The sequence below is a fragment of the Mustelus asterias genome, unplaced genomic scaffold (assembly GCF_964213995.1).
Source record: "Mustelus asterias unplaced genomic scaffold, sMusAst1.hap1.1 HAP1_SCAFFOLD_50, whole genome shotgun sequence".
NCBI lineage: Eukaryota > Metazoa > Chordata > Chondrichthyes > Carcharhiniformes > Triakidae > Mustelus > Mustelus asterias.
This window is the reverse complement of record NW_027590123.1, coordinates 1,845,324-1,989,502: the sequence shown is the minus strand read 5'-3', so window position 1 is coordinate 1,989,502 and position 144,179 is coordinate 1,845,324. Positions and strand designations below refer to the sequence as shown.

The 144,179-nt window shown below is 45.2% G+C and overlaps 3 protein-coding genes across 4 annotated transcripts; 1 reads left to right on the top strand and 2 right to left on the bottom strand.

Moving 5' to 3' along the window:
- Window positions 1-6,438: 6,438 nt before the first annotated feature.
- LOC144483226 (uncharacterized) lies at window positions 6,439-7,321 on the bottom strand. Its single transcript, XM_078201997.1, has one exon. It carries the CDS (start codon window positions 7,279-7,281, stop codon window positions 6,439-6,441), a length of 843 nt encoding a protein of 280 aa, XP_078058123.1. The 5' UTR covers window positions 7,282-7,321.
- Window positions 7,322-31,513: 24,192 nt separating this feature from the next.
- LOC144483225 (uncharacterized) lies at window positions 31,514-109,813 on the top strand. Its single transcript, XM_078201996.1, has 6 exons — window positions 31,514-32,352; window positions 49,754-49,971; window positions 50,137-50,223; window positions 62,098-62,107; window positions 105,933-106,405; window positions 109,720-109,813. The coding sequence occupies exons 1-6, from the start codon at window positions 31,516-31,518 to the stop codon at window positions 109,811-109,813; spliced, it is 1,719 nt and encodes a 572-aa protein (XP_078058122.1). The 5' UTR covers window positions 31,514-31,515.
- On the bottom strand, window positions 51,464-56,251 carry LOC144483247 (uncharacterized). Of its 2 annotated transcripts, none has more exons than XM_078202027.1 (2): window positions 56,052-56,251; window positions 51,464-55,287 (listed from the first exon to the last, which is right to left on the bottom strand). In XM_078202027.1, exon 2 carries the CDS (start codon window positions 54,934-54,936, stop codon window positions 54,130-54,132), a length of 807 nt encoding a protein of 268 aa, XP_078058153.1. In that variant the 5' UTR covers window positions 54,937-55,287; window positions 56,052-56,251; the 3' UTR covers window positions 51,464-54,129. The 2 variants fall into 2 exon arrangements, with proteins under 2 accessions (XP_078058153.1, XP_078058154.1); XM_078202028.1 differs by lacking the exon at window positions 56,052-56,251 and adding an exon at window positions 55,617-55,687.
- Window positions 109,814-144,179: the final 34,366 nt, after the last annotated feature.

Sequence of the window (144,179 nt, the reverse complement as noted above, 5' to 3'; positions counted from 1 at the left end):
TAAATTCTGTGACAACATTCTTGTACCTGGAATGGTCTGTAACTAGTCAGGAGCTGCAGATTCCTTTCACAACTTATTCCAATGGGTAACTGACTTGACTGTTACAATTGAGATTGGAGCCAAACCCAGATCTTACAATAGGATAGAATTTCACATTCTGTTTGAAGGGGAGAAATGTGGGTCTAAGACCAGTGTTTTAAATCTAAATAAAGGGTCTGAAGGCAGAGCTGGTTAAGCCACACAAAATAAGGGACATTTGATTTTTTGATCTTTGATTTGTTTTGAATTATTGTTTGTGCGTATTGTTATGATCCTGATTGGGACTGTTGATAGAGAAATTTGAACACCCAGTGAGTAACAAAGAATTACGCCACAAAATTCTATGCATGTAAACAAAAACAAACTTTATTGGATATGAAAAACAAAAGAAAATTAAAAACCAATACGACAAACGTAACACTGTAGTTTAGAAAGACTTATGTTATAAACACAGTTCTACTTTTTAACTTCTACCCCCAAGATTTCCCTTCTAAACGATATCTTGAAGGTTCATTCACTTCTGTTCCTGTGAACATATGGAAGGTACGTCAAAGCTCCCCAGAATTCACTTTAATTCTCCTCAGTATTCCAGCTATTCTCCAAGATTTCATCGGGGTCCTTTCATTAACTTTTGGCTGAATAACCCTCCAACTTTCCTTTAAGGCCTCAAAACTGTGGAACTCCTCAGTCCAAGCCTGAGCTTCACTGCCTTCTTGCTGAGGGATTTAAACATTAGGAACAGCCCTGGTCCCTCATGATCCTCGAGGCTTCCAGTCCCACAGCTGGTTCACAGCTTCTGCTCCCACAGCTGGTTCACAGCTCCCGCTCCCACAGCTGGTTCACAGCTCCCGCTCCCACAGCTGGTTCACAGCTCCCGCTCCCACAGCTGGTTCACAGCTCCCGCTCCCACAGCTGGTTCACAGCTCCCGCTCCCACAGCTGGTTCACAGCTCCCGCTCCCACAGCTGGTTCACAGTGGGAGTGTCATTGGCCGAGTAATGCAGAGACCTAGCAACAGATCTGGGGACAGGCAGCTGGTGGGATTTGAATTCAGTGAATCAATCTGGAATTATATCAAGTTAGTCTCAGTAACGGTGACCATGAAACTATCATCGATTGTTGTAAAAACCTGTCCAGTTCACCCTATTAATGCTCCCTATTCGGGAGGGAAATCTGCCATCCTTACCCGGTCTGGCCTACATGTGAATCCAGACCCACATAGCGATGTGGGTGACTCTTAACTGCCCCTCTGAAATGGCCGAGCAAGTCACTCCATTCAAGGGCAATTAGGAGCTGAGCAACGTGTGCTGGGGCTTTGGCAGCAGTGTCCACATCCCAGGGAAGAATAAAGAATATTCCACAGAAAGTGATGGGTGATTTGAAATAAATTGAAAGTAGGTCAGGAGGTGCTCGTATCGTCCAGAGCTGCTTTTCAATGGATCCTCCTGTTTAAAATAAAAACACATCAGTGTGTCCCTTTCCCAGACACATTGACCTTGGAATATCACAATGCTGTTTTTAAACATTCCTTTGTTAAAGAATCAGTCATTTAGAATTGTGAAACAGACAGAAATTAAATGTTCCGTTTTTCCTGGGATCCTCCTGTGCCTGGCACCGGTGTCCTGAACAAGGTTATTAACATTCTCTGGGTTAAAGGTTCCTCCTGGTTCTTGCTGTCTGTTGTGTCCTTTGTCACAGTCTGTACCAGGACATTTCTATTGAAAGGTTGTTAAGAAATTCCAGTGAATTCCAGCCCCTTGTGTAACGTTCCATTTGGTGTGCGTCAGATTCAGAGATGTCCACGTGTGTGTGAAAAGGGTTCTGGGTAAGGGTTTTAACCCTTCTTTCCCCGTTAGTAACAATGAGCCCTGTATTCAATTCTAAAGTATAAAGTCCTCATTAGATATCAATTCTACCTGTTATCTACATTTCACCAACCAGTCTATATTTTCATCACAGGACTGCAGTGGGAGCACCGTCAACATCTTACTGACTGGATCGATTTTATCGAGGAGGTGACGAAGGTGATCGATGAAGGTAGAGCAGTGGATGTTGTGAACATGGATTTTTCGAAGGCTTTCGACAAGGTCCCTCATGGTCGGCTCATCCAGAAGATTAAGATGCATGGGATTCACGGTGACTTGGCCACTTGGATTCAGAATTGACTTGCCCATAGAAGTCAGAGAGTAGTGGTGGAGGGTGTTTTTCTGACTGGAAGTCCATGACTAGTGGTGTTCTGCAGGGATCTGTACTGGGACCTGCGCTATTTGTGATATATATCAATGACTTGGATGAAAACGTGGATGGGTGGGTTAGTAAGCTTGCAGACGACACAAAGCTAGATGGAGTTGTAGATAGTGTAGAAGGTTGTCAAAGGATACAGTGGGATGTAGATCAGCTGCAGATATGAGCGGAGAAATGGCAGATGGATTTTAATCCGGGCAAGTGTGAGGTGCTGCACTTTGGGAGATCAAATATTAAAGATAAGTATATAGTTAATGTACAGAGGGATCTTGGGGTTCAAGTCCATAGCTTCCTGAAATTAGCCACACAAATATTTAGTCGGTAAAGAAGGCATATGGCATGCTTGCCTTTATTGAGTACAAGAGTCAGCATGCCATGTTGCAGCTTTATAAAACTTTGTTTGGGCCGCACTTAGAATATTGCGTTCAATTCTGGTCGCCACATTACAGAAAGGATGCAGAGGCTTTGATGAGGGTGCAGAAGAGGTTTCCCAGGATGCTGCCTGGATTGGAGGGTATGAGCGACTGACAAACAAGGGTTGTTTTCTCGATAGCGGCGGAGGGTGAGGGGAGACCTGATAGCAGTCTATAAAATGAGAGACATGGAATCTTTTCCTCAGAGTTGATATGTCTAACACCAGGGAGCATGCACTGAAGGTGAGACGGGCAAAGTTCAAAGGAGATGTGAGAGGTAAGTTTTTTTACACAGAGAGTGGTAGGTGTCTGGAATGCGCTGCTCGGAGTGGTGGTGGAGGCAGATACGATAGGGGCATTTAAGGGGGTTTTAAATAAGCACATGAATATGCAAGGAATAGAGGAATATGGACCAAGGGCAGGCAGAAAGGAATAGTTCAATTTGGCATCATGTTCAACACAACAGGCTGTTCTCTGGTAAGGATGTAAATGGAAAGTGGGAGGCCTTCAAACGAGAAATTTTGAGAGTGCAGAGTTTGTATGTTCCTGTCAGGATTAAAGGCAAAGTAAATAGGAATAAGGAACCTTGGTTCTCGAGGGAGATTGTAACACTGATTAAGAGGAAGAGAGAGTTGTATGAAATGTACAGGCAGCAGAGGAACAGATTAGATGCTTGAGGAGTATAAAAAGTGCAAGAAGCTACTTAATAGGGAAATCAGGAGGGCTAAAAGAAGACTTGAGGTTGCTTTGGCAGGCAGAGTGAAGGAAAATCCAAAGAGCTTCTATAGGTATGTTAGGAGCAAAAGGATAGTGAGGGATAAAACTGGTCCTCTTGAAGATCAGAGTGGTCGGCTATGTATGGAACCGAAAGAAATGGGGGAGATATTAAATGGGTTTTCTGCATCCGTATTTACTAAGGAAACGGGCATGGAGTCTACGGAAATAGGGCAAACAGGTAGGGAGGTCATGGAACCTTTACAGATTAAAGGGGAGGAGGTGCTTGCTGTCTTGAGGCAAATCAGAGTGGATAAATCCCCAGGACCGGACAGGGTATTCCCACGGGCCTTGAGGGAAGCTAGTGTTGAACTTGCAGGGGCCCTGGCAGACATATTTAAAATGTCAGTATTCATGGGGGAGGTGCCGGATGATTGGAGGGTGGCTCATGTGGTTCTGTTGTTTAAAAAAGGTTCCAAAAGAAATCTGGGAAATTATAGGCCAGTAAGTTTGACGTCGGTGGTGGGCAAGTTATTGGAAGGTGTGATAAGGGATAGGATCTACAAATATTTGGATAGACAGGGACTTATTAGGGAGAGTCAACATGGTTTTGTGCGTGGTAGGTCATGTTTAACCAATCTATTAGAGTTCTTCGAGGAGGTTACCAGGAAAGTGGATGAAGGGAAGGCAGTGGATGTTGTTTACCTGGATTTCAGCAAGGCCTTTGACAAGGTCCCTCATGGGAAGTTAGTTAGGAAGGTTCAGTCACTACGTATACATGGGGAGGTAGTAAATTGGATTAGACACTGGCTCAATGGAAGAAGCTAGAGAGTGGTTGTGGAGGATTGCTTCTCTGTGTGGAGGCCTGTGACTAGTGGTGTGCCGCAGGGATCGGTGTTGGGTCCATTGTTGTTTGTCATCTATATCAATGATCTGGCTGATAATGTGGTAAATTGGATCAGCAAATTTGGAGGTGTAGTGGACAGTGAGGAAGGTTTTCAAAGCTTGCAGACGGATTTGGACCAACTAGAAAAATGGGCTGAAAAATGGTAAATGGAATTTAATGCAGACAAGTGTGAGATATTGCACTTTGGAAGGACAAACCAAAGAAGAACGTACAGGGTAAATGGTAGGACTCTGAAGAGTGCAGTTGAACAGAGGGATCTGGGAATACAGGGACAGAATTCCCCAAAAGTGACGTCACAGGTGGATAGGGTCATAAAGAGTGCCTTTGGTACATTGGCCTTTATAAATCGGAATATTGAGTATAAAAGTTGGAGTGTTATGGTAAGGTTATATAATGTGGAGATGCCGGCGTTGGACTGGGGTAAACACAGTAAGAAGTTTAACAACACCAGGTTAAAGTCCAACAGGTTTATTTGGTAGCAAAAGCCACACAAGCTTTCGGAGCTCTAAGCCCCTTCTTCAGGTGAGTGGGAATTCTGTTCACAAACAGAGCTTATAAAGACACAGACTCAATTTACATGAATAATGGTTGGAATGCGAATACTTACAACTAATCAAGTCTTTACGAAACAAAACAATGTGAATGGCGAGAGCATCAAGACAGGCTAAAAAGATGTGTATTGTCTCCAGACAAGACAGCCAGTGAAACTCTGCAGGTCCACGCAACTGTGGGAGTTACAAATAGTGTGACATGAACCCAATATCCCGGTTGAGGCCGTCCTCGTGTGTGCGGAACTTGGCTATCAGTTTCTGCTCAGCGACTCTGCGCTGTCGTGTGTCGCGAAGGCCGCCTTGGAGAACGCTTACCCGAATATCAGAGGCCGAATGCCCGTGACCGCTGAAGTGCTCCCCAACAGGAAGAGAACAGTCTTGCCTGGTGATTGTCGAGCGGTGTTCATTCATCCGTTGTCGCAACGTCTGCATAGTTTCCCCAATGTACCATGCCTCGGGACATCCTTTCTTGCAGCGTATCAGGTAGACAACGTTGGCCGAATTGCAAGAGTATGTACCGTGTACCTGGTGGATGGTGTTCTCACGTGAGATGATGGCATCTGTGTCGATGATCCGGCACGTCTTGCAGAGGTTGCTGTGGCAGGGTTGTGTGGTGTCATGGTCACTGTTCTCCTGAAGGCTGGGTAGTTTGCTGCGGACAATGGTCTGTTTGAGGTTGTGCGGTTGTTTGAAGGCAAGAAGTGGGGGTGTGGATATGGCCTTGGCGAGATGGTCAACCCCAACACTGCCTTCCTGAACTGCTACAATGCCTGAGGTGTAGGTACACCCACAGTGCTGTTAGGGAGCGATTTCCAGCTACGCATTCCAAACTTTCACTAGACTGTGGGTGGATACCAGATTGATATATTCCATTCAACCACTCTCAAGGTGAGTTATTGCAATTCCTTTATTGTCCAGGACAATATATTCACAATATCTTTAAAACAGAAATTAAACATTCCCATTTGATTTCAGGTATTAACATATTCTGTGAGTTTGTTCTTTATTGTCGATGTCAGGCTGGGATTGTTCCTCTTGGAGCAAAGGAGGTTGAGGGGAGATTTGATAGAGGTGGACAAGATTCTGACAGGTTTAGATAAGGTGGACAAAGAAAAGCTGTTCCCATTAGCTGACGGGACAAGGACAAGGGGGTCACAGATTTAAGGTTTTGGGTCAGAGAGGAAGGGGGGACGTGAGGAAGAATATTTTGATGCAGCGAATGGTAATGACCTGGAACTCGCTGCCTACGAGGGTGGAGGAAGTGGAGACAATAAACAATTACAAAGGAATTTGGATGGGCATTTGGGGGAGTTCCAAACAGAAATGCTGACTAAATATCTCTGAACTTCCTAACATCCTGTCACTCTGTGATCCGTGTGAAATTTGAAACCAGGTATTCGCAACAAGACACAAAGAGCATCAGCCCACTGGAGGCAAAGTCATGAGACCGGCCAGTCCAGCAGAAAGAAACCCTCCGACCCTCCCCATTGACTAACTGTGAGAATGAACAAAATGCAGTCCTGGATGTAATTGAGAGCAGAAACAATAACAGCAGAATCCAACCTCTGGAATCACTCGTGAACTCGTTGGTGTCTCAGCAGGTGGGATGAAACTCTGAATCTCTTCTCACACACAGAGCAGGTGAATGGCCTCTCCCCAGTGTGAACTCGCTGGTGTGTCCGCAGGCTGGATGAATCACAGAATCCCTTCCCACACTGACAGCAGGTGAACGGCCTCTCCCCAGTGTGAACTCGCTGGTGTGTCAGCAGGCTGGATGAATCACAGAATCCCTTCCCACACTGACAGCAGGTGAACGGCCTCTCCCCAGTGTGAACTCGCTGGTGTCTTCGCAGGTTGGATGAGTGAGTGAATCCCTTCCCACACTGAGAGCAGATGAACGGCCTCTCCCCAGTGTGAACTCGCTGGTGTGTCCGCAGTTGGGATGAATCACAGAATTCCTTCCCACACTGAGAGCAGGTGAACGGCCTCTCCCCAGTGTGAACTCGCTGGTGTGTTTGCAGGTGGGATGACCGAGTGAATCCCTTCCCACACTGAGGGCAGATGAATGGCCTCTCCCCAGTATGAATGAGCTCATGTGTCTGCAGGTTGGATGAGTGAGTGAATCCCTTCCCACACTGAGAGCAGGTGAATGGCCTCTCCCCAGTGTGAACTCGCTGGTGCCTCCGCAGGGTGGATAAATGACTGAATCCCTCCCCACACTGAGAACACGTGAACGGTCTCTCCCCAGTGTGAACTCGCTGGTGTGTCCGCAGGTTGAATGACTGAGTGAATCCCTTCCCACACTGAGAGCAGGTGAACGGCCTCTCCCCAGTGTGGCTGCGCCGATGAGCTTCCAGCTCATTTGGGTATCTGTATCTCTTCCCACAGTCCCCACATTTCCATGGTTTCTCCATGGTGCAGGTGTCCTTGCCTCTGTCTTGGGTGGACAATCAGTTGAAGCCTCGTCCACACACAGAACACGGGTACAATCTCTCCCCGCTGTGAATGGTGTGATATTTAGTCAGGCTGTGTAACTGGTTAAAGCTCTTCAGTCAGTGCACTGGAACACTCTCACTCGAGTGTGGCAGTGTGTTGGTGCTTTTCCAGTCACACTGACACTTGAAATCTTTTCAAATTGACAAACTGGACAACAATTTCTCCTTCTAGATTCAATGGCCGATGATATTCAGCTCCCAAGGAATATGACTCTGTCAGATCTAGATGTGACGTTTGAGATTTCAGCCTGTGATTCCTCTTCCAATATCCTGTAAAATGAGTTTACAAAAGTCATCAGTGTCAGTACAGGATAGAAATTCAGAACAGACAATTCTAGTTTCTATGGAACATTCTTTCTTATTTCATTCCCAAAAAGTTGTAACTCTCCATCCATATCTATGGATTCTATTTAAAAATGAAAGTGGATTGGTACTTGAAGGAAATAAACTTTCAGGAGAATGGGGATAGAGAGTGGGAATGGGACTGGAATGTTATACAGAGAGTCAGCATGGACTCGAGTTACCAAATGGATTCCTTCTGTGCTGTAATGACTTTATGATTGGAAATGTATAACATCGCTGCAGCATTATATTACAATGCAAGAAATAATAAATGTATTTTATTCTAGGAACATAAATAATTTATCTAATCTGGGTACCATACACGAGACATATCTCTGTCCTATATTAATTTACTGTCCCCTTAAATGTCAGCCATCTCCTGCCCTTTAATTGTGAACATTGGGAAAGAGACCGTCCTTTTAGACAGAAAGAAGATTAACGTTTCAGGGTGGGCAGAATGAATTACAGGGAATAAAAATGTATCAGATTTTGTTGGTCAATATAAGCTCAGAAGTGGAAGGGAAATGATCTCCAGTGGAAGAGAAACAATTCCTGAACATTGTAAGACTAAGCTGGTAAATCAGCAGTGAATAGAGTTGTGAAGTGGGAAAAACCACATCAAGACATAGCTTGCGGAAATAATAGTTAAAATCCACCCATTATTAGAGGCAGAGGAAGGTAGACAATGGCAGAGAGCTGATCAGGGAGGGCAGAGGTGAAACAGAGAAATGGATGGCCGTTTAAAAATTCATAAAAAGCGTGGTTAGCAAGTTTGCAGACGATACTAAATTAGGAGGTATCGCTGATAGTGAAGAAGGTTATCAAAAATTACAGGGGGGTCTTGATCAGTTGATCAGTTAGGGAAGTGGGCTGATGATTGGCAAATGGATTTCAGTACAGATAATACAGAGTACAGAGGCACAACCTCAGGCTAAAGGGACGATCCTTTAAAACAGAGATAAGGAGGAATTTCTTCAGCCAGAGAGTGGTGAATTTGTGGAACTCTTTGCCGCAGAAGGCTGTGGAGGCTGGGTCATTGACTGTCTGTAAGACAGAGATATATAGGTTCTTGATTAATAAGGGGATCAGGGGTTATGGGAAAAAGGCAGGAGAATGGGGATGAGAAAAATATCAGCCATGATTGAATGGCGGAGCAGACTCGATGGGCCAAGTGGCCTAATTCTGCTCCTATGTCTTATGTTCTTAAGTGTGAGTGTTGCATTTTGGAAAGTCAAACCAGGGTAGGACTTGTACAGTGAATGGTAAGGCCCTGGGGAGTGTTGAGGAACAGAGGAACCCAGGAGTACAAGTATATCGTTCGTTGAAAGTGATGTCACAGGTAGACAGAGTGGTGAAGAAGGCATTTAGCACACTGGCCTTCATCAGTCAGGGCACTGAGTATAGGAGTTGGGACATTATGTTATAGTTGTATAAGTTGTTGGTGAGGCTGCACTCGGAGTATTGTGTACAGTTTTGTAATCCTGTTATAGGAAAGACATTGATAAACTGGAAAGAGTGAAAAGAAGATTTATGAGGATGTTGCCGGGACTAATGGGCCTGAGTGATCGCGAGAGGTTGGACAGGTGAGGGCTTTATTCCTTCGAATGTCGGAGAATGTGGGGTGACCATATTCAGGTGTATTAAATAATGAGGGGCATTGATAGGATGAACTCACATTGTCTTTTTGCCAGGGTAGGGGAATTGAAAACTAGACGGCATAGGTTTAAGATGAGAGGGGAAAGATTAAAAGGGACCTGAGGGGCAACTTCTTCATGCAGAGGGTGGTGGGTACATGGAATGAGCTGCCAGAGAAAGTGGTTGAAGCAGGTTCAAACAGGAGGTTTAAACATTTAAAAAGCATTTGGATAAGTACATGAATTGGAAAGGATTAGAGGGATATGAGCCAAACACGGGCAATTGGGACTAGCTGGGAGGGCACCATGGTTGGCATGGATCAGTTGGGCCCAAGGGCCTGTTCCCGTGCTGTATTGCTCTATGACTCTATGTGTTGGCTGCGTCAGCAGCTATTGCCCATAACTCATTGTCCTTGAACTGAATGGCTTGCATTGCTGGGGGATGTGGTAATTTCCTTCATTAAAGGACATTGTTAAATTGGATGGATTTTTACAACAATTGTCATCAATGGACTTCTAATTCTAGATTTTAACTTAATTCAAATTTCAACATCTGTCATTGTGGGATTCGAACCCAGGTTTAACAGTGTATTGTCCTGGATCCCTGTATTACTAATCCAATAACACTATCACTGCACCATTGCCTCCCCATCCATGGTAAAGGAGTCATAATAGCCCGAGATCCATGGAATCAGAGCATGCTGTAAATTTAAATTACAGCTCACTAACACTCACCCCAAAACCATTTCACTGTTTTCACATTTTAAAATCTGCAGCAGCTGAAAAGATCTCAGAGAGATTGGTGTCTGGGAAAAATGTTGTAATCTTCAAATCTTGTCCCTGTAAATGAGGAAAGTTATAGGTGTAATTCAAGGTTAGAAATTCAAGACAGACAAACATTTCTTTTGGTCTGAGTTTGCTGTGAGTAAATCTTCCCCTTCTAACTCCCTGTAAAAGGAGTTTCCAAAATCCATCAGCATCTGTCCAGAACAGAAATTCAAAACATTCCCTCCTCCTACCTGGCACAGAATTACTTTAGCTGGGACAAAATTGCAGTGGAGGCAGTTCAGGGAAGATCCAGTTGGTTGATTCCTGAACTGAGGAGTTTTGTCTTTGAGGATGAGCAGCTTGGGCCTGTACTCATTGGAGTTTAAAAGACTGAGAAGTTATTGAAACATCTGGGAATTTAAGGGCGGCATGGTGGTTAGCACTGCTGCCTCACAGTACCAGGGTCCCAGGTTCAATTCCAGCCTTGGGTCACTGTCTGTGTGGAGTTTGCAATTTTCTCTCCATGTCTGTGTGGGTTTCGTCCAGGTGCTCCGGTTTCCTCCCACAGTCCAAAGATGTGTGGGTTAGGTGGATTGGCCATGCTAAATTGACCCTAGTGTCAAATGCATGGGGTTGTGGGGATGGGGCCTGTGTGGGATTGTGGTCAATACAGACTCGATGGGCCGAATGGCCTCCTTCTGCACTGTAGGGATTCTATGATTCATATGATATAAGGTGCTTGACAAGGTCGATGCTGAGAGGATGTTTCCTCTGGTGTGGGAATCAAGTAAAAATCAAGGATCTCAAATTTAAGATGAAGATGAAGAGAGATCTTTTCTCTCAGCGGGTTGTTGATCTTTGGAACTCTGTCTTCACCAGTGAGGATTGGAGGCAGGTCATTGAATATATTCAAAGCTGAGGTTTTGATCCACAAGAAAGTCAAGGGTATGGACGGGGTGGGGGAGCAAAGTAGACATGATCTTATTGAATGATGCAGCAGGCTCGATGGGCCGAATGACGGGCTCCTGTTCCGAATTCTTATTCCGATGTTCTTGGATAGCTGCGCATGCGCCCTGCTACCTATTGTCCCTCTGAAGACAGAGTTTCTGAACCAGCCCCTGAAACCACGCCCATTGTGACCCGCCACCGACAGCAGCGCATGCGCTCTCCTTCCCCGCTGAAACAAGATGGCGGCCGATAACCGGAGCCTGTTCCCGAGATAAAAGCCTGGGAGCTGTAAACCCGGGACCTGCAGGGTCTTATTCGGGCCGTGCGGCCGACAGCGGATGTTTGTGAGGCCATAGCTCCCTCCCTACCCCGACTCCCGGCAGCATTTCTCCCGCAGCCCCACCGACTCACTTGCTGATAAAAGCGTCTACCGCACTCGCAGGGCTCCGGGCAAAGTGACACTGCGCACGCTCCAGTGTGTGGAGCGTGCGCAATAAGCTCCTGTGGAATGAATAGGACACTTTCACACCCGCAGGGGCACCTGGGAATTAACGGCGTCATTGTCAAAGACAATAATAGAAAATTATCTTGTGCAATTAAGATCAATTAATTTTTTTAAATGCATTCCTCGGAATTTGTGCGCTGCCATTCTCTATTTCTAAAATTGATTTAAACCAGTGCTCTCCTGTGGGAATACCCCGAGTTTTTCAAACTTTTTCCACTGGTTTCCCTCTCTCTCTGCTCCCCTGAAGGTGCTCACACTCGTTGGGTAAATCTCACAGAGATTGGTTTCTTTCACTTTCTTTCTCCTGATGCTGAATATTCTGTTTTATGGAATGATACATCACAGATGGAAACTATTTGGCTCATCCTGCCCAGTCGGGCTGTCTTTAAGATCTATCCAATTAATCCCACAGCCCTGCTGGCAGAGTGAGAACAATGTATATATACTGCAGCAATATAGGAGATGAATGGAAAATGTTTTCCAGTTGCATACCTCTCAGATACACACACCATTAGAATGATAAATTGGCCTGTGTACTAAGCAGATATTAAGGTTCCACTTAAAATTAAAACAGAAGGTGCTGGAAAAATGCAGCAGTCACCGGGGCCGAGTTGATGGTCAAAATGATGGTGCTGAGCTGCCGTTAGAAAATAACCAGCAATCCAACAAGCCACTCAAAATATTGAATCAAACAAAATTGATCAAAGATTGAGCCAAAGTATTCTGTTTTCCAACATGGTGCTCTGATTTTTTGTGATTGTTTTAATGTTCGCACAGTTACCTGGTGTAGTCCGGGTTTATTTTATACTCATTCCAACCCATCACTGTCCATGAAGCACATTACCCCCACTCTGATTCTCCATCCCATCACAGACAACTCAGTCACTGACTGGAAATTAGGGCTTTTAATGAGAGCTCTGACAACCGAGAATGCACTGCAGGCAGAATCAACCCAAGCTAACAAACCCGACTGAACATTATCTCCCAGACCTGAATATAAAGTAGTGTACATTCTCCCCCAGACCTGAATATAAAACAGTGAACATTATCCCCCAGACCCGAATATAAAACAACATTATTACCCTCGAGCCAAATATAAAACAGTGAATGTTATCCCCCAGACCCGAATATAAAACAATGAACATTATCCCCCCAGACCCAAATATAAAACAGTGAACATTATCCCCCCCAGACCCAAATATAAAACAGTGAACATTATTCCCCCTGACCCAAATATAAAACAATGAACATTACCCCCGCCCCCCCAGACCCGAATATAAAACAGTGAATATTATCCCCCAGATCCGAATATAAAACAGTGAACATTATCCCCCCATACTTGAATACAAAATTGTCCTGATGGATTCAGACCGCATTATCACAATATTCCAAATGTGTTTTTTCCAGGAATAGATTCAGCGGCTGCATCACTGGAGGCCAGAGATACTCTCCTCAAACTCGGCTCATGTGAGGAATCCCTCCATTGAGGCTCAGGAATACAACAACCAGAGTCACGTGACCACCAAGTGTGTAACTGAACAAACTACCGCGACGTTGAAGATGTGTTTCAGTGTGAAATGATTTGCTTAACCTGTTGCTTCAGATTTGAGAGAAAATGTCCCTTTCTGGGGTAATTTGACCTTGGCCCAGGCACTTTTCAGATCTGAAAGTGATGGCCTTTAGCACAATCACAAGGCTGCACAATACAGAGGGAACACTAATCTGTTTCATTCTGTTACTATGTCGTGGTTACACAAGTGATACTTTCCACTAATTAGCTGCCAGCACCAAAAAGGCATTCAGCCTCCCACACAAATGAGCAAGGCTGGGTATGAATATCTTTGCCAGTGCAGTGCCGGGTACCAGGCTGTACATCCCAGTGAGTGGCTGATAGAATCAAACAGCATGTTCCTCGATTTGTCAGAATAGGTCATGAGTTTTTTCAGCAGCCCACACTCACAAAACCAAAAATACAATGTTTACTGTGATTACAGATTGGGCAGCACTTGCTGAACAATCCTGAGTGTGCCAATAGCTACACTCATAATCAACTGAAGATAATCAGTCGAGTTCATAGTTATAGTTGCGAGAAGCAACTTACATTTATACGCAGCGTTCCTTTCCCTCCAAACAAAAGGGGAATTTTCAAGCCTTGCACCTTTTTTGAATTTCCCAGAAGCTTGAGAAACCTACAGTCTTCTATTGATTTCTCCATGGTGATGCTTCAAGTCAATGAGAGTCCACCAATTGTGATCATTTGAAATTTGGCATTCTTCTGTTTGTCCTGATGAGTGCATGATGAAGAGATTCAGCAACAGGTCTCTCTTTTCAGCAATATTCAAGTTCAGTTCTAACAAGTATCTGTGCATTGTTTTATGTTCCTTGATAATTAAATGTGATCGTGGAAGTGTCACTGTGAATAATGTGCAAGTCAGTAAGAATTGTCAGCATTTTCTAATTGGAAATCTTAAGCAGTGGAACTTTTCAGACACTGAATTGTACAGTTTGCACCAAACATCAATTTAAGATTGCAGGAAAAGTTCATAAACTTATGAGAAACAAGTTCCTGTTGAGAGTCCCTGAATTTAAAAAAAATCACAGATGGTGCTTTTAAAAAAGGGACACAGCAGCCCTGAAAATCAGTGACATCTCAGAATATTAAACTTCAGCCAGTTGTAGCGATTGTTAATGTCAGCAGAAACAAACCAAATATTGTCAGACTATCAATCCTGGATGTGATAAACAGCAGCAGTAACTGCAAAATCCAACTCCTGCTGACAATTGTGAACTTGTAGATGTGTCAGCAAGTGGGATGACCGAGTGTATCCCTTCCCACACACACAGAGCAGGTGAATGGCCTCTCCCCAGTATGGGTGAGCTCGTGTAAATGCAGGCTGCCAGACTGAGTGAATCCCTTCCCACACATGGAGCAAGTGAATGGTCTCTCCCCAGTGTGAGTGCGTTGATGTGCAGTGAGGATTGATAACTGCCTGAAACTCTTTCCACAGTATGTGCAAATAAATGGCTTCTCCTCAGTGTGAATTTGCTGATGTGACAGGAGGCCGGGTGAATTGGTGAATTCCCTCCCACGTGGAACAGGTGAACGAGCTCTCCCCAGTGTGAACTCGCTGATGTGCACTGAGGTTGGATGAACATGAGAACCCCTTTCCACAGGTGGAGCAGCTGAACGGCCTCTCCTCAGTGTGAATTCGCTGGTGTAACAGCAGGAGGGATGAGGTAGTGAATCCTTTCCCACACACGGAACAGATGAATGGCCTCTCTCCAGTGTGACTGTGTCTATGGTTTTCCAGCAAGTATGGATAATTGAATCCTTTATCACAATCATCACATTTCCATGGTTTCTCCATTTTCCCAGCCCCGATGTGACCGTGTCGATGGATTTCCAACTGGGATGGATGATTGAATCCTTTACCACAATCCTCACATTTCCACGGTTTGTCCATGGTGCTGGTGTCCTTCTGTCTCTCCAGGTTGGATGATTAGTTGAAGCCTCATCCACATACAGACCATGTGTCTGGTTTCTCCCCACTGTGAATGGTGTGATGTTTTTCAGGCTGTGTAACTGGTTAAAGCTCTATCCACAGTCAGTTCACTGGAGCACTCTCACTTGGGTGTGTGTGTGTGTGTCTGTGTCTCAGTTCTTTTTCTGTCAAATTGAATTTTGAAATGTTCTCCCACTGACAAAACAGGGAATGACTTCTCCATCCGCTGTCAAAAGCAATCATATTTAGGTCATGATGAATCGAATGGCTCTGTCAGACTTTGATCTGAAGTTTAGTTTGAGTTTCCTGTCTGTGAATCCTCCTCATCAAGTTCCCCGCAAAAAGAGTTTTAAAAAACTAATTCAGAACAATTTCAGTTTCCACGAAACATTTCTCCATCTCATTTATCTTGAGCTGTAATCCCCATTCCACACACTTGGTCTCTCGTCCCTGAGCTGAAATCAAACTCAATGCCCCATCTCCACTCTGAGCCCAGCTCCCTCTCCCTCCAGCTGGATTCAGTCCTCCAGACCATGTACAGATTGAGAGTACAATCAAGGAGTCAATTATTTTCCTTCCAAGTCAGGGACGTGCAGCCCCACTGACTCTTGTTACCACAATAGGCACCTGTGCTCTGCTCACCAATGAAACACCACAGTGACCATTAACATGGGCCTGTTCCTGGAAAAGGCTCCATTTTATTTGTGCCACAACAGCAGCGGAATTACCTCCTGCACAGGCACAAAGGTATCATCAGTCACAGAAAATAATTGCAGCTGGTGTCTCAAACCTCATTTTACCATTTGCTCCCAGACATTCTCAATTCAATTTTGAAATGCAAACTGAAATCTGCAATTATGGGGTAAATTTAAACACATTTTAATGGTCATTTTCAGAATGACTATTCCCGAGTATTAATTCCCAAGTCAGTAAATTAAAATTCTCATTAGCAATGTAAGCGGCACAGTGGTTAGCACTGCTGCCTCACAGCTCCAGGGACCTGGGTTCGATTCCCAACTTGGGTCGCTGTCCGTGTGGAGTCTGCCCGTTTTTCCCATGTCTGCGTGGGTTTTGTTCAGATGCTCCGGTTTCCTCCCATCGTCCATAGATATGCCAGTTATGTGCATTGGCCATGCTAAATTGCCCCTTAGTGTCCTGGGATGAGTAGGTGAGACGGATTAGCAGGTTACATATGTGGGGTTCTGGGAATACGGCCGAGGTGGGATTGTTGTCAGTGCAGACTCGACGGGCCGAATAACCTCCTTCAGCACTGTAGGGATTCTATGAAATACATTGGGAGAATTGCTATTTTCATGGGTATTTTCACAAATGCTATAAAATGATTTTTCAAAACAAATTCATATTTTCTTCAACAGATCATTAATAAATACAAAGTATTGAATAAAACAACCACCCAGTGTGGGTTCAGGATTCTAACTCAGGGTTTCTGAGCTCCAGGAATCACGAACTGAACCAGCCAGGAATTGTCTCCACAAAACTTCCCCAACTCCCTCACGGGAAAAAGCTGCAGCTTTTTACTGGGGGTGTTGGGGCCTCCAGCGGGTGTTTGTGAATCCTCCCCGCCCACCTCCCAGGGTTTCCTTCCTTCCCAGAGATCAGAGTCCTCATTGATTTGAGGCCAAAGTGGAACCTCTTATTTATTGTCCCCCTCCCCCATCCTCTGATGTGAACCATCCTCCAGTGGCTGAGCCAGGATGGGGCCGTTAACCTGGGCCTGTTCCCGGGAGGGAGGGAGGGAGAAGCCCCGCAGCTGCAAACCAGGGAGCTGACAATGATTCTGAAGGGTTTGCGGATCCACAAAGTGTTTCCAAATCCTCCCAGCCACCGCCTAACGCTGACTCCGCTTCTCCGAGACAAACAAGCGCCAAGGACAGCAATGACACTGCGCATGCTTCACCCGCGCTGATTGACGGCGGCTCCGAACCATTAGGGCGGGGCTGGAGGTCCGAGCGGGAGCGGCTGGTCCTTCAACCAATCGGAGTGAATGAGGGGCGGGGCTGGAGGACCGGGCGGGCGGTTGGTCCTCCAACCAATCGGAGTGGATGAGGGGCGGGACCTGAAGCATGCGCAGTGCGGGTAATGGCGACGGACGGACGGTTTTAACTCGGAAGCGAGAACAATACGAGGTAGAGGGCGGCGCGCGGGGAATGATAAATGTGGCGGGTGGGTGGAGAGACTTTGTAAACATGTTGTTCAAACCCAAACCCCGGAAATGAACTTCCCGGTCCCCCCCTTTGTACCAAATGGAGCGGCAGCTTGTAGTGTTAGACCCGGGCTGACTGCCGCCATTGAGGCTGCATGTGGGAGGCCGGCAGGGATTGTGATCGGAGAGTGAAGCCCTGACGTCACAATGGAATGTGTGAGGGTGTGACGTCACAATGGACTGGGTGAGGGTTCCAGATGAGCTGACACGGCTGGAGTCGGGCGATGGCACTGACATGTGGCCCGGTGGCACAGTGGTTAGTGCAGCTGCCTAACAGCGCCAGGGACCCGGGTTCAATTCCAGCCTCGGGTTGCTGTCTGTGCAGAGTTTCTACATTCTCCCCGTGTCTGTGTGGGTTTCCTCCGGGTGTTCCGGTTTCCTTCCACAGTCCAAAGATGTGCCGGTTAGACGGATTGGCCATGATAAATTGCCACTTGGTATCAGGGGGATTAACAGGTAAATATGTGGATAGGGCCTGGATGGGATTGTTGCCGGTGCAGGCTCGATCGGCTGAATGGCCTCCTTCTACACTGTACTTTATTATTCATTATTATTAATTAATTACTATGAATGCTTCTATGAATGAAGGTGGTCTTGATGATGATGTGGACATGTGGCTGGAAGCTCATCTTGGGATGAACTATTTCACCCTGGTTGTGAACAGCCTGGTTCAGCCTCAGACAGTTGCCAGGAGGAGAGATAAAGTTGTTGGCGAGGGAGTGGAGTTTGTAGTGGGGACTGAACACAATGGGTTCAGTCTTCCCAGTATTTATATGAAATAAATTTCTGTTCTTTCAGTACTGGATGTCAGACAAGTCAGGATGGTGTGTGGGTTGGAGAGGAACTTGGAGCTGATGGTGTTCACAGGATTTGGAAATTCTGTCAAAGTTCCTGTTGAGTTGTAGATGTATAAAATCTCTCTCCTCACCTCCGGTTTGCTGAGGACCACTTCCCTGGTAATTGTGCTTTTTCAGAGTTCATCCCACACTTCTGTTTTCTGATTTCCAGCTGTTTCTGAGTTTTAACTGTATCCTCTATTGTGAACACCGAGGCAAAATACTTGTTCAATTCATCTCCCAGCTCCTTATTTTCCATTATCAATTCCTGGACTCACTTTCTATTAGACAGTTAAGAAATGAGGTAAAAGTGACTGAAGTGTCAGTCAGGGAGCACTATTGGGAGCACCAATAGTTTCAAAATAGTTCTGGAAACAGATAGGACAGGTCCACAGGTCAAGGCCCTAAACTGAAGCAGGGCCACTTTTGTGGGCATTAGGCAGGATCGAGCAGATGTCGATGTGAGTTTGTTTGAAGGGAAAGGAATGACTGGCAAATTGGAGGTTTTAAAAGTGTGATATCAAGCGTCCAGGGGCAGTATATTCCTGTTAAGATGAAGGGAAAGAATGGTAAATTTAGGGATCTCTGGCAGACAAGGGACATTGAGGCTCTGGTCAGGTAAAAGAAGGAAGCATACATTGGGTTTAGGCAATCGGGGACAAGTGAATCACTCTGACTATAAAAAGTGTAAGAAAATACTGAGGAGGGAAATCAGGAGGACAAAAAGAGGGTATGATATGGATCTGGCAGGTAAGATTAAAGAAAATTCCAAGAGGTTCTATAGATATATTAAGAGTAAAAGGGTGGCTAGAGAGAGAATAGACCCCCTTAAAAATCAGTATGGCCATCTGTGTGTGGAGCCACAGGAGATGGGTGAGATTTTTAATGAATACTTCTCCTCTGTGTTTACTGTGGAGAGCACCATGGGTGCTAAAGAAATAAGGGAAACAAGTGGTGATGTCTTGGGCACACGCATGTTACTTGGGAGGAGGTATCTGCAGCCTTATAAAAGCAAATTACTGCGGATGCTGGAATCTGAAACCAAGAGAGAAAATGCTGGAAAATCTCAGCAGGTCTGGCAGCATCTGTAAGGAGAGAAAAGAGCTGATGTTTCTTGTCTGGATGACCCTTTGTCAAAGCTCTGAAACATCAGTTCTTTTCTCTCCATACAGATGCTGCCACACCTGCTGAGAATGGGGAGAGAGTGTGTGGGATGGAGATTTCCAGCTTTTGGGGAATGAGAGAGGAAAGAATGTTCCATAGAAATTGTCTGTTCTGAATTTCTATCCTGTACTGACACTGATGACTTTTGGAAACTCATTTTACAGGATCTTGAAAGAGGAATCACAGGCCGAAATCTCAAACGTCACGTCTAGACGTGACAGAGTCATATCCCTTGGGACCTCAATATCATCGGACTTTGAATCCAGAAGGAGAAATGATTGTCCAGTCTGTCGATTTGAAAAGATTTGAAATGTCAGTGTGAGTGAAAAAGCATCAACACTCTGCCACACTTGAGTGAGGGTGTTCCAATGCACTGACTAAAGAGCTTTAACCAGTTACACAGTCTGAATAAATATCACACTATTCACAGCGGGGAGAGACGGTACCCGTGTTCTGTGTGTGGACGAAGTTTCAACTAATTGTCCACCCAAGAGAGAGGCAAGGACACCTGCATCATGGAGAAACCATGGAAATGTGTGGACTGTGGGAAGGGATACAGATACCCATCAGAGCTGGAAGCTCATCGGCGCAGCCACACTGGGGAGAGGCCGTTCACCTGCTCTCAGTGTGGGAAGGGATTCACTCGGGTATCCAACCTGCAATCACACCAGCTACGTCACACAGGGGAGAGGCCATTCACCTGCTCTCAATGTGGGAAGGGATTCATGAACTCATTCAACCTGCGGACGCACGAACGAGTTCACACTGGGGAAAGACCGTTCATCTGCTCTCAGTGTGGGCAAGAATTCACTCAGTCAGCCGACCTGCAGAGACACCAGCGCCGTCACACAGGGGAGAGGCCGTTCACCTGCTCTCAGTGTGGGAAGGGATTCTTTCGGTCATCCCACCTGCAGATACACCAGCGAGTTCATACTGGGGAGAGACCATTCATCTGCTCTCAGTGTGGGAAGGGATTTACGAACTCATCTGACCTGCAGACACACCAGCGAGTTCACACAGGGGAGAGGCCATTCACCTGCTCTCAGTGTGGAAAGCGTTTCAGAGTTTCATCCGAGCTGCTGAGACACCAGCAAGTTCACGAGTGATGACAGTGGTTGGATTCTGCTGTTATTGTCTCTGCTCACAGTTGCCTCCAGGACTGCATTTTGTTCATTCTCACAGTTGGTCAATGGGAAGGGTCAGAGGGTTTCTTTGTGCTGGACTGGCTAGTCTCTGCCTCCAGTTGGCTGATGCTCTTTGAGTCTTTTTGTGAATACCTGGTTTCAAATGTCACAAGGATCACAGAGTGACAGGGTGTTAGGAAGTTTCGAGATATTTAGTCAGAAGAAAACAGAGGTTGGCAGTGCGAAGGTACATTTCTGAATGGAGGGCTGTGACAAGTGACATTCCTCAGCGATCAGTGCTGGGACTTTTGCTGTTTGTAATATATGTAAATGATTTGGAGGAAAATGTAACTGGTTTGATTGGTAAGTTTGTGGACGACACAAAGGTTAGTGGAATTGCGGATAGCGATGGGGACCGGCAGAGGATACAGCAGGACATAGATCAGTTGGAGACTTGGGCGAAGAGATGGCAGATTAAGTTTAATCTGGACAAATGTGAGGTAATGCATTTTGGAAGGTCTAATACAGATGGGATATGTACAGTAAATGGCAGAACCCTTAAGAGTATTGATAGGCAGAGGGATCCAGGTGTACAGGTACACAGGTCATTGAAAGTGGCAATGCAGGTGGGGAAGATAGTCAAGAAGGCATACGGCATGCTTGCCTTCATCGGCCGGGGCATTGAGTTTAAAAATTGGCAAGTCATGTTGCAGCTTTATAGAACCTTAGTTAAACCGCACTTGGAATCTAGTGTTCAATTCTGGTCACCACACTACCAGAAGGATGTGGAGGCTTTGGAGAGGGTACGGAAAATATTTATCAGGATGTTGCCTGGTGTGGAGGGCATTAGCTATGAGGAGAAGTTGGAGAAACTTGGTTTGTTCTCACTGGAACAACGGAGGTTGAGGAGGGCAACCTGATAGAAGTCTACAAGATTATGAGGGGCATGGACAGAGTGGATAATCAGAAGCTTTTTCCCAGGGTGGAAGAGTCAATTACTAGGGGCATAGGTTTAAGGTGTGAGGGGCAAGGTTTAAAGGAGATGTACGAGGCAGGTTCTTTACACAGAGGGCGGTGGGTGCCTGGAACTCGTTGCCGGGGAAGGTAGTGGAAGCAGATACGATAGTGACTTTAAGATGTGTCTTGACAAATATATGAATAGCATAGGAATAGAGGGATATGGTCCCCGGAAAGGTAGGGGGTTTTAGTTCAGACGGGCAGCATGGTTGCTACAGGCTTGGAGGGCCAAAGGGCTTGTTTCTGTGCTGTAATTTTATAGAGAATAGAATAGAATCCCTCCAGTACAGAAGGAGGCCATTCAGCCCATCGAGCCTGTTCTGACCACAATCCCACCCAGGCCCTACTCCCGTAAACTCACATTTACCCTGCTAATCCCCCTGACACTAGGATCAATTTAGTATGGCCAATCAACCTAACCTACACATCTTTGGACATTTATTGGTGAAACTAACAATGCAATAACACGAAGGGCCGATAGTTAACAGTGCTATAAAACAGGTGGATGTGATCATCAACAGAGCCCAATTCCCTAAACCTTTCTCATATAGACTTTCACCCGTGCCCTCCTGGCGACCCCACAACATCTCCAGCTCCTGTGGTCCAGCGCCACATCAACACGTCCCCCCAGGATGCACATCAGAACTGGAGGCAGCCAGCTGCACTCCGCACCCATTTGCCTGTGATGCCCCTGGCAGGCGTCTGCTGGAGAGCTGGGACCGAGAGGGGTCCAGCCGTCTTCCTGGTGATACGGATGTATCCTTGCCTTGCTGTTCACCCTGCTGCTCTTGAGATGCACCGGTGTCAGGAAAGGGGGAGTCGGAAAGTGCTGCATCCCATCGGCTGGAATCCCCTGGGTGGAAGGACCCAGCACCGTCCCCAGACCCCCCTCCTCCCTCGAGGCGCCAATGGACCCCTGGGTCACTCCGTGGGACGGTGAAGCTGACTCGGGGGAGGGAGTGGTGATTGGGAAGTTCTGCAGGGGTGGTGATTGAGGAGGGGGTTGGGGTGGAGCTCTGCAGGAGTCCTGATGGGGGAGAGAGCTGGTGATCGGGGAAACTCTGCAGGGGTGGTGATTGAGGAGAGGGTTCGTGGGGGGAGCTCTGCAGGAGTCCTGATGGGGGAGGGAGCTGGTTGTCGGAGAAACTCTGCAGGGGTGGCGATCGGGGAGGGGGCGAGAGGGGGAACTCTGCAGGGATGCTGATTGGGGGGAGGGGTTGGTGATTTGGGGGAAACGCTACAGATGAGGAGATTGGTGGGGCGATTTCTGTGGGGAGGGGGGGATGTCCACTGAAGATGGAAACTGGGAGGATGGAGCGCATGCACAATGACACCCCTCCAGATCAGCAGCTGGCTTCCCCAGCAAGTTTAGGTTCCTCCCCTTCCTCCTGCAGTGAGTATTATATTGTGACTGTTTTTGACTAAGTGCCACAAGATTGATTTTTTAAATTTGCCCAAGAAACGAGTTTGAAACTTTTCTCACTCATTCAGCACTTCGAATTTTTTTCATGAAATTCCACCCGATGTCCTTTGGTTCTAAACCAATGGAAACAGACATGCATTTTATCAAAACCTCGCAAAAGTTTGAATATCACTATTAAATCTTTCCTTAACCTTTCCTGCTCTATAGAGTGCAATTCCAGCTTCTCTAATCTCTCCATATGGATTATCCATCCTGAGGTCCCGAGTATCACAGATGCCCACCTTCAGCCAATTCGATTCACTTCAAGGGATATCAATAAACAGCTGAAGGCGATGGATAAGGAAAAATCCAAACTGGCCAACTGCCCTCCAATGTCTCTCGTCTCGATCATCAGCAAAATGATGGAAGATGTTGTTGCCAACGGTGCGATCGAGCAGCATTTATACAGCAACAACCTGCTCACTGATGCTCATTTTGGGTTCCACCGAGGACCACTCACCTCCTGCCTCATTTACAGCCTTTGTCCAAACATGGACAAAAGAGTTGAACTGGGTGATGTTGGAGTGATTGCCATTGACATCAAGGCAGCATTTGACTGTGCGTGGCATCAAGCAACCCTATTAACATTGAAGTCAATGGGAATCAGGGGGAAACTCTCCACCGGCGAGAGCCACATCCCGCACAGAGGAGGATGATCGCGGTTGTTGGAGGCCAATCATCTCAGCCCCAGGGTAGTGTCCGAGGCCCATCCATCCTCAGTTGCTCCACCAATGACCCTCCCCCCATCATAAAGTCGAAAGCGGAGCTGTTCATTGATAATTGCAGTATTCATGACTGAGAATGATACCAGGGATGAGGATTTTGTTTTATTCTTTCAGGGGATGTGAATGTGGCTGGCAAGGCCAACATTCATTGCGCATCACTGATTGCCCTTGTGAAGAAAGTGAGCCACTTTCTTGAATCGCTGCAATCCATCTGGTGTAGGTATACCCACAACGCTGTTAGGGAGTTCCAGGAATTTGATGCAGTGACAGAGAAGGAATGGTGATTGATTTTCAAGTCAGAATGGTATGTGATGTGGAGTACAATTTGCAGATGGTGGCATTCCCATACGCTGGCTGCACTTGTTTTTCAAGTGGTAGAAGTTAAGGTTTGGAACATGCTGTGAAAACAGCCTTGGTGATTTCTTGCAGTGTGTCTAATCTGTGGGATACACTGCCACCACTGTGGGCTAATGGTGGAGAGTGAATGTTTAAGGTGGTATTTGAGATGTTGATCAAGCGAGCTACTTTGTCCTGGATAGGATCTACAAAATTGTTGCAGATACACTCATCCAGTAGGGAATATTCCACCGTACTCCTGATTTATACCTTGTGAATCATGGCAAGCCTTTGGGGAGTCATTAAGTGTAACCTGCCACAAAACTCCCAACCTCTGATCTGCTCCTGTAACCACAGTATTTAAATGACTGGTCAATGGTAACTCCAAAGTTATTGCTGGTGGGGCATTCACTGATGGTAATGCCATTGAATATCATGGGAAGATGGTTCAATTTTCTTGCTGGAAATAGATATTTCCTGATAATTATGTGGTATCAGTATGAATTGACAATCAGCTCCAACCTGAATGTTGTCCTGGTCCTGCGCTGCATGCGGGCAGCTTCAGTATTCAGAGTTGTGAATGGTAATATACACTGCAATCATCAGTGAACATCCCCGTTTCCCACCCTACGGTGGGGAGACGGTAATTAATGAAGTCGCTGAAAATGATTAGGCCCAGGAGACATGAGGAACGACAAAATATATTTATATAGCGCCTTAAAGTAATAAAACATCCAAGGAGCATTGTAAAATAAAGTATAATATTGAGCCACAAAGAAGATATTAGGTTAGATGACCAAAAGTTTGGTCAAAGTGGTAGATTTTAAGGGGTGTGTTAAAGGAGAAAAGTGAGGTGGAGAGTTGGAGACGTGTCGGGATGGTATTCCAGAGGTTGGAGCCTAAGCAACTGAAGGTAGAGCTTGCAATGGTGAAGCAAGGTCAGGGACAAACTAAAGACCAGAATTAGAGCAGTGTAATATATTGAGGGTTGTGGAGCTTATAGGAGATTATAGATATTGGGACAGGCAAGGTCATGGAGTGATTTGAAACCAAGGATGAGAATTTTAATATTAAGTTGTTGCTTTACTGGGTGGATCATCGTGCACAAGGGTGATAGTGGAATAACACTTAATGTGAGTTTAAACATGGCCAGCAGAGTTTTAGATGAACCCTGCAGTGACCCTTGCAGTGATGACTGACCTCCAACAACCACAGCCTTCCTCGTCTGTACCTGGTATATCCCCAACCGGCGGAGAGTTCCGCCCCCCCCAACTCCCACCGATTCCAACCCTGTGTAGGTCCCTTTCTGCCAAACTCAGTCAAATGATGTCTTGATGGATTTTCTTTGTTTTTTTTTGTTTAAAGAAAACAAAATTTTCTTTGTTCTTCGTTCTGTTTGGAACATCCCAAATGCCCATCCAATTTCCTTTTTAATTGTTTATTGTCTCCCCTTCCTCCACCCTCAAAGTCAGCGGGTTTCAGGTCATTACCATTCGCTGCATTAGAATATTCTTCCTCACATCTCCCCCGCCTTGCATCTCTGACCCAAAACAAGAAATCTGTGTCTCCCCTCGTCCTTGTCCCTTCAGCTAATGGGAACAGCTTTTCTTTGTCCACCTTATCTAACCCTGTCAGAATCTTGTCCACCTCTATCAAATCTCCCCTCAACCTCCTTTGCTCCAAGGAGAACAACCCAGCCTGATATCGACAATAAAGAACAAACTAACAGAATATGTTACTGTCTGAAATCAAATGGGAATGTTTAATTTCTGTTTTAAAGATATTGTGAATATATTGTCCTGGACAATAAAGGAATCAGCTATAACTGAGCAAGAAGAAGACAGTTTCAATGTGGAATTGAGTGGAATATTGTCTCTGGATTTAAACAATGGAGGAACTGCAAACATGGAAGAAAATAAATTTCAAAATGTGAACTCTGAACAGACTGTTTTCAAAATAGAACTTGAAAATTCACAAATGAACAGCAATGAAGACTCTCCTTTTGCAGGAGGAACTTTGGACTACAATTATGGTAAAAAGAAAACTTTCAGAAAAGACTGCAAGCAGTAATTTCCATCTTCAGTGGACTGAATTCCTGGACATGGAACCCAGCAGTGTGCTGTTACCAAGCTGGACTTGTGAATGTGAAGTGGACAATGGAGGGATTATTATGTCGATTGCAGGTTATAAGATAGATCAACACAGGAAAACAGTGGATTTAGGAACAGGAGTCGGCCATTTGGCCCTTCGAGCCTGCTCCACCATTCAATAAAATCATGGCTGTTGTTAAGATGTACAGCATGTTGTACATTGTAATATTCTAAATGGGATATTATGAAGGTGATACATTTTCATTTCTTCCTGTTTTTGTTCCAAAAATCTAATTTCATAATTCCTATGTTTTAGAAATAAGAATTAGTTGCAAGAATTGCTTTTAAAAAATGGAAAACCTGGATTGAGAATCTGATGAAAACACCCTCAGGGAATTCGCAGTCACAAAGCATGGCCCATGTTGGTTTCAGAAGTCAAAACTCGAGAGGTAAGAACTGTAAAAGGTCAGCTGGATCTTTTACCTGGAGACATTGGGACTGACAATTATTGTACTGTTTTTGATCGGTGAATTCTTCATGCAGACCTCAGGGAAAAAGGGTTTAGTTTTGAAGCTAAATATCTGTCAGATATTCCACCTGGTCTCTGTTACCATGGGGATATGTGATTGAGGGTGGCGCCTTGGTTAGAATTAGACCAGAAGATGTAGGAGCAGAATTAGGCTATTCGGCCCATCGAATCTGCTGTGCCATTCGATCATGGCTGATAAATCTCAATCCCATTCTCCTGCCTTTTCCACGGAACCTTTTGAGTCCTTTCCAATCAATGACCTGGTTCCAGCGGAGAGTCTGCAGTTAGCTTGGAAGCCACCAGTTGTGGGACCAGGAGCTGTGAACCAGCTGTGGGACTAGAAGCCTAGAGGACCATTAGAAACCAGGGGTGTTTCCAACATTTAAATCCCTCAGCAAGAATGCAGTGAAGCCCATGTTTGGACTGAGGAGTCCACAGTTTGAGAGCTTAAAGGAAAATTGGAGGCTTGTTTAGTGAAAAGATAATGGATGGACTCCCATAAACTCTTGGAGCTTGGAGAATATCTGGAGTACTGGGGAGAATTAAAGTGAATTGTGGAGAGCTTTGACATACCTTTGGGATGGTCCTAGGAACAGAAGTGAATGAACCTTCAAGATATTGTTAAGTATAAAGAAACTCTTGGGGTGAGGTAAAAAAATAGAACTAGGTTTATATCATAAATCTTTATTGAGTGTAGTATTCAATTTGTAGTGTTGTCTTTTTAAATTTTATTTAAACATACAGTAAAGTTTGTTTTTGTTTAAAAATGTGGAATCTTGTGATGTAATTCTTTCAGTTAATCACTGGGTGTTCGAATTTCTCTGCAAACGTTAACAGTCCTGACCGGGATCGCAAAAATTCACACAAACAGTGTTTCAAAACAAATCGAAGAAAAATATGTTTTTTCTCCTTCAGTCCAAACGTTACACATGAAGAAACCCTCTTCTGGTATCTCCAATAATTTGTTGCTTCGAGCAATTCTTTTCATGGAACAATCAGATAATTGATGACTGAAAATGGAACTAATTGTATCCCTTTAAAGCAGGAGGGCGATCGCCCGGCACAGAGGGGAATTAGGGATTTCTCCCATAGACCAATTGACAGGGATTCTACCCTCCAACCACCTGAAGTGAATTCTTTACATGAATCATCCGTGCCAGTGCAGGTATCAACTTGCAGTTTGGCTGATCAGAAAATGCTTTGTTGCTGATTTTCCTTGTGTTAGGAAGTGACAATGCCAAGGCCAGATCTTGTTTCCTCCTTGATCGGGATGTCACCCGTGTCCACATCTTCATTCTTCCACTGGTTGTAAGGTTCAGACTCCGAGAACATCGGCAGGTAATCAGACCCTGACAATTCCCACTGCCTTTCAGTCATTTCTCACAAAAGCTGCTGCGATTGGAAGCTTCTGTCTGAAATATACTTTCTTTTAGTTTCCAACCTTCACCATTAGACAAGCATTTTCTGTTACCATGTTATAATCCTGACAGCCTTGGGGTGGAGTCAATCTTTATTTGGTACAGATTTGTTCACAGAATCAAACATTACAGGTTCAACTCTGATTCCAAGTTATATTAGTGAGTCCCACTTTTTACCTGCTCATTATAACTATCTAATCAGTGCCCTCCATCTGAATAAACTTAACCTCTATTGATATAATTAACAGCCACAGTCAGACCATCCAAAACATCACTAATGGGTGTGACTGCCCTGGTGTTTCAGCAGCTTGGATGAACAAGTGAATCCTTTCCCACCCATTGAGCAAGTGAATGGTCTCAGTTTGGAAACTGAGGGAAAATAAAATTTCAGGCAGAAGCTTCCAATCTGGTAGGTTTTATGATTAATCGCTGAAAGTGAGTGGGAATTATCAGGGTCTCTCCCCAGTGTGAATTCCCTGATGTTTCAGGAGGTCAGATGATGTTCTAAACCTCTTTGCACAGTGAGAGTGCCTGAACGGGGTCTCCTCAGTGTGAATGCGCTGGTCGACCCTGAGGTCGGCTCAGGTTTTAAAGCAGCTCCCACAGTCAGAGCATTGAACAGGTTTCTTATTGGGGGAGGTGCCTCAGTATTCCAGCAGACTGGATGATTCACTGAGTCACTTCCCACACACACATCAGATGAATGGCCTTTCCCCAGTGTGTAATCCTTTGTGTCTCAGCAGACTAGATGACTGAGTGAATCCCTTTCCACACACACAACAGGTGAATGGTCTCTCCCCATTATGAACCCGCTGGTGTGTCAGCAGGGCAGACGAATCGCTGAATTTCTTCCCACACTCAGAGCAGGTGAATGGCCTCTCCCTGATGTGAAGTCGCTGGTGATTCCTCAGGGTGGATGAATCACGAAATCCCCTTCCAAACTCAGAGCAGGTGAACGGTATCTCCACAGTGTGGCTGCATCGAAGGGTTTCCAGCTTCGAGGGACAATTGAATCCCTTCCCACAGTCCCGACATTTCCATGGTCTGAGTGTCTTTGTACATCTCCAGGTTCAGATGAAGGTTTGACCCCACAGTTAACACATACATGGTCTCTCTCCTCACTGTGAATCCTTCGATCTTTTCCAGGCTGTGTAACTGGTTAAAGCTCTTTCCACAGTCAGTTCACTGGAATACTCTCACTCGAGTGTCTGTGTCTCAGTGATTTTCCAGTCACACTGATGTTTAATCAGTTTGAAGGAACAGACAAACATTTTCCATTCTAGTTTCAAATGCCGATGGTATTCAGATCCTGAATAATTGGGTGACTGTCAGATCTTAACGTCATGTTTGTTGAGATTTGTGTCTGTAAATTCTCCCCTTCTAATAGCCTGTGAAAGAAATTCACAAAAATCATTGCTGTCAGTCCAGGATAAAAACTCAGAACAGACAATTCTAGTTTCTGTGGAACATTCTTTCCTCTCATTCTTGAAAATTTGTAAATCTCCATCTCAAACACTCTCCCTCCATTCTCACTTTGCTGGACCTGAAATAGACATTGTCCTGAGGGTGCTGATTCATCCTAATCGACAGATCCGTGCTGACTGTTTCATGTACAGGACACATATTCCTGAAATCTTCACACAGGCTTGTGTCTAAGCATATAAAAAATTAGCATATAAAAAATTCGCGTATTTAGTGTACTAAAAATGTAAGCAATATTCAGAACTCTTATTACATGATTAGAGATACAGATGGGTGCGGAAGAACTTGACTTGGGGAGCAAGCAATCATGTTCTGGAACTCACTGACGATGAGAATGATGGAAGTGGAGACGACCAGTGATTTCAAAATAAAATTGGTCGGGCACTTGAAGGAATTAAACGTGCTGGGGAACAGGGATATCGAGGAAAAATGGCACTGAGTGGATTCCCCGACAGAGACTTGGCATGGACTCAAGTTGCTGAATTGATTTATCTTGTGCTCTGATGACTCTTTGACTGGAAAATATACAGAGTAGTTACAATACTATTCTGGAATTAAACAAAATCAACTGTAATACAAATCCATAAATAACATACCCATTATGCACCATATAGTAAGAAGTCTCACAACACCAGGTTAAAGTCCAACAGGTTTATTTGGAATCACAAGCTTTCAGAGCACTGCCCCTTCATCAGGTGAGAAGGAGCAGCGCTCTGAAAGCTCGTAATTCCAAATAAACCTGTTGGATTTTAACCAGGTGTTGTGAGACTTCTTACTGTGCCCACCCCAGTCCAACACCGACATCTCTACATCATATGCACCATATAACAACACCAGACATATCAATGTTGTTACGATCCTCATGGTCACCTTATAATAAACAAATTCCCACAAATCCCAATCGAATAAACAAAGACAATGTTTCATTTTTTAAAAAATTTACTTTAAAAATTAATCTAAAATTAACATCACTGAATCATGCATTAAGAAACAGTATTTGAATAGACAAGATAAATTACACTTTAAAAAGCCCAGACAATAAAAACAGGTTCCACAAAATCACAAACATTTCCCCCTCAGTATATTTGTCTCTAATTCCAGTTCCAGAGAATTTCTCTGTCTCTGTATTTCCCAGGGGGAGAAAGAAAGTGTTTTCCTCACAGATGTTGTCCAGAGGATGAAGTTTGAGTCTGTGTGTGAAGTTTGAGTCTGTGGTGATGTTTGAGTCTGTGTGTGAAGTTTGAGTCTGTGGTGAAGTTTGAGTCTGTGGTGAAGCTACAAACAGAAGCTGTTCTGTTTCAAATCAAACTGCGGGACTTGGAAGAAAATGATGGGAAGAGATTTTGCAAAGTCCCCTCCCCACTCCCTCAGCTGGCAGCCCAGCGCGCAGGCGCAGAGAGCGCTGCTGAGCCGAGCTGTCCGGAGCAGGCGCAGAAAGCGCTGCTGAGCCGAGCTGTCGGGAGCAGGCGCAGAGAGCCCAGCTGTCCGGAGCAGGCGCAGTGCGGCTGCCGCCAGCGGTCGCTCTCGATCTCTTTTTGGAGCAGCCGCCGTAGAGAGAGGGGGGAGGGGGAGATCACCGAGCGGCTTCTCGTTCTGGCCGGAGCCGCCAGCCGGTTGCCTGGAAACCGTGGCTGGAGGATGTGTAGGGGGGAGGGGAACAATGGGTGGGGGCGGGGCTCCCGGGTCCGCGAACCGGGCCTGCGCCATGGAACCCCGACACGTCACTGCGGAGTCGCGTAATTCCTATTGGCTGATTGATGCAGCGCTCCATTGTGACGTCTCAATGCGGAAGTTGGCCACTGAGCTTCAGATTCAACCTTCCACTTGGATTTGAAAAGACTTCGGCCATCAGTGAGTGGAAAAGCAGCAACACACTGCCACACCCGAGTGAGAGTGTTCCAGTGCACTGACTAAAGAGCTTTAACCAGTTACACAGCCTGAATAAATATCACCATTCACAGCAGGGAGAGACTGTACCCGTGTTCCGTGTGTGGACAAGGCGTCAACTGATTGGCCACCCAAGGGAGAGGCAAGGACACCTGCACCATGGAGAAACCATGGAAATGTGCGGACTGTGGGAAGAGATACAGAGCCCCCTCTCTGCTGGATGCTCATCGGCGCAGCCACACTGGGGAGAGGCCATTCATCTGCTCTCAGTGTGGGGAGGGATTCGCTCTGTTGCCCAGCCTGCAGTCACACAAGCGAGTTCACACTGGAGAGAGACCGTTCACCTGCTCTCAGTGTGGAAAGGGATTCACTGTGTTATCCACTTTGCAGAGACACCAGCGAATTCACACTGGGGAGAGGCTGTTTATCTGCTCTCAGTGTGGGAAGGGGTTCAGTCAGTTTTCCAACCTGCAGACACACCAGCGAGTTCACACTGGGGAGAGGCCATTCATCTGCTCTCGTTGTGGGAAGAGATTCACTCGGTCATCCGACCTGCGGACACATCAGCACGTTCACACCGGGGAGAGGCCATTCGCCTGCTCTCAGTGTGGGAGGAGATTCACTCGGTCATCCGACTTGCGGACACATCAGCGAGTTCACACTGGGGAGAGTCTGTTCACCTGCTCTCAGTGTGGGAAGAGATTCACTCGGTCATCCGACCTGCGGAGACACCAGCGAGTTCACACTGGGGAGAGACCATTTACCTGCTCTCAGTGTGGGAAGGGTTTCAGTCAGTTATCCACCCAGCAGAAACACCAGCAAATTCACACTGGAGAGAGGCCGTTCACCTGCTCTCAGTGTGGGAAGAGATTCACTCAGTCATCCCACCTGCAGAGACACCAGCAAGTTCACACTGGGGAGAGGCCATTTACCTGCTCTCAGTGTGGGAAGGGTTTCAGTCAGTTATCCAACCTGCAGAGACACCAGCAAATTCACATGGGGAGAGACCATTCACCTGCTCTCAGTGTGGGAAGGAATTCACTCAGTTATCCCACCTGTTGAGACATCAGTGAAGTTACACTGGGGAGAAACTGTCCACCTGCTCAGTGTATAAAAAGTGTTCAGAATTTCATCACAGCTGCTGAGGCACCAACAAGTTCACAGGGGTTGGATTCTGCTGTTATTGTTTCTGCTCTCAATTACATCCAGGACTGCATTTTGTTCATTCTCACAGTTAGTCAATGGGGAGGGTCGGAGGGTTTCTTTCTGCTGGACTGGCCGGTCTCACAACTTTGCCTCCAGTGGGCTGATGCTCTTTGAGTCTTGTTGCGTATACCTTGTTTTAAATTTCACACGGATCACAGAGTGACAGGGTGTTCGGAAATTCAGAGATATTTAGTCAGCATTTCTGTTTGAAACTCCCCCAGATGCCCATCCAATTTCCTTTGTAATTGTTTATTGTCTCCACTTCCTCCACCCTCGTAGGCAGCGAGTTCCAGGTCATTACCATTCGCTGCATCAAAATATTCTTCCTCACATCCCTCCTGCATCTCTGGCCCAAAACCATAAATCCCCTCGTCCTTGTCCCATCAGCTAATGGGAACAGCTTTTCTTTGTCCACCTTATCTAAACCTGTCAGAATCTTGTCCACCTCTATCAAATCTCCCCTCAACCTCCTTTGCTCCAAGGAGAACAACCCCAGCCTGACATTGACAATAAAGAACAAACTAACAGAATTTGTTAATACCTGAAATCAAATGGGAATGTTTAATTTCTGTTTTAAAGATATTGTGAATATATTGTCCTGGACAATAAAGGAATTGGAATAACTCATCTTGGGTGTGGGTGAATGGAATATATCAATCTGGTATCCATCTACAGTCCAGTGAAAGTCTGGAATGTGTAGCAGGAAATCCCTCCCTAACAGCACTGTGGGTGTACCTACACCTCAGGCATTGTAGCAGTTCAGGAAGGCAGTGTTGGGGTTGACCACGGCCGAGGCAGCTACATACAGCCACATATTCTGTTATAATTGAAGGACTGCAGATTGAATGTGAGGCATTATGGGACTGGACTATCTTGACCACATTCCTGTGACTGCTCAGTTTCTGCAATCACGAACCATTAAAGCTGCTTAGCAGGGCCCCAACAGAGGACCTGGTGAGAATATTTATTCACAATGAATTAGAATTAAACTTATTCCAGGACCAGCTGGTGTTCAGCGGCTGAGATTCCTGAATCTGTAAAAAGGGGGTCTGACCAATCAACAAACAGTGGAAGGTAGTTGGTTAAGAAGTTAAAAAGCGTTCTGAACCATTGCTTAACCTATCATCAATTTGTGATAAGAACTGTGAGGGACTTGTGACCCGATATTTGGTGACGTGATGGTCGACTCCCAAGTAACACTGGATTAAAAAGCAGATCTCTGAGACTAGATTCTAACAGTTATAATCCTATCCAAGCATGGCCAGTGAAAAATCAGAGCTCGAGTGGGGACCGGACAGGTCTCTTACCTGCCATTTGGAAACTAAGAACAAGAAGCTTATAGATGAAATGATTAGAGAATAGAAACAATGTTTTGATTCTGGATGACACTTTGTAAGAAGCTCATCCAGACTCAAAACATTGGCTCTATTCTCTCTCCAAAGATGCTGCCAGACCTGCTGAGATCTTCCAGCATTTTCTGTTTTCGTTTCAGATTCCAGCATCCGCAGTATTTTACTTTTATGATAATTTTATTTGGTCTGATTGGAATCCCCACGACCCTCCCACAAAACAGAGGGAGCAGTGGCAAAAGGAGAAAAAGGATAAGGATGATAAAGTCTGGGTTCTGATTCTCCGAGCCCATGTCGAATTAACAAAATGAGTGAACCAGTTTATAAAGAACACAAGTTACCCATCCCTAACAATAACTGATCAAATTAAAATAATTAGGTTGATGAATATAACAAAAAAAATTAATGGGTGAAGTTTAAAATCAAGTTTGTTTTGTTAGGGAAGTTTTTTAAACTTGTGTAAAGTGTCAAGTTTTTTAAACTTGTGTAAAGTGTCAAGTTTTTGCTGCTCAGTCCCCACCCCTTTAGGTTCTGTAGAAAAGTTAACCCTTTCAACAGACAGTTGATTTGTTTTTAAATTGCCCGAAAACTCGTGTCTATTTTAGTTTATAATTGAAGATTTATGGGAATTGGCTAAGATGGTCTTTTGACATTTTTAAAGTATAAAAAAGTGATCTTGAGAAGCCAATTTGGTAGAGAGAGGTGGAGGGAGAGATGTTTACAGAGAGACGTTGAGAGCTGTTGGTTTTACAAGTTATCCACGTTTTCGGAGCCGTCACTTCATGTCCTGGTCTGAGAGGAGTCTGTTCAATTGTTAAAGTTAAGGTTTCTGTAATAATTGTTAATCGACACTTTGCTTTTCATCTCTCTGACTTGTTACATTTTTAATGGTTAACAAACTTTCTGATTTCACCATTTAAAGCATTATTTCTTGCCATATGGTTAAGTCGCTGGAACCTGTTGTGATTTACTATTAGGGAGGTTATTGCAAACAAGAGAACCCCCATAAACCTTCATTCAAATAAATCAAAGTTCTTACAAATGGAATGCTGTCCTTTATTATGAGAGAAATTGAACATGGAAGTAAAGATATTATGCTTCAGTTACAGTAAGAAGTCTCACAACACCAGGTTAAAGTCCAGCAGGTTTATTTGGTAGCACAAGCCACTAGCTTTTGAAGCGTTGCTCCTTCATCAGGTGAGTGGGAATTCTGTTCACAAACAGGGCATATAAAGACACAAACTCAATTTACAAAATAATGCGCTTACCTAGCGTTCTCCAAGGCGGCCTTCACGACACACGACAGCGCAGAGTCGCTGAGCAGAAACTGATAGCCAAGTTCCGCACACATGAGGACGGTCTAAACCGGGATGTTGGATTTATGTCACATGATCAGTAACCCCCACAGCTTGACTCCTGGACTTGCACAATTTCACAAGCTATACTGTCTGGAGACAATACACATCTCTTTAACCTGTGTTGAATGCTCCCTCCACCCACATTGTCTGTGCATTTAAGACCTGGCTGGCTGTAGAGATTTGCATTCTAATCAGTATTCTGTAATTTGATTTCTGTGTCTGTGCCCTGTTTGAGAACAGAGACCACTCCATCTGACGAAGGAGCATTGCTCCGAAAGCTTATGGTATTTGCTACCAAATAAACCTGTTGGACTTTAACCTGGTGTTGTTAAACTTCTTTCTGTGCTTACCCCAGTCCAACGCCGGCATCTCCACATCCTGTCCTGGACACAGAGAGCTGGAAATCTTCAAGCTGACAGTCACAATAAAGTTTTACATTTGGACAGAAAGCAGACTGATGATGTGTGTAATGCACTGTATTACCTGGATACAGATACATGAAGAGTGTGAGGCGGATTTTTATTTAGGCAGCGAGTGGTGACCTGGAAGTTAAAAATTCAACATGTGCGGGTTTTGGGGGGAATGCGCATGTGCGGGTGTGGGGCGGGGCCCGGGACAAAGCCGGCGCACTGACCATTGTCTGTCCGGGTCTTCCAGCCTTTCCCATTGGACAACAGCTCAGCGCGGCTGGAGGACAAAGTCCCGCCCACCCCCACGTGGGGCTCCGCCCCTCATTGTCTGTCTGCGGGGGATTGACCAATGGAAACTCTGGAGGACCGGAAGGCCTCTGATCCTCCAGTAAATCAGAGCTCCCCCATTGTCTGAATGCGGAAGTTGGACAATGAGCTTCTTCAGCAGTTCATTCTTGCCCAGCAAAGCTGCTGCTGCTCTCTTTCTGAATGAAGATTGAGCTTCAGACACAGACTCAAGGAAGTGAACAGAATCAGCCAATGCCTACGACCATACTCGTCTGAAAACGCCTGATCTCGGAAGCTAAGCAGACTCAGGCATGGTTATTACTTGAATGGGAGATCTCCTGGGAATACTAGGTTATTTGACTGTAGGGTGGCATGGTGGCACAGTGGTTAGCACTGCTGCCTCACAACGTCAGGGACTTGGGTTCGATTCCTGACTTGGGTCACTGTGTGGAGTTTGCATGTTCTCTCCCCATGTCTGCGTTGGTTTGCTCTGGTTTCCTAGAACCATAGAAAATTACAGCTCAGAAACAGGCCTTTTGGCCCTTCTTGTCTGTGCCGAACCATTTTTTGCCTAGTCCCACTGACCTGCACTTGGACCATATCCCCCCAAACCCCTCTCATCCATGAACGCGTCCAAGTTTTTCTTAAATGTTAAAAGCAATTACCACTTTATCCGGCAGCTCATTCCACACTCCCACCACTCTCTGCGTGAAGAAGCCCCCCCCTAATATTCCCTTTAAACTTTTCTCCTTTCACCCTTAACCCATGCCCTCTGGTTTTTTTCTCCCCTAGCCTCAGCGGAAAAAGCCTGCTTGCATTCACTCTATCTATACCCATCAAAATCTTATACACCTCTATCAAATCTCCCCTCAATCTTCTACGCTCCAGGGAATAAAGTCCCAACCTATTCCATCTCTCTCTGTAACTCAGCTTCTCAAGTCCCGGCAACATCCTTGTGAACCTCTCTGCACTCTTTCAACCTTATTTACATCCTTCCTGTAACTAGGTGACCAAAACTGTACACAATACTCCGAATTCGGCCTCACCAATGCCTTATATAACCTTACCATAACACTCCAACTTTTATACTCGATACTCCGATTTATAAAGACCAATGTACCAAAGGCACTCTTTACGACCCTATCCACCTGTGACGTCACTTTTAGGGAATTCTGTACCTGTATTCCCAGATCCCTCTGTTCAACTGCACTCTTCAGAGTCCGACCGTTTACCGTTTACCCTGTACGTTCTACTTTGGTTTGTCCTTCCAATGTGCAGTATCTCACACTTGTCTGCGTTAAATTCCATTTGCCATTTTTGAGCCCATTTTTCTAGTTGGTCCAAATCCCTCTGCAAGCTTTGAAAACCTTCCTCACTGTCCACTACACCTCCAATCTTTGTATCATCAGCAAACTTGCTGATCCAATTTACCACATTATCATCCAGATTATTGATATAGATGACAAACAACAATGGACCCAACACCGATCCCTGCGGCACACCACTAGTCACAGGCCTCCACTCAGAGAAGCAATCCTCCACAACCACTCTCTGGCTTCTTCCATTGAGCCAGTGTCTAATCCAATTTCCTACCTCCCCATGTATACCTAGCGACTGAACCTTCCTACTAACCTCCCATGGGGGACCTTGTCAAAGGCCTTGCTGAAATCCAGGTAGACAACATCCACCGCCTTCCCTTCATCCACTTTCCTGGTAACCTCCTCGAAAAACTCTAACAGATTGGTCAAACATGACCTACCACGCACAAAGCCATGTTGACTCTCCCTAATAAGTCCCTGTCTATCCAAATATTTGTAGATCCTATCCCTTATCACACCTTCCAATAACTTGCCCACTACCGACGTCAAACTTACTGGCCGATAATTTCCAGGATTTCTTTTGGAACCTTTTTTAAACAACGGAACAACATGAGCCACCCTCCAATCATCCGGCACCTCCCCCGTGAATACTGACATTTTAAATATGTCTGCCAGGGCCCCTGCAAGTTCAACACTAGCTTCCCTCAAGGTCCGTGGGAATACCCTGTCAGGTCCTGGGGATTTATCCACTCTGATTTGCCTCAAGACAGCGAGCACCTCCTCCCCTTTAATCTGTAAAGGTTCCATGACCTCCCTACCTGTTTGCCCTATTTCTGTAGACTCCATGCCCGTTTCCTCAGTAAATACGGATGCAAATAAACCATTTAGTATCTCCCCCATCTCTTTTGGTTCCATACACAGTCTACCACTCTGGTCTTCAAGAGGACCAATTTTATCCCTCACTATCCTTTTGCTCCTAACATACCTATAGAAGCTCTTTGGATTTTCCTTCACTCTGTCTGCCAAAGCAACCTCATGTCTTCTTTTAGCCCTCCTGATTTCCCTCTTAAGTAGCTTCTTGCACTTTTTATACTCCTCGAGCAGACAGAGGATATAATCCTCCCACAGTCCAAAAGATGTGTGGGTCAGGTGGATTGGCCATGTTAAATTGACCCTTAGTGCCAGGGGGACAAGTTAGGGTAAATGCGCAGGGGTACGGGGATAGGGCCTGGGTGGGATTGTGGTTGGTGCAGACTCGATGGGCCGAATGGCTTCCTTCTACACTATAGGATTCTATGATTTTATGAAGTGAATCCAGAGAGGGTGCAGACTCAGGAAAGGTTGGCCCAGCTCTCTCTCTCTCTTAAAGACATTGACATTCTTTGCTCCCTCAGCTTGACACATTGATTTGTCTGGTTAAGAGGATGTTCTCTTTCCTAATGTTCACAATTAAAGGGCTGCTTTCCCCAGGAGATGGCTGACATTTAAGGGGACAGTAAATTAATATCGGACAGAGATATATTTCATGATTTTTTGTGTCACAGATTAATTATTTATGGTTCTGCAATGAAGTAATTTATTATTATTTCTATTCTTATAATATTGTACTGTACCTATGTTCTATACTTCCAGTTATAGAATCATTACAGCAAAGGGGTCCTTTCAGCCACACACGTCCATCCTGACTCTTGGTAAAAGTCTCTTAGTTCTGGAAGCAGTGAGCATGGATCTGTCAATCAGCCTCAATCAGCACCTTCAGGAGAATTGGGAGGGTGAATATTAGATACAGCAGAGTGAGAATGGAGGGAGAGTGTGTGGGATGGAGATTTACAGCTTTTGGGGAATGAGAGAGGAAAGAATGTTCTATGGAAACTAGAATTGTCTGTTCTGAACTTCTATCTTGTACTGACAGTGATGACTTTTGTAAACTCCTTTTACAGGATATCAGAAGGTGAAGATTTGCAGGCAGAAATGTCAAACCAAATGTCACACTAAGATCTCACAAATTCACTCTATTTATCGGAACCTGAATATCATCCGTCTTTCAATTTAGAAGGAGAAATTTTTGTCTGTTCTGTCTTTTTCAGGAGATCTTAAATATCAGTGTGCCTGGAAAAGCACTGAAACACACACACACCTGAGTGAGCGTGTTCCAGTGCACGGACTGTGGAAAGAGCTTTAACACAGTCTGAAAAAACATTGTACCATTCACATCAGGAAGAGAAATTAATTGTGTTCTGTGTGTGGACGAGGCTTCAGCAGATCGTGGAACTAGCAGAGTCACAAGGACACCCGCACCATGGAGAAACGGTGGAAATGTGGGGACTGTGAGAAGGGATTCAATTACCCATCAAAGCTGGAAACTCATCAACGCAGTCACACCGGGGAGAGGCTGTTCACCTGCTCTATGTGTGGGACGGGATTGTTATGCAACCTGCAGAGACACCAGCGAGTTGGATTCTGCTTTATTGCTGTGGTTAATCGCATCCAGGCTCGAACCATGTTCATTCTGACAGTAGGTGAAGTGGGAGGGTCGGAGGGTTTCTTTCTCGTGGACTGGCCGGTCCCACAACTTTGCTTCCAGTGGCTGATGCTCTTTGAGCCTGGGAGAGCACATTTCCACTGAAATGATCACATTTGATGGCAGGATTAGAGGATACATGTGAAAATTCTTGTAGTTTAATTGTGAATGTCAATGCTGGAGAAATACTATTTCTTGAATTGTATTCGCTTTTTAACTTAAAGAGAAATAGTCACTTTCCTTCAACATACACAGCAGATTATGGGGATAGGATCTGGGGTGGTTGATGCAGATTCGATGGGCCGAATGGCCTCCTTCTGCACTGTAGGGATTCGATGATTTCTATGAGTTAATGGGACGTGACATCAGCAAGATGACCAATATCCTTCAGGGACCAATCAGACATTGATCATGCACCATTTTATCAATCAGGGATTGATCATGTGCTGCTTGGGCCAATCAGAACCACAGCAGACGAGCGACAAAGCTGAATGAGCGAATACCGCACAGAGATAGTTGTGAGCGAGGGTTAATGAGCGACAATTTTCCGGAGCTCGGTGCGCATCACACAACATGAAGTAAGAAGATAGACTTTGGTTAACAGAACAGCTGACAGCCACAGTCAACCAGAAGCTGAGAGCTGGTGTTCCAGAGTGAGTGGACTGATCCACTGTGTTTAAATATTGTGATTTTATACTTATTACAATTAATAAATTCTGTGACAACATTCTTGTACCTGGAATGGTCTGTAACTAGTCAGGAGCTGCAGATTCCTTTCACAACTTATTCCAATGGGTAACTGACTTGACTGTTACAATTGAGATTGGAGCCAAACCCAGATCTTACAATAGGATAGAATTTCACATTCTGTTTGAAGGGGAGAAATGTGGGTCTGAGACCAGTGTTTTAAATCTAAATAAATGGTCTGAAAGCAGAGCTGGCGAAGCCATACAAAATAAGGGAAATTATCTTTTTTCATCTTTGATTTGTTTTGAAATATTTTCTGTGAATATCGTTATAATCCTGGTTGGGGCCGTTAATGTTTAAAGAAAAATTCAAATAGCCAGTGATTAACTGAAAGAATAATGTCACAAGAATCTTTAAACAAAAACATACTTTATTGGATATATAAAACAAAAGAAAATTAAAAACCAACACTACAAACTGAACACTGTAGGTTAAAGACTTATGTTATAAACACAGTTCTACTTTTTAACTTCTACCCAAAATTTACCTGATACTTAATATCTTGAAGGTTCATTCACTTCTGTTCCTGTGAACATATGGAAGGTACGTCAAAGCTCCCCAGAATTCACTTTAATCCTCCTCAGTGTTCCAGTGATTCTCCAAGCTTTTATGAGGTCCTTCCATTAGCTTCCCACGAAACAACCCTTCAACTTCCCTCTATGATCTCAAAACTGTGGACTCCTCAATCAAAGCCTGAGCTTCATTGTCTTCTTGCTGAGGGATTGAAACATGAGGGACAGCCCTGGTTCCTCATGGCCCTCGAGGCTTCCAGTCCCACAGCTGGTTCACAGCTCCTGCTCCCAGAGCTCCTGCTCCCACAGCTCCCGGTCCCACAGCTGGTTCACAGCTCCTGCTCCCACAGCTGGTTCACAGCTCCTGGTCCCACAGTTGGTTCACAGCTCCTGGTCCCACAGCTGGTTCACAGCTCCTGGTCCCACAGCTGGTTCACAGCTCCTGCTCCCACAGCTGATGGCATCCAGGCTAACTGCAGACTGCCTGCTTTCTGTGAAAGGTCAAAGCCTTTCTCTTTTCACATTCCCGTTTAACTAAGGTTCTGTGGAATATTCCATTCAGGGGGAGGTGGTGGGGTAGTGGGAATGTCTCTGGTCGAGTAATGCAGAGAGCCAGCAAAGGATCTGGGGACAGGCAGCTGGTGGGATTTGAATTCAGTGAATGAATCTGGAATTATATCAAGTTAGTCTCAGTAACGGTGACCATGAAACTGTCATGGATTGTTATCAAAACCCATCCGGTTCACCCTATTAATACCCCCTATCAGGGAAGGAAATCTGCCATCCTTACCCGGTCTGGCCGACAAGTGAATCCAGACCCACACAGCGATGTGGGTGACTCTTAACTGTCCCTCTGAGATGGCTGAGCAAGTCACTCCGTTCAGGGGTAATTAGGAGCTGAGCAACGTGTGCTGGGGCTTTGCCAGCAGTGTCCACATCCCAGGAAAGAATAAAGAATATTCCACAGAAAGTGATGGGTGATTTGAAATGAATTGAAAGTAGGTCAGGAGGTGCTCGTATCGTCCAGAGCTGCTTTTCAATGGATCCTCCTGTTTAAAATAAAAACACATCAGTGTGCCCCTTTCCCAGACACACTGACCTTGGAATATCACAATGCTGTTTTTAAACATTCCTTTGTTAAAGAATCAGTCATTTAGAATTGTGAAACAGACAGAAATTAAATGTTCCGTTTTTCCTGGGATCCTCCTGTGCCTGGCACCGGTGTCCTGAACAAGGTTATTAACATTCTCTGGGTTAAAGGTTCCTCCTAGTTCTTGCTGTCTGTTGTGTCCTTTGTCACAGTCGGTACCAGGACATTTCTATTGAAAGGTTGTTAAGAAATTCCAGTGAATTCCTGTCCCTTGTGTAACGTTCCATTTGGTGTGCGTCAGATTCAGAGATGTCCACGTGTGTGTGAAAAGGGTTCTGGGTAAGGGTTTTAACCCTTCTTTCCCCGTTAGTAACAATGAGCCCTGTATTCAATTCTAAAGTATAAAGTCCTCATTAGATATCAATTCTACCTGTTATCTACATTTCACCAACCAGTCTATATTTTCATCACAGGACTGCAGTGGGAGCACCGTCAACATCTTACTGACTTGATTGATTTTATCGAGGAGATGATGAAGGTGATCGATGAGGGTAGAGCAGTGGATGTTGTGAGCATGGATTTTAGTGAGGGTTTCGACAAGGTCCCTCATGGTCGGCTCATCCAGAAGATTAAGATGCATGGGATTCACGGTGACTTGGCCGCTTGGATTCAGACTTGACTTCCCATAGAAGTCAGAGAGTAATGGTGGAGGGTGTTTTTCTGACTGGAGGTCCATGACTAGTGGTGTTCTGCAGGGATCCGTACTGGGACCTGCGCTATTTGTGATATATATAAATGACTTGGATGAAAACGTGGATGGGTGGGTTAGTCAGTTTGCAGACGACACAAAACTAGATGGAGTTGTAGATAGTGTAGAAGGTTGTCAAAGGATACAGTGGGATGTAGATCAGCTACAGATATGAGCGGCGAAATGGCAGATGGATTTTAATCCGGGCAAGTGTGAGGTGCTGCATTTTGGGAGATCAAATATGAAGGATAAGTATACAGTTAATGTACAGGGGGATCTTGGGGTTCAAGTCCATAGCTTCCTGAAATTAGCCACACAAATATTTAGTCGGTAAAGAAGGCATATGGCATGCTTGCCTTTATTGAGTACAAGAGTCAGCGTGCCATGTTGCAGCTTTATAAAACTTTGTTTGGGCCGCACTTAGAATATTGTGTTCAATTCTGGTCGCCACATTACAGAAAGGATGCAGAGGTTTTGATGAAGATGCAGAAGAGGTTTCCCAGGATGCTGCCTGGATTGGAGGGTGTGAGCGACTGACAAACGAGGGTTGTTTTCCGATAGCGGTGGAGGGTGAGGGGAAACCTGATAGCAGTCTATAAAATGAGAGACATAGAATCTTTTCCCCCAGAGTTGATATGTCTAATACCAGGGGACATGCACTTAAGGTGAGACGGGGAAAGTTCAAAGGAGATGTGAGAGGTAAGTGTTTTTACACAGAGAGTGGTAGGTGTCTGGAACACGCTGCTAGGAATGGTGGTGGAGGCAGATACGATAGGGGCGTTTAAGGGGGTTTTAAATAAGCACATGAATATGTGAGGAATAGAGGAATATGGACCAAGGGCAGGCAGAAAGGAATAGTTTAATTTGGCATCATGTTCGACACAACATGGTGGGCTGAAGGGTCTGTTCCTGTGCTGTACTGTTCTACGTTCTATTTGTGATCTCCATTTAGAAAAAGGAAATAGAGGCACTGGAGAAGGGGCAAGAAAGATTCACAAGAATAATCCCAGAACTGTAATCACTTGTGAACTCACTGGTGTTTCACCAAGTTTGCTGACTGAGTGAATCCCTTCCCAGTCAGAGCAGGTGACCAGCCTCTGCCTGGTGTGAACTCACTGGTGGGACATTAGTTCCTGAGAGCTTTTGAAGCCACGCCCACATTTAAAGGGTCTCTCCTGGGTGTGATGATGTTGTGTCTGGGCAGGCTGGATAACCGAGTAAATCCTTTCGCACACACCAAGCAGGTGAATGGTTTCTCCCCGGTGTGAACTCACTGATGTTTCAGCAGTGTTGATGATATTCTAAACCTCCTTGAACAGTGAGAGCAGCTGAACGGCCTCTCCCCGGTGTGAATGTGCTCGGGGATCATCAGTTCCTGAGAGCTTCTGAATCGGCCTCTCAGGCAGAGCATTTAAAGGGGCTCTCCTTGGAGTGAGTGGCTTTGTGTTTCTGCAGGCTGGATAACTGAGTGAATCCCTTCCCACACACAGAGCAGGTGAATGGCCTCTCCCCAGTGTGAACTCGCTGATGGGACACCAGTTCTCCAGAGCTTTTGAATCCACTCCCACAGTCAGAGCATTTAAACGGTCTCTCATTGGTGTGAGTGAGATTGTGTCTGCGCAGAGTGGATGACTGAGTGAATCCCTTCCCACACACACAGCAGGTGAACGGCCTTTCCCCCGTGTGAACCCGCTGGTGTATCTGCAGGTCGAATGATGTTCTAAACCTCTTTGAGCAGTGAGAGCAGCTGAACGGTCTCTCCTCAGTGTGAATGCGCTGGTGGGACACCAGATCTCCAGAGCGTTTGAAGCCACTCCCACAGTCAGAGCATTTAAAGGGTCTCTCATTGGTGTGAGTGACTTGGTGTGTCTTCAGGGTGGATGAATGAGTGAATCCCATCCCACACACAGAGCAGGTGAATGGTTTCTCCCCGGTGTGAACTCGCTGGTGTATCCGCAGGTTGGATGATGTTCTAAATTTCTTTGTGCAGTGAGAGCAGCTGAACCGTCTCTCCTCAGTGTGAGTGCGCTGGTGGGACACCAGATCCTGAGAGCTTTTAAAACCACTCCCACAGTCACAGCATTTAAATGGTCTCTCATTGGTATGAGTGAGATTATGTTTCTGCAGGCTGGATAACTGAGTGAATCCCTTCCCACACACAGAGCAGGTGAATGGCCTCTCCCCAGTGTGACTGCGTTGATGAATTTCCAGCCGAGATGGGGATATGAATCCCTTCCCACAGTCCCCACATTTCCATGGTTTCTCCATGGTGCGGGTGTCCTTGTGACTCTCCAGGTTAAACAATCAGTTAAATCTCACACCGAACACGGGTACAGTCTCTCCCCGCTGTGAATGCTGCGATGTATTTTCAGGCTGTGTAACTGGTTAAAGCTCTTTCCACACTCAGTGCACTGGAACACTCTCACTCGGGTGTGTGTATCTCAGTGCATTTCTCGTCACAGCGATGTTTACAATCTTTTGAAGCCAAGAGGCCAAACAAGCATTTCTCCTGCTAGATTCAAAGGCCAATGATATTCAGGTCCCAAGAAATCGAGTCACTCTGTCAGATCTAGATGTGACGTTGAAGATTTCTGTCTGATTTCTCCTTGTCTAGTATCCTGCAAGTCAATTTAGAAAAAACATCGCAATTCAGAATACGATCGAAATTCAAATCTACATTTCTAGTTTCTATGGAGCATTCATTAAAGACACAGTCATGGAGCATTAAACCTGCCCAGCAGGGCCTCCCGTATCAGCACACAGGCAGCTGCTTTGTGAGACTGCCAGCAGTGCAGACAAGTCAGAGATAAGGGTGTCCTCAGAAGTGGGATTCATTGTGAAAGCTCAGGGACGGTTGATAAGATGCAGCAATTCTATGATTCTAATGAACGTTCTTTCCTCTCTCATTCCCCAAAAGCTGTGAACCTCCATCCCACACACTCTCCCTCCATTCTCACTCTGCTGTATCTAATATTCACCCTCCCAATTCTCCTGAAGGTGCTGATTGAGGCTGATTGACAGATCCATGCTCACTGCTTCCTGTCCAGCACAGAAATCAGAACAAATAGGAGCTGCAGTCAGCATTCGGCCCATCGAGTCTGCTGAACCATTCATTGAGATTATTGGTTGATCTACCTCTGCATTATTTTCCCCACACTGTCCCCCATATCCATCGATATCTTCAATATCGAGAAACCTATCAATCCCTCTCTTGAAAATTATTGATGACTGAGGCTCTATAGTCCTCTGGGGTAGAGAATCCAAAACATCACCACATCCTTGAGTGAAGAAATCCTTCCTCATCTGAGCTTTCTCTCCATTTTCCAGCCTGTTCCCAATAATTATTGACTCCCTTGTCATTCAAAAACTGTCTAACTCATCCTTGAATATATTCAATCCCTTCACTGGGAGAGAAATCTAGATACTAACAATTCTCTGAGGGAAGAGATTGTTGGAAACATATAATATAGCTGCAGTCCAAAATTACACAGCCAGATATAATGAGTGTATTTTATTACAGAGCTATAAATAATATATCTAATCTGTACCATATAACAACAGGGGAGCTGATAGCCTTGTGGTATTATTGCTAGACTATTAATCCAGAAACTCAGCTAATGTTCTGGGGACCCGGGTTCGAATCCTGCTACAGCAGATGGTGGAATTTGAATTTAAAAACAAAATCTAGAATTAAGAATCTACTGATGACCATGAAACCATTGTCGATTGACCAAAAAAACCCATCTGGTTCATTAATGTGCTTTAGGGAAGGAAATCTGCCATCTCCTGGGGAAACCAGCCCTTTAATTGTGAACATTAGGATAGGGACATTTTTGCCAGACAAATCAATGTGTCAAGCTGAGGGAGCAAATGTCTTTATGAGAGAGAGGGAGAGACCTGGGCGAACCTTTCCAGAGTCTGCAGCCTCCCTGGATTCACTTCCTTTCCCTTCAGTTGCTGCAAGTCCCCAATTTTCCCCAGAATGAGAAAAGAAATGGAATGGTGCAGAAAAGAAAGTGTTTTACTCACAGATGGTGGACACAGGAGGAAGTTTGAGTCTGTCTGAAGTTCAATCTTCATTCAGAGAGAGCAGCCGCTTCGCTGGGCAGGAGTGAGCAGCTGAACAAGCTCATTGTGCAACTTCCACATTCAGACAATGGGGAGCTCTGATTGGCTGGAGGACCCGAGTCCTTCCGGTCCTTCCACTCTTCCCATTGGCCAATACCTCAGCATGAAGGTCAAAGGGTGGGCACTCCGCCGCACATGCGCAGAGTCCCCTCTCCCTTGGACATGCGCAGTCCTGGGCCGGGGGGTGAAGGGGGAGATCATTGAGCGGCTTCTCGCGCTGGCCGGAGCCGTCAGCCGGTTGCCTGGAAACCTTGGCTTGAGGAGGTGCAGGGGGAGGGGAACAATGGGTGGGGGCGGGGCTCCCGGGTCCGCGCGCCCGGGCCTGCGCACTGGAACCTGGAGACGTCACCGCGGAGAATTCTGATTCCTATTGGCTGATTCAGGCAGCGCTCCGTTGTGACGTCATAATGCGGAAGGTAGCCAATGAGCTTCAGAGTGAAACTCCCTCCTCTGTCTGCCCCTCTACCGGGGCTACGTTCGCGGCCAGGTGTCCCTGGAGAGGGAGCATGCGGTGTCCACGGGCGAGGTTGACGCTTTCCGCGCCCGCTGGGCACCGCAGGGGTTGGGGTGCATTATTGACCCTGATAATCACATTTTAATTTGATGTTTTTAAGTTTCCTTTGCATTTTGATTTCTGTTCGGGCTGTTCCCCCTCCTTTTTGGGGAGCTGCCCCTTTTACTTTGTCCTGATTTAATTTGAGTTTGTTTACTTGGTTTGACCTAAAAAGAGGTCGCGGCCAGGTGTCCCTGGAGAGGGAGCATGCGGTGTCCACGGGCGAGGTTGACGCTTTCCGCGCCCGCTGGGCACCGCAGGGGTTGGGGTGCATTATTGACCCTAATAATCACATTTTAATTTGATGTTTTTAAGTTTCCTTTGCATTTTGATTTCTGTTCGGGCTGTTCCCCCTCCTTTTTGGGGAGCTGCCCCTTTTACTTTGTCCTGATTTAATTTGAGTTTGTTTACTTGGTTTGACCTAAAAAAGAGGTCGCGGCCGGGTATCCCTGGAGAGGGAGCATGCGGTGCCCACGGGCGCGGTTGACGCCTTCCGCGCCCGCTGGGCACCGCAGGGGTTGGGGTGCATTATTGACCCCAATAATCACATTTTAATTTGATGTTTTTAAGTTTCCTTTGCACTTTGATTTTTGTTCGGGCTGTTCCCCCTCCTTTTGGGGAGCTGCCCTTTTTACTTTGTCCTGACATAATTTGAGTTTGTTTATTTGGTTTGACCTAAAAAGAGGGCACTGCAGGGGTTGGGGTGTGTTATCGACCCTGACAATCACATTATGATTTGATGTTTTTAAGTTTCCTTTGTACCTTGATTTTTGTTCGGGCTGTTCCTCCTCCTTTTGGGGAGCTGCCCCTTTTACTTTGTCCTGATTGAACTTGAGTTTGTTTATTTGGTTTGACCTTAAAAGAGGCCAACATCTGTGAGTAAAACATTTTCCTTTCTTCCCCTTTCCTTTTCTTTTCTCATTCCTGACTTCAATTTTTAACTTCCAGGTCACCACTCGATGCCTAAATAAAGATCCTCCTCACACTCTTCTTGTATCTGTAACCAGCTAATACAGTGTATTACACACATCGTCAGTCTGCTCACTTATGGCCAAATGTAAAACTTTAACGTGATGTCAGCTTGAAGATTTCCAGCTCTCTGTGTCCAGGACAGGAAGCCGGGAGCATGGATCTGTCAATCAGCCTCAATCAGCACCTTCAGGAGAATTGGGAGGGTGCATATTAAATACAGCAGAGTGAGAATGGAGGGAGTTTTCAAAATTTATTTTGTCACAAATCAGGTTACATTAACACTGCAATGAAGTTACTTTAAAATCTCCTAGAGTGTGTGGGATGGCGATTTACAGCTTTGAATGAGAGAGGAAAGAATATTCCATAGAAACTGGAACTGCCTGTTCTGAATTTCTATCCTATCATGGCAGTGATGACTCTTGTGAACTCCTTTTGATAGGATATCAGGAGGTGAGGATTTACAGGCTGAAATCTCAAACCAAACGTCACATCAACATCTGACACTCAATTCATCGGAATCTGAATATATTGCCCTTTAAATGTTGAAGGAGAAATGTTTCTCTGTTCTGTCTGCTTCAGAAGATTTTAAACATCAATGTGACTGGAAAAGCACCGATATACACATACACACACACCCGAGTGAGAGTGTTCCAATGCACTGACTGTGGATAGAGCTTTAACCAGCTCCACAGCATTCACAGCAGGGAGAGACTGTACCCATGTTCTATGTGAGATTTAAATGATTGTTTAATCTGGAGAGTCACAAGGACACCCGCACCATGGAGAAACCGTGGAAATGTGAGGACTGTGGAAAAAGATTCAGATTCCCATCTCGGCTGGAAATTCATGGACACATTCACACTGGAGAGAGACCATTTACCTGCTCTCAGTGTGAGAAGGGATTCACTGAGTTACCCAGCCTGCAGAGACACAACATCACTCACTCTAATGACAGATCCTTTAAATGCTCTGATTGTGGGAGTGACTTCAAAAGCTCTCGGGAACTCATGTTCCACCAGCGCATTCACACTGAGGAGAGACCGTTCAGCTGCTCTCACTGCACAAAGAGGTTTAGAACATCATCCAACCTGTGGAAGCACCAGCGAATTTGCACCGGGGAGAGGTCATTCACCTGCTCTGAGTGTGGGAAGAGATGCAGAGATTCATCAAGCCTGCTGACACACCAACGGGTTCACACTGGGGAGAAACCATTCACCTGCTCTAAGTGTGGAAAACAATTCAGCGAGACATCCTCCCTGGCTAGGCACCAGCGGGTTCACACCGGGGAGAGAGCATTTGCCTGCACTGACTGCGGGAAGGGATTCAGTAATTCATCCACACTGCAGTCACACCAGCGAGTTCACACTGGGGAGAAACCATACACCTGCTCTGTGTGTGGGAAGGGATTCACTCAGTTTTCCCGTCTTTTGACACACAAAGTCACTCACACCAGTGAGAGACCCTTTAAATGCTCTGACTGTGGGAGTGGCTTCAAAAGCTCTCAGGAACTGATGGTCCACCAGCGCTTCCACTCGGAGGAGAGACCGTTCAGCTGCTCTCACTGCTCAAGGAGGTTTAGAACGTCATCCACACTGCGGAAACACCAGCGAGTTCACACTGGGGAGAGACCGTTCACTTGCTCTGTGTGTGGGAAGGGATTCACTCAGTCATCCAACCTGTGGAGACACCAGCGAGTTCACAAACAATTACAGGGGTTGGATTCTGCTGTTATTGCTGCTGTTAATCACATCCAGGACTGAACCATGTTCATTCTGACAGTTGGTGAAGTGGGATGGTCGGAGGGTTTCTTTCTGCTGGACTGGCCAGTCTCACGACTTTGCTCCCAGTGAGCTGATGCTCTTTGAGCCTGGGAGAGCACATTTCCACTGAAATGATCCACAAAAGCTGATGAAGGACATTTATTTTATCCTGGATAGTAAAGAGTGCTTTTCCTACCACTACAGGTAGATCTAAAATAAATACAGAAAGAGCTGGAAAAATTGAACGTTGTCCTTTTACTCTTAATCAAATACCTCACTCAATGGTTATGTTTTACTCTGCCTTGGAATGTTGACACTTAATTCTCCAAGAATGAGTCCAAGGTGATATTTCACTCCCCAAGGGTTTATTTCCATTGTTTTCCTTTTCCAGTCTGGCAACCTTTAATCCCAGAGCTGTCCTTCACAGTGATGGTTCTCCTGGACATTTTCCCACTAACACAAGCAAGGTGAATCTTCCAGTCTTGTTTCACAATTCTCTGGAATTTGTGATCAACATTCGACATCGGAGCAGAAGTTGGTCATTTGGCCCTTTGAGTCTGCTCCAGCATTTATTTACATCATGGCTGATCTGTTTGTGTGGAGTTCCACATTCTTGTTACTTTCACCGATACTTTCGATGCCCTGATCTAACAAGAATTGGTATGAAGAAAAAATTCTGCTGTTGCTGGAATCTGAAACAAAAACAGAAAATGCTGGACAATCTCAGCAAGTCTGACAGCATCTGTAGAGAGAGAATAGAGACAACATTTTGAGTCAGGGTGACCCTTGGTCAGAGCTGAAGACAAGGAAATTTGGACAAAATTTATACTGTGAGGTTGAAGAATTGGGAAGCAATCTATTTAACCTGCTCTGAATCAATTGGTATCCGGTGTTAAACAGGAGACAAAGCTGCACCCAGTATTCAAGATGCAGTCTCAGCAACACCCTGTATAACTGAAGCAGAACATCTTTACTTCTCTGTTCAATGTCTCTCGTAATAAAGGATCACATTCCATTTGTCAGATCTTTGATTTATTTGAACTAAGATTTATGGGGGTTCTCTTGTTTACAACAACCTCCCTAATCGTAAATCACACCAGGTTCCAGTGACTTAACCATACGGCAAGAAAGAATACTTTAAATGGTGAATTCAGAAAGTTTATTAACCATTAAAAATGAAACAAGTCAGAAAGATGAAAAGCAAAGTGTCGATTAACAGTTAATAGAGAAAGTTTAACATTAACAATTGAACAGACTTCTCTCCATCCCTCTCAGACCAGGACATGAAGTGACCGCTCCAAAAACATGGATAACTTGTAAAACCAACAGCTCTCAACACCTCTCTGTAAACATATCTCCCTCCACCTCTCTCTACCTAATTACATATACATACATAGAACATAGAATCACTACAGTGCAGAAGGAGGCCATTCGGCCCATCGAGTCTGCACCAACCATAATCCCTCCTAGGCCCTATTCCCGGAACCCCACATATTTAACCTGTTAATCCCCCTGATAGCAGGGTTAATTTAGCATGGCCAATCAACCTTACCCGCACATTTCTGGACTGTGGGCGGAAACTGGAGCACCCGGAAGAAACCCACGCAGACACGGGGAGAATGTGCAAAGTCCACACAGACATTGATTGAGGCAGGAATTGAACCCAGATCCCTGGCGCTGTGAGGCAGCAGTGCTAACCATGTTGTCCGATTGGCTTCTCAAGACCACTTTTTATACTTTAAAAACGTCGAAAGCCTATCTTAACCAATCCCCATAAATCTTCAATTATAAACTAAAATAGACATGAGCTTTCGGGCAATTTAAAAACAAATGAACTGTTTGCTGAAAGAGTTAACTTTTCTACAGAACCTAAAGGGATGGTGAGTGAGCAGAAAAAACTTGGCACACAACTACACAAGTTAAAAAAACCTCTCGAACAACAAAACAAACTTAACTTTAAACTTCATCTATTAATTTTGTTTTAGTCCTCAACCTAATTCTTTTAATTTGATCAGTTTTTGTTGGGGATGGTTAAATTCTGTTCTTTATAAACTGGTTCACACATTTTGTAAATTTTACATGGGTTCAGAGAATCAGAACCCAGACTTTATCATCCTTATCCTTTTTCTTTTTTTGCCACCACTCCCTCTGTTTTGTGGGAGGGTCGTGGGGATTCCAATCAGAACTAATCATTTTATCATAAAAGTAAAATACTGTGGATGCTGGAATCTGAATAAAAACAGAAAATGCTGGAAAATCTCAGCAGGTCTGACAGCATCTGTGGAGAATCGAGCCAACGTTTCGATTCTGGATGACCCTTTATAAGAGCTCTTATGAAGTGTCATCCAAACTAGAAACACTGGTTCTATTCTCTAATCATTTTATCGCTAAGTTTCTTGTTCTTAGTTTCCAAATGGCAGGTAAGAGACCTGTCCGGTCCTCACTCGAGCTTTGATTTTTCACTGGCCATGCTTGGGTCAGATTATAACCATTAGAACCTACTCTGAGGTCTGCTTTTCAGTCCAGTGCGAATTGGAGTATACCGTCACTTCACCGACTATCAGGTCACAAGTCCCTCACAGTTCTTATCACAAATTGATGATAAATTAATTTAAACAATGCATGAGAACACTTCTTAATTTCTTTACCAACTACCTATCACTGTTTGTTGATTGGTCAGACCCCCTTTTTACAGATTCAGGTATCTCAGCCGCTGAACACCAGCCAATCCTGGGATAAGTTTAATTCTAACTCACTCTGAGTAAATATTCTCACCAGGTCCTCTGTCGGGGCTTTGCTAAGCAGCTTTAATGGTTCGTGATTGCAGAAACTGAGCAGTCACAGGAATGTGGTCAAGATAGTCCAGTCCCATAATGCCTCACATTCAATCTGCTGTCCTTCAATTATAACAGAATATGTGGCTGTATGTAGCTGCCTCGGCCGTGGTCAACCCCAACACTGCCTTCCTGAACTGCTACAATGCCTGAGGTGTAAGTACATCCACAGTGCTGTTAGGGAGGGATTTCCAGCTACACATTCCAGACTTTCACTAGACTGCAGGTGGATACCAGATTGATATATTCCATTCAACCACACCCAAGGTGAGTTATTCCAATTTCTTTATTGTCCAGGACAATATATTCACAATATCTTTAAAACAGAAATTAAACATTCCCATTTGATTTCAGGTATTAACATATTCTGTTAGTTTGTTCTTTATTGTCGATGTCAGGCTGGGGTTGTCCTCCTTGGAGCAAAGGAGGTTGAAGGGAGATTTGATAGAGGTGGACAAGATTCTGACAGGTTTAGATAAGGTGGACAAAGAAAAGCTGTTCCCATTAGCTGATGGGACAAGGACGAGGGGGTCACAGATTTAAGGTTTTGGGTCAGAGATGCAGGGGGGGATGTGAGGAAGAATATTTTGATGCAACGAATGGTAATGACCTGGAACTCGCTGCCTACGAGGGTGGAGGAAGTGGAGACAATAAACAATTACAAAGGAAATTGGATGGGCATTTGGGGGATTTCAAACAGAAATGCTGACTAGAGTCATAGAGGTTTACAGCATGGAAACAGGCCCTTCGGCCCAACTTGTCCATGCCACCCTTTTTTTAAAAAAACACCTAAACTAATCCCAATTGCCCGCATTTGACCCATTTCCCTCTATACCTATCGTACCCATAGAGTCATAGAGGTTTACAGCATGGAAACAGGCCCTTCGGCCCAACTCTCTCTGAACTTCCTAACACCCTGTCACTCTGTGATCCTTGTGAAATTTGAAACCAGGTATTCGCAACAAGACTCAAAGAGCATCAGCCCACTGGAGGCAAAGTCATGAGACCGGCCAGTCCAGCAGAAAGAAACCCTCCGACCCTCCCCATTGACCAACTGTGAGAATGAACAAAATGCAGTCCTGGGTGTAATTGAGAGCAGAAACAATAACAGCAGAATCCAACCCCTGGAATCACTCGTGAACTTGTTGGTGTCTCAGCAGCTGAGATGAAACTCTGAATCCGTTCCCAAAGCTGAACGGCCTGTCCTCGCTGGTGTCTCTGCAAGTCAGATGATTGAGTGAATCCCTTCCCACACTGAGAGCAGGTGAACGGTCTCTTCCCAGTGTGAAATTGCTGGTGTCTCTTCAGGTCGGATGACTGAGTGAATCCCTTCCCACACTGAGAGCAGGTGAATGGCCTCTCCCCAGTGTGAACCCGCTGGTGTGACTGCAGGTGAGATGACCGAGTGAATCCCTTCCCACACTGAGAGCAGGCGAATGGCCTCTCCCCAGTGTGAACCCGCTGGTGTGACTGCAGGTGAGATGACCGAGTGAATCCCTTTCCACACTGAGAGCAGGTGAATGGCCTCTCGCCTGTGTGAACTCGCTCATGTGTCCGCAGGTCAGATGGCCAAGTGAATCCCTTTCCACACTGAGAGCAGATGCATGGCCTCTCGCCTGTGTGAACTCGCTCATGTGTCCGCAGGCCGGATAACTGAGTGAATCCCTTCTCACACTGAGAGCAGGTGAACGGCCTCTCCCCAGTGTGGCTGCGCCGATGAGCTTCCAGCAGGGATGGGGCGCTGTATCTCTTCCCACAGTCCGCACATTTCCATGGTTTCTCCATGGTGCAGATGTCTTTGCCTCTCTCTTGGGTGGACAATCAGTTGAAGTGTCGTTCACACATAGAACATGTGTACAGTCTCTCTCCACTGTGAATGGTGTGATATTTATTCAGGCTGTGTAACTGGTTGAATTTCTTTAGTCAGTGCACTGGAACACTCTCACTCGACTGTGGCAGTGTGTTGGTGCTTTTCAAATCACACTGATATTTGAAAGCTTTTCAAATCAACAGACCGGACAATCATTTCTCCTTCTGGATCCAAAGGCCGATAATATTCAGGTCCCAGGGAATATGACTCTGTCAGATCTAGATGTGATGTTTGAGATTTCAGCCTGTGATTCCTCTTTCAATATCCTGTAAAACGAGTTGACAGAAGTTATCACTGTCAGTACAGAATAGAAAATTAGGGACCAATTCTAGTTTTTATTGAACATTCTTTCCTCTCTCATTCCCTGCAAATCTCCATCCCACACACTCTCCCTCCATTCTCACTCTGCTGTATCTAATATTCACCCTCCCAATTCTCCTGAAGGTGCTGATTGAGACTGATTGACAGACCCATGCTCACTGCTTCCTGTCATATACACAGAGAGCTAAAAAATCTTCAAGCTGACAACCACGGTAAAGTTTTACATTTGGACATAAATGAGCAGACTGATAATGTGTGTAATACACTGTATTACCTGGTTACAGATACATGAAGAATGGGAGTAGGATTTTTATTTCGGCAGCGAGTGGTAGCCTGGAAGTTAAAAATTGAAGCCCAGAATTTAGCAGTCCTCACAGCGCCAGGGACCCGGTTCAATTCCCGGCTTGGGTCACTGTCTGTGTGGAGTTTGCACGTTCTCCCCATGTCTGTGTGGGTTTCCTCCGGGTGCTCCGGTTTCCTCCCACAGTCCAAAGATGTGCGGGTTCGGTGGATTGGCCATGTTAAATTGCCCCTCAGTGTCAGGAGGATTAGCAAAGTAAATATGTGGGGTTACAGGAATAAGGCCTGGGTGTGATTGTGGTCGGTGCAGACCTGATGGGCCGAATGGCCTCCTTCTGCACTGTAGGGATTTTATTCTATGAATGAGAAAAGAAATGGAAAGGGGGAGAAAAGAAAGTGTTTTACTCACAGATGTTGCCTCTTTTAAGGTCAAACCAAATAAACAAACTGAAGTTAAATCAGGAAACAGACTAGACAGTGGAAATGTTACTGCCGTGACTCGGATTCGAACCGAGGTTGCTGGAGGAAGTTTGAGTCTGTCTGAAGCTTAATCTTCACTCAGAGGGAGAGGAGCAGAACCAACAACAATGAAGGAAGCGTCACGCAGCCATTAACACAAGGCCCGGTCTCCGATTGGCTGAAGGACCAGCGCCCATCCGGTCCTCCACGGGTTACCATTGGTCAATCCGCCGCATGTGGACAATGAGGGGGCGGAACCCGAGCCCACGTGGGGGTGGGCGGGGCTTTGACCGCCAGCCGCGCTGAGCTGGTGTCCAATCCGCAGTGTGCTGCTTCTGTAACCAGTGATATTGCTGCCAATGGGACACTGTGTGCTGGGAACGCCCCTCTGAGTCATTGTGACGGCACAATGGAGCCCTGCCTGAAGCAGCCAATAGCAATCACTCTGCTCCGCGGTGACGTCTCCGGGTTCAGGCGCGCGGAACCAGGAGCCCCGCCCCCACCCATTGTTCCCCCAGTCTGTACATTCCACACATTGTTAGTCCAGTCAGATAGACATATATCTGTCTGGCCGCCTGCATGGAGATTTGCAGCTCTCAGTGTCCAGGACAGGAAGCAGTGAGCATGGATCTGTCAATCAGCCCCTTCAGGAGAATTGGGAGGGTGAATATTAGGTACAGCAGAGTGAGAATGGAGGGAGAGTGTGTGGGATGGAGATTCACAGCTTTTGGGGAATGAGAGAGGAAAGAATGTTCCATAGAAACTAGAATTGTCTGTTCTGAATTTCTGTCCTGCACTGACAGTGGTGAATTTTGTAAACTTCTTTTACAGGATATCAGAAGATGAGGGTTTACAGACAGAAATCTTAAACCAAACTTCACATCAATATCTGACAGAGTCACTCAATTCATCCGGACCTGAATACCATCGGCCTTTGAATCTGGAAGGAGAAACGTTTCTCTGTTCTGTCTGCTTCAGAAGATTTTAAACATCAGTGTGGCTGGAAAAGCATCAACACACATACACACACCCGAGTGAGAGTGTTCCAGTGCACTGTGTGGAACCAACAGTTACACAGCCTGAAAAAAACATTGCAGCATTCAGAGCGGAGAGAGATTGTACCCGTGTTGTATCAATGCATGAGGAAAGATACAAGGATACCCACACCATGGAGAAACCGTGGAAATGTGGGGATTGTGGAAAAGGATTCATGTCCCCATCTGAGCTGGAAGTTCATCGACGCAATCACACTGGGGAGAAGCCATTCACCTGCTCTGTGTGTGGGAAGGGATTCATTCATTCATCCCACCTGCTGAGGCATAAAGTCACTCACACCCTGGACAGACCCTTTAAATGCTCTGACTGTGGGAGTGAATTCAAAAGCTCTGGAAAACTGGTGTCCCACCAGCGCATTCACACTGAGGAGAGACCATTCAGCTGCTCTCACTGCTCAAAGAGGTTTAAAACATCATCCAACCTGCGAATACACCAGCAAGTTCACTCCAGGGAGAGACCGTTTACCTGCTCTGAGTGTGGGAAGGGATTCACTGCTTCATCCTACCTGCTAAGACACAAAGTCACTCACACCAATGAGAGACCCTTTAAATGCTCTGACTGTGGGAGCGGCTTCAAAAGGTCTCGGGAACTGATGGCCCACCAGCGCATTCACACTGAGGACAGACCATTCACCTGCGCTCAGTGTGGAAAGGGATTCACTCAGTTATCCGCACTGCAGCTACACCAGCGAACTCATACTGGGGAGAAGCCGTTCACCTGCTCTGTGTGTGGGAAGGGATTCACTCGGTCACACAGCCTGATAAAACACAATCTCACTCACACCAATGAGAAACCCTTTAAATGCTCTGACTGTGGGAGTGGCTTCAAACGTGCTGAGAATCTGATGTCCCACCAGCGAGTTCACACTGAGGAGAGACTGTTCAGCTGCTCTCACTGCACAAAGAGGTTTAAATGGTCAAACGGCCTGCGGGAACACCAGCGAGTTCACACTGGGGAGAGACCGTTCACCTGCTGTGTGTGTGGGAAGGGATTCACTCAGTCATCCGCCCTGCTGAAACACAAAGTCACCCACACCCAGGAGAGACCCTTTAAATGTTCTGACTGTGGAAGTGGTTTCAAAAGTTCTCGGGCACTGATGTCCCACCAACGCACCCACACTGAGGAGAGACCATTCAGCTGCTCTCACTGCACAAAGAGGTTTAGAAGGTCATCCCACCTTCAGAAACATGAGCGAATTCACACTGGGGAGAGGCCATTCACCTGCTCTCTGTGTGGAAAGCGATTCAGTGATTCATACTACCTGCTGAAACACCAGCGAGTTCACAAGTGATGACACGGGTTGGATTCTGCTGTTGATCACATCCAGGACTGAACCATGTTCATTCTGACAGTTGGTGAAGTGGGAGGGTCGGAGGGTTTCTTTCTGTTGGACTGGACGGTCTCATGACTTTGCTTCCAGTGGGCTGATGCTCTTTGAACCTGGGAGAGCACATTTCCACTGGAATGATCCACAAAAGCTGATGAAGGATATTTATTTTATCTGGATAGTAAATAGTGTTTTTCCCACTGCTACAGTTAGCTCTGAAATAAACACAGAAAGAACTGGAAAATCGCAGCAGGTCTGGCAGTATCTGTGGAGAGAGAAACAAAGATAACTTTTTACGTCCAATGCAACTCTCCTTCAAAACAAAAGAGAGGGAGAAATGTGATGGGTTTGATGCTGCTGAGAAAGGGGGGAGGGTCAGGTAGAACAAAAGGGAAAGTCAGGGATTGGTTAGAGGGCGGGTAAAGATTAAATGACAAAAATATCCTGGAACAAAAGGCAAAGGGAGAGGTAATGGTTGTGGTAAAGAAACAAAGCATTGGTCCAGAGTAAGTGTTAATGGCAGAATAAAGGACAGCTCTGTCTGGAAGCAAAAAAACATTAAAACAAGATGCAGACTGGCACTCGGCAAAAAACAACAAATTAAAATGTAGGAGAGAGTTCAGGGTGTGAAGTTGTTGAACTCAATGTTGAGTCCAGAAGGGTGTAAAGTGCCTCATCGGAAGATGAGGGGCTGTTTGTCCAGCTTGTGTTGGGCTTCTCCGGAACATTGCAGCAGGCCGAGGACAGAAATGTGAGTGTGAGAGCAAGGTGGTGAATTCTAATGGCAAGCGGAAGGTCAGGGTGATGCTTGTGGACTGAGCGGAGGTGTTCCACAACTCTATCGTGACTGGAGCTTTATTTCAAAATGAATCCTGTATTCACCTAAATGCTTGTGGAATCTGTAGCGAGCAGCAACTGTTTAAACTAAGAATTTCTTCTTTCCTTTTGATCAGCGAGAGGACATTATATTCTGTCAAATTTGCCTCAAGAATAAGGCTGATTGGTTCAGTCTGAGTGTGAAAGAAAGATACAGGGGGCGATCTTACCGGCTCGACTTGCCGCTCGATCAGCGCGGTGAGCCGGGAAGATAGCGTGCGAGGCTAAAGTATTGCTATCTTCCTGGCCCTGTTTTGCCGGCGTGAATGGTTTTGTGACCAGAAAGAGAGTGAAGGCTAATTGCATAGATTTGCTTACATTGCAATATGATTGTTGGGTTCGGTTCGGTACGGTTGCCCCTCCCCACCCTCCCCCGGTCAGCCGGTGAGACATCACACCAACGAGAATCACTACTGGTCTTCACCAGCGGGGACCAGCCGCTTGGACCACGCTGGTGGGGAGGGGGGACGGGGGGAGAGACGGGGGCGGGGGGGGGGTGGGATCAGAGGCCAATGAAACCAGGTGATGGGGGGGCATATCTGGGCAGCGCAAATTGGGCAATGCCACACTGGCATGCCCACCTGGCATCGTAGCAGTGCCTGGTTGCGTGCCCTAAGTGCACCATGCACAGTGCCAAGGGGGTGGGGCATGTGTGGTGGTGGGGCCTGGAGAGGTATTTAACATGATGGGGGGGCTTTTGCAAGGGGGGTGCTTGTCAAGAGGGGAGCTCTGCATGGGGGGGGGATGTGATTGGCTTGGGGGGGGGAATCTCTGCCAAGGAGGGTCGTTCAGGGGCAGGGCATGTCGGTGTTCTGACAGAGGATGCATCGGGAGGGTCCCGATGCTCCGATGCCGGCGACCCATCCAGGACTAAAAAAATAAAATTGTAAATATTAAATTAGTGCCTTTGTAACTGCAGAATAAAACCAATCGGGGTAATGCAGAGCCAATGAGACACGCCTCTTGACAATGGTATAAATCCCTCATCATTTCATGTGTGTTTTGATGTTGCATATATTATAAAATTACAGAGTAAACTTTAGTAAATAAAATATGAATTAAAAAAAAGAAACAAGATCAAGATATACAAATCAGCATATAAAATGTCAAAACATACAAAAAGAAAAAAAGAATTAAAAGTGGTTAACAATAAGGCAACACCATTTGTCTGTAAAAATCTGTAACATTTTTACCGTCAGTAACAATGCCAGTCAGCAGATTTGTTCCACAAATGATTTAACTTTCTGGATATTGAGGGATTTCAACATCAGGTCATTTTGTGAATATCATTTTCCCCGGCACCTATAATAAACCCAAAAAACTTCACAGCAGAGCCACCTGTCAGTTGTTTCATCTCTTTAGTTGGATGTTGATACTTCTTAACCTTTTCATCCCATGCTTTTTCCAGAGAATTAATGTTATCTTCAATCTTGTTGTGATATCAACAGCCGCAACTTCTTTCCCATTGCTGATCAGCATGTTGGGTTTATACAGTTGTTTTATCGGCCGTTCTTATTGGGGGTCCTGAAATAACTTTAAAATGATGTGTGTGTGCATACTCCTCCAATTGATGCAAAATCTTATTGTGTCTGAGGATTCTGGCATTTTTGACAAAAGGACAAGAGCCTCAAATATGTCCAATCGTTTCGTTCACGGAGTTGCAACTTCAGCATAATTCACTACCTCCGGATTTTCCAAATGCTAAAAAAATTCTTGTAGGGTATGCATTACTTCTAATCAGAGTATTAATAAAATTTGACTCCTTAAGACCATAAGACATCGGAGTAGAATTAGGCCACTCGGCCCATCGAGTCTGCTCCGCCATTCAATCATGGCTGATATTTTCTCATCCCCATTCTCCTGCCTTTTCCCCATCACCCCCGATCCCCTTGTTAATCAAGAACCTATCTATCTCTGTCTTAAAGACACTCAATGACCCGGCCTCCACAGCCTTCTGCAGCAAAAAGTTCCTCAGATTCACCACTCTCTGGCTGAAGAAATTCCTCCTCATCTCTGTTTTAAAGGATTGTCCCTTAATGCTGAGATTGTGCTTTTAAAAAAGTTTAAGTTCAGCCAGTGATTAGAAAACAGGTCGAGGAAGTAGGAAATGCCAATTCCTTGGTAATTTAAGGTGGACCGTTTGTGAGCTTCAAATTGATGCCAATGCAAAATTAGACTTTCTTCATGACCTTTTTGATGGATAGCATTTGGCGGGTCCAAATCACTTCAATGTTGTCATTGTATAGTGCACAAATACAACGAAAAGAGAGCTTGAAGGCTCCAAGATACAAAGAAAAAAGCAAATGCAGTCGTCATTATAAAATAATGTTAATAGTCAAAGAAAAGAAAATTACAGCACAGGAACAGGCCCTTCGGCCCTCCAAGCCTGCACCAACCATGCTACCTGACTGAACTAAAACCCCCTACCCTTCCGGAGACCATATCCCTCGATTCCCATCCTATTCATGTATTTGTCAAGACGCCCCTTAAAGTCACGATCATATCCGCTTCCACTACCTGCCCCGGCAACATGATCCAGGCAACCACCACCCTCTGTGTAAAAAATCTGCCTCGTACATCTCCTTTAAACCTTGCCCCTCACACCTTAAACCTGTGCCCCCGAGTAATTGACTCTTCCACCCTGGGAAAAAGCTTCTGACTATCCACTCTGTCCATGCCTCTCACAATCTTGTAGACTTCTATTAGGTCGCCCCTCATCCTCTGTCGTTCCAGTGAGAACAAACCACGTTTCTCCAACCTCTCCTCATAGCTAATGTCCTTCAAACCAGGCAACATCCTGGTAAATCTTTTCTGTACCCTCTCTAAAGCCTCCATGTTCTTCTGGTAGTGTGGCGACCAGAATTGAACACTATATTCCAAGTGCAGCCTAACTAAGGTTCTATGAAGCTGCAACATGACTTGCCAATTTTTAAACTCAAAGCCCCGGCTGATGAAGGCAAGCATGCCGTATGCCTTCTTGACTACCTTCTCCACCTGCATTGCCACTTTCAGTGACCTGTGCATCTGTACACCCAAATCCCTTTGCCTATCAATACTCTTAAGGGTTCTGCCATTTACTGTATATTTCCTATCTGTATAAGACCTTGCAAAATGCATTACCTCACATTTGTCCAGATTAAACTCCATCTGCGATCTCTCTGCCCAAGTCTCCAACTGATCTATATCCTGCTGTATCCTCTGATGGTCCTCATCGCTATCCACAAATCCACCAACCTTTGTGTCGTCCGCAAATTTACGAATCAAACCAGTTACATTTTCCTCCAAATCATTTATATATATCACAAACAGTAAAGTCCCAGCACTGATCCCTGAGGAACGCCACTTATCACAGCCCTCCATTCAGAAATGCACCCTTCTCATGGGATACAAGGAGAAGTGGCTAGATGGGTGGAGAACTGGCTTGGCCATAGGAGACAGAGGGTAGTGGTCGAAGGGTCTTTTTCCGGCTGGAGGTCTGTGACCAGTGGTGTTCTGCAGGGCTCTGTACTGGGGCCTCTGCTATTTGTGATATATATAAATGATTTGGAAGAAGGTGTAACTGGTGTAATCAGCAAGTTTGCGGATGACACGAAGATGGCTGGACTTGCGGATAGCGAAGAGCATTGTCGGGCAATACAGCAGGATATAGATAGGCTGGAAAATTGGGCGGAGAGGTGGCAGATGGAGTTTAATCCGGATAAATGCGAAGTGATGCATTTTGGAAGAAATAATGTAGGGAGGAGTTATACAATAAATGGCAGAGTCATCAGGAGTATAGAAACACAGAGGGACCTAGGTGTGCAAGTCCACAAATCCTTGAAGGTGGCAACACAGGTGGAGAAGGTGGTGAAGAAGGCATATGGTATGCTTGCCTTTATAGGACGGGGTATAGAGTATAAAAGCTGGAGTCTGATGATGCAGCTGTATAGAACGCTGGTTAGGCCACATTTGGAGTACTGCGTCCAGTTCTAGTCGCTGCACTACCAGAAGGACGTGGAGGCGTTAGAGAGAGTGCAGAGAAGGTTTACCAGGATGTTGCCTGGTATGGAGGGTCTTAGCTATGAGGAGAGATTGGGTAAACTGGGGTTGTTCTCCTTGGAAAGACAGAGAATGAGGGGAGATCTAATAGAGGTGTACAAGATTATGAAGGGTATAGATAGGGTGAACAGTGGGAAGCTTTTTCCCAGGTCGGAGGTGACGATCACGAGGGGTCACGGGCTCAAGGTGAGAGGGGCGAAGTATAACTCAGATATCAGAGGGACGTTTTTTACACAGAGGGTGGTGGGGGTCTGGAATGCGCTGCCAAGTAGGGTGGTGGAGGCAGGCACGCTGACATCGTTTAAGACTTACCTGGATAGTCACATGAGCAGCCTGGGAATGGAGGGATACAAACGATTGGTCTAGTTGGACCAAGGAGCGGCACAGGCTTGGAGGGCCGAAGGGCCTGTTTCCTGTGCTGTATTGTTCTTTGTTCTTCCACTGCTACCCTCTGTCTTCTTTGACCGATGATGTGGAGATGCCGGTGTTGGACTGGAGTAAGCACAGTAAGAAGTCTCACAACACCAGGTTAAAGTCCAACAGGTTTATTTGGCAGCACTAGCTTTCGGAGCCCCAAGCTCCTTCCTCAGGTGAGTGAGTCACCTGAGGAAGGAGCTTGACTCACAACACCAGGACTTTAACCTGGTGTTGTAAGACTTCTTACTGTTCTTTGACCGAGCCAGTTTTGTATCCACCTTCCCAGCTCACCTCTGATTCCATGCGACTTCACCTTCTGCACCAGTCTGCCATGAGGGACCTTGTCAAAGGCTTTACTCAAGTCCATGTAGACAACATCCACTGCCCTGCCCTCAATCATCTTCGTCACTTCCTCGAAAAACTCGATCAAGTTCGTGAGACAAGACCTCCCCTTCACAAAACCATGTTGCCTCTCACTATTACGTCCACTTATTTCCAAGTTGGAATATATCCCGTCTCGAAGAATCCTCTCCAATAATTTCCCTACCACTGATGTAAGGCTCACCAGCCTGTAATTACCTGGATTATTCTTGCTACCCTTAAACAAAGGAACAACATTGGCTATTCTTCAATCCTCTGGGACCTCCCCTGTAGCCAGTGAGGATATAAAGATTTCTCTCAAGGCCCCAGCAATTTCCTCCCTTGCCTCCCTCAGTATTCCGGGGTATATTCCATCAGGCCCTGGGGACTTGTCTACCTTAATGTTTCTCAAGAACCCCAATACCTCCTTTTTGATCTCAAAATGACTCAAACTATCTACACACCCTTTCCCAGACTCATCATCCACCAAGTCCTCTTTGATGAATACTGATGCAAAGTATTCATTTAATACCTCACCCATTTCTTCTGGCTCCACGCATAGATTCCCTCCATTGTCCTTGAGTGGGCCAACCCTCTCCTTGGCTACTCTCTTGCTCTTTATATATGTATAAAAAGCCTTGGGAGTTTCCTTAATCCTGCTGGCCAATGCTTTTTGTGACCCCTTTTAGCCCTCCTTACTCCTTGCTTAAGTTTCTTTCTACTTTCCTTGTATTCCACACTTGCTTCATGTGTTCCCAGCCTCCGAGCTTTGACAAATGCTTCCTTTTTCTCTTTGACTAGGCTCACAATTTGTCTCGTTATCCAAGGTTCCAAAACTTGCCATACTTATCCTTCATCCTTACAGGAATGTGCCGGTTCTGAATCCCTATCAACTTACACTTGGAAGCCTCCCACATGCCAGATGTTGATTTGCCCTCAAACATTAAGTGTATACATGTGTATTGCACAATACCCATCGGCTGAGGATATGTTAAAGGATGGAGTTCAGCTGGGTAACAGCGCTGGAGAAGAAGCTGTTCCTGTAGCTGGTCATACAGGTCAAATACATCTGTAGCGCCTCCCAGATGGCAGGGGAACAAACAGTCTCTGACTGGAATCTCTAGTGATGCGGAGATATCTCCACAGACAGCATTTGTGATAAATGTCCTGGATGCCGATGATGCATTGGGCAGCTTTGACTACCCGCTGCAGAGCTTTCTGGTCAGAAATGGAACAACTGCCGTACCAAACTGTAATGCTGTTTGACAAGATCCTCTCTATCCTCGCCTTCCCTGATGACCCGGAGACTTCTCAACTGGTTACACTTGGTATCTAAATCTGTACCGCTAAATTGGAATGATGCCAACACCACTGATTCATTTCTAGTTTTCAAAGTAAATCATTTCTTAAAAACTGCAATTGGCACCACCCTCTCCAATTTCGGTAAGGCTAGACCTCCATCTCTCGTCTTGGCACATCAAATGTCATCGGCAATATGGTTCGGCAGATGTAAAATCTCTTTTGCCGCCTTCCTAATAACATTCTGCAATGAAATACGTCTATTTTGTGAGGTTTCATTTAAAATGAGATGATAATAAAACCAGGGAATAAAATAAGTCTTTAAAATATGAAATTTCTCTGAGGGTTACGCTTCTGATTACTGTCCATGTTTTTAATAGGTCTTCCCAAACTGTATCCTTTCAACCTAACCAAGGGGCGAATCGAGCACCTAAATATTTTTCCAGTTGACCGGGTTCCATTAAATTCCAATTAGAGTCATTAATCTGGTTTGATATTATTGAAGAGAAAGATTTGATTTCAAGATAAAAACGAGCTGTTTTCTTCATATTGAGGATTTAATGGAGTATAGTGAAACTGAGTAGATGTTTTATATAAATGTTGGATAATATACAGTATGTTGGGAAAGTTCAAACAGCATGATTTCAGCTTCATCTCAAATATAGATTTAGTGCATTGGAATATGTTCCAAACTGTGGTGCACTGAATCGGCTTTCAGTGACAGAGATAGGAAATGGATTTTTAAAAATTGTACTCCCTTATTTTACTATCTGTTGGCGACATGGCGGTACAGTGGTTAGCACTGCTGCCTCACAGCGCCTGGGACCCGGGTTGGGTCACAGTCTGTCTGGAGTTTGCACATTCTCCCCGTGTCTGCGTGGGTTTCCTCCGGGTGCTCCGGTTTCCTCCCACAGTCCAAAGATGTGCAGGTTAGGTTGATTGGCCACGCTAAAATTGCCCCTTAGTGTCAGGGGGACTGGCTAGGATAAATGCATGGGGTTATGGGGATAGCCTGAGTTGGATTGTGGTCGGTGCAGACTTTATAGGCCAAATGGCCTCCTTCTGCACTGTAGGATTCTGTGATTCTATCCAGCTTCCCTTTCAATGTATTCACGCTCTTCACTTCAACCATTCAGAGTGATTGATTCATTATTGTCACATTCGAGTCATCGAGGTTTACAGCATGGAAACATACCCTTCGACCCAACTTGTCCAAACCACCCAGTTTTTACCACTAAGCTAGTCCCAATTGCCTGCGTTTGGCCCCTGTCCCTCTTGCCAATGGGTACAATGGGTACATTTGGATACAGTGAAAAATATTGTTTCTTGCAAGCCGTTGCAGACAAAACACACCGTTCAGAGTACATAGGGGAGAAGGAAAGTAGAGGGTGCAGAATAGTGTTACAGTTAACGATAGGGTGAAGGGAAAGATCAGCTTAATGTGTAATAGGAAGAAGCTGTTCTTGAGTCTGTTGGTACGTGATCTCAGACTTTTGTATCCTTTTCCCAATGGAAGAGAGGAGGTCCGGGGTGCGTGGGGTCCTTAATTACGCTGGCTGCTTTTCCGAGGCAGCAGGAAGTGTAGACGGAGTCAATAGACGGGAAGCTGGTTTACGTGATGACTGAACTACGTTCACAACCCTTTGTTTCTTGCGGTCTTGGTCAGAGCTGGAGCCATACCAAGCTGTGATGCATCCAGAAAGAATGCTTTCTATGGTGCACCTGTAGAAGTTGGAGAGAGTCATAGCTGACATGCCAAATTTCCTTAGTCTTCTGAGAAAGTAGAGGCATTGGTGGGCTTTCTTAACGATAGCGTCGGCATGGAGGGACCAGAACAGGTTGTTGATGATCTGAACACCTCAAAACATGAAGATCTCGAACCATCTCCACTTCATCACCTTTGATGTAGACAAGGGCATGTCCTCCATTACATTTCAGTCACCCTTCAGTCTTCTCTTTTCCAGGGAAAAGCAGCCTCAGACTTTCCTGAGGGTTAAAAGCTCTCAGTTCTGGGATTATTCTTGTCAATCTATGTTGCTCCATCTCCAGTGCCTCTCTTTCCTTCTTCTAAATGCAGATCACTAATTTTGACAGGGCTCCTAGTTTACTCTAACCCTGGTTCTAAACAAGTTGGCCATAACCTCGCTGGTTTTCAATTATATCCCTCTGGAATGGAACCCTATATATGGGCCCCACACTTTAGGAAAGATGTGAACTCGCTGGGGTGTCAGCAGAGTGGATAACTGAGTGAATCCTTTCCCACACAAAGCAGGTGAATGGTCTCTCCCCAGTGTGAACTCACTGGTGAATCCACAGGTTTGATGAGCTTTAAAACCTCTGTGCAGTGAGAACACCTGAATGCTCTCTCCTCCGTGAGACTGCACTGGTGGGACACCAGTTCTGCAGACCTTGTGAAGTCATAGAGCTTTCCAGCATGGAAACAGGTCCTTTGGCCCAACTTGTCCATGCCCCCCCTTTTTTTTAAAAGCCCTAAGCTAGTCCCAATTGCCCGCATTGGGCCCATAACCCTTTCTACCCATCTTACCCATGTAACTGTCGAAATTGTACCTGCCTCTACTACTACCTCTGGCATCTTGTTCCAGACACTCACTACCCTCTGTGTGAAAAGGTTGCCCCTCTGGACCCTTTTGTATCTCTCCCCTCTCACCTTAAACCTATGCCCTCTAGTTTTAGACTCCCCTACCTTTGGGAAAAGATATTGACTATCTACCTTATCAATGTCCCTTATTATTTTCCTTATTATAAGGTCACCCCTCAGCCCCCTACGCGCCAGAGAAACAAGTCCCAGTCTATCCAGCCTCTCCTTATAACGCAAACCATCAAGTCCCGGTAGCATCCTAGTAAATCTTTTCTGCACTCTTTCTCGTTTAATAATATCTTTTCTATAATCGGGTGACCAGAACTGTACACAGTCACTCCCCCATTCAGAGCATTGAAAGGGTCTCTACTTGGTGTGAGTGACTTTGGGTTTCAGCAAGCTGGATAACCAAGTTAATACTTTCTACACAGAGCAGCTTAACGGTCTGTCCCCAGTGTGAACTCGCTGGTGTTTCCGCAGGTCGGATGACCGAGTGAATCTCTTCCCACATTGAGAGCAGGTGAATGGTTTCTCCCCAGTGTGAACTCGCTGGTGTCTCTGCAGCGTGGATGACCTTTTAAACCTCACTGAACATTGTGAGCAGCTGAACGGTCTCTCCTCAGTGTGAATGCGCTCATGCTCTCGAAGAACTGCAGCACTTTTGAAGCCGCTCCCACAGTCAGCACATTTAAAAGGTCTCTCATTGCTGTGAGTACCTTTGTGTTTCATGAGGCTGGATGAAGCAGTGAATCCCTTGCCACACATGGCGCAGGTGAATGGTTTCTCTCCAGTGTGAACTCGCTGATGTACCCGCAGGTTGGATGACCTTTTAAATCTCTTTGTGCAGTGAGAGCAGCTGAACGGCCTCTCCTCAGTGTGAACACGTTGATGGGACACCAGTTCCCAAGAACTTTTGAATCCGCTCCCACAGTCAGAGCAGTTGAAGGGTTTCTCACTGGTGTGAGAGAGATTGTGACTCAGCAGCTGGGATGAGCGAATGAATCCCTTCCCACACATGCTGCAGGTGAACGGCATCTCCCTGATATGAACTTGCTGGTGTGTCAGCAAGTCGGATGACTGAATGAATCCCTTCCCACACATGCAACAGGTGAATGGTCTGTCCCCAGTATGAATGTGTCGATGAACTTCAAGCCGAGATGGGAATCTGAATCCCTTCCCACAGTCCCCACATTTCCACGGTTTCTCCATGGTGCGGGTGCCCTTGTGACTCTCCAGGTTTGGCTATCAGTTGAAGCCTCGTCCACATACAGAACATGGGTACAGTCTCTCCCCACTGTGAATGCTGAGATGTTTTTTTCAGGTTGTATAACTGGTTAAAGTTCTTTCCACACTCAGCGCACTGGAACACTGTCTGTAAATCCTCACCCTCTGATATCCTGTAAAAGGAATTTACAAAAGTCATCAGTGTCAGTACAGGAGAGAAATTCAGAACAGACAATTTCTATGGAACATTCTTTCCTTTCTCATTCCCCAAAAATCATAAATCTCCATCCCACACACTCTCCCTCCATTCTCACTCTGCTATATCTAATATTCACCCTCCCAATTCTCCTGAAGGTGCTGATTGAGGCTGATTGACAGATCCATGCTCACTGCTTCCTGTTCTGGACAAAAAAAGCTGCAAATCTTCAAGCTGACAGCCACGTTAAAGCTTTACAATTGGACATAAATGAGCAGACTGATGATGTGTGTAATACACTGTATCACCTGGTTAGAGAAACATGAAGAATGTGAGGAGGATCTTTATTGAAGCAGCGAGTGGTGACCTGGAAGTTAAAAATTCAACTCCAGAATGAGAAAAGAAATGGAAGGGGGGAGTAAAGAAAGTGTTTTACTCACAGATGTCGGAGAGACAGGAGGAAGTTTGAGCCTGTCTGAAGCTCAATGTTCATTCAGAGAGAAGCAGCAGCAGCTTTGCTGGACAGGAATGAGCAGCTGAACAAGCTCATTGTCCACTTCCGCATTCAGACAATGGGGAGCTCTGATTGGCTGGAGGACCAGAGTCCTTCCGGTCCTTCAACTCCCCCATTGGTCAACACCTCAGCATAAGGACCAGGGGGTGGGCACTCTACCGCACGTGCGCAGCTTCCCCTCTCCCTTGGACATGCGCAGCCCTGGGCCTTGGGGGAGTGGAGAGAGTAAAACTTCCTCCTGTGAGTAAAACACTTTCTTTTCTCCCCCTTTCCATTTCTTTTCTCATTCTGGGGGAAATTGGGGACTTGCAGCAACTGAAGGGAAAGGAAGTGAATCCAGTCTGTACATTCCACACATTGTTAGTCCAGTCAGATAGACATATATCTGTTTGGCCGCCTGCATGGAGATTTCCAGCTCTCTGTGTCCAGGACAGGACAGTAAGAAGTTTAACAACACCAGGTTAAAGTCCAACAGGTTTATTTGGTCGCACAAGCCACTAGCTTTCGGAGCTCCAAGCCCCTTCATCAGGTGAGTGGGAGTTCTGTTCACAAACAGGGCATATAAAGACACAGACTCAATTTACAAGATAATGGTTGGAATGCGAGTCTTTACTGGTCATCAAGTCTTAAAGGTACAGACAATGTGAGTGGAGAGAGGGTTAAGCACAGGTTAAAGAGATGTGTATTGTCTCCAGACAGGACAGTTAGTGAGATTTTGCAAGTCCAGACAAGCTGTGGGGGTTACAGATAGTGTGACATGAACCCAAGATCCCGGTTGAGGCCAACCTTGTGTGCGGAACTTGGCTCTCAGTCTCTGCTTAGCGATTCTGTGTTGGACAGGAAGCAGTGAGCATGGACCTGTCAATCAGCCTCAATCAGCACCTTCAGGAGAATTGGGAGGGTGAATATTAGATACAGCAGAGTGAGAATGGAGGGAGAGTGTGTGGGATGGAGATTCACAGCTTTTGAGGAATGAGAGAGAAAAGAATGTTCCATAGAAACTGGAACTGTCTGTTCTGAATTTCTGTCCTGCACTGACATTGATGAATTTTTACAATAATTTTTACAATAATTACTTTTGTAAATTCCTTTTACAGAATATCAGAAGGTGAGGATTTAAAGACAAAAACTCAAAACTAACATCACATCAACATCTGACGGAGTCATTCAATTTATCGGGACCTGAATATTAGCCACATTTGATTCTAGAAGGAGAAATGTTTCCATGTTCTTTCTGCTTCAGAAGATTTTAAACATCAGTTTGACTGGAAAAGCACTGAGACACACACACACACCCGAGTGAGAGTGTTCCAGTGCACTGAGTATGGAAAGAGCTTCAACCAGTTACACAGCCTGAAAATACATCGCACATTCAGAGCGGGGAGAGACTGTACCCGTGTTCTGTGTGAGATTTAACTGATTGTTTAACCTGGAGAGTTACAAGGACACCCGTAGCATGGAGAAACCATGGAAATGTGGGGACTGTGGGAAGAGATTCAGGTTCCCATCTCTGCTGGAAACTCATCGACGCAGTCACACCGGGGAGAGACCATTCACCTGCTCTGATTGTGGGAAGGGATTCAGGTTCCCATGTGAGCTGGAAACACACCATTACAATCACACTGGGGAGAGACCGTTCACCTGCTCTGTGTGTGAGAAGGGATTTACTCGGTTATCCCACTTGCTGACACACAATCTCACTCACACCAATGAGAGACCGTTTAAATGCTCTGACTGTGGGAGTGGCTTCAAAAGCTCTTGGGAACTGGTGAAACACCAGCGCATTCACACTGGGGAGAGGCCGTTCACCTGTCCTGTGTGTGGGAAGGGATTCACTACTTCAGCCGGTCTGCACAATCACAATCTCACTCACACCCAGGACAGACCCTTTAAATGCTCTGAATGTGGGAGTGGTTTCAAAAGCTCTCAGTATCTGATGAGACACCAGCGCATTCACACTGAGGAGAGACTGTTCAGCTGCTCTCATTGCTCAAAGAGATTTAAAACGTCGTACTCCCTGCTGACACACCAGCGCATTCACACTGAGGAGAGACCATTCAGCTGCTCTCACTGCACAAAGAGATTTAGAAGGTCATCCAACCTGTGGGAACACCAGCGGGTTCACACCGGGGAGAGACCATTCACCTGCTCTGCGTGTGGGAAGGGATTCACTTATTCATCCAACCTGCTGACACACAAAGCCACTCACGCCAATTAGAGACCCTTTAAACATTCTGACTGTGGGAGTGGCTTCAAAAGCTCTCGGAAACTGATGATCCACCAGCGCATTCACACTGAGGAGGGGCCGCTCAGCTGCTCCGTGTGTGGGAAAGGGTTCAGTGATTCATCCCAGTCTGCGGGCACACCATCGAGTTCACACTCGGGATGGACCATTCACCTGCTCTGTGTGTGGGATGGGTTTCACTCAGTCATCCCACCTGTGGATGCGCCAGCGAGTTCACACCAGGGAGAGACCATTCACCTTCACTCCGACATCCAGCTGCTGAAACACAAAGCCACTCACACCAAGGACAGACTCTTTAAATGCTCTGACTGAGAGGCTGGACTCAAAAGCTCTCAGGAACTGATGATCCACCAGCGCATTCACAGGGGAGAGGCCGTTCAGCTGCTCTGACTGTGGGCATGGCTCCAAAAGCTCTGACTAACTGGTGTCCCGCCAGTGCATTCACACTGAGGAGACACTGTTCCCCTGCTCTCACTGCACAAAGAGGTTTAGAATATCTTCAGCTGAAACACCAGTGAGTTCACACTGGGGAGAGACTATCACCTGCTCTGTGTGTTGGGAAAGGATTTCCTTGGTTATCCAGCCTGCGCAGACACAAAGTCACTCACACCCAGGAGAGACCCTTTAAGTGTTTTGACTGTGGGAGTGGCTTCAAAAGCTCTCGGGAACTGATGTCCCACCTGTGAGTTCACACTGGGAAGAGACCATTCACCTGCTCTGACTGTAGGAAGGGATTCACTCGGTCAACAAACTTAGTGAAACACCAGCAAGTTCACAAGTGATTCGAGTTCTGGGATTATTCTTGTGAACCTTACTTGCCCCTCCTCCAGTGCCTTCACTTCCTTTTTCTAAATGGAGATCACAAATAGAACGTAGAACAGTACAGCTCAGGAACAGACCCTTCAGCCCACCATGTTGTGTCGAACATGAAGCCAAATTAAACTATTCCTTTCTGCCTGCCCTTGGTCCATATCCCTCTATTCCTTGCATATTCATGTGCTTATCTAAAAGCCCATTAAAGATAATGGGCCTCATCCACCCCTGGCAGCGCGTTCCAGCCACCTACCACTCTCTGTGTTATAAAAGTTGCCCCTCACATCTCCTTTGAACTTTCCCCGTCTCTCCTGAAGTGCATGCCCCCTAGTAATAGACATTTCAACTCTGGGAAAAAGATTCTGACTGTCAACCCTATCTATGTGTGCAGTATTGGTCCCCTTATATGAGGAAGGATATATTGGCATTGGAGGGAGTGCAGAGAAGGTTCACCAGGTTGATACCGGAGATGAGGGGTTTGGATTATGAGGAGAGGCTGAGGAGATTGGGTTTGTACTCGTTGGAGTTTAGAAGGATGAGGGGGGATCTTATGGAGACTTATAAGATAATGCGGGGGCTGGATAGGGTGGAGGCGGAGAGATTCTTTCCACTTAGTAAGGAAGTTAAAACTAGAGGACACAGCCTCAAAATAAAGGGGGGTCGGTTTAAGACAGAGTTGAGGAGGAACTTCTTCTCCCAGAGGGTGGTGAATCTCTGGAATTCTCTGCCCACTGAGGTGGTGGAGGCTACCTCGCTGAATATGTTTAAAGCGCGGATGGATGGATTCCTGATCGGTAAGGGAATTAAGGGTTATGGGGATCAGGCGGGTAAGTGGTACTGATCCACGTCAGATCAGCCATGATCTTATTGAATGGCGGGGCAGGCTCGAGGGGCTAGATGGCCTACTCCTGCTCCTATTTCTTATGTTCTTATGTTCTTATGTCTCTTATCATTTCATAGACTTCTATCAGGTCTCCCCTCAGCCTCCGCTGCTTCAGAGAAAGCAACCCTAGTTTGTCCAGCCTCTCCTTATAGCTCGTACCCTCTAATCCAGGCAGCATCCTGGGAAACCTCTTCTGCACCCTCTCCAAATCCTCTACATCTTCCTGTAACGTGGCAACCAGAATTAAATACAATATTCTGAGTGCGGCCTAACCAAAGTTTTATAAAGCTGCAACATGACATCCTTACTCTTGTACTCAATAAAGGCAAGCATGCCATATGCCTTCTTTACCACTTATTTATTTTTGTGGCCAATTTCAGGGAACTGTGGATTGGAACCCCAAGATCCCTCTGTGCATCAATGTTGTTCAGGGACCTGCCATTAACTGTATACTTATCCTTAATATTTGATCTCCCAAAGTGCAGTATCTCACACTTGCCCAGATTAAACTCTATCTGCCATTTCTCCAACCATATCTCCAGCTGATTTATATCCCACTGTATCGTTTGACAACCTTCTACATTATTTACAACTCTATCTAGCTTTGTGTTGTCTGCAAACTTACTAACCCACACATCCACATTTTCATCCAAGTCATTTATATTTATCACAAACAGCAGAGGTCCCAGTACGGATCCCTGTGGAACACCACTAGTCACTGACATCCAGCCAGAAAAACACCCTCCACCACTACTCTCTGACTTCTATGGGCAAGTCAATTCTGAATCCAAGCGGCCAAGTCACCGTGAATCCCATGCATCTTAATCTTCTGGATGAGCCGACCATGAGGGACCTTGTCGAAAGCCTTACTAAAATCCATGTTCACAACATCCACTGCTCTACCCTCATCGATCACCTTCGTCACCTCCTCGATAAAATCAATCAAGTTAGTAAGATGTTGACGGTGCTCCCACTGCAGTCCTGTGATGAAAATATAGACTGGTTGGTGAAATGTAGATAACAGGTAGAATTGATATCTAATGAGGACTTTATACTTTAGAATTGAATACAGGGCTCATTGTTACTAACGGGGAAAGAAGGGTTAAAACCCTTACCGAGAACCCTTTTCACACACACGTGGACATCTCTGAATCTGACGCACACCAAATGGAACGTTACACAAGGGGCTGGAATTCACTGGAATTTCTTAACAACCTTTCAATAGAAATGTCCTGGTACCGACTGTGACAAAGGACACAACAGACAGCAAGAACCAGGAGGAACCTTTAACACAGAGAATGTTAATAACCTTGTTCAGGACACCGGTGCCAGGCACAGGAGGATCCCAGGAAAAACGAAACATTTAATTTCTGTCTGTTTCACAATTCTAAATGACTGATTCTTTAACAAAGGAATGTTTAAAAACAGCATTGTGATATTCCAAGGTCAGTGTGTCTGGGAAAGGGGCACACTGATGTGTTTTTATTTTAAACGGGAGGATCCATTGAAAAGCAGCTCTGGATGATACGAGCACCTCCTGACCTCCTTTCAATTCATTTCAAATCACCCATCACTTTCCGTGGAATATTCTTTATTCTTTCCTGGGATGTGGACACTGCTGGCAAAGCCCCAGCACACGTTGCTCATCTCCTAATTGCCCTTGAATGGAGTGACTTGCTCAGCCATTTCAGAGGAGCAGTTAAGAGTCACCCACATCGCTGTGTGGGTCTGGATTCACACGTAGGCCAGACCGGGTAAGGATGGCAGATTTCCCTCCCTAATAGGGAGCATTAATAGGGTGAACTGGATGGGTTTTTACAACAATCGATGATAGTTTCATGGTCAATGTTACTGAGACTACCTTTGTATAATTCCAGATTGATTCACTGAATTCAAATCCCACCAGCTGCCTGTCCCCAGATCCTTTGCTGCGTCTCTGCATTACTCGGCCAGAGACATTCCCACCACCTCCCCCTGAATGGAATATTCCACAACCCCTTCGTTAAACAGGAAGGAGAAAAGAGAAAGGCTTTGACCTTTGGATGACCTCATCACCAACTACAGAAACCTTAAAGCTGACCATTCTGTAAAAGTTTATAAACTTTATTTTTATAAAACACAGAGTAAGAAACAGGTGAAAAGTAACGATGGACGTTCCGACTGACATCAGAAACATTGATTGACCGGATAAACACTCACTGCATCACAGAGCGATCCTCAACCATTAAAGAATTGACCCACAATAAGGAATGAGAGAGCCTTATAAAAAGGGGCAGGAGCTTACACAGAGAGGTGACACCCACAGCTGCTCAGGATGATGGAATTCAGTTCAGGAAGGGGATAAAGTGAGAAGCTTTTGCGATTCAAGACAGAAGTATTGAACAATCTGGAATCAGTGCTTCTCGAGCTTGCTGACCAGCCGAACACTTCAATTAATCTCATCATAAAAACCCCCCAGTGTAAATAACATGGATTTGGCTGATAAATGTTGAAGTGTTGATTCAGAGACACAAGTTTTGACTTCCCATTTGAGCCTGGGGCACCTTTCTGTCTCTCTTGCTCGTGTCAGTGACAGCCAGGCGATGGAGCTGAGAATAATGGGGCCTGCACCCCAGTTGGGCATTGCCCCCCATGGGCGTCGCACTAACAGAGAGACAAGGAGGAGGACTGACTGGGAAATGAGCCTCCAACCAATCAGGGCACCGGAGGAGGTGACCGGGGCTGATGGTGACGTGACCCCCGGGGTTCAGTGTCCCTGTGTCCAAAGCGGGGAGTCAGTCAGTCTTCACAGTAGAAGACATGAGTAATATCCCAACAATTCAGGAAAGTCAGGGGGCAGAGTTGAATATGGTTGCCATCACAAAGGAGAAAGTGCGAGAGAAACTAAAAGGTCTGAAAATTGATACATCTCCGGGCCCAGATGGGCTACATCCTAGAGTTCGAAAGGAGATAGCTGAAGAAATAGTGGAGGCGTTAGTTATGATCTTTCAAAAGTCACTGGAGTCAGGGAAAGTCCCAGAGGATTGGAAAATCGCTATTGTAACCCCACTGTTCAAGAAGGGAACAAGAAAAAAGATGGAAAATTATAGGCCAATTAGCCTAACCTCAGTTGTTGGCAAAATTCTAGAATCCATCGTTAAGGATGAGATTTCTAAATTCTTGGAAGTGCAGGGTCGGATTAGGACAAGTCAGCATGGATTTAGTAAGGGGAGGTCGTGCCTGACAAACCTGTTAGAGTTCTTTGAAGAGATAACAAATAGGTTAGACCAAGGAGAGCCAATGGATGTTATCTATCTTGACTTCCAAAAGGCCTTTGACAAGGTGCCTCACGGGAGACTGCTGAGTAAAATAAGGGCCCATGGTATTCGAGGCAAGGTACTAACATGGATTGACGATTGGCTGTCAGACAGAAGGCAGAGAGTTGGGATAAAAGGTTCTTTCTCAGAATGGCAACCGGTGACAAGTGGTGTCCCGCAGGGTTCAGTGTTGGGGCCACAGCTGTTCTCTTTATATATTAACGATCTAGATGACGGGACTGGGGGCATTCTGGCCAAGTTTGCCGATGATACAAAGATAGGTGGAGGGGCAGGTAGTATTGAGGAGGTGGGGAGGCTGCAGAAAGATTTAGACAGTTTAGGAGAGTGGTCCAAGAAGTGGCTGATGAAATTCAACGTGGGCAAGTGCGAGGTCGTACACTTTGGAAAAAAGAATAGAGGCATGGACTATTTTCTAAACGGTGACAAAATTCATAATGCTAAAGTGCAAAGGGACTTGGGAGTCCTAGTCCAGGATTCTCTAAAGGTAAACTTGCAGGTTGAGTCCGTAATTAAGAAAGCAAATGTAATATTGTCAATTGTCTCAAGAGGCTTGGAATACAAAAGCAGGGATGTACTTCTGAGGCTTTATAAAGCACTGGTTAGGCCCCATTTGGAGTACTGTGAGCAATTTTGGGCCCCACACCTCAGGAAGGACATACTGGCACTGGAGCGGGTCCAGCGGAGATTCACACGAATGATCCCAGGAATGGTAGGCCTGACATACGATGAACTTCTGAGGATCGTGGGATTATATTCATTGGAGTTTAGGAGGTTGAGGGGAGATCTGATAGAAACTTACAAGATAATGAACGGCTTAGATAGGATGGACGTAGGGAAGTTGTTTCCATTAAAGGGGAGACTAGGACGCGGGGGCACAGCCTTAGAATAAAAGGGAGTCACTTTAGAACAGAGATGAGGAGAAATTTCTTCAGCCAGAGAGTGGTGGGTCTGTGGAATTCATTGCCACAGAGGGCTGTGGAGGACGAGACGTTGAGCGTCTTCAAGACAGAAATTGATAAATTCTTGATTTCTCGAGGAATTAAGGGCTATGGGGAGAGAGCGGGTAAATGGAGTTGAAATCAACCATGATTGAATGGTGGAGTGGACCCGATGGGCCGAATGGCCTTACTTCCGCTCCTATGTCTTATGGTCTTAGGGGACAGAGGAGCTGAAGAGAATCCAGTTGTGTCCAGAACATTGTGAACATCCCTTTACTCTGGTTGTCTTTGATCCTCAAGTCATTTTCTGTTTGTTTTAACCATGTTCTGTTTCATCAATAAACTTTTATCAGTAAAAATATTTGATTGTTCTGGACTTTTCCTGATGAGATTGATGCACTTTAGGGAAAGTGGGTGAGAGGGGTTGGCAGGCTCTTTAACAGAAAGTGAGTCCCTCTAAGGTAATTGGCAAAGGAGCCAGAGGGGGAGATGAGATTTTATTTTTGACTCAGCGATGTTAGAAAATGGGGTTCAGGGAGTCAATTAACCCTTTCTCCCCTTTTCCCAAACTCTGAAATGATTGCCAGTGATAACCCTTATTGGTGACAGTGGTTAGATTTTATTCAGTATCAATAAGAGCTGACACAGGCTAATGTCTGAGCAGTCGTATCAAAGTGCAGCAGCATTACCATTACACTCTGGGTAGAAGCAGCATCTCCACGGAAATGCTCCCTGCTCTGCCCCAGATGCCATGGCACCAGTCAATGCAATATGTAAAAACTCGACTAATCTCTGTGCTCGGGGAATCCCTTCTTATACTTTTTTACATCACAAAGTCTATGAAGACTGATTTAACCCAATCATTGCCCAGCTAACATTTCTGCTGAAGTTTGGCCCCTTTTACACCTTTCAGATCAATAAAACATTTGGTCAATGACCCAAACCACAATTTCCCATCCTGTCACCTGTCAACCATCCTTACCCAGAGTGTAATCACAACAGGAATAAAAACAGGAGAAGTGTAACAATCAAATTCAATATAAATGCACAGCCAGTCATAGATTCACTAATTAGCAAGAAAATCCCAAGTAGGGGATCTCCCAGGATTCTTAAAGTCCACACCGTGAAGGGGAGGAAAATTATGTCGCTGACACTCACTCAATTTCACTCCATTATTTTCCAGTTCTGTTCTGGCCCCGCCTGGGGTAACATCTGATCGATCTTTTTTCTTCTGAAGGAGCACCGTGAGTTCTAGGTTACTTGTACATAAGGACAGATGCTTCAAGCAACAGATCAAGCATGGATGTAAAAGATTCTCCAGCTCTCTCTTTACCCCTATCCGAGTTGTGGACAGTTCTTACTCAGTATTATTTCTTCCAAGCCCTTAATTGTCCTAATCTATAATATTATCATTTTACCTTTCCTCACTGTGTGTCCATGTGCAGTGTGTTTAATTGGACCCTGATTGTTTTGAACTCAGTTTCTCTCTGGAGTGTGTGTCAATGCCTTGATGATGTCACAATGTTGTCTCAATCCCCTGGCCACATGAACCATTTCATCTCCTGCTGTGTCTCAAGTAGCTGTGTGTGTTTGGGACCCGCTCCTCACTCCATCTCACCATGAATTTAGGCTTGCTATTTTTCACATGTAACAAATCACATCTGCACACTCACTCCGGTATCCCAAAATCATGTCACACATTCTTAACTCTCAGATGTGCTGACGAAAGGATCAAAGTGAGTGTCTGTCTTTCTTATCTCCCTGTTATGGTCTGATATTTCATGCAGTGACCGGGCTTTCAAATGTGGATTTCTTTAAAACAAAGTTCATGGATGTCGGAGTGTTTCACAGACCAAATATTATGCTGGCCTTCACTGATTTACAACTCAGCTAATACAAAGAACAACATGGCAGTGCGGTGGCACAGTGGTCAGCACTGCTGCCTCACAGCACCAGGGATCCAGGTTTGATTCCTGGCTTGGGTCACTGTCTGTGTGGAGTTTGCACATTCTCCCTGTGTCTGCGTGAGTTTTCTCCAGATGCTCCGGTTTCCTCCCACAGTCCAAAGATGTGTGGGTTGGGTTGATTGGCTGTGCTAAATTGACCCTAGTTTCTGGGGGATTAGCAGGGTGAACAGGTGGGGTTACGGAGAAAGGCTGGGATTATTGTCAGTGCAGGCTTGATGGGCTGAATGGCCTCCTTCTGTACTGTTGGGATTCTATTCTATGAATATAATGAAGCTAATGTAATGGGCATCTTGTTTATTTTCAGCCTGGGCTAATACAGTGACCTGGCGTTTTATGATCCTTTTGGAATTGTTGGGTGGAGCCTGATTGAAAGGTCAGTGCTGTCTTTGGACAGTTTTTTTTTAACAGGAGAAAGTTTTAGTTTCATTTTGTCACAAGCTGTCTGGACTGCAAACTGAAAGCAGTGTTTGTCGTCTCTCTCTCTAGAATGAAGATTCCGCTGCCTGAGAGTTGCCAGCTGGAAGATAGAAGCAAGCAGTCTCTCTCTCTCTCGGTTTTGGAAGTTCCAGGACAGGGAAGGCAGAGTTTGAATTCAACATTTTAAGCGCTAATTCACAGCAGGTGTTAAAAAGCTGCCAAATCCAGCATCACGTGAGCATACCTGCTTTCTGTGCAAAACCTAGAATGGGGTGTATATTTGTAGGGATTATTTGATTTGGAACACTAAGCTGCACTGGTTGATATAAGAAAGATCATGGTTGCTTTTTATTGCAATTGGTAAAAGTTATGCTATTTTTTCTAATTATATTTTAACTGTGTTCTTAAATTAACTTTGTTTGATAAAAGCTTCCTAGTGGGTCACTTGAATCGTACCTGGAGTGAAACACCTTACACTCACTCGAGTGCAAATCTTATGGCGAGGCTGATTTTCTAAAACACCTTGGATTTCTGACCTGGATCATAACACATTTCACCCACACCCAAGGTGAGTTATTCAAATTCCTTTATTGTCCAGGACAATATGTTTGCAATATTTTTAAAACAGAAATTCGACCTCCACATTTGATTTCAAGTATGAACATATTCTGTTCGTTTGTTCTTTATTGTCGATGTCAGGCTGGGGTTGTTCCCCTTGGAGCAAAGGAGGTTGAGGGGAGATTTGATAGAGGTGGACAAGATTCTGACAGGTTTAGATAAGGTGGACAAAGAAAAGCTGTTCCCATTAGCTGATGGGACAAGGACGAGGGGGGACACAGATTGAAGGTTTTGGGTCAGAGATGTAGGGGGGGATGTGAGGAAGAATATTTTGATGCAGCGAATGGTAATGACCTGGAACTCGCTGCCTACGAGGGTGGAGGAAGTGGAGACAATAAACAATTACAAAGGAAATTGGATGGGCATTTGGGGGATTTCAAACAGAAATGCTGACGAAATATCACTGAACTTCCTAACACCCTGTCACTCTGTGATCCTTGTGAAATTTAAAACCAGGTATTCGCAACAAGACTCAAAGAGCATCAGCTCACTGGAGGCAAAGTCATGAGACCGGCCAGTCCAGCAGAAAGAAACCCTCCGACCCTCCCCATTGACCAACTGTGAGAATGAACAAAATGCAGTCCCGGATGTAATTGAGAGCAGAAACAATAACAGCAGAATCTAATGCCCATATTCACTTGTGAACTCGCTGGTGTGTCAGCAGGGTGGATGAATCACAGAACTCCTTCCCACACTGAGAGCAGGTGAATGGTCTCTCCTCGGTGTGAACTCGCTGGTGTGATTGCAGGGTGGATAACCGAGTGAATCCCTTCCCACACACAGGGCAGGTGAACGGCCTCTCTTGAGAGTGAACTCGCTGGTGTCTCCGCAGATTAGATAACTGAGTGAATCCCTTTCCACACGGAGAGCAGGTGAATGGCCTCTCCCCGGTGTGAACTTGCTGGTGTGACTGCAGGGTGGATAACCGAGTGAATCCCTTCCCACACACAGGGCAGGTGAATGGCCTCTCCCCAGTGTGATCTCGCTGGTGTGTCTGCAGGTGGGATAACTGTGGGAAGGGATTCACCCACTGAGAGCAGGTGAACGGTCTCTCCCCAGTGTGAACCCGCTGGTGTGCCCGCAGGTGAGATAACTGAGTGAATCTTTTCCCACATGCAGAGCAGCCGAATAGCCTCTCTCCTGTGTGAACACGCTGGTGTTTCTGTAGGTTGGATGACTTACTGAATCCGTTCCCACACTGAGAGCAGGTGAATGGCCTCTCCCCAGTGTGAACTCGCTGGTGTGTCTGCAGGCTTGATTTCTGAGTAAATCCCTTCCCACACTGACAGCAGGTGAATGCACTCTCACCAGTGTGAACTTGCTGGTGTCTCTGCAGAGTGGATGAATCAGTGAATCCCTTCCCACACACCCAGCAGGTGAACGGCCTCTCCCCAGTGTGGCTGTGCCGATGAGCTTCCAGTAGAGAGGGCGCTTTGTATCTCTTCCCACAGTCCTCACATTTCCACGGTTTTTCCATATTTTCAGTCTCCTTGTATCATTTGAAGCCTTGTCCACACAGAGAACACGGGTACAGTCTCTCCCCACTGTGAATGCAGCAATGTTTTTTTCAGGCTGTGTAACTGGTTAAAGCTCTTTCCACTGTCAGTGCACTGGAACACTCTCACTCGGGTGTGTGTTTGTGTCCCGGTGTTTTTCCAGTCACACTGCTGCTTAAAATCTTGCAGTGGACAGACCGGTCAAACATTTCTCCTTCCCATTCAGAGGCTGAGGATATTTAGTATCCAAGGAATCGAGTGACTCTGTCAGATCGAGATGTGATAGTTAAGATTTATCGGTGTGATTCCTCTTCTAATATCCTGTAAAAACAATTTACAAAATTCATCACTGTCAGCACAGGATAGAAATTCAGAACAGACTATTCTAGTTTTTATGGAACATTCTTTCCTCTCTCATTCCCCAAAAGCTGTGAATCTCCATCCCACACACTCTCCCTCCATTCTCACTCTGCTGTATCTAATATTCACCCTCCCAATTCTCCTGAAGGTGCTGATTGAGGCTGATTGACAGATTCATGCTCACTGCTTCCTGTCCTGGACACAGAGAGCTGGAAATCTCCATGCAGGCTGCCAGTCTAACAGAAATATGGCTACATTCCTCGACTAAGAATGTTTTAAATGGACTGTTTCAGTTAGTGAATATACAGGGGGTTGTGACTGATGATGATCTTGAACGTGCTGCCAACGTGGGTGATCATAGAGTTTTACAGCATGGAAAGAGGCCCTTCGGCCCATCGCGTTTGGGGTGTTGACCAATAATTGGTTAACATCAATCATTCAATGTTGAGACATCTTGAACAGGAACTGATTCATTCCCTCCAGTCAAGGTTAACAAAGTATTAAAGTTTATTTATTAGTGTCACCAATCGGCTTACGTTAACACTGCAATGAAGTTACTGTGAAAATCCCTTAGTTGCCGCACTCTGGCGACTGATCGGTTACACTGATTGAGAATTTAACATGGCTAATGCACCTAACCAGCACGTTTTTCGGACTGTGGGAGGAAACTGGAGCACCCGGAGGAAACCCACGCAGACACGGGGAGAATGTGCAGACTCCGCATAGTCACCAAAGCCGGGAATCGAACCCAGGTCCCTTGTACTGTGAGGCAGCAGTGCTAACCACTGTGGCACCGTGCCACGCTAACAAGTCTTGTTATCTGTTTTTTTCTATTCTGTTCGCCTCAGAAGGGAACATTTTATAATTCCCACAGCATTTTAAACATTCTTTATATCTTTATAATTCTAAACGTTATAAACTTTTGTGTTCAAATTTACATCTGTATTAATGAATCATTTATTCTTTAATTGTCTCTCAATTCAGGCTGTCCATTGAACTAATCTCCTGCTTTACAATTGTGGGAGCTTCAGTCACAAATAAGGTAGTCAAATGCATTGTTAAAAGCAGGATGTTCTTTATATAAATAAATAACAAAGTTTAAAAATCATTGGCAAACAAAAGGAAACAGGAGCATTGGAACCAGCCTGGACTTGCAGACTGAAACCCCACCCAAAGCCCGCACGTGTTCAGAAGGGAGAAAGGTTTGGAAGAACACTCTGTAACACTTCTCCTCCCCTTAAATTTCAATCCCCCATCAGGACAGAAATACAACAAAGTAATGTCTTTAACAATACGGAAGTCTGTCAGGAGCTTTGTGGTTGCATTGCGACCTGTACAATACCACTGGTAAATCTTGTAATGGTGTTTCTGGAATGGGAGGTGAAGAGGTAATTTGAGAATCTGTACATGAACATTCCTCTTCCACTCCCACAGCAGAGTCAACTGGCAAAGCTGGAACCATTTCCTGGTGAACATCCACAGCAGCATGACCCTCTGACATGTTCTCAGTAATGGTTGCTGACTCTGAAACTGTTCCTGACTCGGGGTCACACCGCAAGCGAATATGGTCTTGGTGTCTGCGAACAACTCTTCCGTTTTACAGTCTCACCACCCAAGATACTGGACCACTTTGGTTTAAAAGTATTCCCGGTAACCACCTTTGGTTACTCCCAAAGTTTCTGATGTAAACCTGATCACCCAGTTTGAACTGCCTCTCTATGGCGCGATAGTCGTGTCCCTCCTTCTGCTTCTCTTGTCTCCTGCTCACTTTTGCTCTGAGATCTGGGTGAAGCTGATCCAGATGAGACGTCAACCTTCTACCTAAAAATTCCGCAGGAGAGAGTCCGGTTGTGGATTGTGGTGTGATGCGAAACTGGAACAAAAATCTTGAGAGCTTTGTTCGATGTATCTAGTGTATAGCATCGGTGTATAGCATACACTAGATACATAGATGACATTTTCTTCCTTTGGACTCGTGGTGAACAATCACTGAAACAACTATATGATGACATCAACAAGTTCCATCCCACCATCAGACTCACCATAGACTACTCTCCGGAATCGGTTGCATTCTTGGACACACGCATCTTCATTAAGGACGGTCACCTCAGCACCTCACTGTACCGCAAGCCCACGGATAACCTCACGATGCTCCACTTCTCCAGCTTCCACCCTAAACACGTTAAAGAAGCCATTCCCTACGGACAAGCCCTCCGTATACACAGGATCTGCTCGGATGAGGAGGATCGCAACAGACACTTCCAGACGCTGAAAGATGCCCTCATAAGAACAGGATATGGCGCTCGACTCATTGATCAACAGTTCCAACGCGCCACAGCGAAAAACCGCACCGACCTCCTCAGAAGACAAACACGGGACACAGTGGACAGAGTACCCTTCGTCGTCCAGTACTTCCCCGGAGCGGAGAAGCTACGGCATCTCCTCCGGAGCCTTCAACATGTCATTGATGAAGACGAATATCTCGCCAAGGCCATCCCCACTTCTTGCCTTCAAACAACCGCACAACCTCAAACAGACCATTGTCCGCAGCAAACTACCCAGCCTTCAGGAGAACAGTGACCATGACACCACACAACCCTGCCACAGCAACCTCTGCAAGACGTGCCGGATCATCGACACAGATGCCATCATCTCACGTGAGAACACCATCCACCAGGTACACGGTACATACTCTTGCAACTCGGCCAACGTTGTCTACCTGATACGCTGCAAGAAAGGATGTCCCGAGGCATGGTATATTGGGGAAACTATGCAGACGCTGCGACAACGGATGAATGAACACCGCTCGACAATCACCAGGCAAGACTGTTCTCTTCCTGTTGGGGAGCACTTCAGCGGTCACGGGCATTCGGCCTCTGATATTCGGGTAAGCGTTCTCAAGGCGGCCTTCGCGACACACGACGGCGCAGAGTCGCTTAGCAGAAACTGATAGCCAAGTTCCACACACACGAGGATGGCCTCAACCGGGATATTGGGTTCATGTCCCACTATTTGTAACCCCTCCCAGAGTTTCACTGGCTGTCTTGTCTGGAGACAATACACATCTTTTTAGCCTGTCTTGATGCTCTCTCCACTCATGCTGTTTTGTTTCTTAAAGACTTGATTAGTTGTAAGTATTCGCATTCCAACCATTATTCATGTAAATTGAGTTTGTGTCTTTATATGCTCTGTTTGTGAACAGAATTCCCACTCACCTGAAGAAGGGGCTTGCAGCTCCGAAAGCTTGTGTGGCTTTTGCTACCAAATAAACCTGTTGGACTTTAACCTGGTGTTGTTAAACTTCTTACAGTAAATATGGCTCCAGGTTCATAACTTCTGAACAAAAAAAGTTTTATGAATCACACTTCCTTTTTTAAAAATCTGTTTGATTTAAATCACAGACAGAAAACCTCAAAGCTTGAAGCGTTCAACCCACAAATATCATCCACACACAAACAGAGAAACTTAGTATGTGCTTTACAACAATATAATCAAAATTACTTAAGCGTTCTTGTGATCCTGTTTTTAAACTTCCAAAAATGCCTTCAATTAAAGACTCAAGATCAGGTTAATTTCCCAGAAAGATAAACCTTAACAAATGTAGCCCAAAACAATGATAAAACACGTCTACAAACATCCACATGAAACAAACAAAACACACAGATTCTCACAGCTCGTAAATTTCAAACAAAGAATCCTCAGCATTCTCTCTCCCAGCTATAGCTTCTTAAAGTGACAGAGCACTACAAGCTCACAACTCCTTGATTAAAATAAGATACAAGATCCTTCATTGTAACTTAACCTTTTTTAAGCCAACTTACAAGGACTGATTTTAGAGGCAACATGTTTGTTGATTTAAAATCCCAAACACGTTACACCCAAACACCGGCAAAATCTTTGTTCTTTATCTGGGGATAAAATGCTCAGTTATTCCAAATTCCTCCAGGCTATGCTTAATATTTCCACATTTAACTTATTCCCAGAAATCCTCAATTATAAACTAAAATAGACACGAGTTTCCGGGCAGTCACAGGAATATGGTCAAGATAGTCCAGTCCCACAATGCCTCACATTCAATCTGCAGTCATAGAAACTCTACAGTACAGAAAGAGGCCATTCGGCCCATCGAGTCTGCACCGACCACAATCCCACCCAGGCCCTACCCCCATATCCCTACATATTTTACCCGCTAATCCCTCTAATCTATGCATCCCAGGACACTAAGGGGCAATTTTAGCATAGCCAATCAACCTAACCCACACATCTTTGGACTGTGGGAGGAAACCGGAGCACCCAGACACGAGGGGACACGAGGAGAATGTGCAATCGCCACACAGACAGTGACCCAAGCTGGGAATCAAACCCGGGTCCCTGGAGCTGTGAAGCAGCAGTGCTAACCACTGTACTACCGTGCCGCCCCTTCAATTATAACAGAATATGTGACTGTATGTAGCTGCCTTGGCCATGGTCAACCCCAACCCCTTCTTGAACTGCTGCAATGCCTGAGGTATACGTCCACCCACAGTGCTGTTAGGAAGGGACTTCCAGCTGCATATTCCAGACTTTCACGAGACTGTAGGTGGATATCAGATTGATATATTCCATTCAACCACTCCCAAGGTGAGTTATTCCAATTCCTTTATTGTCCAGGACAATATATTCACAATATCTTTAAAACAGAAATTAAACATTCCCATTTGATTTCAGACAGTAACATATTCTGTTAGTTTGTTCTTTATTGTCGATGTCAGGCTGGGGCTGTTCTCCTTGGAGCAAAGGAGGTTGAGGGGAGATTTGATGGAGGTGGACAAGTTTCTGACAGGTTTAGATAAGGTGGACAAAGAAAAGCTGTTCCCATTAGCTGAAGGGACAAGGACGAGGGGGGACACAGATTTCTTGTTTTGGGTCAGAGATGCAAGGGTCGGGAGGGGGGGGTTGAGATGTGAGGAAGAATATTCTGATGCAGCGAATGGTAATGACCTGAAACTCGCTGCCTACGAGGGTGGAGGAAGGGGAGACAATGAACAATTAAAAAGGAAATTGGATGGGCATTTGGGATGTTCCAAACAGAACGAAGAACAAAGAAAATTACAGCACAGAAACAAGCCCTTTGGCCCTCCAAGCCTGGAGCAACCATGCTGCCCGTCTGAACTAAAACCCCCTACCTTTCCGGGGACCATATCCCTCTATTCCTATGCTATTCATATATTTGTCAAGACGCATCTGAAAAGTCACTATCGTATCTGCGTCCACTACCTTCCCCGGCAACGAGTTCCAGGCACCCACCACCCTCTGTATAAAAAACGTGCCTTGTACATCTCCTTTAAACCTTGCCCCTCGCACCTTAAACTTATGCCCCGAGTAATTGACTCTTCCACCCTGGGAAAAAGCTTCTGATTATCCACTCTGTCCATGCCCCTCATAATCTTGTAGACTTCTATCAGGTCGCCCCACTCAACCTCCGTCGTTCCAGTGAGAACAAACCAAGTTTCTCCAACCTCTCCTCATAGCTAATGCCCTCCACACCAGACAACATCCTGATAAATATTTTCCGGACCCTCTCCAAAGCCCCCACATCCTTCTGGTAGTGTGGTCACCAGAATTGAACACTATATTCCAAGTGCGGTCTGACTAAGGTTCTATAAAGCTGCAACAGACTTGCCAATTTTTAAACTCAATGCCCTGGCCGATGAAGGCAAGCATGCCGTATGCCTTCTTGATTATCTTCTCCACCTGCATTGCCACTTTCAATGACCTGTGTACCTGTACACCCAGATCCCTCTGCCTATGAATACTCTTAAGGGTTCTGCCATTTACTGTATATTTCCCATCTGTATTAGACCTTCCAAAATGCATTACCTCACATTTGTCTGGATTAAACTTCATCTGCCAACTCTCCACCCAAGTCTCCAACTGATCTATATCCTGCTGTATCCTCTGCCAGTCCCAAAGAAACAAAACAAAGAAACAAAGAACAATGCAGCACAGGAACAGGCCCTTCAGCCCTCCAAGCCCAAACTAGACCATTCTTTTGTATCCCTCCATTCCCACTCCGTTCATGTGGCTATCTCGATAAGTCTTAAACGTTCCCAGTGTGTCCGCCTCCACCACCTTGCCCGGCAGTGCATTCCAGGCCCCCACCACCCTCTGTGTAAAATACGTCCTTCTGATATCTGTGTTAAACCTCCCCCCCGCCTCACCTTGAACCTATGACCCCTCGTGAACGTCACCACCGACCTGGGAAAAAGATTCCCATCGTTCAACCTACCTATGCCTTTCATAATTTTATACACCTCTATTAGGTCACCCCTCATCCTCCGTCTTTCCAGTGAGAACAACCCCAGTTTTCCCAATCTCTCCTCATAACTAAGCCCTTCCATACCAGGCAGCATCCTGGTAAACCTCCTCTGCACTCTCTCAAAAGCCTCCACGTCCTTCTGGTAGTGTGGCAACCACAACTGGGCGCAGTATTCCAAATGCGGCCGAACCAACGTTCTATACAACTGCAACATCAGACCCCAACTTTTATACTCTATGCCCCGTCCTATAAAGGCAAGCATGCCATATGCCTTCTTCACCACCTTCTCCACCTGTGCCGTCACCTTCAAGGATCTGTGGACTTGCACATCCAGGTCCCTCTGCGTATCTACACCCTTTATGGTTCTGCCATTTATCGCATAGCTCCCCCCCTACGTTAGTTCTACCAAAATGCATCACTTCGCATTCATCTGGATTGAACTCCATCTGCCATTTCTTTTCCCAAATTTCCAGCCTATCTATATCCTTCTGTAGCCTCTGACAATGCTCCTCACTATCTGCAAGTCCAGCCATTTTTGTGTCGTCCGCAAACTTACTGATCACCCCAGTTACACCTTCTTCCAGATCGTTTGTATAAATCACAAACAGCAGAGGTCCCAATACAGAGCCCTGCGGAACACCACTAGTCACAGGCATCCAGCCGGAAAAAGACCCTTCCACTACCACCCTCTGTCTTCTGTGACCAAGCCAGTTCTCCACCCAGCTAGCCACCTCCCCCTTTATCCCATGAGATCCAACCTTTGGCACCAACCTACCATGAGGGACTTTGTCAAACGCTTTACTAAAGTCCATAAAGACGACATCCACGGCCCTTCCTTCGTCAACCATTCTAGTCACTTCTTCAAAAAACTCCACCTGGTTAGTGAGGCATGACCTCCCTCTCACAAATCCCCATTGCTATCCGCAATTCCACCAACCTTTGTGTCATCCACAAACTTACCAATCAAACCAGTTACATTTTCTTCCAAATCATTTATATATATTACAAACAGCAAAAGTCCCGGCACTGATCCCTGAGGAATGTCACTTGTCACAGCCCTCCATTCAGAAAGGTACCTTTGCAATGCCAACCTCCATTTTCTTCTGACGAAATATCTCTAAACTTCCGAACACCCTGTCACTCTGTGATCCTTGTCACATTTGAAACCAGGTATTCACAAAAAGGTTCAAAGAGCATCAGCCCACTGGAGGCTGAGACCGGCCAGTCCAGTAGAAAGAAACCCTCTGACCCTTCCCATTGACCAACTGTGAGAATGAACAAAATGCAGTCCTGGATGCAGCTGAGAGCAGAAACAATAACAGCAGAATCCAACCCCTGTCATCACTCGTGAACTTGCTGGTGTCTCAGCAGCTGGGATGAAACTCGGAAACCCTTCCCACACTGAGAGCAGGTGAATGGTCTCTCCCCAGTGTGAACTCGCTGGTGTGTCTGCAGGCTGGATAACTGAGTGAATCCCTTCCCACACTGAGAGCAGGTGAACGGCCTCTCCCCAGTGTGAACTCGCTGGTGTCTCTGCAGGCTGGATAACTGAGTGAATCCCTTCTCACACTGAGAGCAGGTGAACGGTCTCTCCCCTGTGTGAACTTGCTGGTGTCTCCGCAGGGCGGATAACTGAGTGAATCCCTTCCCACACTGAGAGCAGGTGAATGGCCTCTCCCCAGTGTGAACGCGCTGGTGTGTCCGCAAGTTAGATGAACAAGTGAATCCCTTCCCACACTGAGAGCAGGTGAACAGCCTATCCCCAGTGTGAACTCGCTGGTGTGTCTGCAGGCTGGATAACTGAGTGAATTCCTTCCCACATTGAGAGCAGGTGAATGGCCTCTCCCCAGTGTGAACTCGCTCGTGTGTCTGCAGGCTGGATAACCGAATGAATCCCTTCTCACACTGAGAGCAGGTGAATGGTCTCTCCCCAGTGTGGCTGCGTCGATGAGCTGCCAGCAGGGATGGGGCTCTGTATCTCTTCCCACAGTCCACACATTTCCATGGTTTCTCCATGGTGCAGGTGTCCTTGCCTCTCTCTTGGGTGGACAATTAGTTGAAATTTCGTCCACACACAGAACAAGATTACAGTCTCTACCCGCTGTGAATGGTGTGATATTTATTCAGACTGTGTAACTGGTTAAAGCTCTTTAGTCAGTGCATTGGAACACACTCACTCAAGTGTGGCAGTGTGTCGATGCTTTTTCACTCACACTGACATTTCAAATCTTTTCAAATTGACAGACTGGACAATCATTTCTCATTCTGGATTCAAAGTCCGATGATATTGAGGTCCCAAGGAATAAGACTCTGTCAGATCGAGACGTGATGTTTGAGATTTCGGCCTGTGATTCCTCTTTCAATATCCTGGAAAATAAGTTTCCAAAAGTCATCAGTGTCAGTACAGGATAGAAATTCAGAACAGACAATTTCTATGGAACATTCTTTCCTCTCTCATTCCCCAGAAGCTGTAAATCTCCATCCCACACACTCTCTCCCCATTCTCAGCAGGTCTGGCAGCATCTGGATGGAGAGAAAAGAACTGATGTTTCAGAGCTTTGACAAAGGGTCATCGAGACAAGAAACATCAGCTCTTTTCTCTCCTTACAGATGCTGCCAGACCTGCTGAGATTTTCCAGCATTTTCTCTCTTGGTTTCAGATTCCAGCATCCGCAGTAATTTGTTTTTATAAGGCTGCAGATACCTCCTCCCAAGTAACATGCGTGTGCCCAAGACATCACCACTTGTTTCCCTTATTTCTTTCGCACCCATGGTGCTCTCCGCAGTAAACACAGAGGAGAAGTATTCATTAAAAATCTCACCCATCTCCTGTGGCTCCACACACAGATGGCCATACTGATTTTTAAGGGGATCTATTCTCTCTCTAGCCACCCTTTTACTCTTAATATAGCTATAGAACCTCTTGGAATTTTCTTTAATCTTACCTGCCAGATCCATATCATACCCTCTTTTTGTCCTCCTGATTTCCATCTTCAGTATTTTCTTACACTTTTTATAGTCAGAGTGATTCACTTGTCCCCGATTGCCGAAACCCAATGTATGCTTCCTTCTTTTACCTGACCAGAGCCTCAATGTCCCTTGTCTGCCAGAGATCCCTAAATTTACCATTCTTTCCCTGCATCTTAACAGGAATATACTGCCCCTGGACTCTTGATATCACACTTTTAAAACCTCCCATTTGCCAGTCATTCCTTTCCCTTCAAACTCACCTAATTGACATCTGCTGGATCCTGCCTAATGCCCACAAAAGTGGCCCTGCTCCAGTTTAGGGCCTTGACCTGTGGACCTGTCCTATCTTTTTCCAGAACTATTTTGAAACTATTGGTGCTCCCAATAGTGCTCCCTGACTGACACTTCAGTCACTTGCTCGACCTCATTTCTTTACTGTCTAATAGAAAGTGAGTCCAGGAATTGATAATGAAAAATAAGGAGTTGGGAGATGAATTGAACAAGTATTTTGCCTCGGTGTTCACAATAGAGGATACAGTTAAAACTCAGAAACAGCTGGAAATCAGAAAACAGAAGTGTGGGATGAACTCTGAAAAAGCACAATTCCCAGGGAAGTGGTCCTCAGCAAACTGTTGGAGCTGTGGGCTGATGAGTCCTCGGGTCCTGCTGGGCTTCATTCTCGGGTCTTAACAGAGTGAGATAGTTGGTGTGTTGTTCAATTTTCTAAAATTCCCCATCGGGAATTGGATAAAGGGAAACCGGTGGATGCGCTGTACTTAGATTTCCAGAAGACATTTGATGAGGTGCCACATCAAAGGTTATTGAACATAGGACAGTACAGCACAGAACAGGCCCCTCGGCCCACGATGTTGTGCCGAGCTTTATCTGAAACCAAGATCAAGCTATCCCACTCCCTATCATCCTGGTGTGCTCCATGTGCCTATCCAATAACCGCTTAAATGTTCCTAAAGTGTCTGACTCCACTATCACTGCAGGCAGTCCATTCCACACCCCAACCACTCTCTGAGTAAAAAACCTACCTCTGGTATCCTTCCTATTTCTCCCACCATGAACCCTATTGTTATGCCCCCTTGTAATAGCTCCATCCACCCGAGGAAATAGTCTTTGAACATTCACTCTATCTATCCCCTCCATCATTTTATAAACCTCTATTAAGTCTCCCCTCAGCCTCTTCCGCTCCAGAGAGAACAGCCCTAGCTCCCTCAACCTTTCCTCATAAGACCTACCCACCAAACCAGGCAGCATCCTGGTAAATCTCCTCTGCACTCTTTCCAGCGCTTCCACATCCTTCTTATAGTGAGGTGACCAGAACTGCACACAATATTCCAAATGTGGTCTCACCAAGGTCCTGTACAGTTGCAGCATATCCCCACGGCTCTTAAACTCCAACCCCCTGTTAATAAAAGCTTCTTCACAGCTCTATCCACTTGAGTGGCAACCTTTAGAGATCTGTGGATATGGACCCCAAGATCTCTCTGTTCCTCCACAGTCTTCAGAACCCTACCTTTGACCCTGTAATCCACATTTAAATTAGTCCTACCAAAATGAATCACCTCACATTTATCAGGGTTAAACTCCATTTCCCATTTTTCAGCCCAGCTTTGCATCCTCTCTATGTCTCTTTGCAGCCTACAACAGCCCTCCACCTCATCCACTACTCCACCAATCTTGGTGTCATCAGCAAATTTACTGATCCACCCTTCAGCCCCCTCCTCGAAGTCATTAATAAAAATCACAAAGAGCAGAGGACCAAGCACTGATCCCTGTGGCACTCCGCTCGCAACCTGCCTCCAATCCGAAAATTTTACATCCACCACCACCCTCTGTCTTCGATCAGACAGCCAGTTACCTATCCAATTGGCCAACTTTCCCTCTATCCCACACTCCTCACTTTCATCATAAGCCGACCATGGGGGACCTTATCAAACGCCTTACTAAAATCCATGTATATGACATCAACTGCCCTACCTTCATCAACACGCTTAGTTACCTCCTCAAAAAATTCGATCAAATTTGTGAGGCACGACTTGCCCTTCACGAATCCGTGCTGACTATCCCAGATTAATCCGCATCTTTCTAAATGGTCGTAAATCCCATCCCTAAGGACCTTTTCCATCAATTTACCAACCACCGAAGTAAGACTAACCGGTCTATAATTACCAGGGTCATTTCTATTCCCTTTCTTAAACAGAGGAACAACATTCGCCATTCTCCAGTCCTCTGGCACCATCCCCGTGGACAGCGAGGACCCAAAGATCAAAGCCAAAGGCTCTGCAATCTCATCCCTTGCCTCCCAAAGAATCCTAGGATATATTTCATCAGGCCCAGGGGACTTATCGACCTTCAGTTTATTCAAAACTGCCAGGACATCCTCCCTCCGAACATCTATTTCCTCCAGCCTATTAGCCTGTAACACCTTCTCTTCCTCAAAAACATGGCCCCTCTCCTTGGTGAACACTGAAGAAAAGTATTCATTCATCACCTCACCTATCTCCACTGACTCCATACACAAGTTCCCACTACTGTCCTTGACCGGCCCTAACCTCACCCTGGTCATTCTTTTATTCCTCACATAAGAGTAAAAAGCCTTGGGGTTTTCCTTGATCCGACCCGCCAAGGACTTCTCACGTCCCCTCCTAGCTCTCCTAAGCCCCTTCTTCAGCTCATTCCTTGCTAACTTGTAACCCTCAATCGAGCCATCTGAACCTTGTTTCCTCATCCCTACATAAGCTTCCCTCTTCCTTTTCACAAGACATTCCACGTCTTTCGTGAACCATGGTTCCCTCACTCGGCCATTTCCTCCCTGCCTGACAGGGACATACCTATCAAGGACATCCAGTATTTGTTCCTTGAAAAAGTTCCACTTTTCATTAGTTCCTTTCCCTGACAGTTTCTGTTCCCAACTTATGCCCCCTAATTCTTGCCTAACCACATCATAATTACCTCTCCCCCAATTGTAAACCTTGCCCTGCCGTACGGCCCTATCCCTCTCCATTGCAATAATAAAAGACACCGAATTGTGGTCACTATCTCCAAAGTGCTCTGCCACAACCAAATCTAACACTTGGCCCGGTTCATTTCCCAGTACCAAATCCAATGTGGCCTCACCTCTTGTTGGCCTATCCACATATTGTGTCAGGAAACCCTCCTGCACACACTGCACAAAAACTGCCCCATCCGAACTATTTGATCTACAAAGGTTCCAATCAATATTTGGAAAGTTAAAGTCCCCCGTGACAACTACCCTGTGACCCCCACACATATCCATAATCTGCTTAGCAATTTCTTCCTCCACATCTCTATTACTATTTGGGGGCCTATAGTCAACTCCTAACAACGTGACCGCTCCTTTCCTATTTCTAACCTCAGCCCATATTACCTCAGTGTGCAGATCCCCCTCGAAGTACCTTTCCGCAGCCGTTAAACTATCCTTGATTAACAATGCCACTCCTCCACCTCTTTTACCAGCTTCCCTACACTTAGTGAAACATCTATACCCCGGAACGTCCAACAACCATTCCTGTCCTTGTTCTACCCACGTCTCCGTAATGGCCACAACATCGTAGTCCCAAGTACCAATCCACGCCCCAAGTTCATCTACCTTGTTTCGGATGCTCCTTGCATTGCAGTAGACACACTTCAACCCACCTTCCTGTCTACCGATACCCACCCTTGACCCTGATACCTTCCCCAATACCTCACCACCCTCACTGACCTCTGGACTACAACTCCTTTTCCCACTCCCCTGACAAATTAGTTTAAACCCCCCTGAAGAGCCTTATCAAATTTCCCTCCGAGGATATTGGTGCCCCTCTGGTTCAGGTGCACCCCGTCCTGTTTGTACAGGTCCCCACCTTCCTCAGAATGTGTTCCAATTATCCACTTATCTGAAACCCTCCCTCCTACACCATCCCTGCAACCACATGTTTAACTGCACTCTCTCCCTGTTCCTCAACTCGCTATCACGTGGTACCGGCAACGTACCAGAGATGACCACATGTTTTGTCTTGGCTCTTAGCTTCCAGCCCAGCTCCCGAAATTCCTGCTTTAAATCCCCGTCCCTTCTCTTACCTATGTCATTGGTACCAATGTGCACCACGACTTGTGACTGTTTCCCCTCCCCCTTAAGAATCCGGAAAACACGGTCCGAGTCGTCACGGACCCTGGCATCCGGTAGGCAACATACCATCCGTGAGTCTCTTTTGCTGCCACAGAACCTCCTATCTATCCCTCTAACTAACGAGTCCCCAATAACTATTGCCCTCCCGCTCTGCCCCTTACCCTCCCGAGCCACAGAGACGGACACAGTGCTGGAGATCCTCTCACTGCGGCTCACCACTGGTATGTCGTCCCCCTCAACCGTATTCAAAGCGGAATACTTGTTGCTAAGGGGAACGACCACCGGGGATCCCTGCACGGACTGCTTCCACCCAGCCCCTCTCACCGTCACCCATCTGTTTTCATTCCTCGGAGTAACTGTATTCCTAAAGCTTCTGTCTATGGCCACCTCTGCGTCCCTAATGATCCTAAGTTCATCCAACTCCAGCTCCAGTTCCCTAACACGGTTTTGGAGGAGCTGCAGATGGGTGCACTTCCCACAGGTGTAATCAGCAGGGACACTGTCGTCATCCCTCACCTCAAACATAGTGCAAGAGGAACATTGCACTGCCTGCACACCCATCCCCTCTAGATACCTTGCCAGTACCAGGTACAAACAGCAAAAATGAATTAAACTCACCCCTGCTCGCCCTTTCTGCCTAAACCCTGTGAGCCAAAGCCTTATAGCTCACACTCTGCTTCCCACACACTCCACTGCCCGCTTCCGACGCTGCCCGCTGTATACTGCAGCCTACCTTTTATACTTCGCGCGCTTAAAAAACCCTTCCCAGACTCCTTAGCAGCCCACTTCCAGTTTTCACTTTAAACTTAAGAAAAATACTACTACAAAAGTAAATTGCAGCAAATAAAAATTCCTGCTGCGGGGATAACATATTGGCGTGGATAGAAGATTGGCTAACAGCAAATAGTGGGCAGAAATGGATCATTTTCTGGTTTAAGAGAGAGAGAAACCTGGGGCAACCTTTCCAGAGTCTGCACCCTCCCTGGATTCACTTCCTTTCCCTTCAGTTGCTGCAAGTCCCCAATTTCCCCCAGAATGAGAAAAGAAATGGAAAGGGGGTTGAAAAGAAAATGTTTTACTCACAGATGTTTGAGACAGGAGGAGGTTTGAGTCTGTCTGAAGATCAATCTTCATTCACACAAAGCCCGCGCTCTCATTGGCTGGAAGACCAGAGTCCTTCCGGTCCTCCAACTCTTCCCATTGGTCAACACCTCAGCATGAAGATCAGAGGGTGGGTTCTCCCCTGCACATGCGCAGCTTCCCCCTCCCTTGGACATGCGCAGTCCTGGGCCCGGGGGAGGGGGAGATCACTGAGCAGCTTCTCGCTCTGGCCGGAGCGGCCAGCCGGTGCCTGGAAACCTTGGCTCGATGTGGTGCAGGGGGAGGGGAACAATGGGTGGGGGCGGGGCTCCCGGGTCCGCGCGCCCGGGCCTGCGCACTGGAACCCGGGGACGTCACCGCGGAGCAGGGTGATTCCTATTGGCTGATTCAGGCAGGACTCTATTGTGGCGTCACAATGCGGAAGTTGGCCAATGAGCTTCAGAGTGAAACTCCCTCCTCTGGGCAACATCTGGGAGGAAATCAATGTTTCCCCCTTTCCATTTCATTTCTCATTCTGTGGGAAATTGGGGACTTGCAGCAACTGAAGGGAACGAAGTGAATTCGGTCTGTGTATTCCACACATTTTTACTCCAGTAATGTAGACATTTATCAGTCTGGCAGCCTGCATGGAAATTCTCAGCTCTCTGCCTCCAGGGCAGGAAGCAGTGAGCATGGATCTGTCAATCACACATGAGGAAGGCCTCAACCGGGATCTTGGGTTCATGACACACTATCTGTAACCCCCATGACTTGCCTGGGCTTGCAAAATCTCACTAACTGTCCTGGCTGGAGACAATACACATCTCTTTAACCTGTGCTTAACCCTCTCTCCACTCACATTGTCTGTACCTTTAAGACTTGATTACCTGTAAAGACTCGCATTCCAACCATTATCTTGTAAATTGAGTTTGTGTCTTTATATGCCCTGTTTGTGAACAGAACTCCCACTCACCTGATGAAGAAGCAGCGCTCCGGAAGCTAGTGGCTTGTGCTACCAAATTATCCTGTTGGACTTTAACCTGGTGTTGTGAGACTTCTTACGGTGCTTACCCCAGTCCAACGCCGGCATCTCCACACTCTGAGTGGAAACAGAGAGCAGTAGGAGAGGCTGGAGGTGAGGAGAGAGATTTTATACATCGACAACTCAACAGGAACTTTGACAGAATTTCCAAACCCTGTGAACACCATCAGCTCCAAGTTCCTCTCCAACCCACACACCATCCTGACTTGTCTGACATCCAGCACTGAAAGAACAGAAATTTATTTCTTATAAATACTGGGAAGACTGAACCCATTGTGTTCAGTCCCCACTACAAACTCCACTCCCTCACCAACAACTTTATCTCTCCTCCAGGCAACTGTCTGAGGCTGAACCAGGCTGTTCACAACCAGGGTGAAATAGTTCATCCCAAGATGAGCTTCCAGCCACATGTCCACATCATCATCAAGACCACCTTCATTCATAGAAGCATTAATAGTAATTAATTAATAATAATGAAGAATAAAATACAGTGTAGAAGGAGGCCATTCAGCCCATCGTGCCTGCACCGACCACAATCCCATCCAGGCCCTATCCACATATTTACCTGTTAATCCCCTGATACCAAGTGGCAATTTATCATGGCCAATCTGTCTAACCGGCACATCTTTGGACTGTGGAAGGAAACCGGAACACCCGGAGGAAACCCACACAGACACAGGGAGAATGTAGAAACTCTGCACAGACAGTGACCCGAGGCTGGAATTGAACGCGGGTCCCTGGCGCTGTCAGGCAGCTGCACTAACCACTGTGCCACCGGGCCACATGTCAATGCCATCGCCCGACTCCAGCCCAGTCTCAGCTCATCTGGAACCGTCACCCATTCCATTGTGACATCACACCCTCACCCATTCCATTGTGACGTCACACCCTCACCCATTCCATTGTGACCTCACACTCTCACCCATTCCATTGTGATGTCACACCCTCACCCATTCCATTGTGACGTCACACTCTCACCCATTCCATTGTGACGTCAGGGCTTCACTCTCCGATCACAATCCCTGCCGGCCTCCCACAGTAAGAAGTTTAACAACACCAGGTTAAAGTCCAACAGGTTTATTTGGTAGCAAAAGCCACACAAGCTTTCGAGGCTCTGAGCCCCTTCTTCAGCCCCTGAAGAAGGGGCTCAGAGCCTCGAAAGCTTGTGTGGCTTTTGCTACCAAATAAACCTGTTGGACTTTAACCTGGTGTTGTTAAACTTCTTACTGTGTTTACCCCAGTCCAACGCCGGCATCTCCACATCATGCCTCCCACATGCAGCCTCAATGGCGGCAGTCAGCCCGGGTCTTTTGTACAAAGGGGGGGACCGGGAAGTTAATTTCCGGGGTTTGGGTTTGAACAACATGTTTACAAAGTCTCTCCACCCACCCGCCATATTTATCATTCCCCGCACGCCGCCCTCTACCTCGTATTGATCTCGCTTTCAAGTTAAAACCGTCCGTCCGTCGCCATTACCCGCACTGCGCATGCTTCAGGTCCCGCCCCTCATTCACTCCGATTGGTTGGAGGACCAGCCGCTCCTGGTCGGTCCCCCAGCCCCGCCCCCTCTTCCTATTGGTCCGGAGCTGCCGTCAATCAGTCCCCGGTCATTGTGATGTGGAGCATGCGCAGTGTCATTGCTGGCCTTGGCGCTTGTTTGTCCCGGAGAAGCGGAGTCAGCGTTAGGCGGTGGCTGGGAGGATTTGGAAACACTTTGTGGATCCGCAAACCCTTCAGAATCATTGTCAGCTCCCTGGTTTGCAGCTGCGGGGCTTCTCTCTCCCTCCCTCCCTCCCGGGAACAGGCCCAGGTTAACGGCCCCATCCTGGCTCAGCCACTGGAGGATGGTTCACATCAGAGGATGGGGGAGGGGGACAATAAATAAGAGGTTACACTTTGGCCTCAAATCAATGAGGACTCTGATCTCTGGGAAGGAAGGAAACCCTGGGAGGTGGGCGGGGAGGATTCACAAACACCAGCTGGAGGCCCCAACACCCCCAATAAGACCCATTGGTTTTATTGTCAGTCTGCAGACAGGAGCTGGAGAACTGAACCCAGTAAGAGTTTTAACAACACCAGGTTAAAGTCCAACAGGTTTAATTTGGTAGCAAATACCATTCGCTTTCGGAGCACTGCTCCTTCGTCAGATGGAGTGGAAATGTGCTCTCAAACAGGGCACAGAGACACAAAATCAAGTTACAGAATACTGATTAGAATGCGAATCCCTACAGCCAACCAGGTCTTAAAGATACAGACAATGTGGGTGGAAGGAGCATTAAGCACAGGTTAAAGAGATGTGGCTGTCCTGTCTGGAGACAATACACATCTCTACCCACAGACACATCATGTCTGTGCTAGCTTATTTTCAAACAGTTGTACAATTAGTCCTAATATCATTCCCCATCATAAAAACATGCATTATTTCTCCTTTCAAATGATTGCTCAATTCTCTTTATGAAAAATCTGAGTTAACAAAAAACAACATCGGAAGAGTTGCAGAAGCCTCTGCAGTATTCATGGACATTTTAAAAATTAACAAAGTTTCTTTGACTCAATAACATGAAGAGTCAGGTGGGAATTCTCATACAGTTTTGGAAATAAAACTATTTGCAGTTATGCAGTCGATTTTGTACCTTTTCAAGGAACAAAAATCCTACAGTGCAGAAGAAGGCCATTCAGCCCATCGAGTCTGGACTGACCACAATCCCACCCACGCCCTATCCCCATAACCCCATGCATTAACCCTAGCTAGTCCCCTTGACAATTTTTAGCATGGCCAATCCACTTAACCCGCATATCTTTGGACTGTGGGAGGAAACCAGAGCACCCAGAGGAAACTCACGCAGACACGAGGAGAATGTGCAAACTCCACACAGACAGTGACCCAAGCTGGGAATCGAACCCGGGACCCTGGAGCTGTGAAGCAGCAGTGCTAACCACTGCACCATTTTATACCTTGGTGCTTTGGCTTCAGTCGTAAGTGAATCACAAAACATGATTTTTAAAAATGCAATAACATACTTCAATGGTGGCTATCTTACCCAGCATTCACAGTGATTCAGAATATGATCCAGCCGCTCAACAGATTTTGCGCATGCGCAATGTATGTTGCTGCTGCAGGAGCAGCAAGGGGGTTATATCGGCTCCGGGTTTCCAGGGAAACGGCTTACTCTGGAGGGTAATGGAGGCGGCGGGGTGGGTGGAGAGGCTTCATAAGCACCCAGTGGAGACAGGAAAACCCGAATAATAACTGCTCGGTGTCGCGTTCGTACAATTCGGGGCCGCGACCGCAGATGCCTGATTTGGAGGCCCCGAGTTAACGGAGGCCATCTTTCTCGGGGCGATGGGCAATAGTGCGCTTGCGCGCTGCTCCCTGTCAGCAGGAGGAGAGAAAGTTGTGAATTTCTCTCCGGGACTGACAGGGATGGACTTTGGAAACTCCTTTTACAGGGAGTTAGAAGGGGAGGATTTACACACAGAAAACTCAACCCAAGAGAAATGTTTCTCGCTTAATTTCTATTCTTGACTGACAGTGATGATCTTTTTTTACAGGAAATTTGATGACAAAATTTGAAGGGAAACTCAAACCAGACATCAGATCAAAACCTGACAGAGTCACTCCATTCATCAGAACCTGATTGTAAGTGTGTCTGTAGAAAAAGATTCAAACATCTGTGTGGCTGGAAACAGGGAACGATAATGTCATGGAAGGATTTGCAAAAAAAGATGCAATGTTTTAAATTGAGTTGTTTAACCAGGAGCCTGTGTGGGTCAGTGTTTTAAAGTTTATTTATTAGTGTCACAAGTAGGCTTAGCCTACATTAACACTGCAAGTTGCTGTAAAATTCCCCTAGTTGCCACACTCCGGCACTTGTTCGGGTCAATGCACCTAACCAGCAAGCCTTTCTGACTGTGGGAGGAAACCCATGCAGACATGGGGAGAACGTGCAGACTCCACACACACAGTCACCCAAGCCATGAATTGAACCCACTGTGAGGCAGCAGTGCTAACCACTGCAGTCCCATGGTGAGGACATGGTGATGGGTGAGTGTGTGGGACTTGATGCAGAGGACAGGGGTTTATATACACCAAAGTTTTTCATGGGTTAAATGAGGGACACTGACAGTCAAGTCTAAAGAAAATAAAGGAATGAATGAAAGTTCTAGAAACATCAACTGAGACAGGGATTTAGCGAAACTCAAGTTGGTAATGAATAGATGAGGCTGTCCGGTCAAGTCAAGAGGGAATGCATGAAATTTTCAGAAACAATACTAATATTCTGATGCAGCGAATGGTAATGACCTGAAACTCTACGTTCTAAAAAACTCAATCAAATTTGTGAGACATGATTTTCCACTCACAAAGCTATGCTGTCCCTAATCAGTCCTTGCGTCTCTAAATGCCTGTAGATCCTGTCTCTCAAAATACCTTCGAGCAACTTAGCCACTACAGATGTGAGGCTCACCCACTGGCCTCTAGTTCCCAGGCTTTTCCCTGCAGCCCTTCTTAAACAAAGGCACAACATTTGCCACCCTCCAATCTTCAGGCACCTCACCTGTGACTATCGATGATTCAAATATCTCGGCTAGAGGACCCACAATTTCCACCCTGGCCTCCCACAATGTCCTGGGATACACTTCATCAGGTCCCAGGGATTTATCTCCCTTGATGCACTTTAAGACTTCCAGCACCTCCTTCTCTGTTATATGTGCACTCCTCAAGACATCACTATTCATTTCCCCAAGTTCCCTAACATCCATGCTTTTCTCAACAACGGATTTCTCAAAGGGTTGTGAATGAAGTCCAGTCCATTGCGCAAACCTGCCTCCCATCCATTGACTCTGTGTACACATCCGGCTGCCTCGGAAAAGCTGCCAGCATAATCAACCCTCACACCCCGGACGTCCACTCTTCCACCTATTTCCGTTGGGGAAATGAAACAAAAGTCTGAGCTCACGTGCCAACCAACTCAAGAACAGCTTCTTCCCTGTTGCCGTCAGACTTTTGAATGGACCTACCCCGCACTAAGTTGATCTTTCTGTCCACCTGAGCTATGACTGTAACACTACATCCTTCACTCTCTCCTTTCCTTCTCTATGAACTGTATGCTTTGTCTTGATAGTGTGCAAGAAACAATTCTTTTCACTGTATACTAATACATGTGACAATAATAAATCAAATCAAGTGCATCCTTGGATCTTGTGGGAGTTTGGGGAACTTGGGGATGAAATTGCAGAGGGCCTTGCAGAGGTATTTGCTTCATCCCTTTCCACTGGCAAAGTTCTGGAAGAATAGAGTGTGACTAATGTTGTTCCATTGTTTAAGAAGGGTTGCAAAGAGAAGCCTGGTAATTACAAGCCGGTGAACCTGACAACAGTGGCGGGTAAGTTACTGGAGAGGATTCTGGCCAACCTTTGGATAATCAAGGTCCGGTTAGGGAGAGTTGTCAGAGATCCTGGGTACCAGCAACTTTAGGCACTCTTAGTCGACTTGAGTACAAACAGCACTGGACACCACGCACAATCCAATGTGGGGCCTTTAATGACTCGTGCACAAGGAAAAACCCTGTGCAGCTGTCCCGCAAGTGGTTCTGATGTTACAGAAAAATAACTTGGCAATAATAGTCAATTACAGCAAATCAGAAACCAGGAATTTTTCTAATCCTTCATTGACGGACATATTCGCCAATTAAATCCTAGCTTTTCGTCCTTTCGCGTTCAAAATTGACTTCTGCTAATCTTTTATTTGCTTAGCATATCCCCATATCTCGCCTTTGGTATTTGTTATGGAGAAATCTGGTCTTGCTCACCCTCTGGTGTAGGCCGAAAAGCAGAATGTTCTGGGGCCTACGTCGGTGAAGATTAGCCTGTTCATGCTGAAATAGCAGACACTGACTCCTTTGAAGGTCTGCAAGCCGATAAACATTTTCACTCGCTGTTAAAGAGAAGGCAGGAAACTTTAATCTGAGCATTTCCACATAGTCAGCCCTGCTTCGTGCATGTGTTAGAGTGGGCCAAGGCTGAGGCAGCTGTCGTATATATACTTATAGAGAGAGAATAGACTAACATTTCGAGTCTGGATGACCCTTTGTCAGAACTCTGATGAAGGGTCATCCAGACTTTAAATGTTGGCTCTATTCTCTCTCCACAGATGCTGTCAGACCTGCTGACATTTTCCAGCATTTTCTGTTTTTGTTTCAGATTCCAGCATCCACAATATTTTGCTTTTATATATATTTATATATCCAAATGTGCTATGTTAACAAAATGGGCAGTTACTAACCGAAATATAAAGCATCATGTGATTTAGCTGACTTGACCATATTCCTATAGTTATTCAGTCATTAAAGACACAGTCATGGAGCATTAAACTTGCCTCGCAGGGCCCCTTGTGTCAACACACAGGCAGCTGCTTTGTGAGACTGCGAGCAGCACAGACAAGTCAGAGATAAGAGTGTCTTGAGAAGAGAGATTCATTGTGAAGGCTCAGGGACAGTTGATAAGATGTATTAATTCTATGATTCTCATGAACATTTTTTCCCCTCTCATTCCCAAAAGCTGTAAATCTCCATCCCACACACTCTCCCTCCATTCTCACTCTGCTGTATCTAATATTCACCCTCCCAATTCTCCTGAAGGTGCTGATTGAGGCTGATTGACAGATCCATGCTCACTGCTTCCTGTCCACGACTCAGAAATCATAACAGGAGCTGCAGTTGGCCATTCAGCCCATCGAACTGCCTCAACCATTCATTGAGAATTGGCTGATCTACCGCAGCATCATTTCCCGCGCTATCCCCCAGATAGAGAGAGAATAGAGCCAATGTTTCGAGTCTGGAGAGAGGAAAGAATGTTCCTTAGAAACGAGAATTGTGTGTTCTGAATTTCTATCCTGCACTGACACTGATGACCTCTGTAAACTTGTTTTACAGGATACTGAAAGAGGAATCACAGGCTGAAATCTCAAACGTCACATCTAGATCTGACAGAGTCATATTCCTTGGGACCTGAATATCATCGGCCTTTGTATCTTGAAGGAGAAATTGTTGTCTGGTCTGTCAGTTTGAAAAGATTTCAAACATCAGTGTGACTGGAAAAGCACCAACACACTGCCACACTCGAGTCAGAGTGTTCCAGTTCACAGACTCAAGAGCTTTAACCAGTTACACAGACTGAATAAATATCACACCATTCACAGCGGGGAGAGACTGGACACGTGTTCTGTGTGTGGACAAGGCTTCAACTGATTGTCCACCCAAGGGAGAGGCAAGGACACCTGCACCATGGAGAAACCATGGAAATGTGGGGACTGTGGGAAGGGATACGGAGCCCCTTCAGAGCTGGAAGTTCATCGGCGCAGCCACACTGGGGAGAAGCCATTCACCTGCTCTCAGTGTGAGAAGGGATTCAGTCAGTTATCCAACCTGCAGAGACACCAGCGAGTTCACACTGGGGAGAGACTGTTCACCTGCTCTCAGTGTGAGAAGGGATTCAGTCAGTTATCTGGCCTGCAGGCACACCAGCGAGTTCACACTGGGGAGAGGCCGTTCACCTGCTCTCAGTGTGGGAAGGGATTCACTAATTTATCCACCCTGCGTAGACACCAGCGAGTTCACACTGGGGAGAGGCCGTTCACCTGCTCTCAGTGTGGGAAGGGGTTCAGTCAATTATCTGACCTGCAGATACACCAGCGAGTTCACACTGGGGAGAGGCCGTTCACCTGCTCTCAGTGTGGGAAGGGATTCAAAGTTTCATCCCGGCTGCTGAGACACCAGCGAGTTCACACTGGGGAGAGACCGTTCTCCTGCTCTGTGTGTGAGAAGATATTCAGTCTTTCATCCCATCTGTTGAGACACCAAAAAGTTCACGAGTGATTCCAGGGGTTGGATTCTGCTGTTGTTGTTTCTGCTCTCAATTACATCCAGGACTGCATTTTGTTCATTCTCACAGTTGGTCAATGGGGAGGGTCAGAGGGTTTCTTTCTGCTGGACTGGCCGGTCTCATGACTTTGTCTCCAGTGGGCTGATGCTCTTTGAGTCTTGTTGCGAATACCTGGTTTCAGATTTCACACGGATCACAGAGTGACAGGGTGTTAGGAAGTTCAGAGTCACTATTTCTGTTTGAAACTCCCCCAGATGCCCATCCAATTTCCTTTGTAATTGTTTATTGTCTCCACTTCCTCCACCCTCGTAGGCAGCGAGTTCCAGGTCATTACCATTCGCTGCATCAAAATATTCTTCCTCACACCCCTCCTGCATCTCTGACCCAAAACCATAAATCTGTGTCCCCCTCGTCCTTGTCCCGTCAGCTAATGGGAACAGCTTTTCTTTGTCCACCTTATCTAAACCTGTCAGAATCTTGTCCACCTCTATCAAATCTCCCCTTAACCTCCGTTGCTCCAAGGGGAACAACCCCAGCCTGACGTTGACGATAAAGAACAAACTAACAGAATATGTTACTGTCTGAAATCAAATGGGAATGTTTAATTTCTGATTTAAAGAAATCATGAATATATTGTCACGTAGAATAAAGGGATTTGAATAACTCAGCTTGGGTGCAGTTGAATGAAATGTATCAATCTCGTATCCACCCACAGTCGAGAGGAAGTGTGGAATGTGTCGCTGGAAATCCCTCCCTAACAGCACTGTGGGTGTACTTACACCTCAGGCATTGTGGCAGTTCAAGAAGGCAGTGTTGGCGCTGATCGTGGCCGAGGCAGCTACATACAGCCACATATTCTGTTATAATTGAAGGACTGCAGATTGAATGTGAGGCATTGTGGGACATGACTATCTTGACCACATTCCTGTGACTGCTCAGTTTATGCAATCATGAACCATTAAAGCTGCTTCGCAGCCCCGACAGAGGACCTGGTGAGAATATTTACTCAGAATGAGTTAGAATTAAACTTATTCCAGGACCGGCTGGTGTTCAGTGGCTGAGATTCCTGAATCTGTAAAAAGGGGGTCTGACCAATCAACAAACAGTGGTCGGTAGTTAGTTAAGAAGCGTTCTCATGCATTATTTGAATTATTTTATCATAAATTTGTGATCAGAACTGTGAGGGACTTGTAACCCAATAGTTGTTGAATTGACGGTAAACTCCAAGTAGCACTGGACTGAAAAGGGGGTCTGACCAAGAAGTGAAGTGATCTCAGGCATTGTTTAAATTACATCATCATTGGCCAACTTCCCCTTTGTGATGTCACAGTGGAGCCATCCTTGAATCAGCCAATAGGAATCACTCTGCTCCGCGGTGACGTCTCCGGGTTCCAGCGCGCAGGCCCGGGCGCGCGGACCCGGGAGCCCCACCCCCACCCATTGTTCCCCTCCCCCTGCACCACATCGAGCCAAGGTTTCCAGGCAACCGGCTGACGGCTCCGGCCAGAGCGAGAAGCCGCTCGGTGATCTCCCCCGACCCCCGGCCCGGGTGTTCTGAGGTGTTGACTAATAGGAAGAGTTGGAGGACCAGAAGGACACTGGTCCTCCAGCTGATCAGAGCGCCGGCTTTGCATGAACGAAGATTGAGCTTCAGACAGCCTGAAACTTCCTCCTGTCTCCAACATCTGTGAGTAAAACACTTTCTTTTCTCCCCCTTTCCATTTCTTTTCTCATTCTGGGGGAAATTGGGGACTTGCAGCAACTGAAGGGAAAGGAAGTGAATCCAAGGAGGCTGCAGACTCAGGAAAGGTTGGCCCAGGTCTCTCTCTCTCTTAAAGACATTGACATCCTTTGCTCCCTCAGCTTGACACATTTATTTGTCTGGCTAAAAGGATGGTCTCTTTCCTAATGTTCATAATTAAAGGGCTGGTTTCCCCAGGAGATGGCTTACATTTAAGGGGACAGTAAATTAATATAGGACAGACATATGTCCAGTGTTGTTATATCAGCCAGGTTTATTCCTGGTCCTGCAATAAATGCATTTATCATTCTAATCTTGTCATATTGTACTGTAGCTACGTTATATATTTCCAGTTATAGAGTCATTACAGCACAGAAGGAGTCCATTGGACAACTCGAGTCCATGCTGACTCTCACAGTAACTTCATAGTTTTTTTGCACTTTTTTCATGATTTTCAAGTGACTTCATTGCAGTGTTAATTAAGCCTCCTTGTGACACTAATTAATAAACAATCAAAACTAAACTATAAACCGCCTTGGCGGACACTTACCCGAAGATCAGAGGCAGAATGCCCTTGATCTTTGGGTAAGTGTCCTCCAAGGTGGCCTTCAAGATACACGATAACACAGAATCGCTGAGCAGAAACTGGTAGCCAAGTTCCGCACACATGAGGACGGCCTCAACCGGGATATTGGGTTCATGTCACACTATCTGTAACCACCACAACTTGCCTAGACTTTCAAAATCTCACCAACTGTCCTGGCTGGAGACAATTCACACCTCTTTAACCTGTGTTTAACCCTCTCTCCACTTCCATTGTACCTGTAAAGTCTTGATTACCTGTTAAGACTCGCATTCCAACCAGTATCTTGTAATGGAGTTTGTGTCTATATGTGCCCTGTTTGTGAACCAAATCCTGCACAAACCTGATGAAGGAGCAGCGCTCCGAAAGCTCGTGCTACTAATAAACCTGTTGGACTTTAACCTGGGTGTTGTGAGACTTCTTACTGTGGCTACCCCAGTCCAACGCCGACATCTCCACATCCAGGACAGGAAGCAGTGAGCATGGATCTGTCAATCAGCCTGAATCAGCACCTTTCGAAGAATTGGCAGGGTGAATATTAGATACAGCAGAGTGAGAATGGAGGGAAAGTGTGTGGGATGGAGATCTACAGCTTTTGAGGAATGAGAGAGGAAAGCATGTTCCATAGAAACTAGAATTGTCTGTTCTGAATTTCTATCCTGTACTGACACTGATGAATTTTATAAACTCCTTTTACAGGATAGATTTGCAGAAGGTGAGGATTTACAGGCAGAAATCTCAAATCAAACAACACATCAAGACCTGACAGAGTTATTAATTTGATCAGGACCTGAATATCATTGGCCTTTGAATCTAAAAGGAGAAATCTTTTTCTGTTCTGTCTGCTTCAGAATTCTTTTCTAACATAAATGTAACTGAAAAATCACTGAGACACAGATACACCCGAGTGAGTGTGTTCCAGTGTACTGTGTGGAAAGAGATTTAACCAGTTAGACAGCCTGAAAATGCACCGCAGCATTCACAGCGGGGAGAGACTGTACCCGTGTTCTGTGTGAGATTTAACTCATTGTTTAACCTGGAGAGTCACAAGGACTCCCGCACCAAGGGGAAACCGTGGAAATGTGGGGACTGTGGGAGGCTATTCAGGGTCCCATCACGGCTGGAATCTCATCAACACAGTCACACTGGGGAGCCGCCATTCACCTGCTCTGTGTGTGGGAAGGGATTCACTCAGTTATCCAGCCTGCAGAGCCACAATCTCACTCACACCAATGAAGGACCCTTTAAATGCTCTGACTGTAGGATTGGCTTCAAAACCTCTGGAGAACCAGTGTCCCACCAGGTGTCACACTGAGGAGAGACCGTTCAGCTGCTCTCACTGCAGAAAGTGGTTTAAAAGCTTTCTGGAAAGCTTTTAAAAAGGAAAAGAGTAACTAAAGTAAATGTTGGACCCTTAGAAGACGAGAAGGGGGATTTAATAATGGGAAATGAGGAAATGGCCGAGGCCTTAAACAAGTTTTTTGTGTCGGTCTTCACGATAGAGGACACCAATAGCTTCCTGAAAATTGATGGTCGTGGTACTGTAGGGGGTGAGGTCCTTAAAATGATTACTATTACTAAAGAGGTAGTGCTTGGTAGGCTAATGGGACTAAAGGTAGACAAGTCCCCGGGCCCGGATGGAATGCATCTCAGGGTACTGAAAGAAATGGCGGAAGTAATCGCAGATGCGTTGGTTGTAATTGATCAACATTCGCTGGACTCTGGGGAAGTGCCGGCTGATTGGAAAACAGCTAATGTGACGCCACTGTTTATAAAAGGAGGTAGACAAAAGGCGGGTAACTACAGGCCGGTTAGCTTAACGTCCATAGTTGGGAAATTGCTGGAATCCATCATTAAAGAAGAAATAGCAGGACATCTGGAAAAAAATGGTTCGATCAAGCAGACGCAGAATGGATTCATGAAGGGAAAGTCGTGTTTGACGAATTTACTGGATTTTTATGAAGATGTAATGAGTGCGGATGACAGAGGGGAACCAGTGGATGTGGTGTTCTTGGATTTCCAGAAGGCGTTCGATAAGGTGCCTCACAAAAGGTTGCTGCAGAAGATTAGGGTACACGGAGTTGGGGTTAAAGTGTTAGCATGGATTGAGGATTGGCTTTCTAACAGGAAGCAGAGAGTTGGGATAAATGGGTACTTTTCTGGTTGGCAGTTGGTGACTAGCGGCGTGCCGCAGGGATCAGTGCTGGGGCCTCAACTGTTTACCATATGCATAGACGATCTGGAGGAGGGGACCGAGTGTAGGGTGACAAAGTTTGCGGATGATACAAAGATGAGTGGGAAAGCGAATTGCGTGGAGGATGCGGAAAGTCTGCAGAGAGATTTGGATAGGCTAAGTGAATGGGCGAGGATCTGGCAGATGGAGTATAACGTTGACAAGTGTGAGGTTATCCACTTTGGAAGGAATAATAGTAAAATGGACTATTATTTAAATGGTGAAAAATTACAACGTGCTACTGTGCAGAGGGACCTGGGGGTCCTTGTGCCTGAATCGCAAAAACTCAGTTTGCAGGTGCAGCAGGTGATCAAGAAGGCAAGTGGAATGTTGGCCTTTATCGCAAAGGGGATGGAGTATAAAAGCAGGGAGGTCTTGCTGCAACTGTACAAGGTACTGTTGAGGCCGCAACTGGAGTACTGTGTGCAATTTTGGTCCCCGTATTTGCGGAAGGATGTATTGGCCTTGGAGGGAGTAGAGAGAAGGTTCACCAGGTTGATACCGGAGATGAGGGGGTTAGCTGATGAGGAGAGATTGAGGAGATTGGGCCTGTACTCGTTGGAGTTTAGAAGGCTGAGGGGAGATCTTACAGAGACATATAAGATAATGAAGGGGCTAAACAGGGTAGAGGCAGAGAGATTCTTTCCAATTAGAAAGGAAACAAGAACTAGAGGACACGGCCTCAAAATAAGGGGGAGTCAGTTTAGGACAGAGTTGAGGAGGAACTTCTCTCAGAGGGTAATGAATCTCTGGAATTCTCTGCCCATTGAAGCAGTGGAGGCTACCTCGTTAAATATGTTTAAGTCACAGGAAGATAGATTTCTGATCAATAAGGGAATTAAGGGTTATGGGGAGCGGGCGGGTAAGTGGAACTAAACCACTATCAGATCAGCGATGATCTTATTGAATGGCGGGGCAGGCTCGAGGGGCTAGATGGCCTACTCCTGCTCCTGTTTCTTCTGTTCTTATGTTCTTATGACCCTTCATCAGAGCTCTGACAAAGGGTCATCCAGACTCGAAATATTAGTCTATTCTCTCTCTATAAATATATATAGGACAGCTGCCTCAGCCTTGGCCCACTCTAACACATGCACGAAGCAGGGCTGACTATGTGGAAATGCTCAGATTAAAGTTTCCTGCCTTCTCTTTAACAGCGAGTGAAAATATTTCTCGGCTTGCAGACCTTCAAAGGAGTCAGTGTCTGCTATTTCAGCATGAACAGGCTAATCTTCACCTACATAGACCCCATAACATTCTGCTTTTCGGCATTCACCAGAGGGTGAGCAAGACCAGATTTCTCCATAACAAATACCAAAGGCGAGATATGGGGATATGTTATGCAAATAAAGGATTAGCAGAAGTCAATTTTTCATCGAATGCGAAAGGGCAAAAAGCTCGGATTTAATTGGCGAATATGTCCGTCAATGAAGGATTAGAAACATTCCTGGTTTCTGATTTGCTGTAATTGACGATTATTGCCAAGTTATTTTTCTGTAACATCAGAACCACTTGCGGGACAGCTGCACAGGGTTTCTCCTTGTGCACAAGTTATTAAAGGCCCCACATTGGATTATGCGTGGTGTCCAGTGCTGTTTGTACTCAAGTCGACTAAGAATGCCTAGGATCTCTGACAACTATCCCTAACCGGACCTTGACGATCCAAAGGCTGGTCAGAATCCTCTCCAGTAACGTACCCACCACTGTTGTCAGGCTCATCGGCCTGTAATTACCAGGCTTCTCTTTGCTGCCCTTCTTAAACAATGGAACAACATTAGCCACACTCTAGTCTTCCAGAACTTCGCCAGTGGAAAGGGATGAAGCAAATATCTCTGCAAGGCCCTCTGCAATTTCTTCCCCACCCTTCCACAAGATCAGAGGATGCACTTGATTAGATTTATTATTGTCACATGTACTAGTATACAGTGAAAATAATTGTTTCTTGCACACTATCAAGACAAGGCATATAGTTCATAGAGAAGGAAAGGAGAGAGTGCAGGATGTAGTGTTACAGTCATAGCTAAGGTGGACAGAAAGATCAACTTAGTGCGGGGTAGGTCCATTCAAAAGTTTGACGGCAACAGGGAACAAGCTGTTCTTGAGTTGGTTGGTACATGAGCTCAGACTTTTGTTTCATTTCCCCAACGGAAAAAGGTGGAAGTGTGAATGTCCGGGGTGTGAGGGTTGATTATGCTGGCTGCTTTTCCGAGGCAGCCGGATGTGTACACAGAGTCAATGGATGGGAGGCGGGTTTGCGCAATGGACTGGGCTTCATTCACAATCCTTTGAGAAATCCGTTGGTGAGAAAAGCATGGATGTTAGGGAACTTGGGGAAATAAATAGTGATGTCCTGAGGAGTGCACATATAACCAGAGAAGGAGGTGCTGGAAGTCTGAAAGTGCATCAAGGTAGATAAATCCCCGGGACCCGATGAAGTGTATCCCAGGACATTGTGGGAGGCTAGGCTGGAAATTGCGGGTCCCCTAGCAGAGATATTTGAATCATCGATAGTCACAGCTGACTTTGAGTGGGCCAACCCTCTCCCTGGCTACCTTTTTGCTCTTTATTTATGTATAAAGATCCTTGGGATTTGCCTTGATGCTGCTGGCCAATGATTTTTCGTGACCCCTTTTAGCCCTCCTTACTCCTTGCTTTAGTTTCTTTCTACTTTCCATGAATTCTACACTTGCTTACCAACATCCTAGCCTTGACAAATGCTTCCTTTTTCTCTCTGACTAGGTTCGCAATTTCTCTCGTTATCCAAGGTCCACAAAACTTACTATATTTATCCTTCATTCTTACAGGAGTGTGCCAGCCCTGAATCCCTATCAACCTACACTTGAAAGCCTCCCACATTCCAGATATTGATTTGCCCTCAAACATCTGCCCCCAATCTACACTTCAGTTCCTGCCTAATATTGTTGTAATTAGCCTTCCCCCATTTTCACACCTTAACTTGAGGACTGCACTTATCTTTATTTATCAGAACCTTATGAAACCTTTTGATATTTTGGCTGCCTTCGTTTTGCAGTATTCCACTTTTGTTTGCCAATAGCACAGAACTCGAGAAAAAGTGGCAATTATACTTTACCTCGGACTTCTTCATCCTATGTGTCAACATTCCCTTCATTATTTTTCCGGCGGCATCATAACTTCTTCTGATGTCCTCTTCCATAATATGTAACCCATCTAGGGCCGTCACATCTGTTACCTGTGATGATCAGAACTGCACACGGTACTGCAGCTATGCCCTAAAAACCCTCTGTACAACTCCAAGATCACCGCCTTGTTCTTGAACTCTGTACCATGACTGATGAAATCAAACGACAAATGTGCTTTCTTAACTGTCCTATTCACCTGCTCTGCCGACTTCATGAATCTGTGAATAATTACCCCAAGATCCCTCTGTTCCCCTGAGCTGCCAAGTATCCTGACATTCATGAAAAAAATCCCTGATGTTGTTTTGTTTCTTGCAAAATACATCAATTCCCAATGATCAGAGTTAAATAACGTCTGCCACTGCTCTGACCATCTCACCAACCCATCTCTATCTTCCTGTAACCAAAACCATCTTCATCACTATTGCCAACCCGAATAATCTTGATGTGGTCGGCAAACTTGCTTCGCATTCCCCCCACATCTTCATCTCTCTCTCTTTCTCTCTCTCGCTCTCTCTCTCTTTCTCTCTCTCTCTCTGTCTCTGTCTATAACAAACAATGATGGTCCCAGCACTGATCCTCGAGATACACAGTGGGACCCCGGCCTCTACTCACGCAAACAGCCTTCTCCCACTACCATTGGAGTCCTGTTACTAAACCAGTTTCTGATCCATCTCACCAAGTTGGCATAAATTCCATGTGCTACAACCTTCTCAAACAGTCGCCAATGTGGGTCACTGTAAAAACCGAAATTTCCTCAATGACATACTTGATCACATTTTCATAACTGCAACAAATTTGGTAGGCATGACCTCCCATTTGGCAAATTCATGCTGCTAACCCTATTTAACCCATGCCTTTGCGAGTGGATATAGATTCTCTCCTTCAGAATTCTTTCCAGTAGCTTCCGTACCAACATGAGAGTACTGATCTGTGATTTCCTGATTCATCTCTACCAATCTTCTTGAAAAGTGAAACCACATTTGCTGTCCTCCAGTCTTTTGGCACTTCTGACCAAATGTGTCAGGACCCCTGCAATTGCCTCCCTCACCTCCCACAGCAACCTGGAAACCAACTCCTCCAGATCAAGGGATTTCTGCATTTTAAGCCTGTCAGAACATCCAAACCTTCCCTAATTCCTATATCAACTGTGTACGTTCCTCATCGCCCCTTTTCCTGAATTATGTACCTACGTTGTCTTTTTCCAGAGTGAAGACCAAGGTGAATTATTCATTAACACCCTTCACTGTCTTGTGGTGCCACACACAGATTGCCCTTGGCCTCTCATGGGCCCTACCCTTTCCTTGATTTAACTTCAATGTACTTAAAGATATATTGGGATTATCCTCAATCCTTTTCACAAGATCTTTCTCATTCGCCCTTTTTTGTTCTTCTCATTGCTTTCTTAAGTTCTCGCTCGTACTTCTTATTTTCCTCTTGCGCTGCGGCTGAATTTCTCTCTTTGGACTTGCTAAAACCTTTTTCTTTCCTTCTTCCCACCCCAGTCCTGAATTGTCCTAGACATCCAGTATTTCTTGAACTTATTGCTCTTGTATTTGTCTCTAAAGGGTACATTTTGATCCTGTACTCTCCCCAGTTCCTATTTGAATACGGTCCCTCCTCCACTGTAGACTTGCCCGCAATGAGCTACTGCCAGTCAAATTTGGCCAGGTGCTGTCTTATTTTAATAAAATCTGCCTTCTCTCGTCCAAAATCGTCTTTTGCGTGCCATCTTTCTCCTTATCCATCACAAAATTGAACCGTACCGTGTTGTGGTCACTGCTGCTAAAGTGCTCCCCCAATGCCACTTTGAACACTTGTCCAGCTTAATTTCCCAGAGACAGATCCAACAATGCACAGTCCGTTGTAGGGTCTTCTACATAGTGATGCAAAAAGAAAACAGTGGATACATTTCAAGAAATCCGTCCCCTCTGAACTTTTAACACTATGACTATCCCAATTTAAGTTGGGAATGTTGACATTTCCAAGTATAATTATCCGATTATTGCTCAGACACATTTTTGTGAGCTGTCTGCATATTTGTTCCTCTATTAGTCTATTTCCTCACAGTTATGTGGCTGTCTCCCTTAACATTCCTACGTTTCGCCCAAAAGCCTCGTTTGAAAACTTCCAACATATTATCTCTCCGAACTGCAGTAATTGACTCTATAATTAGTAATTTTATACTCTCTCCTTTTTTACAACCTCCTCTGTCTCACCTCAATATCCTATATCCCAGAATATTGTGTTGCCAGTCCTGGCCTTTCCATAATCATACTCCTGTCATTGCAACAATATCACACTTCCATCTGTCAATCCACGGCTTCAACTCATCCGTTTTACCGATTACACTCCTAGTATTAAAGTAAAGACCATCCTGTCTTGCCTTACTTTCTTGACACTCAATATAAATGAGCACATTGTGAGTCGTTTCCTTTGCTGTTGCATGATGTGTCTCTAGTTGACAAATATCCTTTGTCCCCTCCAGCGCCAGCATAGTTTAAGCTCCTCCCAACAGCAAACCAAACTGCAAGGACTTTGGCCCAAATGTGGCTCAGGTGCACACTTTCCAGTTTGCACATGACCCACTTTCCCAAGAAACGGTCCCAGTGATCCAGGAATCTAAAACCCGCCCAACATGCATCAACTCTTGACCGACAGGGAGGCAACGCACCATCCGAGAATCACGTCTTCAACCGCAGAAACACCTCTCTGCTCCCCTGACTATAGTTACCCCTATTACAATAACTATTTCTTTCTCCTCCCTCCCCAGTATAGTCAAGTCGCTTGTGGTGTCAAACCGTGGCACTGACTAATATTCCAAGGTATCGGCACCCTCATCAGCTTCCAGAATGGAATATCGTTGAGTGAACAGGACCCCAGGGGACTACTGCCCTCCCTGTCTGTTCTTTCTGGACTGTCTGATCGTCACCCATTCCCTCCTTTCCTCTCGTCCTTGAGCTGTGCTGTGACTACCTCTCTGAACGTGCTTTGCTCGTAACTCTCAGCTTGGCGGATGTGCCACAGTTTCCAGCCACTTCTGAAGCTCCGAAACGTGCTACGCGATGTAATGCAACTGAGAACACTTCCTGCACAAGTGATCTTTTAGGACACTGCCAGCGTCCAAGACTCCCCACATGTGACAAACCACACATTCCACTCGGCATCCTCACTTAACATGTCTTAAATGTACAATTAATGCCTTGTAAGAAACCGAATGTAGTTAGAGCTAATAAAAAAAATCCCAATAATTCAGACGTTTCTTTCAGCTTCAGCTACATAAACGCAGTAATTAATGTCAGTTACACATCAGCCAATCAGCTTATTGCTTTCCTGCGACATCATTCATCGATCGGTCAGAACATTGAATACAGGAGTTGGAACGTTTTGTTGAAGTTGTACAAGACATTGGTAAGGCCACACTTGGAATACCGTGTGCAGTTATGCTCACCCGATTATAGAAAGGATATTATTAAACTAGAAATAGGGCAGAAAAGATTTACCATGATGCTACCGGGACTTGATGGATTGAGTTATAAGGAGAGGCTGGATAGACTGGCTCTTCTTTTCTCTGGAGCGTAGGAGGCTGAGGGGTGACCTTACAGAGGTCTATAAAACAATGAGGGGCATAGATCAGCTCGCTGGTCAGTATATTTTCCCAAAGGTAGGAAGTCTAAAACTAGGGGGCATATGTTCGAGGTGAGAGGGGAGAGATACAAAAGTGTCCAGAGGGGCAATTTTTTCACACAGAGAGTGGTAAGTGCCTGGAACAAACTTCCAGAGGTAGTAGTAGAGGCGGGTGGAATTTTGTCTTTTAAACAGCATTTAGATAGTTACATGGGTACGATGGGTATAGGGGATATGGGTCAAATGCGGGCAATTGGGACAAGCTTAGGAGTTTTTAAAAAAGGGGTGGCATGAACAAGTTGGGTCGAAGGGCCTGTTTCCATGCTGTAAACCTCTATGACTCTATGATTCTGCAAACATACATAAGAACAAAAGAGCATAAGAAATAGGAGCAGGAGTAGGCCATCTAGCCCCTCGAACCTGCCCCGCCATTCAATAAGATCATGGCTGATCTGAAGTGGATCAGTTCCACTTACCGCCTGATCCCTATAACCCCTAATTTCCTTACCGATCAGGAATCCATCTATCCGTGATTTAAACATATTCAACGAGGTAGCCTCCACCACTTCAGTGGGCAGAGAATTCCAGAGATTCACCACCCTCTGAGAGAAGAAGTTCCTCCTCAACTCTGTCCTAAACTGACCCCCCTTTATTTGAGGCTGTGCCCTCGAGTTCTAGCTTCCTTTCTAAGTGGAAAGAATCTCTCCACTTCTACCCTATCCAGCCCCTTCATTATCTAATAGGTCTCCATAAGATCCCCCCTCAGCCTTCTAAATTCCAACGAGTACAAACCCAATCTGCTCAGTCTCTCCTCATAATCAACACCAAAAGCAAAGAGCATTGTGATTACCATCGGGAATTTTCACCCGGTGTGAATGGTTGAACGTAAGAGGGAGATAAAGAAGAAAAAGTGAATTAAGATAATATAAGTTGCAGAGTAATCATTGTTAAATCTAGTCATAAGGAATTAACCAAAGAGCCTCAGAAAAATATGAGTGGGAGGAATAAGAACACACTGACCATAATGCAGTGGGCCTGAACTTCCGTCAAGTGGCGATCAGAGTCGGATTGCTGCACCAAGATGGATTTTGCAGCAGCCGAGAGCGCCATCGCATGACAGCTGTAAAACTTGACACAATAGCAAAATGTTACTGACCTCGGGTGGGGACCTTTTGGTCCCAGTCGCCGTACTTAGTTACTGAACACAACATCCTTTCGCTGCTTTCTCACTCGACCTTCCGATCAGTGCATTCAAGAGACATTTTGTCAAGGGATGCACAAAATGCACCATCAGCTGTAGTCAGTATCACCGCTCAAACTGAATCTCCCTCCTTCCTGCTTTGTTAACATTGCATGTGAAAGACAGGTTTATCGGTCTAATGAAATGAACGAAGACGCTTAAAAGGTGTCAAGATTCATTCTTGCGGCTGAACCAACACAACTGTCAGTCACTGCATGTAAATGGTCACTTCCTGAGGGACAAGGGGCGGCACGGTAGCACAGTGGTTAGCACTGCTGCTTCACAGCTCCAGGGTCCCGGGTTCGATTCCCGGCTCGGGTCACTGTCTGTGTGGAGTTTGCACATTCTCCTCGTGTCTGCGTGGGTTTCCTCCGGGTGCTCCGGTTTCCTCCCACAGTCCAAAGATGTGCGGGTTAGGTTGATTGGCCAGGTTAAAATTGCCCCTGAGATGCGTAGGTTAGAGGGATTAGCGGGTAAATATGTGGGGGGTAGGGCCTGGGTGGGATTGTGGTCGGTGCAGACTCGATGGGCCGAATGGCCTCCTTCTGCACTGTAGGGTTTCTATGATTTCTATGAAGTAGCCCTGTATCCACGTCAAACAGGATCCACATCAGAATTACCTGATTCATAAGATTACACGAAAGAAATGAGGAACTCCTCCAGAACATCATTTAAGTCCAAATGAAGATTTGTCTTTCTGTTTGACTTGTGAGGGATTGATCAATGAAATATTTATTCCAGGTAACGGAGGGGAAGGACTGAAAGTATTCAGCGTGGGACAAAGGTTATCTGGGTTAACGATCACAGAAAATAATCCCAGAACAGAGAGACGTTTGGGATATATGACGCAGCCACCTCTTTTTTTTAGTTGTTTCATTAGCATTTCTTTCCGCCTTTCACCACAATCCTTTATTTTATTGTTTGATCTCTCCTGACATCTACCTTGTCATAACCTTTCCATTGAATCATTCCTCCCCTCCCCATTTCCCTGTCATTGGTTTGATTCAAAACGTGTTTCGTTCGGAACTCATTGCAATTCTGATACAATATCATAGACCCGAAAGTTTAATGTTTGTCGCTAAGCAGATCTGCCTGAACTGTTGAGTTTTCCCCGCATTTTCTGGTTGTAAATGTGCTCCACTTGTAGGAACGGTTACTTATACAATGCTGCGCCCATTCTCGTCAGCCCCTTCACTCATGCAGCCCTAATATAATTTAACCATTATTTCTATTGCCTTTACGTATTCCTCCAACAACATGTATGAAGTCACACTTTTCCACTTTGAACTTAATGTGCAACATGTATATGTACTGTTGACGTTCCAGAATGTCCTCTCTCCCGTTTACAATATTTTAAAGTTTTGCTTCATCCATAAACTTTGAACTTTCCGCTGCACAACAAGATCTAGATCGTTGAAGTTTATCAGAGAAAGCAAGTGACATTTGTGCAACACCAGAACAAACCTTCCCCCTGTCCAAAAAAATTCAATTGACACTTACTCTCCACTTCCCACTATTCAGGCAATTTTATCTCGATGTTACTAAAGTTGCTCTTGTGCCATGAGCTATAACTTTTTCTCGCAAGCCTGATGTATGGCACTATATTGATTGTGACCTGAAAGTCTATATGCACCACATCAACAGCATTACCCACATCGACCCTTCCTGTGATCGCCACAAATATCCGCAACAAGTTAGTGAGAGAAGATTTCCACTTTAGAAATCCGTGCTGGCTTTTTCTAACCAACTCACATTTTCTTCAATGTAGCTATTAATTCAACCCCGAACAACTATTTCTAGAATCCCGCCCGCTACTTTTGTTAAACGGTCTGGCTTGCAATTGCTGCAGCCATGTTTATAATCGTTTTTTAGTAAGGGTGGAACATTTGCAATTTTGCACCTCTGGCACCTCCCCTTGTTTAGAAAATACTGGAAGAGCCTATGTTGGCTGTTTCGTACGTGCTCTGAAGTGCAATTGGTAAAGTGATGATTGAGCGATTCGATCGCATGCCCCGTGGTAGTCTATTGTTTAGAATTCAGTGCTTTAACTACTGTGGCTCAGGGTCAATTGCCGACCAGAGACCAACTCCGTCTGACCATTGAGTGGACTGTCATAATGAACAGAAATTCCTCACTGTAAATGAAACCAGGTCGGGCAGCATCTGTGGATGGAGACACACGTTCAATCGTCTACCTGGACGATCTTTGATCTGAGCTGAAAAAGTCAGAGATGCAGAGAGGAGGAAAACGACTCCAGTGAGGCAATACGGATCTGTTCTCCATTTTTAACAATTCAAACTGTGTTACCCGAAGGTTTGCGATCAAGGTTGTTTTTTATTGGTAATAATGTTTGGATAAATTGAGGCTGATGCATTGTCCCCAGTCATAAAAAATCTTAGTGTATCTGATTTAATCTAAATTCAGTTAATAATCTGAAATATAACCGGCCTACTTTCATAATCAATTACACTCGCAATAAACAACAATATTCCATTGGCTTTTCTGATTACTTGCTGCTATTGCCTTTTGTGATTCATGCACTGGACACACAGATCCCTCTACATCTCAGAGCTCTGTGATTTCTCATAATTTATATAACAACTTTCTGTATCCTTCCTTCTAAAATGGACAATTTGACATTTGCTCAAATTATACTCTGTTTGCCAAACCTTTGTCCCTCTCACCTTAACCCATCTATGCCCCATTAGCCTTGTTTACGTCCTCTCATCAAGTTTACTTTCCTACGTATCTTTATGTCATTGACAAATTTAGCAACCATATATTCAGTCCCTTCATCCAACTAATTTATGTAAAATGTTGTCATCCCAGCACTGATCCCTGTGGCACATCACACGCCAAATCCGGCCGACCAGAAAATCAGCAATTCCAGCCAATCTTCAGTACATGCCGATACGTTGCCCTACATCACAAACTACTTATTTCAGCAACAAGTTTTGATGTGGCACTTTATCAAATATCTTCTAGAAATCTAACTTCAGTACTTCCACTGGATCCCCTTTGCTCACAGCACGTGTGACCTTGAAATGACTGCGGAATAGTCTCGCTCTGTGTTGTAATATTGCTGAGATTCTTTGTTTATCTCACTCTGAGGGCACAGACCATGCAATAGTTTTCCCATTTAATGTCTCCTATCCACCCTATCAGAAAACTTTCCTGTTATTATGTTTCATCTCTCCGACAATCTCTGTATAAACTTTGTTACATTTTCAACCTTTCCCACTTGTAAGGAAAGTTCATGGGGGTGAAAGATGAGCTTTGCTTCCCTGTGCACACACACTGGTGGACAGCCTAGGTTGGTCCAGCATTTTCACCTTACATTGCAGAAGACAATGACGGCATCTTTTAGCTGAGTCATCTACTGAACAGCAGCTCGTTGGTCAAAGGGAATGACCCTTATTTTGGATGTTGTCGTCAGAGAATCTGTGAGAGGCCTCGGCTCCTCGTTTTATTTAATTTCCTTGCCATAGATACGGTGGCATTGGGTTTCACTGTTTGTTTTGAGAAACTGAGGACAAGCTTCAGGGAATTTATCAGCGCAACACACTTGCAGGAAAAGCAGAGCATTTTCAGGAGGGCATTATGCTTGTCGATGTTAACTTTATTGCTATTCACCAAGTCAGATGGCTACATGTTTGTGCGTTCAGGCAGACGGCAGTGTTTACTGATATTCATTCATGGGTTGAGGGCGTCTAGCCCATTGTCTGTCACTATCTACCTCTCTTAGCTACTGCATATTTGCTTCAGTTTATTTCACTTTCCCAGTCTCTGTGGATAGGGAGATTTAAGAAATCTATATTTCGACTGGTAAACAGTAGAATTCAGGTAAATTTTTAGTCAGGTTTAATTTTATGCTTCTGTTTCAGAAAGGGAGCAGTGGGTAATTTTTATGCTTGACAAAGATGTTCGTCTTTCTTGGGGTTAGTTTCAATATCAGTTGAGATACTGTTGCATTTACAAAGCTGTGGCGTGAAAGGCAAACAGTTGATTGGCAAAGGGAGAGCCCGATGGTTGGAAGGCAGGTTTGTATTTTCTTTAGCTTCAGCTGATAATTAGCGGCAGTTCCAAACAGGTATTGATTGGGAAAGTGTCAAAAGGCAGCTCTTAACTCTTCGCGAAGATTCAAAATCTTTACAATGGAGTATTATTGGACTATTAATTAAATGGTAAAAATTTGCAGGATGCTGCTGTGCAGAGGGACCTGGGTGTCCTTGTGCAAGGATCTCAAGGAGTTGATTTGCAGGTGCAGCAGGTAATTAAGAAGGCAAATTGAATTTTGTCCTTCATTGCGAGAGGGATGGCGTTTAAAAATAGCGAGGTTATGTTGCAGCTGTATAAGGTGCTGGTGAGGCCACACCTGGAGTACTGTGTAGAGTTTTAGTCTCCTTACTTGAGAAGGGATATACTGGTACTGGAGGGGGTGCAGAGGAGATTCACTCGGTTGATTCCGGAGTTGAGAGTGTTGGCTTATGAAGAGAGACTGAGTAGACTGGGGCTATACTCATTGGAAGAATGAGGGGAGATTTTATAGAAACATGTAAGATTATGAAGGGAATAGATAAGATAGAAGCCGGTAAGTTGTTTCCACTGACAGGTGAAACTAGAACTCGGGGGCATGGCCTCAAAATAAGCGGAAGCAGATTTAGGACTGAGTTGAGGAGGAACATCTTCACACAAAGGGTTGTGAATCTGTCGAATTCCCTGCCCAGTGAAGCGGTTGAGGCTACCTCATTGAATGCTTTGAAGCAAGGATAGATCCATTTTTGAACAGTAAAGGAATTATGGTGAGCAGGCGGGTCAGTGGAGCTGAATCCATGAAAAGATCAGCCATGATCTTATTGAATAGTGGAGCAGGCTCAAGGGGCCAGATGGCCTACTCCTGCTCCTAGTTCTTATGTTCTTGTGTTGTTGTGAGTAATATACCAGAACAACTGCTCCAGAGGGATGATGCGCGTTATCACACACGAGGCTTGAGATGCTCAGGAAATAAAGGCTTTTATTTACTGTTACAACGAAGCTACCATGTATAGTACACGATCCCAGACTGAGGGGTCCCAGACAGAGCAGTGACCTTTATACCTCTCCCAGGAGGCGGAGCCCGACTGGGATGTACCATAATAACTATAATACAGGTGTAACAGCCCAACCCTAACCCCAACAGCAACAAGTAGAACAACCCATCCCTAACCCCAACAGCAACATATATACATACTTGTAGTACTGGCCAGACCCTGGCTCAGTACTATCGAGTGGGAACCAACGATGGTTCACCACAAGGGAGTAATGGGCAGTCTAGATATCCGGGCAACTGTGACAGAATGATGATTTCGGAAAAGTAAAGTTAAATCAAGTGAGGCAAAGTTGTGATTCAGAAGAACTCATGGAAGACGGAACCAAGTGTTCTGAGTTAATGAGGCGATTATTTTCAATTAGATCTAAAGGAGGAAGCAGACTACTTGAGGTCATTGAAAATATTGAAATAATTTTACAGAGAATCTAGGACTTGAATGTTAAAGCAATTTGGCCGTTTGAAACGGTGAAATCAAGTCCAGAAAAGCAAAAAGGGTTTATCGTGGCACGGACTTACTGGAAAAAGTGGAGCCAGAGTGTTTGGTTAAATGCGTCCTTCAAAAAGCGTGAGCTGGATTTCGAAATGTGGATTGCTAAATGCTGCATTGCTATGAGAGACCATTATGAAATGTGTTTTGCAAATGGCTGGGTAGATTCTGAGGAAAAATCCGCAAGCACTAACTTTCTGTGCCAAAGAGACCATTCTGGCTACACGTGGAATTATTCATTGTTGTTAATAATCAAACGTGAGTGCATTGGTTAAAAGAAAGGAGTGGCAAGAAGTAATGCATAATCATCCATTGTTCGCTCTTAATAAACAGTATTTTCTTGTTAAAAAGAATTTCCGGTCAGGTGATTCCTTTCCTTCGCGTTTGGAAAAGAAAAGTCACCGTCTTCTGAGCCACGCCTAGGGTTTGGGATCTTCCCGTCCAGTTATCACATCAACCAGGATCGTTCCTATGTACCAACAGTTAGATAGAGAGATCGGCACAGAGAGAGAGATAGAGAAAGAGAGAGAGAGATTGAGAGATTGGCAGGCACACACACGCACACGCACACACACACACACAACACACATAGAGAGACGGAGAGAAAGAGAGAGAGAGAGAGAGACAGAAAGATAGATAGCTAGATAGATAGACAGTGAGATAGCTAGCTAGCTAGATACTTAGAGAGATAGATAGACAGACAGACAGATAGACAGATAAACAGATAGATAGATAGATAGATAGATAGATAGATAGATAGATAGATAGATAGATAGATAGATAGATAGACAGACAGACAGATAGACAGATAAACAGATAGATAGATAGATAGATAGATAGATAGATAGATAGATAGATAGATAGATAGATAGATAGATAGATAGATAGATAGACAGACAGACAGATAGATAGATAAACAGATAGATAGATAGATAGATAGATAGATAGATAGATAGATAGATAGATAGATAGATAGATAGATAGATAGATAGATAGATAGATAGATAGATAGATAGAGTCATAGAGGTTTACAGCATGGAAACAGGCCCGTCGGTCCAACTTGTCCATGCCGCCATTTTTAAAAAACCCTCAACTGATCCCAATTGCCCGCATTTGGCCCATATCCCTCTACACCCATCTTATCCATGTAACTATCTAAATGCTTTTTAAAAGAGAAAATTGTACCCGCCTCTACTAGTACCTCTGGCACCTTGTTCCATACGCTCACCACCCTCTTTGTGAAAATATTGCCCCCCTGGACACTTTTGTATCTCTCCCCTCTCACCTTAAACCTATGCCCTCCAGTTTTAGACTCCCCTGCCTTTGGGAAAATATATTGACTATCTACTTTATCTATGCCCCTCATGATTTTATAGACTTCTATAAGGTTAGACCTCCGTCACCTACGCTCCACAGAAAAAAGTCCCATTCTATCCAGCCTCTCCTTGTAACTCAAACCATCAAATCCCGGTAGCATTCTCGTAAATCTTTTCTGCACACTTTCTAGTTTAATAATATCCTTTCTATAATAGGGTGACCAGAACGGCACACAGTATTCCAAGTGTGGCCTTACCAATGTCTTGTACAACTTCAACAAGATGTCCCAACTCCTGGATTCAATGTTCTGAGCGATGAAACCAAGCATGCCAAATGCCTTCTTCACCACTTTGTCCAGCTGTGACTCCACTTTCAAAGAGCTATGAACATGTACCCCTATATCTCTTTGTTCTGTAACTCTTCCCAACGCCCTACCATGAACTGAGTAAGTCCTCCCCTGGTTCAATCTACCAAAATGCATCACCTCGCATTTGTCTAAATTAAACTCCATCTGCCATTCGTCAATCCACTGGCCCAATTGATCAAGATCCCGTTGCAATCAAAGATAACTTTCTTCACTGTCCATTATGCCACCAATCATGGTTTCATTTGCAAACTTACTAACCATGCCTCCTATATTCTCATCCAAACTATTAATGTGAATGACGAATAACAGTGGAGCCAGCACTGATCCCTGAGGCGCACCGCTTGTCACAGGCCTCCAGAATGAAAAACAACCCACTACAACCATCTGTCAAGAAGCCAATTTTGTATCCATTTAGATATCTCACCCTGGATTCCGTGAAATGTAACCTTATGCAACAACTTCCATGTGGTACCTTGTCAAAGGCCTTGCTGAAGTCCATGTAGACAACATCAACTGCATTCCCCTCATCTACCTTCTTGGTTACCCCTTCAAAAAACTCAAACAAATTTGTGAGACATGATTTTCCACTCACAAAGCCATGCTGACTGTCCCTAATCAGTCCTTTCTTCTCTAAATGCCTGTAGGTCCTGTCTCTCAAAATACCTTCCAACAACTTACCCACCACAAATGTGAGGCTCACTGGCCTGTTGTTCCCAGGCTTTTCCCTGCAGCCCTTTTTAAACAAAGGCACAACAGTTGGCACTCTCCAATCTTCAGGCACCTCACCCGTGACTATCGATGATTCAAATATCTAGGCTAGGGGACCCACAATTTCTTCCCTCGTCTCCCACAATGTCCTGGGACACACTTCATCAGGTCCCGGGGATTTATCTACCTTGATGCGCTTTAAGACTTCCAGCACCTCCTTCTCTGTAATATGTACACTCCTCAATACATCACTATTTATTTCCCCAAGTTCCCTAACATCCATGCTTTTCTCAATCGTAAATACTGATGAGAAATATTCATTTAGGATCTCACCCATCTCTTGTGGATCCGTACACAGATGACCTTGTTGATCTTAAGAGTCCCTACTCTCTCCCTTGTTACTCTTTTGCCCTTTATGTATTTGTAGAAACTCTTTGCACTCTCCTTTGCCTTACCTGCCAAAACAATCTCGCGTCCCCTTTTTGCCCTCCTGATTCCTCTCTTAACTCTACTGCTACACCGCCTATACTCTTCAAGGAATTCACTTGATCCCAGATGCCTATGCATGTTACGTGCCTCTTTCTTCTTCTTGACCAGGGCCTCAATATCTGGAGTCATCCAGGGTTCCCTACTTCTGCCAGCCTTGATCTTCACTCTAAGAGGAATGTTTTTACCCTGAACCCTGGTTAACACAACTTTGAAAGCATGCCACTTACCAGACGTCCCTTTGCCTTCCCACAGACACTGCCATTTAACTTTTGAAAGTTCCTGTCTGATACCATCAAAATTGGCCTTGCCCCAATTTAGAATTTTAACTTTTGGGCCAGACCTATCATTCTCCATAGTTATCTTAAAACTAATAGAATTCTGGTCACTGGTCCCAAAGTGATCCCTCACTAACACTTCTGTCACCTGCCCTTCCTTATTTCCCAACAGGAGGCCACGTTTTTCCCCCTCTCTAGTCGGGCCATCCACATACTGAATGAGAAATTCCTCCTGAATACACTCAACAAATTTCTCTCCATCCAACCCTCTAATACTATGGTAGTCCCAGTCAATGTTGGGAAAGTTAAAATCTCCGACTATTACCACCCTATTTTTCTTGGAGCTATCTGTAATCTCCTTCCATACTTGCTCCTCAATTTCCTGCCAACTATATGGGGGCCTACAGTACAACCCTATCAAAATGATTTCCATTTCCTGTTTCTCAGTTCTACCCATATAGACTCAGTGGCCGAACCCTCGGATCTCTCCCCTCTCAGTACAACTGTGATGTTTTCCCCAATCAGAAGTGCAACTCCCCCTCCTCTCTTACCTCCTGTTCTACCTTTCCTATAGCATCTGTACCCTGGACCATTGAGCTGCCAGTCCTGTCCCTCCCTTAGCCATGTTTCTGTAATTGCTATAATATCCCAGTCCCACATAACCATCCATGCCCTGAGTTCATCTGCCTTGCCCGTCAGGCCTCTTGCATTGAAATAAATGCAGTTTAATCTGGACTTCCCTTGCTCTTTGTCTTGCTTTTGCCTGATCTGTCTGGTACTAGGATTCCTGACACTGCCTTTACTGCTTAATGTGCTCTCTTTAACTTCTGTGCTGTCCTCAAACTTCTCTTCTGTCTCCCGACTGCTTTGGATCCCACCCCACCTGCCAAACTAGTTCAAACCCTCCGGAGTGGCTCTAGCAAATCTCTCTGCTGGGATGTTAGTCCCCCTCCAGTTCGGTGTAACCCGTCCCTCTTGAACAGGTCAGCCCTTCCCCAGAACGTTTCCCAATGATCCAAAAATCTAAATCCCTGCCCCCTGCACCAGCTCCCAAGCGACGCATTCATCTGCCTAATCTTCCTGTTCCTACTCCAACTAGCACGTGGCAACTGTAGTAGTCCTGAAATTACTACGATAGATAGATAGATAGATAGATAGATAGATAGATAGATAGATAGATAGATAGATAGATAGATAGATAGATAGATAGATAGATAGATAGATAGATAGAAGAATGGACAGAACATTCATGCTACTGATCCTATTCACAAAACTTAAGAAAAAACATCTCAATTTTGTACAGCGGATATTTCACGCCATTCCTTAACTCGGCTCTGATTTTACTCTGGGTCCCAGCATAAATAAACGGGTTAATGCAGGATGACAGTAGCACAAGCATATATCCATTTTCTTCAAGTATGAATGCTAATTCACCTAAACCAGTACCCGAGTAATAAGTAACTTTCTCAATTCGGACATAGGCTATAGTTATGAAAAATAACAAATATAACAGGATGAAATTTCCCGAAATGGCAAAGAGTAAAATAATAGACTTTTTCCGTTTCTTCATTTCTTCATCACTCTGGTTTTCTGCAGTGTTGTGGTCCCAGAGTCTCCTGCGGGCTCTATTGGCAATTAGAATATGTCTTACAGTTAGAGCGTTCAACAGTAAAATCAGAATGAATGGAAGGATAGGGTTCACAATGCAACGCATCCAGTCATAAGCAACCCAGAATGAGGACGTGTAAAATATTAACTTTACACTGCAGAACCAGGGCACATTGCTAATTATGTACATGGGCTCAAAAATAAAATACAAAAATATATTTTTTACGCAACTCAGTGTGAGCACGATTCCGATGACCCACTTTGCCACATTCTCGGTGCAATATTTTATTTTGAGCCTCTGGCAACAAATGGCCACGAACCTATCAAACGTGAAAGTGACCGTTAGCCAGGCAGAGCTGTCCATGGCAGCAGAAATACCAACTGTGCGGGCACTGCAAAGTGGTGTGATTGACAGGAAACTGGACGGAAAAAAGATTCCAGGAATCCGATTTACTATTACAGCGGTGATTATGAACAGGAGATCTGTCGCTGCCATGGACAACAGGTAATGCGTTGTACATGAGGAGAGACCACAACTTCTTCGGAACAGGGTCACAATCACTGCGATGTTCGCTGCAATAAAGGGAGAGAGAGAGAAATAATAGTAATTTGTCAATGAGAGAGGGTGAGAAGTGAAGTGTTCCTCACCACAATATAATTGCTATTCAAATTCGGCGGGTCAGAGTTGAAAGAAAATCGAAAGTACATCCAAACTAAGACAGAAGAGCTAGATTGACTATTGGAATGACAAATAAACAAATAATTATGCAAGCATTGGAGTTGGTATATTGAAAAACAGCCAACAATAAGTATCGGAGATAATATATTCACAGATTATATGCTAATAGGAATCCCGTGTAGCTCCATCCACTGAATGGTGGCAAAACTAGTTGGTACAAAACAGTGCTGAGTTTCACCCTTTCCTTTGGACAATACTATTCACTGTTCGAAAAGTAGGCAGTGAACTTTTTCAAAATAAACCTCAATGACAAATAAGTGGACCTTTAACGTTGAACTGGCTCTGCGGGCATTTGGAGTTGGACACAGTGACAAGACCAACTTTTACTTTCCTTGATAAACACCTGGGAACTTAGGTAATTAAAAAAAACAACTTTAAATTCGATACATTCCACCAAATATGAGGCTTCTTTCATTATGGAGATAGGAGCATTCTAAAAAGTATCTGGATTCTGGGAGTAGAATGGAATTCAAGAATCACCAGTCATGCCATTAGAACCATCAGCAGCAGTGGATGTGAAACAGGACAGCCTTTTTGAAACATTAAGTGTTCGTGGCTAAGAACAGGCACACTTTCCTCTGAGAAAGGGATGAATGCCAATCATTCACGAAATGACAGCTGTTTGCATTGCTCACCTAATCTGTCGACATATCCGCTCTTAATTATTATATTGAAGCATTTAGTACATCTATTCGGTCATTTTGCAACGATTTCGTTTATTTGAATGTTAGCAGCTCAACAGGCTCACGTTATAACAGTAATAATAATAAACTTCACCATCATTAACATTGCAAGTAACACTCGGATTCAATTTACACTGCGATAACATTTTAGGAATTTAGGCAGAAGAGCATGGTCAATGCAACTACAATCGGACCATAATAATTTGTTGTAATAACCCTCAACATCATTTTAAATAAATCTGATGAAGTGATCTGAACTTCACTTCAACCATTATACCAGCTTGAGAAATCACTTAAACTGACTGAATGAAAAACATAATGAAACTGAATTGACGTCGTGAGATGTTAGTGGTAAAAATGATAGGTATTATCATTAAAATTATTAAATGGTTCCTGCCACAGCAAGGAACCTTATACTATGATAAGGTGCTTAGATTCTGCAAAATTTGCGAAGAAAATCTGGCGGTGAGGGGGTGAAGTTACACTGCTAAACTGGGAGATTGTATTTTTCCAATAGCATCAAGAATTTTGCAGCAAATAGAATAAATAATAACGTTCAGTTAAAAAAAATAATTCAGTTGAAGTAGAAACGTGTTGTTGTAGAGAAGCAGATATACCAGTTAAATCCAAGAAAGCAAAACTTTGACGGGGAAGAACAGGTTCAACAAAAGCAGGGAAGGAACGACATATCTTGAAAATGCCTTCTTGATATAATGCGATAGTCGATGCTGCTAAAAAATGACGAACACAGAAAATAAATAACAGAGGTTTTACCTGGAACTCCGACAGCTGCTATGACTGGATAATAAATGGCAAACACCACATCCTTTGGTATTACGTGCATTTCTATCAAAAGCTCTGATCGCAGTCTGCACTACACTGAAAATAATGTCATATTTATAAGTGATATTCTCCGGGGAGAAAATTCGATTGTTCTTTCACCTTAAGCAAATTTATTAGAACAAACAGATTATTGCAACAGCTGCACTTCTGCTTTTGTTTTGATGGGTTGGATTTTCTTTCATAGAATCTGAATCTTCTCTCAAGAGGCAAGAGAATGAATGTTGCTTCATTGCTTCATCAGAATGATAATATTGGCATTGATCTTTGGGATAGGCCAATATAACGCAATTCATTGCTGTCCACACGGAGAAGCAGAAATTGTAGAAGGAAAATGCAGCCAAATTCTCAGTCCTGATAATTAAAACAACAGTGTGATTACTAATAATCTCCTACGCCATCCCCATGCTCTCTGAGACTCCGCAACTACTTTAGCACAACAGATGCATCTGGATGTTGCACCGACCCGGTTAAGTGCAGTTGCATTCAGTGTGCACAGTCCAGTTCATGATTGCATGCAGTGAAATGGCCGGGCCATTGTGTTATATTCAACGTGGGCACTGTCATTTCAACATTTGAACAGATTCACTGAAGCAAGGTTACAATCAGAGTAAAAATGTCCAGTTGAAAGTAAAGTCAAACTACCTTGTTTACCACGTATGTGAATTAAATTAAATTAATCACACTCAGTAAATTTACACTCTGCATGTAGAATATCCAATTATTACAGCATGAGGACAAACAGAGTGGTCACGCCAGAATGTCACATCTGTCTGTGGACAACAGTTTGGCAGAAAAACGCTGACAATCTGGACAGCACTATCTCCAGCAAGAGAATTTTTTTTTTAAATCACCCCATTCAGTGATATTACCATTGATAAGCCCCGAAATATCCAAATCCGGGGGTTACCAATGACCAGAAACTTTATCTGACGAGACAATTACTACCGTGACTACAAAAACAGGTCAGAGGTTAGGCATGTTGGGGTGACTAACACACTTCCTGACTCCACAAAACATGTGAGTAGGCTTAAGCCAGGCGGCCCGGAAGGGAGGGGGGCCCGAGAGCAAATAAAATCACTAACTCTTCAGGTAAGCGTTCATTTTCGGCACTAGAGGATCAAAATCTATTTGCACTCAACAATGAGCGATGAGAAACTTAGTCATCTGGCACTTATGCACATTGAATCAGACATGCTTCGATCTGCTGATTTACATGCTGTTATCGACACTTTTGTAAACCAAAAAACACGGAAGTTTTTAAAAGTATAAATGTAAAGAAAATGAAAAGTAAATGAATAAAAGGGCTGTAATTGATTCATATAACGTTATGATATTATACATGTAGTACATTATACATAGTACAACGATATAAGTTATCTAACGTCACTTAACGTCACTTTATTCTATTCAACGAAGGGTGGGGCAGGGGGCAAGGTCAGGAGGCCTTGCTAAAGCTCAGCCGAGGGGTCCGGTGGTAGTTAATTCGCCACTGAGCATGTCTACCAGCTAAAAACCAAAATCAGGTGTGTAATGTAATATTGTCCACATGACTGGATGAGTGCAGCTCAAACAACTCAAACAGCTCGACATTATCCGAGAAAATAGCAGCCTGCTTGATTGGCTGACATTCTGCTAAAACCCCTCCTTCTGGCACAGACAAAGGGTGGCAGCAGTGTATACCATCTGCCAGATTCACTATAGGAACACATGAAGGTTCCTTTGACAGCACCTTCCAAACCTATCGCTGCCATCTAGAAGGACAGAGCAGCAGAAATATAAAGATGCCAGCAGCTCGTGGATGTTCCACTCCAGGTCACACGGCACTCTGACTTGGAAATTTGTCACGGTTCCTTCACAGTCGCTTGTTGAAAATTCTTGAACACCCTCTTTAACGCCATTGTAGGTGTACCTGCAGTAAAGGAATGGCAACGCTTTAAGTAGATAGCTCACCAGAACATTCAACAGGGCAATTCGGAATGCAGACTTAATGTTGGCCTAGCAAGAGTTCCCACATCCCACAAATGAATATAAAACAATATAAAAATGTCAGTACATGAGGGAGTTTGATTCCTGTCTCCATATGGCCAGTATGGGTATCAACAATCACAATAATGTATAATTATCGAACATTGCTAACTGGTCTTTGTGATGTGTATGAGCGATTGATTGAGAAGGAACAGTAAGAATGTTTTATATTCCGTGGGCTAATTCACATATTATTTACAATCTTCATCAGGGGCAAGCAGCAATATGAACACAAGAACCTTTTTATTTTCAGTATTAAGTGATCAGTTGTTCTTCCTCGTGGCAACAGGTGGAAGCAGGATCCTCCGTAGCAGCAGCCTCAAACCTCAGAGGAAATCTGGGTGTGTTTGTCCCCGATACATGCATACGTGGCTGCATATTGCTGCCAAATATAAAATGTCTAGCTGTTGTAGAATCGCATCATTGCACTGCGTTACTTCTGGAGAATTGAAGGCAAAGGAGTAAAACTTGACAAATAAGCAGGTTTCAGAGAATAATAGAATCCCTACAGTTCAGAAAGAGGCCATTAAGCCCATTGAGCCTGCACTGACAACAAACCTGCCCAGACCCTATCCTCATAAACACACGCATTTACTCTGCACGTCCCCCAGACACTATGGCCAATCAACCCAGACAGCACACCTTTGCTCTGTGGGAAGACACCGAGCACCCTGAGCCATTCGAAAAAAAGAGGTGCAGATAACACAGGGAACTGTAGTCCAGTGATCCAACTGTTCTTACTGGGGAAGTTGCGAGAGTCCATTTTCAAGAATTTCACAGCACTGCATTTGCACAGCAGTGAAAAAGTCAGACAAATTGAGCAGACAGTTAGAAAAGGAAATTCGTGCTTGACGAAACCATTGGAAATCTTTGAGAATGTAAGTAATATAGTTGACCAAGGAGAAGAGGTAGTTATGATTTACTTAGACTTTCGGAAGGTTTTCGACAAGGTGTCATATCGTGGACAACTATGTAAATTTAAAGCACATGTGATTGTGTGCAGTTTCTGAAGATGGCTAGAAAGCTGATTAGCAGACAGGAAGCACGTAGTTGTCATAAATGGGTTTTTTTCCGATTAGAAAGCAGTGGCTAGTGGGGTTCAGCCAGGATGTGTGCAAAGACCCCCAACTGCACTCATTATATGTTAAAGAGGTGCATTCTTTCCGAATTTGCAGGTGATGTCAAGTTGGGTGGGTGGGTGATCTGTGAGGACGAGGCAGAGCTGCTTCAGCATGATTTGAACAGACTACGTGAGTGGCCATATGCATGGCATGCATTGTAATGTGGATAAATGTGAGTTCATCCACTTCAGTAGCAAAAATAGGAAGGCTATTGAAACAAAACCGTGTTTGTCCCCTATACATGCAAAGTGCAGGCCATTGGTACATGGCTGCACATTGCTCTCATATATAAAATGCCCAGCTGTTGTAGAATCACAACACTGCACTATGTTAATTCTGGAGAATTGAAGGCAAAGGAGTAAAACTTGACAAATAAGCAGGTTTTCTTATTTGTCGAATTGAAATACGTGGACAGTCAGCGAGATCATGGTGTCCTCACGCATCAGTCGCTGAATGTAAGCGCACAGGTGCAGCAGGCTGTAAAGAAGACAAATGATATGTTAGCCCTCAGAGGGGGAGGATTTGAGTCTCGGGAAAGCGATGTTTTACTACAATTTTATAAGGCATTGGTGAGGCCACACTGGAAAATTGTGTGCAGATTTGGTGTCAGTATCTGAGGAAGGCCGTCCTTATCAGAGAGGAAGATTTGCCAAGCTGATTCTTGGGACATGCGGAGATATTTCGTCGGTTTGGATTATATTTGCTGGAGTTTTGAATAGTGAAATAGGATCTCATACAAAGAACAAACAAAGAACAAAGAACAGTACAGCACAGGAAACAGGCCCTTCGGCCCTTCAAGCCTGTGCCGCTCCTTGGTCCAACTAGACCAATCGTTTGTATCCCTCCATTCCCAGGCTGCTCATGTGACTATCCAGGTAAGTCTTAAACGATGTCAGCGTGCCTGCCTCCACCACCCTACTTGGCAGCGCATTCCAGGCCCCCACCACCCTCTGTGTAAAAAAAATCCCTCTGATGTCTGAGTTATACTTCGCCCCTCTCAGCTTGAGCCCGTGACCCCTCGTGATCGTCACCTCCGACCTGGGAAAAAGCATCCCACTGTTCACCCTATCTATACCCTTCATAATCTTGTATACCTCTATTAGATCTCCCCTCATTCTCCGTCTTTCCAAGGAGAACAACCCCAGTCTACCCAATCTCTCCTCATAGCTAAGACCCTCCATACCAGGCAACATCCTGGTAAACCTTCTCTGCACTCTCTCCAATGCCTCCACGTCCTTCTGGTAGTGCGGCGACCAGAACTGGATGCAGTACTCCAAATGTGGCCTAACCAGCATTCTATACAGCTGCATCATCAGACTCCAGTTTTTATACTCTATACCCCATCCTATAAAGGCAAGCATACCATATGCCTTCTTCACCACCTTCTCCACCTGTGTTGCCACCTTCAAGGATTTGTGGACTTGCACACCTCGGTCCCTCTGTGTTTCTATACTCCTGATGACTCTGCCATTTATTTAAATTTATAACTTTCCAGCAGGACCGGCAGATTAGATTCAGAAAGAATGTTCCCGATGGTGCTGTGTCCAGAATTGGATGTTATAGTTTGAGGATAAGGGATAAACCTTTTAGGACAGAGGTAAGGATAAATTTCTTCATTCAGAGAATGGCGATTGTATGCTATTCACTTCAACAGAAAGTCGTTCAGACCCAAAATGTTTTTTTAAAATTTCAAGCTGGAATTAGATATAGCTCTTCGGGCTAAAGATATCAAGAGATATAGGAGAAGAGGGAATGAGGATATTGAATTTGATGACCATCCATGATCAAAATGAATGGCGGAGCAGGTTCGGATGGCCTAACAGCCTCCTACTGCTGCTACTTTCTATGTTTCTCTATCGTGGAGAAGCCTTAGCTCTTTGATCGACTACGGAATTCCATCTGCAGGGTGGCTAACAACATTATGCAGCTTGGCGTCTTTTGCTGTTTACATCAGAAGGTTGGATGTGGCGTCCAGATTCTTGCGCACTCTGCTTCACTATCCATCAATATTGATATTGCAGTTAATGTCACTTCCTGGAAAGAGCAGTCTTTACCTCGTCGGCAGAAGTGCGAGCTACGAAATGACAGTCAGGCGGAATGCATGCTGATGTACTGATTCACATCTGGTAGATGGCACATCTGCAGCCAGGATGTCCCCTCGTGCAGGGACTGGACTTTTAACATACTGGGTGGTTTGTTTTATCTCGTTTATTGCGTTTTGTTGGTGCTGACCCCAATAAGAATGAATATCCCAGCACACCACTGGCTTGTACCTTGCAGATTGTGGCAAAGGTTTGGGAAGTTAATAGTAAAAAGAACTGGCTGTAAGTACATTGTATCTAGTCTGCACTGCGAGATAGAAATTATGTCATTGGCGCGGTTCCCCAATTATGTTGATTGCGCAACCTCACCCATCACTCACCCTCCCCAGAATCTTGTCGGTGGGGGCACTCAGCGGCTTCAATGTCACAAAATGTCAGTGGGAGGTGCCTGACTCCCTTGTGTTGGTGATTTTGATTGCCTGCTGCAAAGTTCTTGAATGTAATGTACTCCTCTGGATAGGATTATGATTCAATACAACAGTATGAAACTGGACCTTAGGATCGTAAGAAGTAGGAACATTAACCGGCCACTCGACCACTCGAGTCTGCACCGCCATTCAATAGGATGATGGCTGATCCAATAATCTCCAAGTCAATCTTGCTGTCCTTTCCTCATAACACTTGATACCCTCACTGATTAAAATCTACGAGCTGAGCCTTAAATATACACAAGGACTCTACCCCCACAGCTCGACGTGGATAGGAGTTCCAAAGACGAAGAACAGAGAAAAAAATCTTCCTCACCTCAGTCTTATATCACCTTGCCACCCCATACCCATCCCCTCCCCCCTGCCCCAATTATTCTGGGACTATGCCCTTTCATGCGAGGCACTCGTGTGAACGAAAACATCCTCTCAATATTTACCCTGTCACATCCCTTCAGAGCCTTCTATATTTTCATGAAATCACCTCTTAATCTTCTAAATTCCAATGAGTAGAGACCCAAATTTAACCGTTCCTCATCAGACAATCCCAACGTACTAGGGATCATCCTCGTGAACATTCTCTGAACAAATAGCATATTTCTTTAAATAAGGGGTCTCAAGCTGCTCACAGTCCTCGAACTATTGTCTCACCAGCATCTTGTACAGTTGCAGCGATGCTCCCCTGTTCTTTTACTCCAACCCATTTTCAATAAGAGCCAACAATCAATTCGCCTTTCTGATTACTTGCTGGATCTATGTGCTAACTTTCCGGTTTTCACGCACAAGCACCCGCAGGTCCCTTGCTGGAGCAGTTTTTTGCATTTTTCCCTATTAAATAATATTTTATTCATGTGCTCCCCCTTCCAAAATGAATAACTTCACATTTCCCTACATTATACTCCATTTGCCAACATTTTTCCCACTTACTTAATCTATCAGTATATCTTTGTAAATTGTGTGTTTCACACACGCAACTTGTCTTCCCATCTATCCTTATGTCGTCTGCGAAAGTGGCAAATGTACTTTCGCTTATTTCCTCCAAGTCACAAATATATATTGTGAACAGACGTGTTCCCAGGACTGATCCCTGTGGAATCCCACTGGCTACAGGTTGCCAACCTCAAAAAACCCTTTATTTCCACTAAATGTTTGCTACTCATTAACCAATCTGCTATCAATGCAAATATGCTACCACCAGCACCATGGGCTCTTACCTATGTCTTAAACATTTGTGAGGGACTTCGTCGATTACCTTTTGGAAGTCCAAATGCAACACATCTACTGGTTTCCTTCTATCCACTTTGGTTGAGACATCCTCGAGTAAATCTAATTAATTATTCAGATACAATTTCACTTAGATAAAGCCATGCTAATTCTTCTTGATTTGATTATGATTTTCCGAATCTGCCGCTATTAATTTCATAGTGGTTTCAAACTAGATAAGAGCCTTCTGAGCGAGAACCGATCTTACTGAAAGACATGCTGCAGAACTGAACCTATGTGCACTGAATTCAACCGTTCTGAATGAGACATGTGCGAACTAACCCGTACCAAATTAGGTTGGTGCACAATGACAGTAACAATGCTGATCTTGGCCTGTACGCGATAAATACAACAGGTTCGCATAGGAGCAGCCTGCACGGAACATATCTGTGCACAAATGAACAAATGCTCTCTGAATAATTCCGAAAAAGTTGGTATGGTTGGACCGATCATCACCACACAGACAGGCAGCAATCCACACTGATTACAGCTGGACTCAACTGGCCCACGCTCCATCGAAGGCAGGCACACTGAGCAACTTACTTTGCAACCAACCATTTTGAACAAATAACATCCACATCGTGAAAACTGGGACTCTGTAAAAAGTGTATTGCTGGATTTTACCCGTCCACATTGAAGGTAATCCTACAGAATAGGACTTGTACACCGTCAATGAAGCAGAACTGAAGTGGATCGCCATATAATGAGAACAATTATGCATCATTTGAATTGACCCAATTGAAAATAATTTGCCTGATTTGGCTCTGCAAACTGAAAATTGATCTGCTTTCCCGATCATCAGTAAGTGTAACCGGCTGCATTGAAACATGTTCACAACGTCGAGCAATGAGGAACTGGAGTTGTAGCAATTAATGCAATCATGCTCAATTGGACCCTATCTTCAGTGAATATCATTGCACTGAGTTTAGACATGAAGCACTGAGCTCAGGCATGCTGAAATGCATCTTGCCACACAAGGAGTGAACAGGTTGCACATTTCCCATTTCGGGGCTGACATGTTCATGTTGAAGGAAACTAAATTCGACTGCCCCATACTGAAAATTACTGTGCAGAACTGGATCTGTGCACCCTGAAATGTCACTAAACGGGGCATTTCCACGCTGAGTGTGTCCGTGATGAATAGAATGAAAATAAATAGAATGGAAATACTCAATATGTCAGGCAGTCTCTGTGAAGAGAAACACGCTTCCAGTGTATGTTGCAATAGGGTAACCTTACATCCAAACGAGAAATGCTGAGTATTTATGATGTGGAGATGCTTGCATTGGACTCGGGTTCGCACAGTAAGAAGTCTCACAACACCAGGTTAAAGTCCAACAGGTTTACCTGGAATCAAGTGCTTTTGGAGCGCTGCTCCTTCATCACTCAACTGATGAAGGAGCAGCGCTTCGAAAGCTCGTGATTTTTCAGATAAACCTGCTGGATTTTAACCTTGTGTTTTGTGACTTTGTACGATGGTAATGGGACAGTATTTAAGAAAGCGTAGTGTCTGAGTGCATGGTTGTGTGTAAATTTATGTGTGTACGTGTGCTTATTTTTCTGCATATATTTGTGAACGTGTATATGTGTATGCGTGCGTTTTGCCGTGCATGTGTTTTGTGTGTGTTTCTATGTGTTTTTTTCTTGCGAGTGTATGTGTGTTTTTGTTTGTTTAATGTTTGATTATGTGTGGTTGCGTGTGCGTTAATGAATCCGTGTATTTGTGTGGGTTTATTTGTTGGTGTATATGTGTGTTTGTGTGTGTGTCTTTACGTGTGTGCCCATGTGATTGCTTGTGCATTTGTGTGCAAAGTCATGTGTGTGTGTGTTCCTCTGTGTGTCTTTAGCTGTGTTTGTATCATTATCAATGCATGGGTGCGTGTGTTGTTGTGTGCATGAACGTGTTTGTGTGTATTTAGAGGTGCCTGTGTTTATGTGGGCGTCTGCATGTGCTTATGTGTATGTTTGTCCTTGCTAATGTGTATTTTGTGTGTGTGTGTGTGTGTGTGGGATAGTCAGCATTGCTTTGTGAAGGATAGGCCGTGCCTCACAAACCTTATTGAGTTCTTTGAGAAGGTGACCAAAGAGGTGGATGAGGGTAAAGCAGTTGATGTGGTGTATATGGATTTCAGCAAAGCGTTTGATCAGGTTCCTCATGGTAAGCTTTTGCAGAAAATACGGACACATAGGATTGAGGGTGATTTAGTGGTTTGGATCAGGAATTGGCTAGCTGTAACAAAACAGAGGGTGGTGGTTGATGGGAAACATTCATCCTGGAGTTCAGTTACTAGTGGTGTACCGCAAGGATCTGTTTTGGGGCCACTGCTGTTTGTCATTTTTATTAATGACCTGGATGAGGGCGTGGCAGGATGGATTAGTAAATTTGTGGATGACACTAAAGTCGGTGGAGTTGCAGACAGTGCGGAGGGAAGTGGCAGGTTACAGAGGGACATAGGTAAGCTGCAGAGCTGGGCTGAGAGGTGGCAAATGGAGTTTAATGCGGAAAAGTGTGAGGTGATTCACTTTGGAAGGAGTAACAGGAATACAGAGTACTGGGCTAATGGTAAGATACTTGGTAGTGTCGATGAACAGAGGGATCTGGGTGTCCATGTGCATAGATCCCTGAAAGTTGGCACCCAGGTTGATAGGGTTGTTAAGAAGGCGTACGGTGTGTTAGCTTTTATTGGTAGAGGGATTGAGTTTCGGAGCCAGGAGGTCATGCTGCAACTGTACAAAACTCTGGTGCGGCCGCATTTGGAGTATTGCGTACAGTTCTGGTCGCCATATTATAGGAAAGATGTGGAAGTGTTGGAAAGGGTGCAGAGGAGATTTACCAGGATGTTGCCTGGTATGGTGGGAAAATCGTATGAGGAAAGGCTGAGGGGCTTGAAGTTGTTTTCGTTCGAGAGAAGAAGGTTAAGAGGTGACTTAATAGAGGCATACAAGATGATCAGAGGATTAGATAGGGTGGATAGTGAAAGCCTTTTTCCTCGGATGGTGATGGCTAGCACGAGGGGACATAGCTTTAAATTGAGTGGTGAGAGATATAGGACAGATGTCAGAGGTAGGTTCTTTACTCAGAGAGTAGTAAGGGCGTGGAATGCCCTGCCTGCAGCAGTAGTGGACTCGTCAACATTCAGAGCATTCAAATGGTTATTGGATAAACATATGGATGATATTGGAATAGTGTAGATTAGAGGGCTTTAGATTGGTTCCACTGGTCGGCGCAACATCGAGGGCCAAAGGGCCTGTACTGCGCTGTAATGTTCTATGTTCTATGTTTTATGCATGTGTGCGTGTGTGCGCAGGTGCATGTGTGTGCGTATGTGTGTGTGTGCCTGTCTGTGCGCCCATGTGTTCATTTGTGTGTGTTTATCTTTGTTTTTGTGTGTAGGGTGGCGTGGAGGAGTGGTGTTTTATTGAAGTGCTGCAAGTACAGAAGCGTATGTTTGTGATTAATTAGATAGCTGGAAAAAATACATGTCTGAAGTGGTGATGGTGAAAAACAAAATAATGTGAGACTGGAACAATGAAGATGCAACACAGATGCCTGGTAATATATCAATATTAATCCCGGAATTGTCACCAACATATATCAAAAAGCAATCAAAGGAGATAAAAAGAAGTAAAGGAAAGAGAAGGAGCCAATGGTTATTTTTTTAAACTTCTTATTCAGTCAAGACATTCGCAAAATGTTTAAACGAAACAAAAACGAGGTGTAATTCTTCCAGCTCATTTCGAGTTTATATGGATCATTGCAGGATGCCGAACACAAAGAAGTAAAATTGGAGCCAAATAGCAAGAGAAAGTGACAAATGATCAGAACCTCAGGTTCACACTTGTGGATTGATTCGAGGTATACTGCAAAATATTCAGTAAATCTAACAGGATTAGCCAGGGTAGATTCAGAAAGAATTTTCCCAATGGTGGGGGAGTACAGAACTAACTGTCATAGTTTGAGGATGAGGGGTAAATCATTTACGACTGAGTTGATTTGAGCCTGAGAAATGTCTTGTCTAGAGGCAGGTGAATCAGTGGAATTCGCTACCACAGAGAGTAGTTGAGGCCAACATGATCAAAATGAATTACTGACCGGAGTCGAAGGGCTGAACGGCTTCTCCTTCCATTTTCTATGTTTCTTTTTTTCAATGCCTCATCTCCAACGTGCAGAGTGGACTATACCATGATCCAAGAACAAAATATCCATTGGAAAGGCATTACAGGAAATCACTGCTTCATCTTAAGCTCATGTTTGTTTATGCCTTGGATGCTGAAAAATGGCAATGAAGAGAACAGTAAGATAAGCTTGGTTGCGGTGTCACACTGGTCTGCCTGGAATGCAGAAGATGATCCAATGATTGTGGTTTGGTGCTTGCAAAGTGAGGAAAAGTGTAACTCTATCCTGTTTCTGGGAGGGACAATGAGGTGAGAGTAGCATTCTGGTGACGTTAACTGCCATTGTGCTGTCAACAACAGAGGGGTGCAGATTACCGAAACCTCCAATCTGTATTATTGAACTAATTGAGCAGTTGCAAAATAAATGGGGAAAATTATGAAGAATTGAATGGAGCCATTGTAGTAAAGCAGGGTGTACATTATGCTAGAGACCACTGTTTGAGTTAATGAGTTTATAATCTATATTGGGCAAGAGATTATCCTCAGATATGTACACATCAAAGTAAAATAAAGGAATAGAAATAATCAATATGGAGCAAATGAAAACCATCGGAAGTGCAGAGTTTAAATTGGAAAGAAGTAAGTTCTAGTCAGTGAGCAGGAATCGACACGGATACCGCCATCTATATGTTGGGTGAAGAGGTGAATGTAGCACCCTGGGTAGGACTGGGGCATCAAAGATTCATTTTCCCATAAAAATCAAACACAGCTGGAACCGCTGCCTCTGTACAAAGCAATCACTTTCATTTGAAAGAAACGAGTGGAGTTAAATATCCTGTTCATTACGGAAGCCCGTTCAGTCGGGTGATACAGTCTGGTGAGAGATGTGTCTTCATTCAATTCAACAAGAGCCCTCAAAAAGCCCTGGCGGCTGATGGCGGGGCACAGAGATTGCGTGACTAGCAATGCTGATCTGAACCTGTATACTCTGAAAGTAACTTTGCTGGACCGAACTGAACTGAATGTACTGTCATGAACTTGTCCTGCCCATCCAAATGAGGAAGTCCAGAATTCTGGGCAATTTCACGTTTGTTCAAGTGGATTGGTCTACTCTGATATTAACCATGCTGAACTAAATCGTTCTTTCTGACTATCACCACCTTGGGCGGGAGTTCGATGGATCAGTGCTGAAAATGACTTCAGTGTGTTCGACATGTTTACACAAATTCATGCATGTTGATGTGGACCTGGCCCACCCGAGTTCCAACCAAAAATAAGAAAAATATAGTGGATACAGGAATCTGAAACAAGACTAGAGGAAGCTGGAAGAACTCAGTGCTGAGTTTTTTTTCCCATTTTCTCTGTTCTTGCTGCTGTACTCAAACTTGCTAGATTGAATCTGTCTATTCTGAGCGTAAGTGTGCTTATCTGAACATGTACACAACGAATGCAACTGTGCTGAAATGGACC

What these genes read in the sequence shown, in the direction of transcription:
- LOC144483226 (XM_078201997.1), bottom strand. Translation starts at nt 7,281, where the DNA reads ATGGAGAAACCATGGAAATGTGGGGACTGTGGGAAGAGATACAGATAC.
- LOC144483225 (XM_078201996.1), top strand. Translation starts at nt 31,516, where the DNA reads ATGGAGAAACCATGGAAATGTGCGGACTGTGGGAAGAGATACAGAGCC. An exon ending in AGAGACACCAGCAAATTCAC is followed by an intron (nt 32,353 to 49,753) that starts ATGGGGAGAGAC and finishes CAACGGGTTCAC; the next exon opens with ACTGGGGAGAAACCATTCAC. An exon ending in TGTGGGAAGGGATTCACTCA is followed by an intron (nt 49,972 to 50,136) that starts GTTTTCCCGTCT and finishes AAGGAGGTTTAG; the next exon opens with AACGTCATCCACACTGCGGA.
- LOC144483247 (XM_078202027.1), bottom strand. Translation starts at nt 54,936, where the DNA reads ATGGAGAAACCATGGAAATGTGCGGACTGTGGGAAGAGATACAGCGCC.